The sequence below is a fragment of the Equus quagga genome, chromosome 4 (genome assembly GCF_021613505.1).
Source record: "Equus quagga isolate Etosha38 chromosome 4, UCLA_HA_Equagga_1.0, whole genome shotgun sequence".
NCBI lineage: Eukaryota > Metazoa > Chordata > Mammalia > Perissodactyla > Equidae > Equus > Equus quagga.
In genome coordinates, this window is record NC_060270.1 from 32,686,263 (window position 1) to 32,789,622 (window position 103,360).

General features: G+C 38.7%; 1 protein-coding gene across 6 annotated transcripts; it reads right to left on the reverse strand.

Moving 5' to 3' along the window:
* Nucleotides 1–354: 354 nt before the first annotated feature.
* Nucleotides 355–94,236, reverse strand: TP63 (tumor protein p63). 6 transcript variants are annotated; one of them, XM_046658613.1, is made up of 13 exons: nt 94,064–94,236; nt 75,285–75,539; nt 29,075–29,261; nt 26,745–26,860; nt 25,645–25,754; nt 24,850–24,974; nt 22,574–22,656; nt 20,122–20,258; nt 9,797–9,817; nt 8,558–8,715; nt 6,166–6,310; nt 4,752–4,845; nt 355–1,813 (listed from the first exon to the last, which is right to left on the reverse strand). In XM_046658613.1, the coding sequence occupies exons 1-13, from the start codon at nt 94,103–94,105 to the stop codon at nt 1,517–1,519; spliced, it is 1,770 nt and encodes a 589-aa protein (XP_046514569.1). In that variant the 5' UTR covers nt 94,106–94,236; the 3' UTR covers nt 355–1,516. The 6 variants fall into 6 exon arrangements, with proteins under 6 accessions (XP_046514569.1, XP_046514568.1, XP_046514572.1 ...); XM_046658612.1 differs by having other exon boundaries at nt 24,838–24,974; XM_046658616.1 differs by lacking the exon at nt 94,064–94,236 and adding an exon at nt 93,616–93,708 and having other exon boundaries at nt 24,838–24,974.
* Between the last annotated feature and the right edge of the window lie 9,124 nt (nt 94,237–103,360).

Sequence of the window (103,360 nt, forward strand, 5' to 3'; positions counted from 1 at the left end):
ACATTTCCCACATAATGTTATTCATGTTTCAAATGGTCTTCCAAAAATTTCAATTCATGGCTCACTGAGATCTTTTACTGCTCAGTGGAGACTCAATATTTCTGTAAGATTCCTGTTTTTCCTGAATATTCTTAATAGACATTACAATTTCACTGTAAGAACCAGATCAGGGGCCGGCTGGGTGGCGTAATGGTTAAATTCACGCACTCTGCTTCAGCAGCCCAGGGTTCACAGGTTTGGATCCTGGGTGCGGACTGACACACCGCTCATGAAGCCATATATGCTGTGGTGGTGTCCCATATACAAAGTAGAGGAGGATTGGCATGGATATTAGTTAAGGCACCATCTTCCTCAAGCAAAAAAAAGGAAGATTGCCAACAGATGTTAACCCAGGGCCAATATTCCTCTCAAAATAAAAAGAAAAAACTAGATTGATGGCATTCATCCCAAACAAATCAACCTTAATTCTAACGAGGATAGCAAATGTATAATTGAGTTAGTCAATCTAGTAGTGAAATTTAGTTTTAAGGCTTCTGTGATGGCAGCAAATGTTTTCCTAATAAGTACTAAGAGATAAGGCATCTAGTATAAGATCGAGGGAGTTGCTGCTATACCCAGATTCATGATACCAGGTGTTTTTGCACTGGTTGCCATGAATCTTTTAAGAATTTTAGCCATGGCCTGCATTCCTCATTCCCAACCAGAAGCAAAAGAGGATATTTCCTTTCTCTAGTGTGTGATAGTGTGAACATGAACTTTTTCTTGGAATTGGTCTAAATAACCCCAAAGTGAACCACCATCACTAGTAGGGATGTCAGTAAAATGAAATACACTAACATAGAGAATTGTGTACATATGCCTACAGTCTCACCCACATAATAAGCAATGGTAAATACAACTGGATCTACCCAAAGGTTTGATGTGGCATGTGGTTAGCATCAAAAGAACTGAAGGGACCTATACATCATTGTCACTTATATGTACCTTCAAGCTCTAGAAACTTATTACCATACGTGGTACTCCTTGAGAGAAGGGGTATAGATAAGCCATTCAAACAAGTAAATTAAAAAAATAAGTCGATAAGTGCAATTCAATTTCTTTTCCTTTAAATTACATTTTAAACAATACTCAATGCCCCCCACCCAAAAATATATACTGTGTATTTATATATTTATATATATAGTCTTAGACTATAAGGGTGAAAATGCTTTATAAAAGTCAATGAGAGCTCTCTGCAGCTTAAGGAGACACCCACTGCTTTTTTGCTCACTTCTACGTAGCCATGACAACTTCAGTCCTGCAAGCAATAGATTTGAAGGCTTAAAGCCAGAATCAGAATCAGACATCAGGTCGGACATTAGGTAAGAGGTAGCCTCTTACTTCTCCTTTCCTTAAGAAACAAGACTGAGAAGAGGAAGGAGAGGAGCAAGGGTTAATGCTCTGAAGGTCAAGCAACAATGCCTTGAAGGGGGGTGGGCAGGAGGGAAGAGGATGGGAAGAGCTCATGCAGTAGGGCTCACTCCCCTTCCTCTTTGATGCGCTGTTGCTTGTTGCGTCGAGCATCCATATCGAAGTTGAAATCATTCCACTCATCGCGGGGTGGGAAGGAGATGGTCTGGCGGAGGGTGAAGCGCACAGCATCAATAACACGCTCGCCCCGGGTCTCACTGGAGCCCACACTGACTGTGGAGGCACCGCTTGGGGTCCGCAGGAGGTGAGGAGGGGAGGAGAAGTCATGGAGCTGCCGGTGGTCCAGGATGCCCTTCCAGATGGCATGTCGGAATTGCTCAGGAATTTTTAGACTTGCCAAATCCTGTACAATAGGGAAGGGAGTCATGGAGAATTAGGACAAAGAGGCAAACTGACATTTAGTCCATATCATTTTGTCATTTCTCAGTGTTCTCATTTAATCGACCTGAATTTAATTCCTAATTTGGAAAATAAAATTAGCTCTCCAACAACCCTCGGCACTGTGTGTAACTAAGAACAAAGGTACAGCCTTGAGGTGCCGTCTCCGCTTGTGGATGACATTTCACCTATTCTCTACTGGTCTGAGTTTCTTCATTGGTAAAACAAGGATAGTAGTCAGATCAGAGGGCAAAATCCCAAAACAAAAACATAAGGTAAATGTACTCTGAATCTTAAATCTACTGGGCTCTAGTCACCAGAAGAAATGTAATAATGGAACGTCACCACTGCTTGAGTGAGGAGATAAGAAAAGATTACTAACAAGTACTGAACACTTTCCATGTGCCAGCTACTGAACTAATTATTTTATATTCATGATCTCCTTTAATGTGCAGATTAATAGTAGATATGATCACAGTCATTTTATAGATAGAAAAGCTGAAGGACAGAGAGGTTGACAAGTCTAAAGTTATACAACTAAGAGAATGACTTAGGGACTTAGCACAGCCACTGAGCCTAAAACTGGCCTAATGCCCCAAAGGTCTCTTGGCCTGTGGATAAATCAGGGTATCAAAATGCAGAGTGTGTGTCCATGTTCCATGGATGAGGGTAGAAGGCATTACAAATATGGTCGATCTTAACTCACTGTGGGGGCATCTCTTACATTTATCCGCGTTAGCCCTTCATTGGCTTGTTTAAGTGATGGCTCATGTTTTTATGGAGCAGCATGGCGGGCAGAGTCAGAAGATCTTGACAGAGAGTCTTATTCTGTCACTTACTGGCTCTAGACCTTCATCAAGTCAATTATTCTCTACTGGCCTCAGTTTCTTCATTGGTAAAATGGGATGCAATTCCTTTTTTGGGTCACCACATATTATAGACTCATATGCAAATGTGGATATGAAAGTATTTTGCAAATTATAAAGCACACTATATAAATCTTAACCATTTGTATTACTACTATGTTATGTTACTGTTAACTCATCCTTGCATCTTACAGGAGAAACTTATGAAAACTCCCCAATTTAACCACGTTCCTTTTCCAGGAAGGGATGCCAAATAACTCAGACTGGTGTTGAGAAACAAGCTGAAAAAGAGGTGTGTCTTTCCAGTAGTGAGCAGGAAGAAACTGAGGTGAGGATGCAGAAATTATGTAGCTTCCCAATATTTCCCAATTCAGAAATTTGTAGTATGGGTACTCCAATTTCCTATTCCAGCAGAAAGATACATCATAATCAAGGTAATCCACAAACAGATAAGTGAGCATAGCTCTTTATACTTCTGAAACTTTCAATAAACCCAAAACTGTTTATAAACTAGGCTCCACTAATCTGCATGACTGTGGACAGATTTTAACTGATGACTGACAGGTGGGAAAGCTGTGGCCCAGAGACTGGCACAAGACTCAGCCAACACCAGCAGAGATGAACTTGTGGAGAGTATCTGAAGATCCTAGTACCCAAGGGAGCATCCTGACACACTCTGCTGTGGGGACAAATGAACAAAAGGAAAATATAACTTCAAAAATACAGAGAAGGGACAAATTCCCTATTCCATCATGTAGGGCTCTCAAATACAGGGCCACTCTGTTCTCTTCAGGGGATGGACATCATTGTAAAGTTACCCGAAACCCATTAGAACTTACTCCTAAAGCTTTCTCTATAGTTTTCACTAAAAATTTATTCCATTAGGGAGCAGCAGCCATGGGTAATTTATGGGGTGGAGAGGGGTGGGCATAGGGGCAGCACAGCATATAGTTGTCACCACAGGGCTGGGGCATTCTCAGGCTGCAGGGGTATCTCTTGCATCGGTGCTCAAGGAAGGGGAAAAAAAGAGGTCCCAACTACAGAAGCAGCAGCAGAGGCACAGAGTATCTTCTTCCACCAGTCCAAGGGGCCCTCTAGAAGCTGGAAGAGAGGATAATAAACCCCAAAGAGAGCAGCATGAAGGTAGCCAAGAAGAAAATCAGATTGTCGTAAACCAGAACAATACGAGCTCCCATGTGAGCAGTGCAAGAAGTGGTGCAGGAAGCAAGAAAAAGTCCCCTCCCATCGAGCTTGATCCAAAAGACAAACCAAAGAATATCAAAGCCAGAAGGGAACAATTTTTAAACCCAATTTGATTAACTGAGACCCAGGAAGGCTAAGTGAAAACCCCAAGTTCTCTTTGCCACTAAAAAGCATGGTTGGAGCTTGAACCCATGACCACTGATCTCTCCCAAAGATCAGGAATGTGTGAGCCCTATTCTGATAGAATTGAAAATGGATGAATATATGGTTCGAATTGAGAGGAACAGCTTAATCCCCCTTAAGATCCATTCTTTGAGGAGATGCAGAAAAGGCCAATTAATGGGTTAAAGACTAGAAACTTACATCTCAGGGTCCTATTTCTGGTTCTGTCATCAATTCACCATGGCAAATGACTATATTGTCATCTCTCCATGTTTTTAAGTGAGAATAATATCACCTTCCTCCTGCTATCCTCTCTGGGGTCTTAGACTAAATAATGAGAATATCCTAAAAGTTCTCTGAATTCTTTAGAGATTATAAATTTCTTGAAGGTGGGAATTAGTTTCCTCTTTCCCATGCTGCATATAGTATGGATGCAAGAGACAATTTTTGACTGATCAGACAAGCTGGGGAAGATCGATGCTAGCTTCTCACATGTATAGGTTGAGGCCTGGGAATCTTTCTAATATGGTTGTGGGTTGCATCAACATTGAGGATTGGGGGTATGACAAAAACAATTTTTAAAACTAGGGGGGAGTGAGTTACAAGGAGGATGTTGCCAGAGGGAGAAAATGAAGAAATAAAAGTCAAGAGAAAAGTCTAACAGTTACTTACATCCATGGAGTAATGCTCAATCTGATAGATGGTGGTCAGCCCCTGGGTCGTGAAATAGTCCAGACATGATGAACAGCCCAACCTCGCTAAGAAGCTGCAGAGGGAAGAGGGAAGAGGAAAGAGGAAACAGAAAAAGAAAGTTCACCCCAACTGCATTGGCGAGATAAAGGGAAACCCAACATTTTGCCCTGGGATGCCCTACAGAACAGACTATGGGCAAATGAAATATACGTGGGCCTTGGATTTGAGTTTTGGAGATGATCAGTGACTTGAACGTTAGGTCTATAGAAATTAACATGAACTGGAAGGATTCCTGCAGAGCAGCTATTTCAAACGATGATCTGCGGGATTCTGGGGGTTCTGTATGAGTGCGTTAGGAGCCATTGCAGGGGGTGAAAGAAAGGAGTCCAGGGGTCAGGTTCCCAGCCCTCTTGCCTCCTGGCTCTTCACTTCAAAAGAGCATCTCTGCTTTAATTGTTTTGTTTTGGGGGTTTCTGAGAACGGTTCATGTAGCTAAGAAAAGATTATAGGCCACTATAGTATGAAGTCATTAATGCTTTTTGATTTATGTCCTCCTCAGAATACAGAACCTCTCTTCTTTGGTTTTGGTCTCAGACTAATGATGCCAACCACTGTCACAGAGCCAGATGCTGGGTAGGACAAGCCATGCAGGCTGCCATCTCTCTACTGCCACTACTAGTACTGCTGCATCAATCACAGGGAGATCAACGCACATTATTCCAACAGCCAAATGAAAGAACACTCTGCACATGAAGCAGGGCAGATGATGTGCACTAGGCATGAGATTTGGGCACCTACTCTTGCCTCTGTGAGAAACAGATCTTTCAGGCTTCATCTGTTTCTTTCTTCTGGCTATCTGAAATTCCTTCCTAGGGTGACCCATTGCCCATACGGCAAAGCACCAGAAGCCATCAGGTTCTTGAAAGTCTCTGTCATTTTTGCTAGCATTAAAACATTTTATGGACATCCAACTCCAAAATAATGATCCCACGGTGCCTGAGAGCTATGAGGCCTAGAGAGCAGGAAAGGGAGCAAGATAGCAAGTTTACTGCCCCTTGGGGAACCCCAGCCCTGAGCACCAATTTGAAGGCCACAACTGACTGTATAAAAACTGTGAGGAAGCAGGAGAGGAGTAAGTGAAGATGGGGGAAATAGGCATGAGAAATTATATGCCCATAAACTCACATTTTCACTTTTTCCCATGCTGACTATAGTGCTTTTACTTGATTAAACAATGCTGACCACTCCATTGATCAGAGATAATAGTGGCTGAACTTCAACCACAGAGTTGCTTTCTTTCTTTTCAACTGTGCTGTCAACTTTGACAGTGTCCACCCTCCACCACCCAGAAATGCTTAAGACAGGCCCCCAGGGGCACATGCTGTCGACTCACCTGACAAGGCTGCAATCTGTGGGGTACGGAGGTGGGGGGGTGCAGTGGGAGGTGGATGGCATGGAGAGTGGGGGAGGGAGGGCTTGGGTAGGGCTGAGTCCATTCATGTCTCCAGCCATTGGCATGTGGGTGCCCATCATAGGAACTGAACAGAAGCGGGAGGAACAGAGAGGGTTACTTCCATCATCACATACCAGCATCCCAAGGGTCCAGCTTGCCCAGTTTAATGTTACCAAGGGCATAATCTACCAGCTTTCCTTTTCAGTCTTATCTCTCACTACCCCCTTCAAGAACCCTACATCTCATCAAACAGAATAGTCACCAAACTCCAAACTAATTACAGACTTCTTGACCTCTGTACATTCTCTTAGGACAATCTCTTCGCACTCCTTTCTGTGCTTCTAATGCTCTGTCCAATTGCTCATTGCTCCTGATGTTAATATATTTCTCTTGGATTTGCCTTTATGGGTTGTATTTCTGTCTCTCTCACTAGACTAATCTCCACGAGCGTAGAGATAAGAAGCCGTACATGTCTAGATCCCCATAGACCCTAGCAGAGTGCCTGGCACAGAGCAGGTGCTCAGTAAACTTAGGTTAAGTGAACAAATGAATAAATCTGTGAATGAGAGAGTGACTTTTAGAGTATTTGTTTGGGAATAGGAGGATTTCTTGCAATATCTGTAGGGAACCATAAGCCTAATAAGGAAGAATGTAATTAAAGATTCCAGTTATTTCTTGTGATCCATTTCAGGATTGTATTTGGGAATACCACCAACACTGGTTTTTTACTAAACCATAAACTGTAAATATTTACTTTTGGAGAAGAAAAGCTTAATACCAACAAGATTTATGAAGTAAATTTTCCCTTCAGGTCAACTAAAGAGCAAAATAACATATCTACAAAAAGATGAATGTGATTTGCTTCTACTTTAGTGAGCAGTAGTGTGCCAAAGAGGAAACGCCTCTGCCACTAACTAGCCAGCTAAAGAGCACAGGCCGATGCTGTCTCGTTGGTTTCCCCACCGACTTTACTGATGACATCAAAGGATGATTGTAAAGTAAATAAGAAATACAAATAAGTAAATAATAGGAAAAAGTAGGCAAACTGTAAGATATGCAAATATGAAGGATCATCACCATTACCACTATTTTGTCATCCCAAGCAAAAAGCAGAGGACTCTACGATGCCACAAGAAAAAAAATAAAGTAAAAAATAAATGGATCCAATTCCTTTTGCTGTCTAAATAGCAGACCTGTCTGGGAGTCAGGTTTTGAGCTTTCTGACGCATTTATCACTCGTGAGAGAGCAGTCTGGCTCTGAAGTCTTTATTGCCACACCAGGCAGCCATACTACATAGGCCTCTATCTCATTAAAATAGGAACATGCGTCATCAGACCATAGACCATCAGCATCCTAGCCTCCCTTAACTTGTTTAAGAAAACCCAGTCTCTTCAGGGCAACACTGAAATGCTAGTTTAAAGGCTTGATCAAAATAATGAGGGATTTCAAAGGACAAGATTGAAGTACTGTTTTATGAGGGGGATTATAGGACCCACATGCAGTACTCAGTCTTCTGCATCCCTGAGGATATTATAGATCCTTCTACATTTTTACCATCTTTTCTTTCAAGTTTAGGTATCCACTTTGCTGGATTTAGGGCTACTGGACAAGATAATTATATTTACAGCAAAGCTACATACCAAACCATCATCCATTTGGAGGCCCAATGCTCACATTGTTCCTAAGTATATTTATTTGTACTTAGTTGCTATGAGAAATCTGTGTGTGAATCAGTAAAAGGGAAACTCCTTTCTCTATGTTGATTTTCTAATGACGGTGTATGAGATCGAGTAGATAGGTTAAGAAGGTCAAGACTGTAGGGACATAGAATCATAAAAGTTAAATGTTCAGAGTGATAATTTTGTGATCGGAAAACTGAGCATTAGAGCAGAGAGGTGACTGCCTATAGTTATATAGCTAATATTGCAATAGAGTCCAGATTGTAATCTATTTCTCTAGATTTTAAGTCCACCACACCATGCTACTTCCTACATGTTGGATACATTTCCTTTTGACTATCTCAAAGGATGTAGGAAGTGGGTCCCCATCCAGGTTGTCAGGAAGTGGACTGTTCTTTTCATCGAGATCCTTAGCCCTGCTAAAAGGAACAGCCTTCTCCATCTCTACCAATGTGTTTTGTAATGAACATACACCTCAAAAGCGAGAAAGAGTTCACTGTGAGAAACCCAAGCCACCTCAACTGTGTTCTGATCTATCCCACTGTTCCTCTCACTTAGCTTAAAAGCATCTTTTCCCCCATCCCAGAGCAGAGTCTTCCCCTACACTAGCCCTCTTGGTCCTTTAGATGTAGCTAAAGGGAGATGCTCTTACTGTTGGCTCCCATGCCATCAGGAATGGTGGTGGGAGTGAGGGCGTTGCGCTGCTGAGGGTTGATAAGCTGGCTCACGGAAGGCAGCTTGTTCATGCTGTTCATTTTGTTCAGAGGTGGGGAGCTGTTACCATATGAAGACTGAGACTGCATCGAGGTCCTAGGAACACAAACATGGGAATGATGGTGAGCATGGGACACTGAAGAGTGGGAACTGGTCATTTCCAACAGGTCTCAGATTAAAATATGGCCTTGAACTGCACACTTGCAAAAATATTCCTCCATGATCTGTGACAAGAAGCTATTTGTGTTTCCACTTGAGAACTTTTCCTGCCTAGGGAGGGATCACAAGGCTAATATCAAATCATATCTTTCCTGAATGTGTAGAGTACAAAGTTGAGTATCTTCCTAGAGCATCTCCTTTATGAGAGGGAAAGTAATTGCATCCTTTTTCCTCTGTTGTCTCTATCCTTTTCCCTTCTCTTGCCCTTCAACTCAAACAAGTTTGAAAATCAATGAGGGAAAATAACTGAGTGAAGACCTGAAGGCTTATGAAAGACATAGAGATGCCAAGCTCAAACTGCAGCTCGGGTATTTCATCTGTAGCTTCCTAGGCCATTTGGGATATGCAGAAAATAACTGTAAAGCCAATCAAACTGAGCATTTGGCAGCACACCCTGCTGTCATGCAGAGGCCCCAACATGGAAACACACTTTCTCAGCTTAAATGTTCATGGGCCATGAGAGAACTCATTGGAATGTCAACACCCTCTCTATGCAGGAGAACTCTGGAGCCCAAACAACTGTTCTGTTGTCTTTCCATAAGTCTCCTGGGAAAGAAAAAGAAACCAACAAATGTTTTCCATTCAGCATAACTTTAATTTGGAAATTTACTAGAATTGGTTTGTCATACTACGCATTATATTACATACAATATTTCCTACTTGACTACCGTTCCTGACGTTTTCTTTGAATATAGAACTAGTCATGTTTACTACACTCGGGGCAGGATACAGAGTTAGATAATCAAAGTTGCAGCCTTCCTCCAGCTATACTATAAGTCCCAGTGTAAGCCACTAAACATCCTGCCTTTGTTTTCTCACAACAAAACTATATAAACTACATACATATACACTTACTGCATGAATTAGATGTTAGAGGTAGGAAAAGTAATAAGAAATGGTCCCATCTTTGAGCAGCTCATAGAGTAGTGGATATACAGGGATAATAATTCCAACGTACCTTGTAGGGCTATGGTGGGAACTGAAAAAGATAAGATGAGGGAGAACTTTAGAGACTATTTGGTACTTACAGTGAGTAATTACTGTGACCATAGAACGAAGAATGAACTTTGAACATATTTCTAACCTATGGTGGGAAAAGCTCCCCTTTTACACTCCTCAAACAAAATGTATTATTTTGTTCCTGTTTGTCTCCTTCCTGCTACAGCCATATTTATATCAGAGGAGACAGAAAAAAAGTTTGTTTTATATATATATGTATATATAAAATACAAATTTTTAAGGCTGTATAAATGAACCCAGGTTCCAAACAAACTTGGTATGGTAATGTTTGAAAAAACGATAAAAAGTGACTTTAGCATTTGAGCGTTATAGTAGTACGCTTGGTCTTTGAAGCTGCCACTCTGCATTCTCCATAATCCCACAAAACAGAGAAGGCTCCATTTCATATCACTGAAGAGCCATAGCTAGAGGAATTCAAACAATATGCTGTGATACGTATTTGCATAAATGAGTATTGAGCAATTGTACATATTGTACAATAAATGAGTGATGTAAAATTATCAGTTCAGCTGCAATTTATAATCACTGCCTTTAAGGGAGGGGCCATTGATTTTTCTCTTTAGCCCTTCTCGAGAACTCACAATTATAGATGCATATTATATAAACAAGTGTTTATATAACAAACCCTCCAACTCTAAGATAATTCAGGTTACCAAGCTCTCCTTTATCCATTTTCTGAATGATTCTCACATCCCTGTGAAGGATGTTATGGTGTGGCAGGACAGGGATAGGCAGAAATCATTATGCCTATTATAGAGATGGGTAAATATAAGGCTCTAAGAAAAAATGTGCCCAAGTCACACATTGTTAAATGATGTGTCAAGAGGTCTCATGGCTCCTAGTCCAAGAGTTTTTTTTCTTTCATTCTCTGGTACCGTCCCAGAAATAAGATAGTCATGAGCAATAGGTTACAGAATCAAGAAATGGACGGAGTGGAAAAGAAATGTGGGAGAGTGAGATAGAGCAGGAAATAAGGGGTTCAGTAAAGGGAGCCCCTCCAGCCATCACCAAGCACTTCCAAATCTACTCCATCCCTGTGTAGAAACTTAGCATAAGAGTCAGCACATTTGGATGTGTTTAGGAACATCTATAAGTCCATATCAAAGTGTAAGAAAGCACAGGGCAAGGTAGCCAAGAGATGTTTTGCTAGGTGCTTCTTCTTCTAACTATCTTTGCCAACCCCAAAGTACCTAAGATGCCAGATCGTCCAGACTCCAGAGGCAGGTTGGTCCTCTGTAACCTAAAGAGACCTCTATCTATTTCTCCCATTCCCCTAAATCAATCAAAGGTACAGCAAGAGCTAATGGAAGCTTAAAACATTAATGTCCACCACTAGGAAAATAAAAATACATTTAAAAGCTTTGCACTTTCTCTAGACCCTCAGTTACAGCAAATGCCTTCTTCCAAATCGTGTTACAACGCGTTCCTCCCTTTGCCTTTGTGGTCTTTATTTTTGACCATTTTATAGGCCATTTATTATTTTTCAATATAAGTCAGCTTAACCATTTCTAGTTTTGAAGAGAAATCCTGGTGAAGTCAAGTCCCAGTACTTTAACAGCTTAGGCTTCTGTATACATTGCTACGAATAAAATTCACTATTTCAGAGCTATAAGTGATCTTTGGTCATCCAGGATTAGAAATCAATTTCCTGACTCCAAGTCTAGTGACTCTTCATGTGGTAAGAGAGTCAAAATTCTTGAGAAGACACAAATTCAAAGTCATCTCTCCCTTGCTAGGAATGCCTGGAATTCCACCACAGGATTCCCTCTTTGGTCGTAAATTTCCATTGTCAATTAAAAAGCAACACTCTTAAGTAGAATTTGAGATACCTCAGGGTAAATTTATTTCTCCAAACCATTTCTGAGGTGCAGAATCTGAGAGGGAAAAGGGAGACCGGGGGTAGAGCAAAAACTCCCTGGTATGAGGAAGGTCAAAAAAAGGGAAAACATGGAACATCAGAAAAGAAATTGTTCTTCCTCTCCATTTTGCCCGGTACTGCCCTGCCTGTAAGTTTTCTCTCCAGCTGGGCCATCCAGCTTCTAAAGACAGAGGGCAGCATGTATTCTCTAGCTAGATTAACCATAATTATAAAATACTGTCCATCAGTTCAAATATGTGCATTCAAATAAAAGTCGCCATAAACACATCAAAAACTTACATAAAAATAATGTTAAAGAAAAAAACTTCTGAAAGAAAAAGCAAATGTTTAAAAAAACTAAACATACTCATTAACCCTTCAAGGGGACTTGTGAATCAAAGTTATTATGTTAATTGAAAACACTGCAAATGTAACAAGATTATCTGATTTTGCTAATATACATTTATCTTAGACATAAAGACATTTTCCCTAAGTATTTTTTCTAAGCTGCTAAATTATTTTTATTTAGAGCAACTGTTTTTAAAGCTTTTAAAATTAATTACTCAAAGATCAGAACATACTGTAATTCTCTAAAAAAAGCATTGGACAATAGGTTCCGCTATAGATTTCTGGGTGAATATTTGCTAGTGTCTATGTCACAGAAGGCAAATTATTTCATAAATTTCAATTTATTTAAATTACTTTTAGTAAATTTGGCAAGTCCAGGTGTAAGTTGAGACTTGTTCAGAGGTGTGACGTTACAGCGCCCATCTCCTCACGATGAAACGAAACATTCCCAAAGCTAAAATATGTTTTCAAGTCAGTGTAGGCATTGTAATTTATTTTTAGCATTGATGACTTTGATACAGAGTATTTTAAATAAACACACCAAACACTAACAGAAGTGCAGACAGAACCAAATGATTGCTCTGTTTTTCTTATTCTCTACACGTACACACGATAGTTCAAACACTTAAATGAAAATATTCTAGTAGTTAAGGAATAAAAAAAAGCAAAAGAGACAGAAAAGAAAAACAGCAAGATAAACCAAGATGCAAAAGTTTATTGAAAATTAAAATCACACATCCGTAAAGCAACAGCCTCAATAACAAGAAATCATTGTTGTGGTGACACAGAATAAAGAGCTGGTGATCTGGTGTGGGGAGATAGAGGAAGGCAGGGATTTTTAAAGTCTTTATACTATTCTTTTAAAATATGTTTTTAAAACAGAAGGAAATAGATTCTCTAAATTCTTTGAGCCAAACAAGAAAGTCATCTACTCTATTTTTAATTTTTAGGTCAGGAGTGGTGATTTTAACACGTGTCTGCTTGGACAGCACTCAAAACCTAAATCTCCGGGGGGAAAGAGTTTGAGCAGTGTCTGCAATATGGCTAGTTTTATGCGGGGTTTGAGGGGTAGGAGCTCCAATCAAACAAATTAATCATCAATTTGGTGAGAGGACTTTGAACTCCATTTTGGGCTTTGAAGAATGATATATAACTGCCTGGAACAGTATCACTAGGGTGGTTTTACCCTCCCATCAAAATGACAAAATAGGTTTGCCCGCCTTGGCATCTAAACAACAGTTTTGGGGACAGGTCGGGTTTTCCACCAGCAAGGACGACTATCTTATCAGATGCTGACATACGGCGGCAGTGGTAGGATCTGATACAGCATTAATGAACTTTCTACCTACACAGGAGGGGAGGATACTAATAATGCAAGTTTTCAAAAAGAAGAAAAGAACATCCCCCACATTGGCTGTTTACAGTAATCATCACCTCTCTGCCCAGCAGTACACTTGACACCTTCGTTTGTTACTATTTGCAATATTCTTGCATGACCAGCATTAAAAGGGCCTGACTGAGTCCCTCAGTCACTTACAATTTACTTATGCACAGACAATAACAACTTTTTCTCCTTTTCTTAAAAAGACATCTTAAGTTTGAGACCTGCTCAATAGCTTCTTCATGAGTTTTCAGACACAACAGAAGGTAACAGAAAAGGGTTCCAAAAAACATCTTAATGCCCCTCTTCCCAGCCTGAGCCCCTCCCTCCCAAGAAACAACACAAAAGCTCACAAACACAGGGGTTCCTGACTGACCAACACTAGATCTAAGACACACAATCTGCAGAAAATGTCCTTTCTTGTAAAGTTTTGAGTCCCTTCAAAAGATTTTCTCACTAGTGGCTGTGTGCCTTTGAGCAGTTGGGTCTCTGAGCCAAACTGTCTTCAAGTCCTGCATACAAGGGCTGGATACACACACACACACACACACACACACAGGGAAACACAACAAATACACACGCTCAAAATACAGAGACAGGGCTCTATGGGTACACTGATCGGTTTGGGAGGTTGGAATGTCTAAAGAAGACGTCAGATTGTTTCGGAGTTTCTCTCCGGGGCTCCGCAAGTTCATTCCTGAAGCAGGCTGAAAGGAGACTGCAGAGGGGAACCAGAGAAAAGAAAAGATGAAGGCTTAGGACTTCATATATTCAAATCAATTGAATACAGAAACACATCCTCCTACCTTCATGATCATAGTATAGACAGAATGGCATGCCCTTAAGGCTATTTTTGCTCCTTCTTCTTTATCCTCCTTTAAAATTATTCAGAGGTGACTTCTCAAGCTTTTTAGGAAGAAGAAATGATATAAGGCGTGGTAGTCAACCAGAACTATCAGAATCACCTGTAGAACTTAAAAAAATGTATTTTCCCACTTAGTTTCTGAGACTAGGCTGGGGCCCAAGCATACATTTAAGAAGCTCCATGAGTGATTCAGTTAAGGACAAGTGAGACAAGGAAGGTCAAGGAACTCAGCACAGAGCTTGGCATATCGGACTCGATTCATTGAAAAAAGGAATGCAGAGACAAGAATTAACTTTAATATTTTGTAAATGTCATCCACCCAATTATGATACCTCATTACTGCTCCTGTCTCGCCTAACTATGAAGTATGAAGAAATATGGTCTTATCAGTCTGGGGGCTGTGTCATCATGCATTGTAAAGAACTATTAACGAGCATTTTGAATGTGCCCAGATGGAGATGGATAAATATCTTAATCCCTTCAGTCACAAATTTGCCTATAGATGCACATATCAAACTCATGAAAGCAACTTTTGCATAATTCAGAAATCAATTATGTTATAACGATGCCAAGAACAGATCAGTTTATTTTGCTAAAGGTTGTGCAACCCCACGAACTGTCTGGAAATTGTTTCCCAGATGGCTTTTGAATCACATTTGGTTACTCCTTGCAAAGAAACAAAGTCATTTTCAGTTGGTTAGTGCTGGGATTCAGTGAACCATCTCAGCAAGAATTGGTACCATCATAAAGAATATGCCAGAAATCAAATTAGTAGGGAAGCAATTTACTGCCAACTAAAGAAGTATAGCTTTGACTTCTTGTTTGGATGTTACATTTTAGGACGTCTCTCGGAGCAAGGACTGAATGAGACAACATGCAGAAGTCATGTTTTAGTTATGATATGAGCATATGGACCAAGGGAGTTCAAACTTTGAGACCTAGAACTGAGATCAGTTCTGCAATGAGGTGTGAGAACTTTGAAAAGTGATTTAATCTACCTTAGTTTAATGCATCTGAGTTTTTTCCTCATTACCAATTTGGAGCTAATAAATCTCTCCCCTGACAACCTCATAGCATAGCTGCAAAGTTCAAAAAGTATCACTGTGCAGACTGTAAAAGCTTGTGCAGTTCCATGACCTGTAAGCCTGAACCATGTGAATCTGCCAAAATTTACCTGTTTTTAATCTATGAAACTGGCCATTTCAAACAAATATTCTGGAAATGTGGACGATTTCTAAATCAAACTTAGAAACGTGGTTTATCACACCTTTCAGTGAGATAGAGGGAGATTTGTGTCCTTCGCGCTCTTCTACATTGAAAATCCTGAAAATATTGCTTGCTTCTCCCTTAGATACATAAATATGAGCAAAAGCTATCAATGTTCATGAAGAAAATCATAGACAAATGAGCTTAAGGAAATAAGACTTTACACTGAAACCACAAGGATAAATATCAACTGACAGATACAGAGTCAGGAAAGAGGGAATACATGCTTGCTTTACTCTTAGAATTTTTGTGATTAATGAAGCTGACCAGAACATTGCAAAGAGCTCTGTCTTCCAAATCTGAGTCTAGTCTTAGCTTTATTATGAACTGGCTATGAAATGACAGGTGTAGTTTATTAGGCCTCAGTTTTCCAATCATAGAATGAAGGGGTTAGAACTATGGTCCTGAGGATCCCGCTCTGCTCCAGTATCCTCTGACCTGTGTTACTAACAAGCCACAATCAACAAGTGATCATAAAGAAGAAGGAGACACTAAGGATGTCACATATTTGTATTAAAATTAAAATGAATTCATCCTGTAGAAACTCAAAAATAATTTTCCAGATGAAAGCAAGAATTAGGGTAGGTAAAATTTTAATAAAGTGATGTTGGTCTGAGGTCAGGATGGAAGCCAAGAAGGAGGATAAACTACAGAAAAAAGTGAAAAAGAAATAGCATTGGTCTACAGTATATAAGTCAAAAGATTGCTAAGTAGGTCTCAAGGGCTTCTTTAAAGCTGTCTTAAGAGTTAACATCTCTTGAAAATATGAAGGCGAGGAGTCTAGAGTTAAGAATGGGTCCAATTTATCTTCCTGCTAGATTCTGGCTTTATAAACATAACCCTCTATGTTTATACCAGTGTGAGCAAACCAACTAAAATCAAATTTCTTCATAAATGGTATAAAGCCTACTTATATCTATAACAATTTGATTCATAAAAACTCAGTGTAAAATTTACCCTTCATAAAGCCTATGATCATGAAGGTAATTGCGAAGGAATTTTTGAAAGAGGAAAACCATGCACAAAGGAAAAAGCAAGCAGAGAGAAAACACACAGCGGGAAACTAATAGAGTAAACTAAAAATATTGCATTGCCACCTTGTAGAAAGTGTATTCCCTTCCCACTTATTTTTCCTCTACTATAAAGAAAAGTACAAAATTGATTCCTTACCAGCATAAAATTGGTACTATGTTTTTGGAAAGGAAATCACAGGCTATTATAGGCATTTTCCAAGCTGATTTACTCTTTTCAAATGATTGCCAGGGAATTAGATTTCCATTTTTCTCTGTCTACTCATTCATGCTCTTTTTGGAGATTTACGTGAAAATAAAAGAGCTGAAAAATCTCAACTGAAGAATACAGCAACTGGAGAATTTACATATATCTATCATTGGAGACCCACGTATACATAATGTAACAAAGGCATAATTAGACCAAATGTCTATATTTGCAAAGATTTCCTTTTGCAGTCTGTTAGATTTCCATGCACAAGTTACCACAGCTGAAGTTAGCTCTTATCCACCGTGAGATAACAACTCAAACACATGCAGCGATGCTTTTAAACGGACACCACAGAGAACTAGGAAGCTACTAATTCTTCTCTATTTATCTACGGCCACACGTACAAAACAGTGAAAATAGATCTCTAAAACCTTTTGGGCTTTTTAATATAACACAATTTTCAGACACATTTTCTTCTTTGATGAAATAGATTGTTTTATGAAATACAAATTATAAATAAAATAATTTCCCTTGAGACAAATGCCAGCCAGGCAGACTGGATAAGTTCTAAGCACTGGAAAACTCATCATGTGGGAACAAAGGGCTGTGTATTTTCATGTACTCCAAGTAAACAAACACAAATAGTATACACCCCCAACAGACGGAGGTGGGTCCTCTTAGCATGTAAAGTTTCTAAAACTATGACACAAAACTATTCCCTTTATTGCATGATCTAGAGAAGCTGTTTAAAATTGTCCTATTAACTTAAATGATGCTGAGAATAAATTTCCAGAGCTTTCTTAAGATTCAAAAGGTGTTCTAGTTGGGAATTCACCATGAAATTGTAAACAATGGGAAGGCAGGAACCCCATCTTTCTCATCTCTATCCTTTACGTTTTCACATAGCAGATCAGTAAAAGTTTGCTACATGAATCAAGTCCAGTCTAAGCTGATGACGGGGTTGCATGATTAACCATATTTTGTGTCTGAATGGGCATGTCTAACTTTCTCAGACAAAAGAGATCTCTGTTCAAGGCTGTCATTTTGTTAGACACTGAAATGTCACCGTAAAAGATTTCCTGAAACCTTTTACTATCTTTCTACCTTAGAATATACATATTAGCTTCCAAATACTCCCATCAAAATATCTGAGCCTCAAGAAGCAACGAAGGAAGAGGCACTCATTTATCTAGAACAAGGATTGGCAAACTACAGTGAATGACCCAAATCTGGCCCAAAAGCTAAGAATGGTTTTCCATTTTTAAAAAGTGGGAAAAATTCAAAAGAGGAAGAATAGTTTAAGACAGGAAAATCAGATGAAATTTAAATTTCAGTGTCCATAAAATAAAGCTTTATTGTAACAGCCACTCTTATTTATTTACATATTGTCTGTGGTTGTTTCTGTGCTACAAAGGCAGAACTGAATTTCTGCAAGAGACCATATGGGCCAGAAGGCCTAAGATATTTACCATCGGTGCTTTATAGAAAAAAAAGTTGCCAATCCCTGTGCTAGATAGTCAGATATTCTAAACCACAACATTTAATAAATATCAATTTGATATGACATAACTTTTCTTGTTAACTGGAAAAAAGACAGGAAACTATCACAGAGCAACTAGTTCAGCATGAGTTACTGTATAATTCTTCTGAGGTCATTTTGGCTGAGCCAAACATTTCCAGAGTGAACTGAAGGCAACTTGAGAGTTTCTTAAATATCATGACATGCATATCTTGGGGAAGGCATATGTGCTCTGGGTCTGTAAATGATGTTACAGGTCTGTTTCTTTGATCCCTGTTGTATGATTTTATAAGAGCTAAATCAGCTTTGCATTTGAATATATTAACATAGTTCTATCTGTTATCTAAAAGATCTATAGGACTGGCAATGGGAATTTGTCTGCACCTTGAGTTCTAATTCTACTTTGGAATACTTGGTGTCCTCAAGGAACTTCCTGATTAAACTTTCCACTCAGCCTTACACATAAAACCTTATAATTACGATTTGCAAAATTTCATGCTAAAAGTATATGGTGAGATCTCTTTCAGGCAAAAAAGAGTCTTAAATGCTTAACTAGTCTAAAACCCTTTAAAAAGAGTCACTTCATTTCTATCCCTCTGCTGCCCACCCCACAGCCCGTAGCCCATAGGTACTCAAGGATGTTTCCTGACTATCAGAGATGCAGCCCCGCCTCCTCAACTGCATTCATGTTGATTAAAAAAAGAATAATGAGCCCTCTTATTACAATTTCCACAGCTCTCTCTCTATAGTAGCTAACAATATATCAGAAAAGAACCATTATTTATTGTTCATTCACATTTCTCTTGTAAAAGACAATCTTTGCCTTAGGCAAGATGGTTTTGGCTTCGTTTCTTTTTGCCTTAAGAGTAAAGTCAAATGTTTGAATTATTCAAATAGGCCAAAATATATACATTTTACATCTATCTACAGAGACTCTGGCAACGCTTCCAGTAGACACAATATCTTAATTAAGCTAACAAGAGATAAATCTTAACCACAGAAGGGTAAATATAAACAGAGATCTGATTCACCCACTTCCCTGCCTTTCACAAGAGCTATTCTGTTCTGGTTTGTCATAAAACAATTAACATCATCAAAGACCCAAGTGTCAAGGTAGAAACATATAAATAGGTTGTATGTATCTTCTAAAATGGTTGCAAAATCTGGCCCAATTTGTGTAAAAATGTACTGCATTTCTGGAAGACAACCCAGAGCAGAGATGCTAAAACATGGCAATATGATGCCACTTTGCCCTTCTGCATCCAGACATTTTCCCAGTAAGCACGCACTAGGTCTCAATCCTTCTTAGCACAGCACTCAAAGAAGTCACTTTATAGTAAAAGCTGCATGCTATCCCTAGTCTGTAACTGATTTCCCAAAAGATGACTGTATGTATCCCAGAAGATGTACAAGACAATTCATTGTGGTGAGGGAAGATTACACGTTTTCAAATATATACAATATTATTAGAATAGAGTGTGTACTCAATTTTCTATTATTGATAGATGTGTATGGATCAGGGGTATAAACGGCAGAGCTAACTGTTAGTGTGAGTCTCTTAATAATTTACCTGATACGGTTTGTATTCAATTTCAGAAGATAGGCAAAATTTCTTAAAGTGAAGGTGATAAGAAACATAGAAGTTTGCTGAAACTGAAAAAGGAGCCCCACACTAGCTCATCTGACCCTCTTACATTCTGCTGTCTCATAACCTCACCTTCTACATCACCCACCAATCACGCTATTGCTGATCCGAACAAATAGGCACTCTTGCGCCTCCTAAAATGACACATTGACACACTCACTGTTTCTGAAGTAAGTGCTGGTGCTGCTGCTGCTGCTGCTGCCTGTAGGTTTCAATCGTGTGCTGAGGAAGGTACTGCATGAGTTCCAGCGACTCTTTGATCTTCAACAGCATTTCATAAGTCTCACGGCCCCTCACCTGTGGAAGAGAGCAGAAGGAAAGAGAAGGAATAATGAAGAACTGCAGAGCTATCAGAAGTACAGTCAATCCTCACGTTTTGTGGATTCACTCATTTGTCTACTTGCTAATGTTTATTTGAAACCTGAAAATCAATACCCGCAGCACCTTGTGGTCATTCGCAGACATGTGCAGAGCGATGGAAAATTTGAGTCATCCATGCATGTTCCCAGCTGAGGTGGAATGAGATGTTCTGCCTTCTAGTTTCAGCTCTTATGTTACAAACAAGTCTCCTTTTAGTAGTCTATTTAGTGCCACATTTTTCACATTTTTGTGATATTTGCTTGATGAGTTGGCTGTGTAAAATGGCTCCCAAGTGTAGTGGGGAAGTGCTGTCTAGTGTTCCTAAGTGCAAGAAGACCACGATGTGTCTTATGGAGAAAATATGCATTCGATAAGCTTCACTCAGGCATGAGTTACAGTGTTAATGAATCAACAGTATATACTAAATAAGGTGTCTTTCAAGAGAAACACTCATAAACCAAGGTTTTGTATTGATCAATTGCTGAAACGCTGTAACCAAAAGCTCATAGGAACCGAATCCTGTATTTCCTCTAGGAGAAATGATTTCGTATTTGCTAGTACAGTGTTCACAATGGCGTGATAAAACATAGCTAGGGCAAATAACGAGCATTAACTCTAACTGTCTCTGGAAGGACAAAAGTTTTCAGCTGAGTAAAGTGTACTTCTCTCTTTAAGACACTCTCACACTAAAAAGTATGAGCAGGGCCAGGACTAGGGTGAGGCCAGTGGACACGCAGCGCGTTTGCAGGGCCCTGAGAGTGAGTGCCTATTGAAATTCTGCCCCCTGGACACACTTCACCTGCCTCACCCTTGTCCCTCCCTGAGTATGAGAGGCAGAGTTGGTCAGAATTCAGATATTGGAAGGATTTTCTCTACCTTTTGTTGGGTTAACTACTACTCATCCCAGATCTCAGATCACCTTCTCTGAGAATCCTGACCTCCCTCTTTCAGGCCGAGTTTTCCATCCTTCCTACATGCTCCCCCAGTCTCAGGCCCAGCTCTGCTGAAGCATTTATTTCATTACCTTGTAACCGTTTTCCTCCTCACTAGGAGGCAAGCTCTTTGAAGGTAAAAATTATATCACACTGATCTCTAAATGCTCAGGGTCTGGCATATTTGCCATTCAACAAATAACCAAATTTTGTTAAAATAAAAGAGTTTTTCTTTCTTCACACACTTCAGCTAAACTCCTTGGTCAACTCTTCACTAAAAAGACGTAAATGATTACAGGGTACCTGCTTCATTAGTACAAACTGAAATTTCATAAAAAAACAGCTTTTCAAGTGGTTCCTATCTCAGCAGCTGAAAACATTTTAGGTTTTTTGGAATATTTAGTATATCAGGAAAATGTTTAACTTAAAGTTCACTAGTCAGTTTCCATATGTAGCCTGGGAAAGAAGACACTGAGAATCTTAGTTCACTCACCGTCTGCTGGTTCTTACAGTAAGCAGCTTATTCCCCTGATGGACAATGCCCAAATAAGGGAGGGAAGCAAGTATGGCACACCCAAACCTGTTGAGGTGTTTCAGCTTCAATCGCAAGGTGGCAGCTCCCGGTCAAATCCCTTGGCCTTGCTTGTCTGTGCTGCATGTCAGTTTAGGTGGCATCAAGGGCCATCCTGATTACCAAAACTTTGCTGCCACTGTAGATGGCAAAGCCCTAAGGTAATAAGAATTCAACAAACTGCAATCCTAGTCTAAAAAAGGGCACCTTAGTGACCTTGAGACGATTACTCTTCCTTCTAGGAGTGAACATCGCTCTTACACAACAATTGGGCCGAGTCTTATGGCCATTCGCATATAATTGAGGATTCTGCCCTGCTGGGCTTTCTTTATAGCACTCCCTGAAAGAAATCACGGTTCATTCTCTATCATTGTTGTATGATCCACGTTGTGAACTCTTTCTGACAAAATTTTAGTGCTAAATTGCTATGGCCATGCTGTCGAGGATAAACTTCTTCTTGAACATGAAGGACAGATTCATTTTAAATATTTGACTAAGAAAAATTCTATTAGGAGGGTAGCTTTGACTGGGTGAGTAATAAGTTGAGGAGCACACACTACTAATATATTCCAAAACTGTGAAGGGAAGGGATAATTTCCTGATTTTGCAAACAATACATTCTGTCTTATCTCACTAGCCACCATCACCCCGATCTCATTGTCACAGACCATCAGAAGACGACCACAGAGTAAAAGCTCGCTCAGAGAAGGTGGAAATGCAGCAGTCCTGAAGGCCCAAGAGAGACTCACTGGTAAGTATAACAGTTCATCATCTGGAGATCTTCGTTTCTTGATGGACGTCATCTGGATGCCATGTGTGTTCTGACGAAAAGCTGGTGGAGGAAACATGCAAGTTTCATCCTGGGAACATTTCTGAGGCAATAATACATTTATTAAACAGACAATAGCACCAGCAAAACCCGTGAGATTAGTTTCCAGTTCTAATCATCCCTTTAATTGGTGATGATTGCTTTTACATTAAGCGTAAACCTAACAATAATAAGGTGGGGGGAAGGCGAGGCAGGACAAGTGAAAGGAAGAAATTCGAGATGGTGGGAAATGGCCTTTGGCCTAAGGAGTACTGCAGGAATCCCTAGGTCACACTGGCGTGTGTCTGTGAGCAGCTGTTAAGGAAAGGAAGATAAATTGGTCTGTGTTTTATTTTTCAGGTCATTTATCTTCCAAGGAGGTAAATGCACGTTGAAGAGGCTGTCTTGCCAATCCCTTCAGCCTTGTGCGTTCACCCCTCCCACGTTAGTACACACATCACACAACTTCTGACAAGCAGTTTCACTTTCCAGGACCTCAGTTTTCTCTTGGTAAATGAGTGAATTAAGCTCATAAATCCCTAAGATTTCCCAAATTAGAAACCACACCCAGGATCCAGGGTATAGAGATGATCCTTTTATCAAATTTCAGATGATCTGTTTTGGTTTTTTTTTTTTTTTTTTTTGCCAGTGGGGGGAAGATTAGCTCTGACCTAACATCCACTACCAATCCTCCTCTTTTTGCTGAGGAAGATTGGCCCTGAGCTAACATCTGTGTCCATCTTCCTCTACTTTATACGTGGGAGGCCTGCCACAGCATGGCTTGACAAGTGGTACGTAGGTCTGTGCCCGGGATCTGAACTGGTGAACCCCACGCTGCGGCAGCAGAGCATGGGAACTTAACCGCTACACCACTAGGCCAGGCCCAGATAATCTGTTCTTACTGAAAGTCATTCGTTTGTAGGTGACTGAGGTGCTCAGGGAAGAATATAGGAACTACGCTACCAGACAGACCCAAGACCAAAATTACAGTGGGGATCAAAGTTTTTACATGTATAGAATATAAATATATATATATATATATCTCATGTATATATATATATAAAAATAATATTTATACATGATTTCTTGAGGAATAATGAGAGAGAGTAAGAGACTAACAGACAAAGCAAATCATGCTAGACAAGAAGTTGATGGTGACTAGTTGTCATAGCATTCTGTTGTTCTGTAAAACACAATACAATTTCTCTTTCTTCTCGATACTAATCAGCAATAAGATTAAAACCTTATTTCATGAAATAAATCATAGTGTGGTGTACTTTAAAATACTTGTAGTGATATCAGGCTTATGCAAGGCACCTTCCAGAGTGAAATCTCACAAGTTAGAAGCACATGTGGATCAGTAGTTTTCAAACTTTGTTACCTGGAGGGCTAGGCCTCTGTGGGGGTATACCTCATGGGCAAGGTGTGGCTGTGAGCAGAGTGTGGAGCCCCAGACCACCCCCAAGTCCTGTGCCCTCCAACTAGAGCAGCTTTGCTTTCATCTATTTTGCATCGTGGGTTCCTTGAAATATTTTATTTTTGAAAAGAAGTTTGAAAACAAGTGACTAAATCCTTAGACTCACTACACATGAGGTCACTGATGTCCCAAGAGGGTCATATCTGTCACGTCCAGACTCAGTGAAACCCAGATCTCCATATTCCCCAGGCTATGCTTTGTGAAATGCATTCTTAAATCTCCCTGTTCCCACAGACTCATGAGGTAGGCAGCTGTTATTTTCAGCCCTCATGCTCAATAACAGAAAGATAAACTGATACCAATAGGCTGAGATATGGGCTCTCAAACTTTAGCTGGCCTTCGAGTCACCTGGAGGGCTTACAAATATCTATAGCTGGGCCTCAGACCCGGAGTTTCTGATTCAGCAAGCCTGAGAACTAAGAATTTGCATTTCTACCCAGTTTCCAGATGATGCTGATGCTCCGGGTCTGGGAGTCATATTTTGAGGATTGCTGGACTAAGAAATCCTCACAAAGACTACCCACTTTTGTAAAGCTGTAGTGCAACCCTGGAGTCCATTTCAGCACTTCCATCAATGTTATAGCTGTTCTCACCAGCTCTGAGGCCTCAATTTAGCCTTGCCCCTAAAGCCCTTAGGTCTTATTATGCAGCTTCTCAAATATCCCTCACAAGCCCCCGTATCTGGAGAAGACTCAACCCTACCCCATTTGGCCACTACAGCTACTTACGGCGCTTCGTACCATCGCCGTTCTTTGTGCTGTCCGACACTTGCTGCTTTCTGATACTGTCTTCATCAGCCTTCCTGTCTCTCCCTGGGCAAGCACAGATCCGGGCCTCAAAGCAGCGTCGGCCCAGGACTTGCCCACTAGGAATTAGAGAAGAGGGGAAGAAAGGGTTAAATTAAAAGAATTTTAAAACTTCCCTGGAGTGCTCCCATTTCCACTTCTGACACTGACCATCACCAGTGCACCACCACCAGCAGCTCAGTCATGGCTGCTTTGAGAACGGACCCAAAAGCATTTGGCAGAACACAAAAGTGCTTACATGCCACAAGCAATATTAGTAAATAACATTCCATTTGTTCCGCAAAGAACCTCGAAGCCATTAGCAGAACAGCTGTATTTAGCTACATATTTTGAAGGAAACTTGAGTTAAGCCAGTGGATGTCTCCGGATAAAATCCCCTTAGGCAGCCCAGACTTACTCAAAGAAACTGTTAAATGCCGTGGGGGCCACATGAAAACAAACACTGTCTAATCAGAAACTATTCCAGTCAAATGTCAAGAATTCAGGTATGAAGTGGCTTGCATGCCTTCTCAGTTTTTTTTTTTCCCCTCTGCCTTTATCCCCTCTGTTCCGTCTCCATTTTCTTAGATCTTTTATGTAAGCATTTGCAGCAAGGATTTAAAACACAAAGGACAAAATCAAGGGTGGCTCTTTGTTGTCCACGCGAAGTAAATGATAAAGCAGACTCAATTTCACTTTGCCTTCTGCCCAGGGTTTTTGCAGAGTGACAATTATGCCACTGCCACTTACTCTCGGGTTTCCAGAGTAACAATGATTAAAATTGGACGGCGGTTCATCCCTCCAACACAGCTGCTGTTACACATGAAATTGTACAAGACCGTCGTGAACTCAGTGCCCACCTGAACACAGAGGGAAAGAGAGCCTGTGTTAACAATGGTTTGAACTCATATTCTTCCTTCTTGATTCTTTCCACTATGTAAACAACTCCACTTCTGATGAAGCGAGCTCTAAAACTCATTATAGATTCCTCTTCGCCTTGCCTCTTGGGAAGCTTAAAGCTAATGTTTGCAACATTGGACACTATATTGGGTGAGACAGGCTTTAAAAAACAATGATCTTTGACCCTATTCATTTGCAAACTGATCTTTATCACCCAGTTCAAATAGCGTACCTCACATATATGAATATTATTGAAAAGGGAGAGCTGAAAAAATTACCAACTATAGCAACAAGGCTCCGGGGTATTTGCCCTATTTGGATGAAACAGTATAACCTAGTGTACACTTCCATAAATAACACTCTGCAGCTTAAAAGGTCCTCAGAATTAAATCATCTAATCCAAAGTGCTCACATATGGATGAGGAAACTGAAGCCCAGAGAGGGAGAGTCACAAGCTAAAGATCCACACAGCAAGGCAGCAAACTAAAAGACCCGGTCTCACTATTCCAGTGTTCTTTGCACTTCCCCATTCTAGTTTTCCAATCTGCCAGCTGTTCATTCAAACTTCAGCTAAGGGATAACGTCTTAGGGTCTCCCATCTGCAGGCTAGTTTAAGGATATTTGCATCCAGGATTGATGCACATCCACTATAATTGCCAATTAAATTCTCCGGATAAGATAATGTCATGTATTAACCCAACTGCAAGTTCAATTGCTATCTGCCTTTAAGACGGGAACATGAGCACAGAGCCATGTTAGCAAGTTAACGTAGTACAAATTCAGGAGTTTTGAAGGGGATAGAGAAGAGATCTGTGGAGAAGAGGGAGAGAAGAAATATAAAAAAGGTTACATATTTGATGACAAGGCCTATGACAGAAATACTTGCTTGAAACACCCTCTATCAGCGAAACTAATGCTCTCTGAAGTCTGCCCACTCCTTATCTTTTTACCTGTGGTGGCTCATAAGGTACCAGCACACTCTGTCTTCCTGTGATGGGGTCTTCTACGTACTGGGCGTGGCTGTTCCCTTCTACTCGAATCAAATGACTAGGAGGGGCAATCTGTCCTGCAGAACAGAGAAGGACAAAATAGTTAGTTCCTCACCCTCAAAATGAAACCGCATGGACAGAATAGTTCATGTAATAGAGGAAATATACATCCTTGAAAAAAGGAACAGATCCTGTTACTAGACATCTAATACATGAAGCTGCCAAAAGCTTTATAGCAACAGAAAGGACTGGAATGCACATCTATATGTAAGGAAATAGTCCTATGTTTCTGGTGCCTAAGGTTAATGACTCAAGCTTTCACAGAACTCTATGACTATGTCTCTGACCTGACACAGAGAGGGAATTTTGCCAGCATCCCTGGAAAATGGAAGGAAAAAAAGGAGAAAATTAATTTTAAAAAATCAGCTTGAGAGAAGATGCTGCCCAAAAATTGATCAGCAAAATACTTAATAAATGGGAACGGATGGCAAGGACATAACTTTCACTTTGCCTATTCTCTTCTCCATCATAAAGTTTCCATCTTTAGACTTTGCTTTGGTCCTGGAGATGAGAAACTTACTGGTTTGTTGTGCTAAAAATGCCCCAGATTGGAGGATAAGAAAGGGGACACAAATTTTAAAAAGAGCATAGGCAAAGTTTCACAAAATTGTGGTATTTGGCAGAGCTCCAAAAGAAAGAGGCTGCTCCGAGAATTGGAGCCATATTGGTGTTCTTAACTTTTGACAAGGTATTCTTATTCTACAAAAATTGGTATTTAATAAGAGTAAAAAGATAAGTGTATCAAGATGCTCTCTGAAGTATCATCTATTACGGCAAAAACTGAAAACAACTATTATGTCAAACAATGAGAAAACAATTTTAAAAAACAGTTATGTCATCTTGATGGAGCAAAGGCAATTATGGAAACCTATAATGAAGCCCAGCTATGAGGAATAATCTTTATGGCACATTGTTAAATGAAAAGCAAGATGCAAAGGAATGACTGAGGTCATGTGGACAAGGACTAGAAATTAGTGTGTGAAAAATAGTTGTGTTGGGCTGGCCCCGTGGCCCAGTGGTTAAGTTCGCACGCTCCGCTGCAGGCAGCCCAGTGTTTCGTTGGTTCGAATCCTGGGCGTGAACATGGCACTGCTCATCAAACCACGCTGAGGCAGCGTCCCACATGCCACAACTAGAAGGACCCACAACCAAGAATATACAACTATGTACCGGGGGGCTTTGGGGAGTAAAAGGAAAAAAATAAAATCTTAAAAAAACAAAAAAAAGAATTGATCAAACATTTAAAAAAAAATAGTTGTGTTAAGGTGGATTTTAACTTGATTTTCTCTTTTTAAATTTGTATCTGCTCTCTTTCTCCATTAATTTTTCTCTATCATCCATTATATTCTCTATATTCACACATTCTAGCTACGTACCCATATTTCTATTTTTTAATATATTTTCTATATAAAGGATCCTAACTCCCAACCTTCTGGTACCCTCATCACTCTTTGATGGATCCTTATGCATTCTCCTGTCCTTTCTTTCCACTTTTCTGTGTTCTTTACTTAGCCCCACTTCATAGAACTTAGAATATCAGATGTAAGGGAACCCTTGGAAATAGTGACCTCTTCTGTAAAGCTATTGTTGCATCTGAGGCTCAGAACATGGGACTTGACTTCTCCATGAATACAAAGCTTAAATGTGGCTCCAAGATACCTCTTCCCTGACTCCTAGTGCTTCACTTTCTGTCGCCCCTCCCCAGCTTATGTTCTAGATCTTCTATTTTCTCCTCTTGCTCATTATTTGTCTTCATTTCTTTTTCTTCTTTCCCACTTTCCTCTTCTATTTTCTTGTATTTCTAATGTTTCATGCTCCTTCCTCTTACTATTCCAGCTCTCAATTGGTCTAGCCTTGACAATCACTCTGGAAAAGGCACTCAAGCTAAAGGATTCCCTGGCCTGGGCTGAACAGACTGGATATCATGTTGCTCTCCTTACAACCTCTCATTAAAAAAAAAAAAAAAAATAGATAGGAGGCAGTAGAGAGCAGAGAGGCAAGTCCAGGTCATCTAGTAATTATCGATATTAAGTTAAACAGTTCAACCATTGTGAGAACTCTCAACTTATTTATCATTATTCTCAGACACTTTGTCAGCCAAAAAGACACACTGAGCTGCCATCAGATAGCAGAGGTTGGAAGCAGGTAGGTGGGCCCCAAACAAAAATCTCCACAAGATGTCTATTTTCAAGAAATTTAGTTGAACAGCCACAAATTCCTAATCTTCTTACCCTCGTTGAATTCACGGCTCAGCTCATGGTTGGGGCATCGTTTCACCACCTCAGTGACATGCTCGGCCTTCTTGTAGACAGGCATGGCACGGATGACAGCACCCTGAGGAGGTGGGGTCATCACCTTGATCTGGATGGGGCATGTCTTTGCAATTTGGCAGTACAATTTCTTCAGTTCAGTGGAATACTGCTTAGAGATGGGCCAATGGTGGAGGAAAGGAAAGAACCAAAAGGAGATATCGTTACATTCCAAATCAGAGCAAGGAAAATATGGTCACTTTTTACAGCCTATAAAGGCTGCATGTTTACCATTAGCTACAATATACACAACATCTAGCAATCTTATTGGAGTTATATTCATTAATCAAATCAACCATTTTTTCCTACTTTAAATAAAATTCTATGTCTACAAAAGGTTTCACATTTATCAAAGCACATTTATGCCATTATTTCCTGTTATCTTCTCGTTAGGACGAAAAACTGAGGCTCAGAGGAGTTTAAATGATTGATACCATGAGCAGCCTTATAGAGTACCAGAAAACTAAATGGAAAAAAAAAATATTCTCATGCACTGAATGATATTAAACAGATTGTAATTAATCGTGCCCTTAATAATACTCCAGAGCAGCTCATAGGAATTAGGGTTTATGGAAATTTTTTTGTAAGATGGAATATCTGGCAGAGAGTAGAGATTTTACTTGAGGTCAACCAACTAGAAAATTGCAAAGCAGAAGTTGCCGCAAACGACTGCACTTATCTTCTAATATCATAGCCTCGGAGAATGTGAGATCCGGACAGGGACATTTGGTCCTATTCTCTCATGAAATAAAGGACTGGCCTACTGTAACTCAGCAAATCATGGCAGCAAAAGGATCAAGATGTACGTCTTTTCACTCACAAGGGACCAAAACTCTTCCTCCCCATACGTGCTTCTGCAAGGAGAGGACGTTCAGCGGTTGGTTGGTTTGTTGTAGAATTGGCAAAATAAGGTGGAGAAAGCATGAGACCCAGAACAGAATAGAAGGGAAAAAAGGTCCTATTCTGTGCTGCTTCCCCTTCTTACCTCTGAACTAGTACAGAAAGTCTCCATTCTAATTTTTACACTATTTTAAATCGTATGCCCCCTGTTCTCTGGGTCAACGCCCCATCACTGCAATCCTACTCATTCTGATGCTGGAATGAAACCACCCAGGCACTGGAATTGCAGGCCAAGAGTAGGGCACCTAGTAACACTTACCCAAACAAAGGTAAACAGACACACACGGGTTGCAACGATAAACTGGCAGTATCATCGTTCCAGGGGAAGGACGCTGGGGGGCAGGAGCCAGAGTGGCAAAGGGTTTCATTATTGGTATGTTCCAACCCAACTCTGACTAAAAGCAAATATCCTACCAAAAGGCACATTGAAAAATAATTGCTTTAACTGTTCCTTTTGAAATATAATATTTATTTAGATAATCTTTCTTTTAATCCCAAGTATTTCAGTATATGAAATTTTCAGTTAAAAATTTCCCGGTACTAGCAGCGTATTGCATAATCAGTTCTCCATGCCCACAGGTCAAGGATTAGACACAGCAAAAGGGTTTTACACAGGTTGAAGAAATAAGAAGAATGCCAAAAATCAGCCACAAAAATAAAATTCTATTTGGGAAACACTGAAAGAAACATAGATGGATATTTTTGCTCTAATGTTTTTAACCAATGACTTTACAAACAAAGACATTGTCTTAGGATATGCTAAGAATTCACTTTTACTGAGAACTCCAAGAAAATAAGCAAATCCGTTGGTGTTTTAGTTAGGAGATGTACAATCTAACCATGAGTTTCATAAGATGCACCTTAGGAAAGATGATTGAAAAATAAGTCTGTCAGCAAACAGCTGAAGGCGAATAACAGCTAACACCTGAAGGCATCCATCCAAGTATGTAAAGATTGCATAAAAAGAAGGATAAGTGTTCAGAGTAGGAGAGTTCAGAGAAACATTCCAGTTCAATAATTGATATACTATAAATCAAACTTGACAGACTGAAATACAAAAGTACTAAGAATAAACTTAGCCATCATCAGGTGTTAATCCTCACTCAATCTCGGGGATGGGAGTGGGAGATCTAATTTCTGAGCCTAAATAATGATAAGTCATAATAGCTTCACCATCTTCTGAGTTGTGTTGTAAGAAATTTAATCCTCACACAACCCTATGAGGAAGATATTACAGCTATACAATCTCTTATCTGCAATCCCTGGGGCCAGAGGTTTCAGAATCCAGAATTGTTTGGATTTTAGAAAGGGAGTAAAGTTCATAGAGCATATATTATAAACACTCTAGTAGGATTTAGGGCAGCACCCCGTCATCAAACCTCAACATTTCTTCAGAAGTCATGAACAGTCACACCAACAGGGAAAAGACGATAAAGCCTCGAAGTTCACGCCAGGTTTCACCATCAAAAGAGTTTGCCGCCAACTTACAAAATTCAAACCAAACCAAACCAAACCATTTTTTCGTTTTCAGAGCTCCTTAAATTTCAGAATTGTAGGTAACAGATAATGGATCAGTATTATTATCCTCATTTTATAGATAAGAAAATTAAAGCATAGAGAGGACTTGCCTGAGGTCACAGAGAAGAGCTGGTTAGAAACCAGTATATGAGTCTGCCCTAGTTCTGTAACAACGGTCTCTCACCTCTCTATTCTCTTGCCTCAGGAGTGCAAATTTTTGTACTTTTACGTTGTTCTAATTCCCAACAACGTGACCAATTTCTGAATCGACTTAAAAGGTAGACAGTCTTCTGTAACATTGAAATGGAGATCAGAAGTGGTCCACTTAACATCAAAAATTCCTCTGTATTTATTTCTCAGTCTTACAATGTTTTGCTCATTTAATTACAGGGAGAAGCAGCAAGCGATACAACTGATAAAACCCTGCACCAGGAGGAAGCTGCCCTGGATGCTAGGACCAGTTGTCAGGACTTCCGGTACAGCTCTGCGGAATTCAAGAATAAGGTCCTGCTCTTTCTCGTTTGTATTCTGGCTCCATCTCTCTCTCATTCTCTCCCCCTACCTGCTAATCACACACACTTCCCACCCCATGTTCCACCCATGCAAACATCTTAATGCCTCAAGCACACCATACATTCATCACCCACAGTTCAGACATGCTATTTCCTGTCTGGAACACTCATGTTCTTCCTCTGTTCTCTACACTAGGCCAGAACAATGTAGATATCACCCCACAGCTAGAATGCCATCTAGTACTGTAGGCCATATTTTCCAATTTTAGTGATGAAGTTTCATATTGACTAAGTCTAAATATCTGGCCAGGGCCAAGACACATTCTGATTATTGCTTCTGATAAACTACCAAACCTGTGGTTCAGTAACTAGAGGGACTGAAATGGTCTGGTGCCATCCGTTCTTTACAAAGCCAAGCTTCTGCTACACTATTTGCTTCACTGTTTGCAAATCGGTCCTGTGATGACATTTAATATTTTTCTAGTACTACATTCCATCTCCCTGGCCTACGGTGTATTTATAATTCTTTGTAAAAAATACAAATATATTTATATTCATTTGATATTATTTCATACCCTTATTTGTTATTTATTTTTTGAAGTGTCTGTTCAAGTCTTTCATATTTAAAAAAAAAATTTAATTGGATTGCTTGTGTTCTTGAGTTGAAAGAATTCTTTAGATATTTTGGATATAAGTTCTTTATCACATATACTTTTTTTTAATATGTTTTTTCCCAGTCTGTAGCTTGCCTTTTATATTCCTTTTCCATGTTTTTTTTAATACAGTTAATTTTCAGGAGTTATCAATATTTTGCCTTTAAGGTTCATGCTTTTTGTATCCTAAGAAATCTTGGCCTATCCCAACGTTAGAAGGATTTTCAATGTTTTCTTGTAGAAGATTTATAGTCTTAGCTCTTCATTTAGTCCTGTGTCTGTTTTCAGTCAACTCTCCTCCTCATCTTCCTGTTCCTCCTCCTCTTCCTCTTCTTCTTCTTTTTAGCAAATATCCAGTTGTCCCAGGAATACTTGTTGAAAAGATTATCTTTTCCCCCTGTTGAATTGCTTTGGCATGTTTTCGGAAAATTGATTGACCATGTTTTCAAGTGTTTATCTGAACACTGTCCTCTTTTCTATTGATTTATACATGTCTATTCATACATCAGTATCACACTGTCTGGATTACTCTAACTTTATAGCAAGTCTTAAAATCAGGTAATCTTAGTCTTTTAATTTTGTTCTTTTTCAAAATTATTTTGGCTATTCTAGGTCCTGTGAATTTCCATATAAAATTTACAAGCAGTTTGTTGATTCCCACAAAAATGCCTGGTAGGATTTTGAATGAGATTGTGTCAAATACATAGGTCATCTTGGGGAGAATTGATATCTCAGCAATATCGTGTCTTCTAATCCATGAATATGGTATATATCACTATTTAATTAGGACATCTTTAATTTCTTTCAGGAATGTTTTATATTTTTCAGTGTGCAAATCTTGTACACATTTTGTTAGACTATTCCTTCAGTTATTTCATTTTTTTAATTGTTATGAATGGTACTTTTAAAATTTAAATTTCTAATTGTTTTTTACTAGTAAATAAAAACATAATTGATTTTTTATATTGACTATATATCAATGTGACCTTGCTAACCTTGTTAGTTCTAGTAGCTTTTTCTACATACCTTATGATTTCCTATGTAGATGATCATGTCAACCGTGAGTAAAGCCTGTTTTACTTCTTCCTGTCCAATATGCATGCATTTTAATTTTTATTCTTCCCTACCTGCAAGAATAGAACTATGGTTCAATTTGTTATTGTTTTTCTTTATTTTTAAAGTGGTATCTTAGATCATTGATTTCAGACTTTCATGTTTTTCTAATATAAGTATTTAATTCTATAAAGTTCCCTCTAAGAACTACTTTAGCTATATCTACAGAATTTTGATATATCTAATTCTTAAATATTGAGGAACATATGAAGCATTTCTTTGGGAGGTTCTGTTAGTCTTCATATCCAATATAATAAGGGACCACACTTACACTTTAGAGAAAAATAATTTTCTTTAGACTTCTGCTTGTTTCATGGATTCCGTTTCTAGTTCAAACTTATTTTTTCCTTTGCACATTTTCTTACCACTCTAAACTGATTTTTTCATTGCTGTTCCAAGATTATTTTTATCTCTAGCTAGGTTTTCCCTACTTACAGGTATCAATCAAGAACCTAATTAATTTTATAACTGAAAAGAGAATCTGCTATAGCTAAGAATTTCTTTGGTGATGCAAGTCCACCGCATTGAATTTCCAGCAGCTCTTTGGATGGATATCAAACATTTCAGACTCTTTGTCTGATGGTATAAACTCTCTCTCCCTATAGTGCTGTCACTATTAGAAGAAACTATAGAAGATTAAAGATCTATAAACCTCTTCCCAACTTCTCCCTTTCTATAAAGCGGTCTAGTTTTGCTTTTGGCTGTTTTTTGTTTTGTTTTGTTTTTTTGTAATTACAACAACATGCACACACAGAAACTCTGGAAAAAAGAAAATATATGACATAGTCTCCCTACCCAGAGACATATGCCGTTAACATTTTAGACTTTCTTCCACACATACAAACATAGATACACATACCTTTATACACACTGAAGGCATATTATAAAAAGTTTTGTATCTTTTTTTATTTAACTTTTCATAAGCATGGTCTAATTTAAAAACATAATTTTAAGTGGTTGCAATTATAATATTAAAAAGGGATAAACCATGATCTGTTTAAAGATGCCTTATATAGTTTATATAGTTCTTATATAGTATAAATTTTGCTCAGTTTAAAAATTTTACTCCGGTTTAAATTTACTCCAGTTTTAAAATATTTAAAAAACACTGCAGAGCTCATGTTATTACACAAATATTTAGTATCTAAATTAGCTTTAGCTGGATCCCTTGAAACTGGATAATTGAGTCAATGCATATTTTAGTGTTGCAACGAAGTCCAAGATCAACTTGAATTTTCTTCCTTTAAATTAAGTAACCAGCTTATTTCTCCGTAGATCTTTACAGGGTTTTGCTTCCTTCTTTATTTTGTTAAAAGAAAAAAAGTGAGAATGTTTCTAAATGTATTTTTTTCCCTTGAAATTACTTGGAAATTGGTAAGCTCTTTCAATTGACATGCTTGAACTCAACTCAATAGTTTTTTTTTTCTCTTTTAACTACGCTTTTGTTCCTTCTGCTCTTATTAATTTCCAGAAACACATAAGCTTACTTTGGCTTGCCATTCTCTATCCACCAAAGACACTAACTGTTAGCATCTTTTCCTTTAGTTTGCGTTCTGAAAAAGTTTCTCAAATTTGTTTTCCATATCATGTGTATGGTTTTCTAGAGTTAATTCTGTTCTATTCTCCTACAAACAGTAATTTTGATTCTTCTATTGCATTTCAAACATCCTTCCTTATCTCATCTGTTTCCGCTTTTATCTCATCCAGTTGTCTTTTCATCTCAGCCTGCTGCACTAGGTTTTTTATTTTCTTCTCCAACTTTATAAAGCTTGTATTTTATTGCTTTGTAGTAAAGCAATCTTCTAAACATTTCTTCCAGTTGCTAGGATGCTTTTGCTTTCTTTGATTCTTTAAGATGTTCCTTTATACTTAGTTGTGTGTGTGTGTGTGTGTGTGTGTGTGTGTGTGTGTTTTAATATATACCCCTATTTGCTCTTGTAGTTTTCCACAAATATAGCAGGATACAGTCAGAGCTAGTACATGCATCTTTCATGTCCCTTTGATATTTTTCAATTCCGTTTCATCAGCGTTTTAAGTAATAAAATTGCTACAGGAGTCTGTCAATAGCTTAAGTGTCCGATTTAGTTAGGCGTTTTTCTGGAATTCATAATATTTTAGTGGACAGTTAAGAGGGACTACATTTGAAGCTTCTAATCAGTTACCATTGTAAACCAGAAATGAGATTAATTTCTTTTCCCCATTTGCACATCATTCAGTAATTATCTGGTGTGAGGAGGATATTATTTTATCTAGGGTTATCAGGGAAAGATTCTTTGATAAGATAATATTTAAAGAAAGATCTAGAGGAAGCACTGGAGTGAGCCATGTATACACCTGGTGAAAAAATGTTCCAATTACCAGAGACGGCAACTGCTAAGGTCCTGGGATAAATCTATCTGTCATGGAGGTCAGTATCATTGGAGAGGAATGAGCAAAGGCCACGGTGGTAGGGAATAAGATCAGAAATCAGAGAAAATATGGGGCCTGGATCATGAAAGACTTTATAGTCCAGGGTAGGGACTTCAGCTTTCCTTGAAGTGAGATAGGAAGCTAATGGAGAGGTCTGAGAAGGTGACATGATCTGATTTGCTTTTTAATAAGATCTTTCTGTCTATTATGTAAAGAAGAGACTTTTTAGATCAAAGATGGAAGCAGCGAGACCAGTAAAGGGGCTACTATAAATAATCCAAGGTAAAAATGACAGTGGTTTGGACCAGCAGCGGAGGTGGTGGAAAACAGTGGTTTTCTGAATATATTTTAACCAGATTTGCTGATGGATTGGGTGGGGATAAGAGAGAAAGAGAAAAGTAAATGCATTCCATTAAAGTAGAGAAGAAAGATTTCATAGAGGTAGTAATATTTAAACTAGGCTCTAAATGACAAGTTATTCACCAACTAGAAGGTACACCCAGAATGGGAGAAAGAGAGAGCCAAGAGGCAGAGAGCAAGTTTTCTATAAAGAGAGACCATCATGAGTATAAACAATGAGAAGTTAACTACGGTTGAAATATGGATGGGCTGGGGGAAAGACGAGGAGCTGCATAGAAAGCGATGTAGCTAAGTTAGGAAGGCAGTTGCCAGATTTTGAGGAGCCTTGGATGTCACCCGAAATAGTTGGATTCTACCAGCAGGCAAAGAAGACTCACTGAGGATTGTAATGCAGGGGAAAGACCTAATCTGTTCTATATATTAAGTAAAACGAAGCTGTTAGGGGCAAGATAGGAGCAAAGTAGGAAGAAGAGACTCTCATCAGGAAGCATTCAGGCAAGAAATGAGGAGAGCCTAGACTAGGGCAGTGGAAATGAATGAAAAGGTGGAGAGATGGGAGAGATGTTTGGGACGCACTAAAATCCAGCCTTCTAGTTTTTATCATGAAAGATATGCGTAGAAGCACCAAAAAAAGACCAAGAAATGTTATTCACTAGAACAAAAGGTGCTTGCACAAATGATGCCAGTTATTTGCTTATCCTTTTTCTAAAATGAAAGAAGAATGAATGAGAGTTGGTTTAACACAGGGCTCCCAATATTCAGTAGCAAACTGAGACGTGGCTTCGTCAATGGACTCTTTGACAAATAGAGAAAAGAAAAGATAATTCGTTTTCATTCTGGGCAAAGAAATTAAAGTCGCATGAGGTAACACCAGAATTAATAGGCCAATTTTGTTGTGAAAGAGGAAAGGGCTTAGTTCTCAAAGCCAAGAGCATTGGAAAATGACTCTTATCCTACATGAACCTCGTCAGGAACGTTTACTGGACTAAGGGTCAAAACACAAGATTTAAAATCTGCCTCTTCTATTTATTTCCTGGGTCTTGATGCAATCACTTCACCTCTCACAAACATAAAATAGAAAAAAAACATAATATACAATATACATCTCTTAGAGTGGAGGAAAGAAGTCATGGATATGAGAAGCATTAGTTAACTGCAAAGACAAACATAAAAGCTATGTGTTATAATTATTACTAAAGCCTCATATTTCCAAGATCCTCCAGATAGTGTTTAATGCAGCTTAAATAATTTGGAGTGCATTGTGAAAACATTATTTCAACCTGGTCAGAAAGTGCTTGCTGCCAGATAATAAAAGTCTACTGAAGTTTGAATATTAACCATTTACAATGAATCACACAGCTCATATTTATCTGTTAGTAATCACTAAGTTCTAAACCATGTGAAGTTACTACATTCATTTGTTTAAAAAAGTAAATGAATTTGGTTTATCTGCTTCCATACATTTTTTAAATACACACACGCATACCCACAGCATATGCAATATAATTTTATGTGTCCTTAAAATTTACTTAAATTACACTGGTCCAAATTTAACCTTAATAATTTGCTATTTCCACTTTCCACATTTTCAAGATTTATCCACGGTCTCACATATAGACATATTTCAGTTGGAAGGAGAGAGGGGAATGAGATAGAATGGAGGGAGATCTTCTACTTACCCATAACATTTTATTTAAAGAAAAGATTTGAAGCAATATGGAAAAAAATTTTAACACTTTGGTAGATGCTCAGGTGTCTAAATTTACTTACTGTTTTTTGTATGCTTGAAATACTTCCTAATTAAAATTTTTAATTAATACTAGCGTGGGCAGCACCAACCTGTAAAATTGTGGCAGACTTATGATTTTAGAAGACAGAAATATAGAAATAAGATGTTAGAACCCAGACAGGACATTACAGCATCTTGTCCAAAACTTCCTCCCTGAATTTTCACATATAAAACTTAGGCTTAGAGAGGTGAAGTTGATTTATTAATTCAACAGATATTTATTGAGCACTTGCTTCATGCCAGGCTTTGTCCTGGGTTCCAAGAAACTTACAGTGTCCCTTATCCTAAGAGAATTGGTTTAAAGGAAGTACTAACATTAAATAAGTTTCTAAAATTGTGATACATATTTTGAAGAAAAAGCAGAGGAATATGGGGCAAAATGAAGGCTCTACTTAGTTTGGAGGGTCAGGAGAGCATCTCTGAAGAAATGATTTCTAAAGGTTCACAATCAAATCTAGGCAATGTGAGGGTGAACTTGGAGTTCCTTCCTTCTGGAAAGCTAATACTTTTACAACTACATCAGACTCCAATGACTAAGTTTCCATAGAAAACCAAACTGACATTTTAAACCAAGGGCTTGGTTCTGTGTTTCTGTTATTGAGTCACCTGTTTCAAGGCATTTTTAGCTTAAGATATGGCTGCTAAGCTTTTCTTAGAAAGTCAGATCAGGAAAAACTTAGAGATTATTTGGTTCAGCCACTTCACTTACAGAGGAGGAATTCGAGCCCCAGAGAGGAGACAAGACTTGCTCAAATACACTCAGCAACAAGGACCATCCTGACACACAGACCGATGTTCTTCCCATGGATCATGCAGTCTTAACACTCATAGAGTGGGGCCCAAGGGGAACTGGTGTATTTGGTCCCAGAGTGAATACACATAAACACACAATATGATTAGAAAAAAGAAGTATAAAGCTCAGAGGTCATCTAAAAAACATGATCATCAATTTCCTACAGAATTACAAGAATATTCTGTACTGCTTTTTGACTCCATATCATGTCCTGTTTAGTAAATAAGTTTGTCTAGGAATTGAGATGTTCTTCCCTAAATTGTAACTATATTCTCAGAATGGGATCCTGAACATAAGAATAACATGAAACGCTTTTAAGAACATGAAGTGGTTTTAAGAACCAATTTTATTCTATCAGGTCTGAGGTTTGATAAGTCAGCAGTGGATTGTACTACTCTTTTCACACGTTTAGGTAAGAAAGCAGATGAACACAAGGTTCTTTAAATTATGAAAATATTGACATGAATTAGAGAATGAAATCCTGTGTTAGAGGGAAAAAAAAGAAAACACGTGAAAGAATTTACTTTCAAAGATAGAAGTAATTGACCTCTCAAAAGAGGTCATGGCCTTCTGACACTCACTCACCAAGGAATTTCGGGCAACTCAGGTGATCTCTCTGAACTTTGAGCTAATCATCCATAGGGGAAAATGAGGAAGCTCTGTTAGATGATCTATAATGTTTCTTCTAGTTTAAATATTTTATGATCTAATGCAAATCTGTTAGAAAATCCAGTTACCAGGTGCACATTGGCAAGGTAACTCTTTAAAAAGAATATGGAAAACAAAGGGTTGATAATCTTTCTGATTTCTGATCACAAATATATAAAAAGAGTAGGAATCAAAGCATGTACTTATGTATATGTATGCATATTCAATAGTGTGTTTATGCTTAGGAAGTACTGGCCTATGAGCAAGAATAAAGAGCCAAATGTTTTGTTGGGCCTCAAGGAAATTTCCTCTTACAGTCTTAACATCCTCACGAGAAAAGTATTTGTACAGTGGCCTGGAAAGAGAACTAAACTCTTTCTTGCTATACGATATCCCTGACAAAATGGAAAAGTGAGCTTTGCCTAAGTTTTGTTTTGTTTTGGGATGGGGGGAAGTTTGGCATATTGAGGAGTGAGCAGCTCAAAGCCAAATATCATGTTCAAATAAAATAACTGCAGAGGACTTTGGAAAACAAGAGTAAATTCAGCTCCTTTACTAATAATATGTTGCAAAGAGAAGAGGGAAAAAAACATTCCAGTAAGTACGACCCCACCATCACCACCTGCCTCAGTAGACATACTATATTACACGTTCTTGGCTGCCAGACTGGTAATTCAGTATCACAATGCATAGAGATGCCAGCTAATATCAGCACACACCTGCATAATTTTTCAACAGCTCCCTTTCCTAAATGTGCAACGAAGTCCTTCCCTCCCTGCTCCATCAAAAAGAAAACAAAAAACAAAAAACTTTATTCTTTCAATCTTTCCCAGAAGAAATGCCATTCTGTATGCAAATCCCAAATCAAAAGGCTACCTTGACCCACAAATCTCCAAGAATATGAATGGGATAAACTTCCATGGAATAAATTAATCAATAATTATATAAACCACCTCCCTACTCAATCCATCGTCAAGGGAAGCAACCGTATAGGGTAGTGTCAGCGCCATCCTGATGTTACAATGTCAGCTTCCAGATAAATCCACATCTGGCATACTATCCTGCTAAAAGGAAATGTTTTAAATTTTTTCCTAATATAACACTATGTATTTTATGACCTATTGGCCATTAGCCCACCGTAGCATATAAACCCAGATGCAGCTGCGGCCCATTAACCCTTAGGGCAAATGACCTAGTCTGAGGATAACTGGGTCTTAAAAAGAAAGTAAAACATAAGCCAAAGCTTAAATACATCAACAACGTTTCTGGCCTTCTACATGAATTTGGGTCGATTAAAATAAAAGAAAAGAAAAATAATAAGATTTACAAATAATCTAAAAGACAACCACCATTCACTAATAGGAAGTGCTAGGTATAATTCTTTTTCTTTCCTTCTTCTTCTTCATTTTTTTTTTTTTTTGAGGAAGATTGGCCCTGAGCTAACATCTGTTGCCAATCTTCCTCTTTTTTTTTTTCTCTCCAAAGCCCCACAACATAGTTGTATATCCTAGCTGTAAGTCCTTCTATTTCTTCTATGTGGGACGCCACCGCAGCATGGCTTAATGAGCGGTGTGTAGGTCCACACCCAGGATCCAAGCCAGAGAACCCCAGGCTGGCGAAGTGGAGAGTGTAAACTTAACCACTAAGCCACCAGGCTGGCCTCTGAACTTCTAATTTACAGTTCTTATTTTCAGAGAGTTCAAAGAAAACAAGAGGTGAAAGGTGGAGTCTGTACTACCTCAAATAACCTAAAATATTTGATGAGAAAAAAATAAGGGCAAGCCCAAAAGCTGTCACAACTCCATTCATCCAAGTTTAGCAATCAAGTACAAAGCCTGTCTTCATTTAGACAGAGCTATCCTAAAACATTCAGTGACTTAATTTTTTTTTCTCGTCTAAACTGTATTCTTTGGAATTGCCAAATTAAAAAGACCCTTTTATAAGGGTAGGAGGGGAACAAAATCAATAATTGGGACTGGTAGGAAAGAAAACCAAACGGAACAGATTGGGTATTCAGAGAGGATAAAACAAATTTCTGGCAGCTGACTTGGTGGGGGAAAGATGAATAGGGAGGAGAAATGAGATAGTTGAAAATAAAAATATAAAGATCAGAATATAATCTTTGATCAAAAGGCTTTGAAAAATTAAGTATAAATATCCAATTCACTAAAATGCAAAAGGAGCCTTAGCTAGAAACAGCTAGACACAACCTCTGTATGGTCTGCTTGCAATATACTGAACAACCTTATCACATGCAATTATATGGACTAATTATGGACTATATTCCAGATTTGTCATCTACAAATAAACTCACTCAAGAAACATTATAAATTTCACATCTAGAAAGAGAGGTTTTTCTTTAAAATTTTTAATAAGAAGTGATCACTTCAAAGGTTTTAGGTAAATACATACAGTCTAAACAAACACGAGGTTAATGTTCTATGATGGCTATGATGGATGGTGTCCCAAAATACCAAAAACAAAAAGGGCGGGGGAGTGGGGTGGGTGTGAACGTGTGTATGTGGCTTGGGGGTAGGGTGGTGTGTTCTCTTGAAAAGTCAATTTTAAAAGGTTAGGCAGAAAACTAATACCACTCAAGAGCCATTTAATTATCCTTCCTGTGACCAGACCACAGTTTTATCACGCCATTTTTAAATGGCATGTGTATAATGTGGCAGTAAACATTGCCAAAGAGGGTTCTAGTCCTCCACCTGCCCCGCTCGCTGACTTCCCGCATCATCTTAGGCAAATCATTTCCCCTCGTGGGCTCCAACTTCTTCACTCACAACGAAAGCATTCCACTTAGGACTGTGTCTACTTCAAGGGAAAGGGGGGAATCTGCAAACTGAGCCTGCAAACAGGTCCCAGGACACCATATCCTAGTGGATCCATCATAATGATCAGGCAGGAAGAGATCCCAAAATTGGCCCCAGAGTCGTCTGGCAAGGTATTCACTTCTCCTCCCCGTCTCCCTTCCTGCCACAGTCGTCTAGCTGCCAGACATGTACGAATTGTGCTCTTGATAGTTTAAAAAAAAAAATCCTTCCTCCAAGCACTTTTCCTGATGGGCCCAGCCAAAGGGCCGCCTGTTGCCACCTGTCAGTTGTGGGGATTAATTACCTGAGCTGGGGCTGGGAGCGGCACATTCTTCCCGGGGCCGCGCCCACAGATGTTGACATCAAGCAGGTGGGCTGTCTGCTACCCGCTTACCGTGAAGACCAGCCGTGAGGGAGCCCACAGGGCCTGGCAGGTGGGGGGCGGAGGGGGGAGGGACACTTAGGCTGCTTCAGAAAGCAGCAAACCTCGGCAGGGAGGAATGTGCCCTGGGACCTCTCTGGGAGGCCACAAGCAGCTCTGTGGCCAGCCCTGGGCACTGGCCCGAGAGGCAGCTGCAGCCTCCCTGATGGAGGGCAACATGTTGGCACCAACCTGGGGAAGGGGAGGGGGTGGAGCCTGCCAGCCTGTTCCAGCTGCCTGAGGGGATGAATTTGGAAAGCCAGTTTAAAAAGATTTGACAGACGTGATTGGTAATTTTGCAACCTTATCTCCCCAGGAGGGTAAAATGACCTCTCTGTCTCCCGCCAGTGCCTCTCCTGACCCCCCACCCTGCCAACCCTGCCTGACCAGTAAGACCGTTCCCAGTTACCTTCACAAAGCAGTCACTGGAAGGCATTTGTTAGAGAGACTGGTATACAGCAGGTACTCAATAAATGTTAGCTTACCTTTAGGGTTTCCTGAAGTCACACCAGCAGGAGGAGACCCATGTAGTGAGATGACTCTCCTGTTTTACACATGTAGAAACGGGCTCAAACGTTGAAAGTGACATTCCAATAAATAGTAGAACTGAGACTGGAATTTCAGGGAACTTGTCTCCTTCCCAGCACTCATTAAACACCTGCCAACCACTCTCCCAACTACCTGGCGGGCGTGTACTCCATGTCCCTCAGTAAAGCAAACCGAGGCATTCCCCAGAAATACAGGAAGATACAATTATCTGTGGAATAAAAATTCTTCCAGCAGGAATCCTAGTGGGCAGAGAAGTCCTATTGCTCACCCCACTGGACATACCTACGTCATTTAACCCCCCAACTTATGAATGGACAGACGCAGAAGAGAGGTCACGCCAGAAGTCAGCAATAAGACAGAAGCAGAATCTGCGACTTCTAACTGTAAAACATTCCTATAGGTCTTCTCTCCAAGAAGGTGTCACCTGTGGGGGCAGGTTGGTGGGCACCTCAGAGTGCTTCCTAGGCTCACACACACACGCTAGACAGGAGACAATCTGTGCCAACCATCGGCTTTCCACCCAATGTAGCAGTAGCATGTCTGGCTGACCAGGCCACCTCTGGGGCACTGCTCTGGGTTTCAGCCATTATTTGCCCTTAAGGGAGAGAAAGTGTCTTTCTCCTCCCTTGGGGTGATTCATTGTTCCCAACAGCCTACAAAGCCCTGAGCTCCTACACCTGTCTTTTCTCTCCCCTTGGGGCCCAAACCTGATGCCCTCTATCTTTCCTTAGCCCCTACTTTGGCATCTCAAGAAGGCAGCCTTGGGTCATGAAGACAGTGGTCCTGCCCAGAGCTCAGGTCACTGCCCACCAGAAATGTATCCTATCCCCTGGTCCAGGACAGTGCCTCACACTGGGGCTCTCAAACTAGCAGGAGTCCCTCACTGGTGGCTGTCCTTCAGCCTCTGGATGCCAGAGTTGAAGGTTATGGTCTATACTTCCAGACACACTCTGGTGCTCTCTTCTAAAATGACTCATGGTGTACAGTTCCTAAACCAGTCATTCCTGCTGAAGCCTTCATCTTCCCCGTGAACAGAAACACGTTTAGAAACTATTCATTGCTCGACGCACTTAGAGCCTTATCCTTACATAACGGCCCAGGCACCCTTTGCAAGATAACGCCAAACCCACTCCTTCTCTTTCACTAGATTCATTGCTTGTTATGGAATTTCAGTTGTGAATTAACCCTAAAAGTGAACCCTCTATCCAATCATGTTAATTTGCTTAGGTCTGTGCGATATTCCTTACTGGAAGGCTAGGTGGGCCAGTCTTATGAGATGGGAGAGTATGTCTAGACAGTACAAAAGGTAATAGCATCTACTGATTCTATACATGACACCATCACTCACTCATCTGTGTAGTCCTTAACAGTTTATAGACCATTTTCATACATGCTATTTTTTTAATTCTCAGCTAACTCTATGAGGAAATCATCTTTATCTCATTTCATTAATGAAGAAGCAGAGACTCAAGTATAGGTAAGCTAGTTTGCTCACAAACAAAGGGTAGAAGATGAGGTGAAGTCTCTAATCTAGGTTTTAACTTCAAATCCAGGCACCTACTGTACATATATATACATCATATGGTACATTGTCTGGCGTCTCCCTGGGCATTTATGGAGTCTTTGCTGTGTGCCACGGTAGTACGTGCTAGGACAGGAAGGGGTGGGGACCAAGTCCCTACCCTCCAGAAACTCACCATTTTGGAAACACCAATATATATGAGTATTGCTGACGCACAACAGAATATAAAATTATGACACAAATATAATGAAACCTAAATACCAAAGTGCTTTCTGGCTTCGAAGTCCCAGAAGGTTTTTGAGGGGGCTTAAAAAATTTTTATCACCTCACAAGGATGTAGGCTTATAAACATTGCAACAAATACCCTCCAAACCCTTACTGTGTGTGCTTACCATCCCCCATTTCTCTCTCTCTCACACACACACACACACATATCAAGAGTTTAACAGCTTTTTTTTCTTTTGAGAAGAAAAGATAACGCAATTCATCCCTAAAAGAATTGTATAGCTTCCAATTTCAGGTTTCCATTAGTAGACTGAATTATGAATAGACATCTACAGTTTTGAGGATTACTGCATGAAAAAAAAAAATTTAGGATCTGCACCTCTCAATGAATGACAGTCACCATTCCTAATGTATGCTCAAATTTCCCGAATACTGGGGGCTGGGTGATACGGCTATAGGAAATAGGACTCATGTTTGATGTATATTAAAAAAGCAAGTGAATGCTTATTGAACATGAGTTAGTCTAGACACTTTGCTAAGTTCTTTATGACTTATATAATCCTCACAGTGACCCATAAGGTAGATACTATTACTCTCATTTGCCAGATAAGTGAACTGAGACTCAGAAAAGGTAAATAAGTTACCCAGTCTTTCGCAGCTACTAAGTGGTAGCGTCAGGTTCAACTCCAGGTCCCCCTGACAGCAGCGCCCTTGCTCCTAATCTGCAGGGTGACAGCTCAGGGTACTAGGGAAGAAATAGTCTGACCCACTGCCGACCTTGTGTGACCACAGCCAAGTGATGGTCTGCCCAAGCCTCAGGTTCTTCATCTCTGAGATAGAGACAATATCACCACCCATGAAAGCTCATTGTGAGAGTTAAATGGGGAGAAACCAGGCAATATTTAGAGTCCAGAGGTGGGTCCTGGGTAAATGCTTGATGGGCAGCAGCTCCCATCACTGTGTCACCATGTTTAGTCTCAGTAGTTATTTCCACTGTGCAGCTTTCTTGCTAGACCAGCAGCCAGGAAAATTATTTTAGTGACACAAAGTGTTTTCAAAACACACTTTTAAAGACTAGTCTTTGACTCAAGTCCTAGCTAATGAGTGGGAAGCTATGCTTCTGGGGTGAATCAAGAAACAAGAAAAGAAATTAGAGACAGAAAAAAATTGGATGCCAGTTTTACCATTATAACTGAAATCAATGTAACTGGATCAACTATTTCTGACGTTCCTAATAATGCATCACATTTTATTCTCATTTTTTCTGTGTGGGGGTAGCAGTACAGATTCCACTTTGTGCTTCTACCTGCAATATTTAAACTGTAATGCTACTGTTCTGTCCTTCTGGCAGGAACTAAGTCAGATTGGCAAAGAGGGTTAAATCTCTCCCCGAGAGGGTACCAACAATAATTGTTGAGAATCATTGTTACTCTGATATTTTATATCCTTCATTCCTTTCACCTCAGAAAAATGGATGCCCAGGTGTAAATATAATAGGATTTAAAAATGAGGGAATTGAGTAGCAAATGGTTCAAAACATAAACAGAGGCCATGCTTGATCTCCTTCGACTTACTGTATTTTTATTACACTCAAGATACCAGGTGCTTTTAAGTGTGCTATAATGAATTTATGCAAAGTCTAAGAGACTTAGGGTTCCTTCAACTACAGCTGTTCCTAAGTTTCCAAGTGAACAACAAGAAGAAGAATTTCTTTCAAGGCTACACCATCTTACGGGCAGATTACTGAGTTTCTTTATTCCACATAAGCACAGGAAGTCAACATGCTGAAATCCTGAGCTCCTAGCAGTATTGTTAAGATACTGCCAAAAAGGAAAGGTGTAACTTAATAAATTAGATCAGATTTGCTCCTTAATACCTTTAAGCTAAGTCTTAAACTTTTGCTCTCCTTCCCCTTTTTAAATAAATCCATAAGAACTAGGATAATTTTGAGATGTCTATTTCCATGGTTGATAATTAGGGACTGTGTGGACCACTAATATGTATGTGTCTGTGTTTGCTGGGGATGGGGGTAGGAGGTGGTGGGTGGAGAAAGATTTAAACAAACCCTTTCCTCTACTTGCAACACTTCTTAAAATCTTATAATAATGTTACTTCCTATTTCTTTACAGTTCATTTGTTTATGATGGAAACATGCTTCATCTTGCTAGCTTTTTAGCAGTCCTTATAAACTTAATATTCTAATTAGCCCCAACGGGGAAAAGAATGCAATGTAACTTAGTTATGTCGTGGAGTTACAGAGTATATCTATTAAAACGTTTTAGCAATAACAAGAAAAATCATAAAATAAAACTGTTAAGAGCAGCTCCCCTTGCTAACAAATTTGAAACATTACTAAGGAAAAGAGGAAGGAAACAGATGTGATCCTTACAAAGAAAAAAAAAAAGGAAGAAAGGAAGAGAGGGAGAAAGAAAAGAGCAAGGGAGGAGGATAAGAAGGCCCATGAGGCTGTGCAAGATAAGTGTGACAGCTCAAGTTGTATTTAAACTCACATGCAAACTTTGTATCACTTCACTAATGCTCAACTCAGTATGGGGAGAGGGATGAAAAAGTCACTTCTGCTTAAAGATTTGTTGTTTGAGCAGGAAATAGGATTGCCAGATAAAATCCAGCACACTCTGTTAAAATTTAATTTCAAAAACAATGAATCATCTTTAGCATAAGTATAGCCCAAATATTGCATGGGCTGTACTTATGCTAAATGTTTTGGTGTTGTTTATCTGAAATTCACATTTAACTGGATATCTTGGAGTTCTAAAAAATTTTTTTATTTTTGCTAAATCTGGCAGCCCTAACTGGGAAGGATATATAGAAATTTTCTTAAATTTTTGTAATTGAAATTTTCAAGTTTATTGAACCCCACATACCCATCACCTATCTTCAGCAGTTATTAACATTTTGTCAATCTTATTTCAGGATAAATGGGATTTTGATAGCAAGGAATGAAAGAAGAGAGAGGAGAATATTTTGGATAGAAAGAATAACAGATCAGGGATGCGGGTGGGAAAAAAAGCAAAAATCATCTGATGAGTGTGAAACATCACCCTTGGCTCTTCAGCAGAGCGTATATTTGGAATCACAGCATACTGTGAGGGACACAGTACTCACAGAGGCAGAAGGCTCGCTCCCCTACATACCAAATTGGCATGTAATCTCAAGCAAAGTTACATAACTCTCCATTTGAGAAGTGAGGGAAATACCTGCCAACTTGACAGGTTTGTTATAAGGATTAAATGTGATAATATATACATGTGTGTGTTTTGAAAAATATAAAGCATTTTACAAATAGAAAGGGATTATTGTTATTACTGGGAGATTGGGCCAAAAAGAAACACTTTGATCAGAGCATGACATGCTTGAGGTCACTGTGCAGTCACCAACAACAGGCCATCAATGATTCTTGATCTGAGATGTGTGTTAGAAAGATCCCTCTGCTTGACGCTGATGAGGAGGAGTTAGAGAAGCAGCGATGAAGACAATTGCACCAGCTGAACCGGAGGTCTGTGGGCTTGCAGTGGAATGGAGATAATGAGAATAGGAATAAGAGATATTGCCAAAACCGAATCAGGAAGATGCCATTAACTCTAATTTTCTGAGGGGAGAGAGATGAGAGATGGTAGCATAATTTGGCTAACTGATGTCATTATTTCTACATGTCACAGGGCAAAAACATATTGGTTTGTCCAATCCTAGAAGAGGGATACTTTCCAATTGCCTGCTAGTCCCAATGCTAGGAGGTATTTTCTAAACAATTCCATTTTCCCTACGAGAAATTGCCATTAATAAATGCTGATGATTCTTATAAACCTCCAACACTTTGAGCACATTCAGTTTCATACCATCTGCCAACTGAAATAAGAAAATCTACTCTTAAAAGAGAGATTCTTTAACATTCTAAATTGCACATGTACATTTGATTTATCTCTTTAGAAGAACCAAGTAGACAAATCTCTTCTTTTGAAACTGACATTTTCCTGAATGTGGACTGTGGATAGAACCAAAAGCGAAATCTCTTGAAAACAGCAAATACTTATGGAAATAAACCACTATCCATTCAACCAAAGGAATGTGCATTCTGAGCACTTGCTTCAGAGATAGACCTGCTGACAGTAACATCTGACTAGTAAGCCAAATCTTTCCTAACCCACTTCTGTGGAATATCTTATAACGGTTTGAACCCAGATTTGCTCTGGTTCCAGGCAAATAGCTACTAACAGAGCAGGGACTAAGCATGCAGTAAGAAGGCACTGCAATGCTTTCGTTATGCTCGTTATGTCTGAGATAGCAGGAGGCCGGTATACACACGCCATAGTCAATATTTCCACCCATTTTATCCTACTGGCTACCTGATTCAACTTCAATTAGGACTTAGACAAAAAAAAGAAAATGCCCAAGGTATTCCCAATCAGAGAAGGAAGGGGAGAGAGCTGGCAAAGATCTCTTGTTTTAAAGGCCTTCAGAACCTGTAATTCATCCTTCCTCCTTTTAGTCTGTTAGCATTGGGAGTTGAAGTTTTTCACCTTTGACTCCCATTGTATTCTTCCAGATTATACAAGTCACCTTGCATGTAGCTTAATAAACCATGTAGAATGTGAGAATATAAAGCTCTAACGGACTTAATTCTCAAACCTTATAACTCTACATGTGTGGATCCCAATCCAGGCACAACACTGGATGGACCCCATCAAGGTCACAGTGAATCATGGACATAGCAGATTAGAACTCAAGATTTCCCATCTCACAGGATTCCTTTCATGGGACCAGACCACCCATCTCTATCACAATCAAGATTAAAATATTTAGAAATATATGATCCAGTTCTCAAAAATGTGTATCCTGTCACCGTTTAGCCAAAAGAAAAAAAAGGAAAAGCAAATTTATGAAATCAACATCTAATTATTAAATTTGAACTAAATGTCAAAATGCACAATTGTTTTTTTCCCAAAAATGACCCATTCCAAGCAGAGATTTAGGTGCAGAGATTTAAAAATCATGTTCCCAATGAAAAAAAAGGTGTGCTTTCTCTGTTTGTTGCACCAGACTCTCTCATCAAACCAGTTGGATTAAGGTCTTGAACACCATCATAGAGGAAAGCAACCTACAAATTCGGAAACCCACAGCCCAAGTGCTAGGAAGACTCCGTTCTGTGGGAACAGCAGCAGTATAATCGGGGAGACAAATGCACAAAAAGTACACAGAATGAATAGACTTCTGTTGATTCTCAGTGGAAACCCCTAATGGAAAATTCCTGATTTCGAATTTATTAGGAGGAGGAGCCATCTCATAAATTTGAATGGCACAGAGCCCACTTTCCCCCACGACTAGCCAAGTGGGTAAGCATAAGAATTTATGTTTTCCAAGTAGAATTAATAAATTCCCCCCAAGTCTCTCCTTTCCAAAACGCAAAAAAAAAAGAATCTGTCAGACTATCAAAGCATTGTCAGTGCCAGTAAAACACATCATTAAGGTGAGTAATTTTCCTGTTTACTTCAAACACTTTTTTTCCCAAACTCAAACCTGGGCAGGTCTGATCAGGTAAGGCTTTGGAAGGAGTAAAAGCGTCCCCAATTTCTACATAAACGCTGCAGGCCATGGGGCAAAGGCAAGTCTCAACTGAGCACTCCACAGTAGTCAAGCTTCCCGGCGCCTCTGGTCTTGTCTCCCTCATACCTTACAAGTATCGTCATGTCTCCTAACCTTCAAAATCTGTTTTATCTGCAACACACATGCACACATGCGCACACGCACCCCACTTGTTTTCTTCCTTTTACCTGTAATTAATATAGATGCACATTCTGAACAAATCTTCTTCCTAACAATTCTTTCCGTCCTGTGCACCTTTTAAAATAGTTTCCACTCTGAATTCATCGATTCTTTATGTGAAGACAAATGGCAGTGTGCAAAAGAATCATCTTTGCTAATTATCAAAACTGCTCTACTTTTGAAATCCAGTAGAGCCAGGATCTGACTTTTCTTTTTAGGAAATAGCTACTACGGTCTTCATAAAGCAAATGTTTTCCAGATCTACTCTTTATGCAAACATATCTAAAATGGATTTTGTGTTTTCCCTCTTAAAAAGAAAGGAAATTAGAGAAAATTGCTAGCTTTGACATCAGATTAATCTGTCGGTGTGGTCTTTTTCTAAGGAGACAGGAAGCTGGAGTTAAGAGTTTAGTCCTAGATCCATTTTTGTCTTCGTGGACAGATCGGTAGATCTTGAGTTGACTTTCCAGGCTATAAAATAAAGCATCAAAAAAAAAGTCCCTAGATCACAGGGGTATTGTGAGTTCTACTGTTTGCAAAGCACTTTACATTCTTTGGGTGAGAGGTGTTGGGCTTGTTATTAAGACACTGCACTTACATAATCCTAACCATGCTCACAAATTAGGAAGGCAGTTTTCAAGCCAAAGGCACAATGTTTTTTTACACTAAAGATGAACTTATTTACATACTGGTCTGAAGTACTTATTTGCTCCTTTCATTTGCCCTGTTTTCTTCTTGATGCCATCCCATCATCACTACTGCTTCCCCCTACCATATTGACTTTGTTTTAGGTAGAAGACGGAAATGGAAAGGAAATTCAGTAATGATACAGGGCTTCAACTAAGTGGAAGCTCATATTATTTCCCCATCCCAGCTACGGAGAGGTGGCAGCTCAGTAAAGGAACCAGGAAAAGAGGGAAGGCCTTAGCAACTCTCATTCTATTTACTGTTTACAATAGGGAATAAGCGAAGATCAGCCCTCCTCTGTCCTCTTGCTCTCTTTATCTCATTAGAGGCACTTAAATTTAGGCAGGCAACAATGACAGCTATAAAACAGTAACTGACACAAAATAGTGAAAGTCCAAACATGAGTAGGAAGGGCCCTTCATTCAAGGGTCATTCATTCCTGAACTTGCAGCATAGCTCTGCTATATATTTGCTAGCTGATTTTAGGCCTAGAGAGGTCAGTAACTTTGCACCTGTAAAGTGTGAATATTAACCACCTGTCTTGCAGAATTGTTATATGCATCAGTCAACATAATTTGAAGAACCTTGTGGAGTTCTTGGCCTGATGTTTAATAATGGTAATTACCAACTTCATCTCCTTCATCTGAATTTTGGAGTTGGTCATCAGTTGCCGAATCCTGACACCATAATACTATACTCAGGAGAATAAGTATAATTGACTCTACTGTCAAAGGTAAAAATTAAGTCAAACACTAGATTTTCTTAGTAAATGAATGAAGGAGCAAACAGCTTTGCATTTTACCCTTCCTTATTAGGCCATTTCTGTAACTTCTGGTTTTAGCTGGTAAGCTCTCCAGCTCCAGCTATTATACCTGAGTTGTACCTGAGCTACAGGACCTGAGCGGTACACTCAGGAAAATTGGCCCTGAGGATCCTCTTTGGATCTTTGGTTCTAACAGCTTCCATCTGCCAGTCCCTGAGGTTGACTATAAGAAGAACAGTACAGCCCATCAGGGCCTATGCAGAGGAGTCAAAGCTAACTTTCATGTTTTCCATTAGCCAGTCATTTAATAAAACTCAACAAGAAGAAGAAATTTGAATGCTCATCTGAAGATTCATTTCCCCTTATGAGAGCATGGTAACATTCATGGCACACTAAGTTCCAGGACAAAAATTAAAATGCCAGCCCTATGTGCTGTAAATTAAAACCTACCACTTATCAGCCAAATGCCTGCTTGCTTAATTACAGTGCTCCTGTAACAGAGAAATAAGATTAGAAACGGGGAGGGGGCTCAAACAGCGCAGATCAGGAACAGACTCACACCGCTGCTGTAAAATGGGCACGTGATCAGAAAACAAGCATTCTCACTCCACCATCTAGGAGCCTGGAGACTCAGGCTCCTCACCCGAGCTGTGAGCTGCTGTGTCCTCATCCTCCACAGAAAGAGGAGGGTAACAGCATTGAACTTGGACTATTGTTACGAAGCTCAAACGATATCACAGAAATGAAAGTAATCTGTACATTATAAATGTACAAATAAAATGTATGAATAAAACCAGTACTTAAAAAATAATTTAAGAAATGCCTTCAACGGGAATTGTGGAACTTTCTGCCTACTTAAACTATCCTCTGCAATGGATTCATATTTCAGTCAATCCATTGGGTGGAAAATTAACAATAAAGATAACTAATCAATTCAAGTGGAAATATTTAATGGGTACAGAAAGAACTCAGGAACCAAAGAACTTTAAGCAGCAGCTTTAAATAACTATCTTCCACATCAAAATTACAAAGATTGTTGTTGTTACTGATAGGACAAGTCTCTTCTCACCTAACTAGACTCTGAACCCCCTATCAGTTTTCAGTTCAGAGGAAGTTGGCAGCACTGGTCCTGGAAAGCAAAACCACGCAGACAACAGAAAGACAGGCTGCTCCTCTGAGTTAGCACTTCTGGCCGTCTCATCCAGAAAAAGCTGGTTCAGGAACTTTGGGGTTTTTCCACTTCCCTAGTACTGTAGTGGGGCGATTTTACACAACATTTTCAAATCTTACCGAGTTCTGCATGATCGTTTTGTGTTTCCGTCGCTCCAAAACTTCTAAGCACCGTTCCTTCCACTTTTATACATTCATTCCTTTATTCCAGCAATATTTACTGAATGTCCATATACTCTCTTACTCCTTCAAAGCCCTAAGAAATTTATCTTTATTTTTTCTTGTGACACGTATTAATTTGTCTTTTATTATAATTATAGGTCTTCATTTGTCCTCCTTGCCAATAGACTATGAACTTCTAGATGGAGACTTTACCTCATCTATCTTTCACTTAAGTGGTAAGCATAATAAAACAAGAAAAACAAAATTGCATGCTATGTAAAGGGAAATGACACATTTAAAACAAGTAAAAGAAAAATATATTTGAGATTAATAAATAAATCACTAAAGTCTTTGATACAAATTCACTATTATAAAAAGGAAAGATGTTAATGATTTTCATCTCCTGTTACTAAACTGCAAGGTTTTTACTCCAATAAAATTAATGCTGATATCTAATTTCCAGATGGTTTCAGAATATTTTTTTTTTACTTTGATAAAATGAACTTTGTCCCTAACCCTTGCCACGAAAGTGAGAATTACAGTAAATCAAATGGAAAGATAGATGGGTTTTTGTTTTGTTTTGTTTTTCAAATCCATAAGTTATCAATCCTTTGTATCAGGAACTGTGATAGACTGTTAAAAGGGTAGCTTGTAACTACAATTTATAAAGGTCCAGCTTTTATTCACCACCCAGATTCTCTTTGTCAGATCTAAAATCTGAACGCCAGATATGCTGAACTGTCCTTGTGTAAACAATAGTTTAAAACTCTCTCACCAAAGCCTTTTCTCCCATCTTACTCTAATCCTAGTAAATGGCCACTTGCCGTTCTTTCCAGAGTCCAAGAAAATGAAGGTTGACAGTGTAGCTAATATTTAATCAGTATTAACAACTCCCAAATTGCATAAAGAGAGATTATTGTATATCAGATGAGACGTCCCTCTGAAATGAATACAAATTTACCCCAGAAAAATAGTTTATCTTGGTTGAAAAATGTTCCGGTTCCATTTTGATTTGCTAATTAAAGGATTAAAAGGGCAAATATTTGAAGAAAACTGTCAGAACAGGATAGAAATCATTGACACTGAATTTAGTTAGAAGTGAAATGAACTAATTTTCAAAGTAGTTGTCCTAAACACCATCTAGGTGTAACTTGAGAATAATACATGCACTCTTCTCTAGTTCTGCCATTCCCTCCCTCAATATCTAGCTTTCAGAATAAATGCTTAAAGCTCTTAATCATATTATATTTAGTATCAATTAGAGCAATCTCTGTAGGATGCTTCTCAGAAACAGCATGTTCCAGGTACTAAAGCAGGAAGAAACATTTAATTGACTTCCTGATTCCTCTTTTCATGTAAGTCTCTAGCAAGTGTTTACAACGTCTTCTCTCTTGGTCCAGGTTCCTATAGCAAGATTTAGAAATACAGTATCTGTCAAGAATTTTAAAACCTTTCTCGGGTACCAGTAAAAATAAAAGTAGTTCATTAACGATAAACATCCTTTGTCATAAACTCGTCTCTAACATTCACCACAAAGGAAGGAAAAGATTCTACAATTCAGTTCATTGAACATTCATTGAGGACCAACCATGGGTCAAAGCACAAATACAGTTTTCTGGTTACTGATTTTTTAAAACAGCATTGTCATTTTTTTTTAATAGCATGCTTTTTTTTCTCATTATGCCCCAAATAAAAGATGCTTCCATTTTCTTTAAGCTACTGTAAGATATATTAATTTTATCTAGTAAAAGGCCAAGCATATTCATTCTTATATTTAGGATAAGAAACAGGAAGAAGGCATAAAGATTTAGTCTGATACATTTCTTTCATAGGTAAGAAAACTGAAAGCCAAAGCAGCAGAATGGCCTGGCCAAACCCATCAAGTCAGTCACTGCTGCTCCTGCCACAGCTCTTCCTTCTTCAGTCAATCAAACTTCCTCCCAGATATTTCCAGTCCAAGACAGAGCCAGAGAGAACAGAAAGTGTCCCTTTATCAGGCCAACTACAGACATGTGGGTCCTTTCATACACAAAGCAGCAGGATAAAGAGCCAAGATTAATCCTAAGAGAAGAGAACAAGGCATAGCATCGAAAGCTCCCCAAACACTTGAGGAACATATCATTTGCCTTGCTTGTTACTGCAGTGCTGATAAGATGTGGCTCTAAAACAATTGTGTAGGAAATGATACAATGTGAGGACTCAAAACAACCCCAATTATGGCAAGTGGGTTTCTAGATGCTGTAAATCCACTTTCAACCCCACACTCACTTCCATTTCCCTTGCCCTTATCTGTTATCTGAGTTATTTCAACAGCCTCCCAATCAGCCTCCCTGCCTTTAGTCTTCCCACCTCTGTACTGCTGCCAGTTATCTTCCTCCGGTAGAAAATGATGTCATCCCCCCTACTCAGCGCCCTTTCATATCTCCTCAATGCCTGCAGGTTTACAGCCAAACTCCTTAGCATGATTCAGAGCCCTTCCCAATCTGGCTCTGTGGATTTCTCTCCAGCTTCCTTTCCTGCTCCTTTCCCATTCCTCCAAACATTGCGTGGTCCAGGGATACCAGACTGTTTCCTACTCCTGGACTTACACAACATGCTTATGTCTCCATGCCTTCACTCACACGGAATGCCCTTTCTCTTTTTACCCATTTCAAGACCCTGCTCATCTTTAGAGAGCCAACTTTAAATGTCAAGTCTTTGGTGAAGCTAGGTAAATCAGTCTGTTTTCTGTGTTACGTCATACTTTGTTCAGACAAGGAATATTATTTGACAAATATTTGTTGAGACTCCTTATATGTGGCAGCACTAAGATACAGAGATGAAAAGACAAAGCTACTGCCTCTGAGTTCACAGGGCCATGGTAAGACAGGCATGTTGTACACTGTGATTCTGAATATATGTACAAAGTGTAATAAGCATAAGAGAAGGAACTCTGAAAAAGGATGTGTGTGTGTGGTGTGCTGGGAGGAATGACAGGGGAGGATTTCATCTACAGTTAAGGCTTCCAGGGAGTTTCAAAGGATGAGTAGGAGTCTGCCTGGCAGACAAGGAGGGCAGTGGGTAGAGGGACATTCCAGACAGATTATAGCACCTGTCACACTGAATTACAGCTAGGTTTATCAGTTCGCCCTGATAGATTGTGAGCTCTTTGAAGAAGGGCTAACTTACCTCTTAATATGAGTACCCTACAGTGTCTAGCTCTAATAAGAACCAGCATGATTTATCAAGGGCCCTGCTCAGTGGCAGGCACTGGCCTATGGGCTTCACACACTGCACTTTTGACAAGCTGCAAGGAAGATTATTTACACCTGAGAGAGGAGGAAACTGAGTCTCAGAGGGGTCTGGTCTCTTGCTTAGTCACCCCAACTAGTAAACTGTGGAGGTATATCTGTTTTCCTTCCAAGTGCACCTTCTGTTGCTCAAGAAATGCACTTTGAAACTAAAGGTGCAATTGAGTGAATTGTAACAACCAGGACCTAATGATATGTCAACTGAGCTTCACAGAGGCACCTGGGGACTTGTGTGCACATGCACGTGATACAAAGCATAGAAAGCACCAGTCAGGGAAATCCTATGACAGCCATAATAGGCATATACTTGGTCATCCCAGTTTGGGTGCGTAGTAATTGTGAAGCCTCTGAGAAAATCAAGTTTAAAATATCTCAAGAAAAAACTTTTAACACTGGCTTTGTCACATAATTACTCAGCTCCCCATATAGCTGGTATTTCTTAAAATTACTGATAAAGAATCCTCTTTTACTTTTTATTGGGGCATTTCACTCAGATCCTTACTTCTGTACAGTTTCTCCATACTGTATTTTACTAATATTTCTCTCAAGTAAAAACTGTATGTGTCTTGAAATGCCAAAAAAGTTAAAAAGAGAAAAATGAAAAATATGCAGTCTCACTTCCTAGAGAGACCAGTTGTTAACATTTTGGTGTCCATAAAGTCTTTTTTTTTTTTTTTTTTTGGTAAGGAAGATTGGCCCTGAGCTAACATCTGTGCCAATCTTCCTCTATTTTGTATGTGGGACGCCACCACAGCATAGTTTGATGAGCAGTGTGTAAGGTCCATGCCCAGGATACAAACCCACGAACCCTGGGCCACCAAAGTGGAGTGCATGAACTTAACCACTACACCATCGGACCGGCCCCCATAAAATCATTTTTAGGGGTTGGCCCCATGACCGAGTGTTTAAGTTCACGCACTCTGCTTTGGCAGCCCAGGGTTTCACAGGTTCGGATCCTGGGCACAGACATGGGATGGCTCATCAGGCCATGCTGAGGCGGCATCCCACATAGCATAACCAGAGGCACTCACAACTAGAATATACAACTACATACTGGGGGCTTTGGGGAGAAGAAGAAGAAAAGAAAAACAAAAAGAAGATGGGCCACAGATGTTAGCTCAGGTGCCAATCTTTAAAAAAAAAAAAAAGAAAAAAATCATTTTTAAAGTACGTATGAATAAAAGAGAAATTAAGTCTGTGGATGTGAACTAATGTCTTTTCCAAGAAACTGATCAAATATAACCAACCCCAATTCATTTAAGTGACAAAATACTTCCAAATTTTCCAAAATAGAGGGCAACGAGTGTCCTTGCTGCACACAATACTTACAGATGCCTCAGAAGGTATAACAAGATTTGGTTTTATGGGCAAGAAAACATTCATTACACTAATTTCCATTTTTGAACCCCAAAAGATTCATTTTACTAAAACAAACCCCCAAACTTTAAGTTTTGGAAGTTTCCTTACTATTTTTCTTCCTATTCTGTATCCTATTCTTGCTTTCTTTGCCTTTTTCACCATGTAGCTCATGTCCTTGAGAGAAGAGAAATGGAAGGAGGAGGAAGAAGTGGAGGGGAAAATAGGAGGGGCTGTGGGATTAGTGGGGCTCAACAGCCTTTCTTGTGAACTTTGAATGTTTGCTATCAATCACAGCACAGACCCCCAACCACCTTCCCAAAAGACATATCAAGAAGTAGTTCACTGCCATAAAACGTTGCTACTTTTTAAAGCACGTAGATTTAAGAAGGTACAAAACTAATGTCTATTAAAGAAAACAAAGCAGGTGGGTTTCTCTCTCTCTCCCCAACAGGTTATTTCCTACTCTGTACATATATGATAAAGACAAACTGCAGAGAGGGGTGGAGGCAATTAAAAGTCCTGCTGTTTAATTGATATTGATAGTATTTCAGCCTACTTCCCCTCACTGACTTCTGTCCCCTCTTCCTTTATTTTCTTTTTGATCAAGTTTTGAGTTATACCTTCAAGTATTTGGGAGCAAATATCCAAGTAATCGCTTGTTATTCTTTGCACACAATCTCTAACATGAACATTATGAAATTTGGAAAGTATAAATTCTTTTGCCTATTGCTGGATTAATAGGTAGATTCATGAACTATTCCTGATATTCCTAATGTTTTTATATCCGCTTCACACTGACAAGCATTTCTATACCACTTGGCTCAATACTGGCACTGCCACACGCTGTGAGGGTATATATTTTAACACCCAGGCTATTAATACATATACTTGTTATACGAAGAAGTAACATTTTAAAGGCAATCCTCTAAAACTTTATAAATCTTTTTAAAATTAGACGTGTTTGAACAGGCACTAAAACACAAACAAGTCTTGGCCCTATCTCATGCAGAATGGGTTGGTTACAGATGTTCTACAAGCTACATCTTGCCTATTACGAGAACATTCATCTCCCAAACACATCATTTCACCTACTTTGCCTGAAGGAAAACAAAACACACACACAAATCACAGGGTTTTAAAAATATTATTATTAACTCTTAAAGAAACTCATATGCATTCTACAGCCTTACAGAGGAGAAGAAACAAACACCTGATTTCCAAAATGCCACTGTCTGATGGTTGCTCTGTTTGCTTTCCCTCTGCACCAGCTAATGACGATAGGGGAGTCTAACCTGCGTTTTCATTTTCCTTACCTACACCACTGCTGCCTGGGCCAGCACTGACTCATAAAGCTGGAGACGTTAGCTCATGGCAATGATTCAGTCGTGAGAATTCTGACGAAGGCCTCTCCCCTCCCCGTGCTTCAAGGGGAAATCAGTCCCTGGAAGGTATGGCTTATGACCTAGGCACAGAGGTCAATGTGTCTGTGGTCAAGTACTGTGAAAAAAGGGCAAAGTTGTGTGTGTGAAAGCAATCACCCTACGGAGAAAATAACTGTCTCCACACGGAAACATCTGCAATACACCCCACTTAGAAGGGCCTTACGAAAAGGTCCTTATCTCCCACACCCAGCCATTTCAATCAGCCCAGAAGAGTGTGAAGTCCATTCTACAGACAGCTTGGATATCTCCTCAGGGAGAGGGGAAAGGCAGAAGGGTCAAGGTCTGGGAGCTAGTAGGCTTTGTGCTGTTATTACCAGGGGTGAGAGAGAACATGGTAGGATGTTTTGAAATAGGCTGGATAAGAATCATCTTATTCTACCAGTACCTTCAGCTTGGACCCCAGGTGGACGGATGCAATCGTTAATTTTGCAAGACAGGGAGCTCCCAGGCTTACCGGCTGCCTCTATTGAAAGGCAGCAGTAGCAGTTTGTATGAGGAGAGACTTCCGAGTTTACAAACCATCTTCACCTCATTATCTCACTGGATCCTCACAAGGGTAGGATCATTATCCTGGTTTTAAATATGAGAAAACTGAGGCACCAGGAAAGTTAAGCAATTTGCAAAGGTCCTAGCTAGAAAATGGCCGCCAACCCTTAATTAACAGATCACCCCTAGTGAGACAGTCAATCATTTCAGCTCCTTCCCTAGCTCTCCATTCCTGTTCCCTACCTTCCTACACAGCCCCTGGAAGCAGTGACTTCAACAAATGACTCTTGTCCTCTCTCATTTCTGTCCTTCCCATATTGAGTGCACCGTATCACTGAAGAGTGTTCAGCCCCACCATCTTGTGTCTGCACTACGGTGGCATTTTCCAAACTCCTTCCTTTACTCTAATCCCCCCAAATCAACATCCAGACACTACTAGATTAATTGGCTTTATATACAGCTCTGAGCATGATAATTGCTGCGCTCAAAAAGTATTCAGTGTCAGCACACTGCCCATGGGATCTAGTCCAAATGCCTTAACTTACTTAGGCTGGCCATATTCTACGTTTTGAGCTTTACCTTCTGTAGTTTCCTATACATGACCATAGCTTCAGGCAGAATAGTAGAGAGGCTGTCTGGAATTGCACAGCAGCCTCACCTCTGTGTTTTTATTTCAGCTGCTCCCACTGCCTGTCTGGAAAGCCTACTCTCTTCCTCACTTAACCAACCACCTGGTAGAGAGTAGGTCAACTGCTGTCTTCCTCTTTCTTTCCAGCTACAAAAGATTTCTCTTCTGGATGCATAAAATTTTAATTCAAAGGGAGCTTCAGAGGCCACTCGACTAATCTAAAGTTTGAGTCAAGTCTCCCCTCTATTTTCACACTCTCCATTGGCTGCGAGCTCACTACCACTGGAGGCAGTGCATTCCATCCTAGAGAACCCTGACCATTGTTCACTTTGAGCTGCAATCTGCCGTCCCCTGACTTTCTCTCTTTTGGGGTAATTGCACCCTCTGGGGCCATCCAAACAAATCTAGAATGTGGCCAGTTTCAAGAAAGCTGGCAATAAAGAGTGAGCTCTGCACAATAAAGAGCGAGCTCTGCACAACTGATTAACAGTATCCCCATTTCACAGCACTGCTTTTAGTTCTTTGGAGTTGAGGCTGTACAAATCAAACCCCAGTGCTCTCTTTCAGAGCACATTAGTTTATCTTAAAATTGTGCTTCTTAAACAATTATTTAAGGTAATTGTACATCAGAAATAGAAGTGGCAGCGTGCCTGGTGTAACTCAAAGCCACAAGATAAATATTACTTACCTTCCTGGAACATCAATTTTAAAGACTTTTTTTAAAATAAGGGGAATAAATATTTATACTTAATATATATTTATATTAAAATGTAAAATTGAAATAAGTTTTCCAGAAAAATAAACAGAAATGACATGTTTTCTATGAAACCCTCTGGATTATACTAAGGTAGATATCCATTTTCCTCTGCTCCTAATTGGGGTAAAAGTTTTAAGGTATTATTCTAATATACCACCTCCACTACATAGTGGAAGGCTAGCCACCAGAAGCTAGAGTTAGTCCCTAGAGAGGATTCCTGAAGAATCTGTGAGTAGGGCAAGCTTAGTCTAAATTCTAATCCTAAATTTATGATCTGGACTAATAAAAAATCATCATTTACCAGGCACCTTACCTTCATTATATCTAATCCTACCAATAGCATTGCTACCTAGACGTGTTATTCCCACTTTAAGGATGAAGAAGCTGCCCTAGAGACAGTCTCTTGCCCAGGGCCACATAGATAGAGAGCGGTGGAATTCAACCCCAGGTCTATCTGAGCACGAAGCCTGAATTCTTTCCACTCACCACCCTGCCTCCTTAGGCACTTTTATTTGTCCTTTAGTCAAAGAGCCATAGTCCCTGCTTTCAGGAAGAAGCAAGGATGTGCTGAGCAGCTAAGCACTAAGATAGGTCACAATACTTGTAACCTTCAGTCTTGCAAGATAACTAAAAAAGAGCCACTGTAAGTATCTCCCATAATTTACAGGATTATATGCTTTATATCATGTCTCATGGTAATTTAGAAGTGGAAAGAACACTTTCATTTTAAGTCAGGAATTTATGGGGAAAAAATCATTCCCCATTCTGCTTAAATGTTTCAAAATATAAATTATTTGTTTCTGAAGGCTAAACTTCCATGTCCGACAAATTAAGAAAGCAGTAAATGAGGAGCTAATTGATGCCCCACAACCATACGCATGCCCAAGTAACAACTTCAAAACAATTTCAAGCCATTTACAAAAGAAAAATCTGTTAGCTTGAGCATGCGTATAAGCAAGGCTTAGAAGGACATAAGCTCTCTCACTGTTCATATAACAGTGTGGGCGGTACCCCGACAAAATCTAGCCATTCCAATTCCTCCTCTTCTAATTTACTTTGTCTTGAAGTCCTTTCCATGTGCTGGGAATGGTGACCGTCTATTGAAGATCAGTGACAAAAGATATCCAAGAAGCTCTGGTCATTTCTTTCTATATGTGGATACTCACTAGGACCCTCACAGGCACAGTATGAATGTCAAATTAAATCTAAGCTCTGTGAAGTTAGGCGATGTTCCGAGCTACTGGGAAAGCAAGCTTAGATTCAAAAGTAACTATAATAAAAGAATACTTCTAACAGGTAGAAAGAACATATAAAATAAGAAACACTTCTACATGAAAATACTACTTCAATTACATTATGGCACTAAGAGATAAACCCCACACCCCCCAAAATAACACCATCACTGCTCCACATGGAAAAAGGGCCTTAAAATTTATTACTTATCTTTTTTTCACTAACAGACAGACAGGCAGATAATTACGGAGACCTTCTTTCCTGGAAATTTCAAAGCATTTTAGGAAAGTGCATAGAATTATATATTTACCAGATTTATTGACTAAGACCACTTAGTATTGGGTACATTTTGAGGAAAATGCACAGTTCTCAAAAAGGAACAAGGCTTGCTAGGTACAAAAAGTAAGATGTCCCCTCTCCTCTCCTGCCCTGAAACAGCTTAATCAGCTCTCCTAAGAAGATAACTGAAGAAAATAAGAGGTATGTTCTCCTACTTTGAAGCAAAAACATCCAGTAGACTGTAGAATGCAGTAATCAAGGAAGTGAAGATTTTAGATTGAATTTGAACATTCCGTTTGAACTGGTCCGGCTCTTTTCCTCAAATTAGAAGCCCATATCATGAAAACAAACTGCCAGAGCCACAAAAGTGTCTTAGAAAAACATCCAACTAACAAATTTAAAGTGTGCACATCAGACTTTATAGAACGATCCGCTCACTCTTTTCTCAAAAACCTTTTCACTTCCCCCTCCTATTCTTCCTTCCGATTCTCCTCTCCCTATCCTCGCTCCTAATCCTAAATTTAAAATGGTAATTACACTGGGGTAAGTGTTGAGAGGAGATTCTATAAAAACTTAATAGAAAGAGTGTTTCCAGCACAATTTTTATACCTTTTAACACCTCTGTCTACAATGCTCGAGCAAAGAAAAGTATTATAACTGAAAACCACGGAGTTCCAGGCAAGAAATCAATTTTGAAATATGAATACATTGTAGAAGCTTATTCAAATAGCTATATATTTAATTGCTTCCTGAATAGGAAAGTAGATTGGAAGGAGCCTATATTTCCTTCTGGTTCTGATGCTGAGTGAAACGTCTTCTTTTCTTTAGACCTCAAGTTCCCCATCACCTGCCATTTTAGCTTTTACACCAAAAAAGTGCACAGATGATTTACTGTTTGATAAATTTTATGATGACTCTCAGACATAAAATATAAATATCTACAAAATATGCCTGTTACATCTATATATAAAAGTGTAAGCTGTAATCTTGAGGGTAGATAAATATAATATATACTCCATTACCAGTGAACATTATGAAAGAACAACAAAAGGCTACAGAATGTGTTATCCATGGTAACTCTTAGAGGTTGTTGACTTTTTTTAAAAGACTGATTAGTTATTTGCCGAGTGTCTTCCTAAAATCTAAAGGAACAAAGTTAGACGAAAGAATTTTAAAAGAGTTCTGCATTTATTTATACTTGTATAACGTCAACACTTTCTAGGCAGAAAAAAGCAAAGGAGAAAAAGGTCACTTATATGGGTTAGCTCAAAAAGAAATCATTAATTATTAGTTCAAGAAGAAATTATTAATTATCACAACAGGATACATTTTCTATGCAGCCTTTCTAACTGTGGAAATATAGAAAAAGTTATTCCAAATTTCTATTATGAAAATACTTTCAATCTTACCTGTTGGTCAATCTCCTTTATCTAATTATCAACTAAACATCATTTCCCAAAGGCCTTACTCACTAAATCCATGGTTTTGTACAGAAAGGTTTGGAAGAACGAGTGTAGGTGACAAACTCGAATAGACAGTATTTAAAGGCAAGCACCAAACCCTGGGTCTAATATACAATTTGTGCCCTCAAAGACCTCTGCTAGCAGTCACCAAGGGAAAGGAACAGCGCTCTCTCCATTAGCCCTTCCAGCCTCTCCCAGACTTTCTTATAACCAGCTGCCTTTGGGGACGTTTTATCCTCTCAGGACCACTCTGCTTTGAAAAGTGAGAAGGCAGTCAGGAATAGTAAACACAAAAACTCTATCTTCAAATTCAATAAGATACAATATTTCTCTTTTTTTCTTACAAGCAAAATCCCAAATAATATCTTTAAAAATTAATTCAAGTTCTTAAAATAAAGAATGGTCTACACCACAGAATTTTTTAAAAAAATATTTCTTAGCAAAAGAAATACATTTGTAAGTGCCCATTCTAATTTCCCCAGAGAAATTTTGAAAAACAAAAGCTTCTCAAGTTATTACACATCAAATGCACCAAAATTCTGAGATGTCAAAATGTTAGTTAAAATATTTACTATATAGGGGCTTGTCCGTGGCTGAGTGGTTAAAGTTCCACACCCTCTGCTTCTGCGGCCCAGGTTTGCTGGTGCAGATCCCATGTGTGAACCTGCTCCGCTCATCAGCCATGCTATGGAGGCATCCCCCATATAAGGCAAAAGGGAATTGGCATGGATGTTAGCTAGGGCTAATCTTTCTCAAGTAAAAAAAGAGGGAGGAAGATTGGCAATGGAAGTTAGCTCAGGGCAAATCTTCCTCACCAAAAAAAAAAAAACCAGTTTATTATAAAAGCATATCACTTTCAGATAAGTCAAGCTTATAAAAATAACAACATTTATGCTATAAGCAAACTTAATACACATATGTCAAGGCATACAAGATATTTAAGTAAATTTTATAGGGCTATGAGAATCCCTTTGCTATTTTAAATGATTACAGTGCCTTACAGTAGTCAGAACTTTGCTTTTATGACATACAGTTAATCATATCTATGACTTACTTGATGTCAATTCCTTAGTCAGAAATGTAAACCATAATTATAACGTTGTTCTTATGGGAAAATGAGATTTGTTTTTCCAAGAATACAAAGTAGTCAAAAAAAAAAGTAGAGGCAATTTATATTGTTTAACATCAGGGCTCTATATTCACAAACATGGAAACCTCAAGTTAACACAGAGTAGAAGGAAAAAGTAAGTAAAGGGGGAGAGAGGAGAAAGGAATCTCTCTCTAACCCAAATTATAATTATTGTAAATTAATTCCTTTTTTACTGAACTAGAGTAACATAAGTGTATTTAAATAAATATGAGTATTTATCTTCCTATTTTTAAGAACAAGGTAAATTTTCTTTTTAATGAGCCAGTAAAAGTGGTTACAATTTAAAACTTTACTGGTTCTGCTGAAATGTTACCAATAAAACACCAAAACTCTAAGAAAAAAGTAAGTGATTAACCGTTACAGGGTCCAATTCAACATGTTTCAAGAAGAAATTATTTTGCATTAGAAAAAAATATATGTATACGTATACATATATTTTCCTCCCATATTTATTTCTAGGGACTTATATATATATATATAGTTTCATTTCATGTCTACTTATAAATGGAAAATTGAATTGTAAACATGAGGATATGGTGTAGTATTCTTGCAGATGAATCTAAAAACGAAAATCCAGGATAAGATAATGACATGTTTTTAGAGCTTCATCTCTCAGACTCCCAAAGTACTTCATAAACTTTAATTAGGCCTCATGGCAATCCTGCCAAGTAAATACCATAATGCCCATTTAACAGATGGGCCAAGACAGAGCAACTTGCCCCAGATCACACAGCTTGTTAGTACCCCAAAGTTGTCCTTCTGAGTTCTGTGTGCTACTTAATGAACTGCACTCTTCACGAGCTTGTCAGATGACTTCTCAAATTCAAGTGAGGATCCTTAAGTAATTATTATTCTTCCTATTTAATACAACTTGGAAACCACTCAAAGAAAAAGTCTTTTGAAATGATGTCCTCATCTTATTCATTATATTTTCCACAAGATTTAATGCAAATGATACTGGTTAAACAGCATAAGAAGTAAAACAAAAATAAAAACTAAAGGAGTAACCCATGAAGAAATACTCATTTGATGACCTGGAAAATTCAGAGGTAGCCCTGCGTAAATCAATTAGAAACGCCATTCCAATTCTTCAGACTTTTCTAATACAATAACAAGACGGCACATTATACTCTTGTTTGTCTATTCACTAAGAAATCACAAGTCTTCATTATCAGATCCAAGCTAAAATGAGAAGGCTTATCCTACTTGTGAAGTGAGAATCCCTCCCTAATTTTACCTCGCTATAAATTAGATCTAGGGTCTCCGGCTACTATCAATTTTCTTTTAAATTTCAGCTGAGAGAAGCCTGATGATAGGGTCATCATCATTATCAAAAACCATGGGAGAGACAGCTGCTAAGATCATTACCTTTAGGCCTCTGTGTGCCTAATTACAGGACCCCCTGTTCTAAAAGCATCCCATGTCTATAAAACATCCGCAGGGCTTCAAAGAGTCTAAGATTTTCCTTCCTATTCTACCGTAAGCTCTTTCACAATCACAAAGAATTGGAAGTTTTTGGGCAGAAAGCTGTGTTATCGCAAGTCCCCTTCTGGGCACAGTGATCTGAGTAGACCTACTAATTGCTGTTGATATAAAACCATGAGGATTTATTTTATATGCAATTGCTTTTACTCATGACATGACAGCTGATTGCTAACTACCTTTCATGAGAAAAATCCATCTTCCCCTCTCCACCAGAGGAAGTGGGAACTATTGGAAGACTTGGTCACACTATGCAAATGGCTAATACTGGGGGATGCAAACAGGCGAAGGTGAAAGCTCATAAATGGGAACGCACCAAGTGCAACAATCCCACAGTAAATGGCCCGCATCATTCAGGGCTGATTTTAAGGGATCTCTGGTGAGCTTAATAATATACTGTATTTTTCTTGAGTCATTAAAAAATTCTTAGGACATTATTCTCTGTTTATACCTCAATTTTCAGATGATTTTTGTTCCAGCACTGTCTCTATGTGCCAATTAAAAATAAGCCATCGGTTAGGGAGCTGAGAATACTGATTTGAAGCTCTTTAAATCTCACTGCCCTTTTCTGATTACAGCTTTGGCCAATTTTAGAGTTAATTTACAGAGTCCCATAAATTCTCTAACAATAAAAACAAAACAAACACATAAGATTCTTTCTTTACGCAAAGGATCCAACACTGCATACCATTATATTTTTTTATAAAACAAAGTCTTATAGGCATGTAAGGGTAGGAAGGTCATTTATTGAAGAAAACAAATTGAGAAAAATCTACTTTGACAATATGTTGCTTAATTTAGTGTAGGGAGGGATTAATCTATACGACTTTTCAAGAGGATTGAGAATTATTATTTCTGAATGGAATATATTTACTACTAACCTATCCCTGAGATGCTTGCTCTAGTTTCCAGTTATTTTATTAAAATTTTAAGTAGTCATCCCTTGTCACTGTTAAATATATTGCAAGGACGACATTCAGTCTGCCTATTGTTTTGCTTGATCTTTAGTGTTTTACATCTTTTTTTTGGAATTATCACTATCATTTGAAGATCTAGAAATATTACATGCAAATCCAGGTTTCTAGCTGCTCTTTAAAAATTAATCTTTTAATGCCAGGCATGACAACAAGCTGGGGTTGCAAAGCAGATACTCCCATAGACGGGGTATGTAAGCTCATCTCACCACCATCTCTGTTCTCACCATTTGACTCATTTATGCCACCTCCCTGGCCTTACTGAGACTTAGGTTTGCCACCTCCATGGTAGCCCATTACTAATCAAAGTGATTTATTAACCAAGAGGGTCTGATGATCTGATTCTGTTTTTGATGGCAATTTCCATGGTGATTGATTTATATCATGATCCTCCCCATATTAATCTACTATTTAAGGAAAGCAAATCTATAGTGAAAAAACAAGATACTGAGTGGCTGGTCATACCTACAAAGTGAAACTGACCACTAGCAATGATAACCTAAGTGCAGAAGGAGAAGAAGGAGGAAGAAGAGGAGGGAGGGAGGGAAGCAAAAGCTGGCAGAAAACGAGATGGAGCAGGAGAAAGAATTGGGGGGAAGGGATTTGCTGGGTTTTTTTGTAGTAGAAAAGGAAAGGCAAGCTTCGTTTAAATTTGCTATTTATTTTCAATCAGTGGTCAGTCTCGTAATATTAGATGCAATAATAAATCATAATACAAAATTTTTTCCTTTAAATTTTGAAAGCACTGTAGAGTGCTTTAAATAAATCACTCAGAAGTGTGTAGGAGGGCCATAAACATTAGATTAGGTAAAAAGGGTTTATCTCAAAAAGGTTAACCTAGAGTCAAACTAAACAAATTAGGGCAAACATTCTGACTGAGTTATTCTGCTCTGGACTGGGGACTACACCTCTGCAGCATGTCTTCCAAGGAAAATTCACTGTTAAATTCCAAACCGAGAGTTAAGCAAGTAACATGAATATCACCAAGAATTTCCAAGTCCTTTATTTAGGACATTCTTCCTCAATACTCTGTAAACTAAGAAAGAACTTGGATAACAGGCGAGTATGTTCAATGTTATTATTTTCTCTATCATGAGAGAGATGCAAAAAGACACTCCTATATGTATCTGGGGAGATGACAGAACAGCTTTGGCAAGAAGTGAAAATAAGCTTGCTATGATTAATAAATGTATCAGTACCAGAAGCCAAGTATACTGACTTCTCTCCTGTCCCTCAGAAATCTAACAGCCACTCAATTGTAAGAGGAGCACAAACCCCAGTTAAGGCTCAATTTTGAGGAGAGAAGTGTTTCTTTTGTGAAAGGAAGCAGATAAATCACATTCACCATGGCAAAGTTTGTCTGTACATCATGTCCTTTGATGGGCTATTCTTAAGAGTCCCAAGATTCCAGAAGGCCACGCAATGGGCTGGCTTGCATTAGATTTCTGCAGAGCTGGCAGCCTTATTCTGGAAGTCTTACATTACAGGTAACCTGATGACAGAGAGGGTGGGACACAGGCACGCATCTCGGCTAGCCTGTGGAGCCAAGGGGAGCGAGCTTGAAGACCGATATGCTGGGATCAATGAAACTCTCCCGGGAACTGGCTGTTCCCCTTTCAAATGCCACCTCCCTAATCTCTCCACTTGCTCAAGTCAGATTCTTCAAAGCTCTGAACACAACATGAGGCTGGCATGATTAAGAAAGGCAAAAGAAGAATGCTCTCTATAAACCATGGGTGGAGGCAAATGGCATCAAATTCACGGACAGTTAACAAACATCATAATTGAAGGATACTGCTTGGAAGAACTATAATTCTTTCCTTTAACCATGAGGAGAAAAACAAATCTTCTAAGTATTTACTAATGGCCTACTGTATTTTGGGCACTAGGTCAGGATGCCTGCTTTATAAGACCTTGAAGACTATGAGGGGAGAAAGTCACAATAGCAAAAAGTGATTGTATGTCCAAAGGCCAGGGTCATTATCTCAGACTGAGCATAATAGAAAAACACTAGCTTGAGTATTTTCACAGTATTTGCACACAGATAATACAGCATGTCATGGGTTGTGAAAAACAGCTCTGAAACTGACAGAGGTGTGTGAGGCCGATAATCAAGGCAGACTTACCTCATTCACAAAGAGGCCTGGTCACTAGAGTCCAGCAAAAGAAAACACTCTGCCCCAGAAGTGGTGTCCTTACCACTCCTCTCCATTCTCAAGTAGCTGCCACAGAAAGTTTATCTTTTCCACACTTGCGGCTCCAAAAGCAATCTAGACCAGTTCATACGATTCCTTTTAATGGCCAGAAAGTATTTTGTTACATGGATACGCCACAATTTATTGAACCAGTTCCCCACTGGGGAGTGTGTAGGTTGCCTCCAGTACTTTGCCACCGCAAATTAATATGCTGACTCTTCAATAAGTGAGGTCCACTATTACCCTTTATTTAACATGGGGAATAAAACAAAGGTATTCTCATAAATGAAATGGCAGATTAAAAATGGGAAAGAAATGCTAGAAGTCAACAGGTCCTTAAATGTGGAAAGGCTTCTTCCTTTTGCTGGCAAGGAGAGCCTGCATCTGCTTGGACAGGCTTCGCAAAACAGCACGGCCAGCTGCAGAAGTCTGCTTATGGGAAAGCCTGTTATCATCCTATGTCATCTATTCATATATTTGGATAATGGATAGTATCAGTCACTTGGGGCTAGAGTATGCATGTTAATAGTCCAAAAGCACTAAGAAAGAAAAAAGTATAAGAAATTTGGCTTTGTATTCTCTCAAATTATTACTTACTGTACAACTGAACCTTCATCAAAACTATAATAAACTCATGAAACAAAGAGATTCATATTCAGACTCAGTAAATACTCATGTGCCTATTCTGGGCACACTTACACATGTCACGTAATCTTCATGAAAGGAAGGTATTAACACCTCCATTTGTAGGTGAGGAAAGTGAGGTTTAGAGAGATTGAATCCTTGGGGTAGGTCCCATATGATGCTAGTAAATTTCAGGGTTGAAATCTGCACCTCAATTTCTTGCCATTTCCAAATGACCGTTCTGTCAACTGTCCTATGGCTGATGATTCCTAGCTTTGACACTAGACCAGCACTCCATTATATTAAATAGTAGGCTCTATAACTAGAGGCACTTACATTGTAGAAATAAGAAGAAAGTCTAAAACTAAATACTAAATTCAGTGTTGATTCGGGGGGAGGGGTGCATGTAAAAGAGAGAATGTGGAAAAATGTTATCATACTTCACTTTATTTCATTGGAAGAAGTTTAACATAAATGTCATATGGAACTGCAACCACAATCACATCCACTATTTAAAACATAGAGAAAGCAAAGAAAATATGCATAGACGCTTTAAATATATTAATTATATTTTGGCAGTAATTCTGAGTAAAAGCAGAAATTAAGAGAGAAAACAACACGAAAGGATGACAAGTGATAAAATGGTACTAAAAAGATTTTTATTAAAGAATTCCCAGAAGAGTATGCAGTAAGTGTGGCCTCGCTCTAATGACAGATGCTTCTGCTGCTTTCAGTTTGTGGGCAGTTTTAAAATATAGCATTTGATTTTGAAAAATTGCTTTAAAATGCACAGATGCCTGGGAAATAGGTGTTGGTATAACATGGCATTAAAAATGTCCTCCATCAGCTGAGCGTCAGTTCATACTTCACAGGGCCTGCGTGCTCCTGTCCCTCCCACCTTCTATCAGTCAAGGGGAAAGACAGTCTAGACAGGACAGAAGAGAGATCTGAACTGGGAGTGAGGTGGGCCTTTCCCTCCTTGGTTGGGTATTAGCCACGTAATCTTTACTTCTTGAAGTTTCCTCATTTATAAGACTGAGGATAACAGCCTTGCTTAAGAAGCTTGAGTAAGATAAACACATGTATGAGAGAACACTTTTAAAAATGTGAGGTCTACATATAAATGTGAGGATATATGATTTGCCTCAAAGAAGTAGATGCTGCTATTTACAAGACACTGGTGTCCAAGGCTATGAACTTACATCTTTTAGGTGATCTCAGCAGCTATTCAGATAAGGGTTCAAGTGGCCTAGATTTAGAAGAAATGCAACCGGGCCTAAATCAAACCTGACTGTGAACATGAAAGAACTTAATAAAAATAGAAACACATGATACACTACAAGGAAAGAATGGACATCTAATTCAATCAATCACCTTATCCTGTAAAATCTACAAGGTAGATTGTAGACAACTGAGTAGAAACTCAAGAAAGACAGAACAGCTTAACCAAGGTCACTCATTAATGGCAGGAAAAATACCTGATTAGAACCTAAGTCCCCCTAAAAACTTTCCAGGCTGATTATTAACACTACCTCACCTAAGAAAAGAGAATAGATTTCACCATACTCATCCTTATCCTCATCAGAGGCACAGACTGAACTCTAGAAAGATGAAGTGACTTAGCTAAGGTCACAAAGATGATCAAGATGAGAACCTAGGTTTTCTGGCTCCCAGCCAATGCTCCATCCCATGACCACAGTCCTACCCCTTTTTTCAGGGTACGGGTACTGATATCACTGTTGCCACAAAAAACTGTACCAGTGGATTCCACAAAATATATATTTGTTTCTTTTTAACTCACCATTTAGGTAGAGATCTCTAGCCTTTTTTTTTTTTGAGACAATTTACTTCTCTGATCAAAGATGATTGAGGATTGTGCTAAATCTGAAAAAAGTCTTAGGATTTCTGATGAGGAGTTGGTGAGGAAGGGAGGAGGGAAGAAGATTTGATGTTGTGCTTGCATCAGGCTCCATTCTCATGGTTCTTAAACCATTTTAGAAGGGAAGTGATTAATCATTCAGTGACTGCAACATGCCTGTTATCCCTTCAGAGGTGCTCACTCTTAATATAGTGAAGCTCTGTCTATGTCAAACATGAAACTGTTAGCCTCAAAGATCAGTGGTGGTAAACATCCAACTGGTGGCCCCTATTCTAAAACACATCAGCGCTGCATTCATAAAATGGTTCTTCTAGTGGGTTCTTCAGTAAAATATTACCTACGTCAATCAACCAATATTTATTTAAGGCCTATTGACTCTAAGTTTACTCACCTGTAGTGTCCATCTCCAGGATTATTAATATAAAAAGACTAAAAATTATGACAAATGATAAAAACACACATGGAGGAGAGATCAGATTTAAGCTAATCTTGTACTTTATGGATGAAATATGAGCCATGACAGACCGCTTCTCAGATCGTGAAAGAAAAGCATTACAATAAATTTTTAGATAATTTTGGGACATCCCGATGTGAAACGGTGGAAAAAGAAAGAAAGGACACAATCTAGTGAGGGAATGGAGAATCAGAAACAGGTCCAGCAACACAAAAGCCTCTGTGACTGTAGGATGTCACCTGACTTCCACGTTCTTCAGATTTTCTCATTAGTGAAACGGGAGTTATAAAACTTGTACCTAGTTCACAAAGACGTAGGGTCAAAATGAGGGAACACACATGCAACGATGTTGGAATGTAGTGTTACGAATACAGAGTATGTTATAAATTCTGTACAACTGGATTAAAGCCTTTGGGAACTAGATGCTATAACATAAAAGAAGAAATGCTTTCCAAAAACATCTATTTGCCAAAGAGAGGAAAAAACTGTTAAAACAATTCTAAAGCTACTTCTCAGCAAGATGGTGATATTTGGAAGCGTTTCTATAATCCATGCAAACATGAAATTGTTTGTCAAACACGCACGCCACTTTGGTCTTGGGCATTCTTTGATCAGCTAGTTAAAACCAGTCTTGTAGGTATCCTCCCTTCTATTTGCACTTTATTCATGTTATAATACATTACACAATAAACTTTGAAATAGAATAAACATTCTTGTACCTTTTTCAATTTTTGAAAATATTTCCATGTTTTCTTATAAAAGTTACAGGAAGGTGTTCCCCCCCCACCCCCAACATTTTAAATCAGAACTCTTTGGCCTAATTCAGGGCTCTGATGTATAGTTGTAGAGACTTCTTTTTGGGAAAGGTGTTTCTACAAATAATAAATATATATGTACCAATAAATTATGACTCATGTTATAGAACCTATGTGTATAAACAAATTTAGCACTTCCTTAATAAATGCAATTTTAATTTCTTATTACCCTGTGTTTGTGATTTTATTCCTTTCTTTTTTCCTGATGAGGAAGATTGTCACTGAACAAACATCTGTGCCAATCTTCCTCTGTCTTATGTAGGACCCCACACAGCGCAGCCTGACAAGCCGCTCTAGGCCCGAATGGGGGATCCGAACCTGCAAACTCTGGGCTGCAGAAGCAGAGTGCGCACCACGCACCACTAGGTCGGCCCCTATTCGTTTTTTTAATCACATCTTAATGTGACATTTCTTCAAAATAATGAGACTGGGAACTATCTTACATTCTTGGGACTGCAAACGTTTATATCCTATGAGTAGGGTACTTCTTGTTGGCATAAGGCTTTACAGTTTCAAAAAAGGACCACACAAAGGACTTTCAAACAGCATGAAGCAGGCAAGAACACATCAGCTCAAATTGCTAGGAGCCAGCCAGAACATGGGCCTTTGGTTCCCAGATCAGGACTTTTCCTACTAAATGACACTTTTTCTCTCTCTGATCTACTGTTACATATCAAAAAAAAATGTCCTTATAGGACCAGGGAGAAACTTTCCAACATTAAATAGGGATCTCTAAATTTTAAGGGGGAGAAATCCCCCCGAGGGGTGGTGAAGATGACCTTTGAACTTAGGGGTCAAGTTTAATGGCATATAGGCACCCAGCGCTCTTACCGTCCAGGTAGCCGACTTGGCGGTGCTGGACTGCTGGAAGGACACATCGAAGCTGTGCGGGCCTGGGTAGTCGGTGTTGGAAGGGATGGCAGGCGACGGCGAGAGGGCGTCGAAAGTGGAGCTGGGCTGCGCATAGGGCGAGGGTGCCGTGACACTGTTCTGCGCGTGGTCTGTGTTGTAGGGGCTGGTGGACGAGGAGCCGTTCTGAATCTGCTGGTCCATGCTGTTCAGGAGCCCCAGGTTCGTGTACTGTGGCTGCAAGACACCCAGAAACCCTGATGTTAGCCATTTAAACTACGGATCATTACTCCAAACAAAGGCATCATTTGGTACATGCCTTCTACAGTGTTCGACCTCAGGTCTGTAACACTTCACATTCAAGGTGAAATGAGCAATTTGTGATACACTGTTAAAAACACCAAGAGAAGTCTGAACACTATGTGTGTTGTGTAATGACCTGCACAGATCACACAGCTCTTATGTGCAGCCTTTAAGATTGTGGTCTCTTCAAGAGTATTTGAAAGTAGAATATGTGCTTATTCACAACCTTGGGCAAAAAGTGCCCAGTGCTCAGGAGCTGTTTAGGAATTCTTTAAAACAAATTAATACCACCCGCTGTTTCTCAGTTTTCTTCTTCTTCTGGCATAGTATTCAGAATGAGGAAGAGCAGTAGAGGGGATTTAAGCATCAAATTGTTGTATATGGGGCAAAATCAGATGACATCCTTTTAGTGTTACAATTCTCAATTCTGCCTCAGGGTATCAAGAGTTCCCCTAAATGACTGTTTCCATACAGACTGGAGGGGCATGGGTAGCAACATTAGGGAAAGCCAACTATATATTATAAAGGGTAACATGCTAGTGTATCATCCAAACACTGTCTAATTTTTTATGTTTTTTTCATTTCTTTATAGCAGTTTATTCTTTTCTAGAGTAGGACATAAGAGAAAAATCAACTAGTTATGATTAAAATTCTATATTTGATATAATTCAGAAGTACATTAGCTCACAGAGCTCCTCTATGCGAATGAGCCCCAGCAGAGTAGGTAAGCAAGATGCTCATGGAAAGAATGAATTAATTTCTTTTTTGTCATTGTAAAACACAGATATACACATATTACATTTTACTTTTTTTTTTTCTGCTTTTTCTCCCCAAATTCCCCCAGTACATAGTTGTATATTTTAGTTGCGGGTCCTTCTAGTTGTGGCATGAGATTTCTTATTTAATCTGCAAAACAACTTGACTGTATTACCATCAGAGAGAGGAAGTGATTTGCTTAAGCATTGGCTAATGAGCAAAGAGTGGGGATTTTGAAACCAAATCTTCTGATTCCAAGTCCAGGGCTCTGCCCACGCCATCACAACTGTCAGCCTGAGCAGATAATTTAAGTCATTCCTAAACCTGAGTCCAATTGGACACATTTCCCAAAGGGGCAACCAGCCTACAGTACAGGTTTCCCCTTGTGAAACCTTCTGACACATGGAAATCTCACTGTTTCTTCAAGTGAGCAAAGGGAAAACAAATCAAAAGCGAGAAGAGAGGCAGTCCTGTTGGTACCTATTTTATAAAGGAAATGAGGAGTCTGGCTCGTCAATGGAAATAGAACTCTGAGTCCCAGTCCAAGCAAAACCACGGAGGAAAATTCACCAAGACATAGGCGCTTGATAAAAATTTTAATTAAACTCTGGAAATAAAATTATTTTACTAAACTTTAATTATTTCACACGGGGAGGAGAAACGGACTCTGCCATTCCATTCAGTCCTGAGAGCATCTGTCTAAATGTTAATGGTCGCATGCCCATTCCATTACATTTATACATTCGCATTCCACTGCCGAATGCCACGTCCCCATTTGCTCTTCAAATAGCTATTAATCTCTTTACACTTATCCCCATGCTGACAAGGGCAGCTGTTCGTCTCGCCTCCTCTCCCCTCTGACTTCTACAGCTCCTATTCCTCTCCTATGCTCCATCTTCAGCTTCCCCTCTTGACAGGTGCCAAGAAACTGCAGGTGAGACAACCAGGGGAGAAAAAAAATAAAACCCAAGGCCCCTACAAATGCGTCCACACCCCTGGCTGAATTAAAGCTTTTAGGTATCCAAGCCTGCGGCAACAGCCCAAGAAGGGGATTGAAAAGATATTGTTTGTGTTCAAGTTAAGGGTCAGTATACAAAGCACTCCGGAACGTCCTGGAGAAATCAGATAATGCTCCCAGAGGCACGTGCTTCCCTGCAGCAGCACAATTAGGGAGGCAGCCGGCCCTGACAAAAAGGACAAAGAAACTCGTGAGCACTTTCTCACAGGCAGTAAAATGCCTGCTGGGCCACCCTTTTCCTCCTCCTTCTAGCTACACAGAATGGAACTTCAGCTAATTGTGGGCTTGGATGAGAACAAAGAAACATGGTCCTTTGAAATTTTTTTTTTCAATACAGGTAAAGAGAAAAGTTTTGGGACCCAGCTTTAAAAGCCAGTGAGCAAACACTGAACGCTTCTTGAAGGACTTCAGAGAAATGGAAACTCCATTTACCTCCAAGGCACAAAGGAGACCCGGGAAGAGCAGTAAGACTGAACATATTTAGGTGGCACCAAAGAAGCAAAAACTATATTCCAAAAGTCTTTAATAGCACTGTGGGTGCTGACAGGTATACTTTTAAATGCCATAATTTACAATCCATATAGTTCCAGGTAAAATACTTTACTTAACAACAACAGGATTTGTTTCCAAGGCTAATTCCTCAATTTATGTAACATAAAGCTAGATTTCTCAGGTTTAGGCAAAGAGCTGCTTACTATCCAAGATAAAAATGGGAAGACACATTTCAGTTTAAACTTTTCCGCAATTTTAAAGCAACATAAGCCAAGTAGTATAATCATTTGTCTTAAAAAAAAAAAAAGCATACAACCAATGCTAATAACTGAATCAATTCACCTAAAATAAACACAAACAAAAACAAATCCACCAAAGTAAGAATTACTATGACTGGAAATCTACTTGGGTACTTTTCATATCTTCATTTAAAATGAATGTCATAAACCTGCCATAGGAAACAGTACTTTAGAAGTTAATTTTAAAAACATTTAGTTAACAACCACAAAAAGGCTCTTATTTGCTTATTTCTTTGATTTGAAGAAAAAGGGGACATGCTCACACAGTACGATTGGAAACCGAGGGCAGACCAACATAGCCAAGAAGAACAAGTGATACATAGACAGGACCAGCAAAATAATTTGCACAGCCCATTGCAAAATGAAAACACAGGCCCTCTTGTTTATAAATTATTAAAAGTTTCAAAATGGTAACAGCAGAGCATTAAACCAAGCATGGGGCCCTTTGTGACTGCAGACTTCGCATGCCTAAGAAGCTAGCTCTGTATCAGCTTAATGTGAATAATATTTATCCCTTATTCTCCACCAAAGTGAAGCTTGTGGGGTGAAGGGAGCAACACCTATGCTCGTTCTTAACTGTCAGTAATTCCATAAACACAGAGAGGAGAAACTTACATTATGCTGGAATGCTAACATAACTCCTGTTTCCAATGACAAGTGAAAGAGCCTCAGAACTTAGAACGTGACACTTTCATAGCAGTCACAAAAACTGCCCTCGGAAGAACTCTGTGGAGTCCCATATGTCCCATGTGTTTCTTATGTAACAAAAATTATTAGAATATTTGCAATGAAATAGGAAGTAGGTTGTCCCTTTCTAACCACAAGGTGTCTTGATCTCTGAATAACCTTAACGTACCCATAGGCACTCAGTGAATGAACAAATGAAAAAGGTTCTATATCTACCCTATCATGTCTGAAAGAGGAGATGGTCTTCTTCCCACAAAATATAAAAGGCAAAAATGCACACAATTTGTCTGATATCTACTGTAAGCTTGATAAAGTAAAACAATTGATTTCCTCTGAATTAAAACAGATGCTTCATTTCCCATAAAATAACTTTGAAATAGGAAACTCACTGCCTGGATCCTAGAAAATTACCAACATCTTTAGCTGGAATATATTCAGGTTCATCACAGACTAGCCGATCTGATGACAGAAAGGATGAAACACACCTTGGTCCCAGAGACTTAACACACTGTATGTTAACTCTGTAATCACAGAACACCCTGGGGGTCTTCTGAAACATGGAGCTGGCATAATAAGTGTAGGGATACCCAGGGGCTAAGTCTCAAACTGCTTGCTTTACCATCAGGAAAGAACAAGTATAAGTACCATTCCCAAACACAGAAAGAGTGTTTTCTTGGCGTTTGTTTCTCTTCTCCTGTAAGTCCTTCTGCATTCTCGCAGCCATCTACAGACTCTGATTTATTTCTTCACCAAACTTCAGTTTGGAGGCTTAGAATTAAAATATCAATATAGAAGATTTGGTTTTTCCTGACTGGTCACTGCTTTAAAAGTGTCCTATAAATGCAATCCCTTTAGTTTCATTTTATTTTTCTTTCCTGGATTACATCATTTGATGGTCTTAAATTCTGAATATATTATGAGCCTGAATTATCTTATCAGCTCAGAAATAATGTATCTATATATATCGCTGTAAACAAAACTCAATATTGAATACCTGGGTTTACAGTTATTTAAAGTTGACAGTGCAATTAATTTCCTGCAGAAGAATTTAATATCAGAAAGGGATTTCAATCAAGTCATTTGACCAATACAACGGAAACAGGGACTTAGATATAATTTGTGTTTCTGAATAGCTCGCTCTTTCCATTTATCTGTATAAAAGAAACTTTATAAGTTCTCTTTCCCAGATATTACTATCTGTAATAGCTAATTTATGGCTACACGGCAACAACAGTCAACAATATATGGCAAACGATTAATGAAAAATGGGAATGAGAGCCAAATCAGGGACAAGAGAGGTTACTGTTGGGATATATAATCATAATTTATTTATCTCAATTCAAATGTTCCCTTGTTACAGAAAACAATAACTTGCCCAAATTTCATTTGGAAGAAATTATATTTATTACCCTTGACTGCCTGTTAGGTGAGGCTAGGGAATTGAACATTCTTCAGCACTCCTACATTCCTGAAGGGATGCTAGTAATGCAAAGGAACTCCGAACTTAGACTTGATGCTATGGGGTCTGGTGAACACTGCCACTAATGTGCTGTATACCCCTGGGCAAGGTTCTTGACAACCTGCACCTTAGTTTTCTACAAGGAGGTTGATTCTGATGATCAAACATAAAGGAAGCACGCATTCTAACATTCTGATAGATATGACCGTCCTCAACCACAAAGCTATTGAAAATGCCACGAGATCACTTTCACAAAATGAGATAACTGTATTTCCTTGATATGGATTTACCAGGCCAAACCCAGAAATCTAAAATGTGTCAGGCAGCATATATAGTTTCCCCAGCTGATATAACCTTTCACCTTGGGCGTCACGGAGGAGCTTTTGTGAACATTCTAAAGCCCCTCCTGGGAAAAGAAAACAGTTTTCTTTGCAACCCTGGCCGTACAAAGCATTCATTCGATTATGCTCCAGCAGACAGTACTACATTTTCATTCCCAAATATCATCAGGATAGTGGCTTTTCAACAAGCACTGCCTTAGGGAGAAATACTTGTCATTTTTTCAGTCTCCTACCACCTGCCTCACCTCAAAGAATGATGGTTTGTTTTATGCTAGAATTAAGCACAATTGACTTAAAGTGCTCCATGCGAGGTCAAGAAGCAATCTGAATCATAACGTCAGTTTACAGCACTATCTTTCCCCCTTAAGAATTTATTTAGTATCACATTTTTCTCAAAACCAGATTCTGTTAGGTATAAAATATTTCACCTCTTTTATCTTTCAAATGTTCTTAAAAAGTGAATGTTTGGAGGTAAAATATACTCATATCTTATAATGAACAAAATGTAAGAATATAGCACTTAAGCGCACACGAACCTAGAAAGATAGTAGCAGAGTTTACTAGAACTTTTGTTTTTTTTTTTGAGGAAGATTAGCCCTGAGCTAACTACTGCCAATCCTCCTCTTTTTGCGGAGGAATACTGGCCCTGAGCTAACATCTGTGCCCACCTTCCTCTACTTTATATGTGGGATGCCCACCACAGCATGGCTTGCCAAGCGGTACCATGTCTGCACCCGGGATCCGAACCAGCGAACCCCAGGCCGCCAAAGCAGAATGTGTGCACTTAACCGCTGCACCACTGGGCCAGCCCCACTAGAACGTTTTTATGTTCTCACACAAAGTGTCAAGATTCCTTTAGGACCAAGATTCCATAACATAGGGGAGAGCTCCCTAAAAGCCTTAAGCTATACAGACAATGGTAGGTGAGACGAATAGAGTTGCCTGATCAGATAGACAACAATGTCAACAAATATTAGACACAGCATTTGAAAAGCCACTAAGTGTGAATAGACTGAAGTTAAAATTCAATCCAAATAAAGCTAAATTACACTGCATAGAGCTCAACTAAGGAAAAACAAACTTTAAATTCTATGATTTCTGTATGTACCCCCTTCTAGTAATAATGACAAATGAACCAAATTATAATCATGAGCACCTCAATTCTGAAAGAAACTGACATCACCATTATATACCAAAAAGCATTAGGCTTAGCAGAAAGCAGAAAGGTATAATTTTAACACTCAATAATTCTTGATCCAAATATTAGGGAAAAATACACACAGTTTCAGTTTCTTCAAAGTGAATCAAGAGATATTTATTAACTTTGGAACAAAAATATGTTTGCAGATATTTTCAATCTATAGTAATCGCTGTTTTAATAGCTTTATTTAGCAGACACAGTAATGTGAAGGGAAGAAAGAAGAGAGTAATAAAAATCTGTCTACATAGCAGATCATCTATAGAAAAACATACTATGGTGACTTTAGAAGCTCATCAGTAGTGCTTTGGTGGTTTTTAAAGTGAGCTTAAAATATTTTAAAATAATTTTGATAATGCATCTGTCTAGACCGTATCAGAAATTACGATATAATACAATGGGGTGATTAAATGCTATTAACATTTTATCACAAGAAATAGCTTTGCTCACCATAACATGAAACTGACGACGTATCAATTTCAATAAAATAATAGTGATCACCAAGATTAAAAAAAATGTCTGAGGGGGCCAGCCAGTGGCGCAGTGGTTAAGTGCACATATTCTGCTTTGGGGGCCCGGGGTTCACAGGTTCAGATCCCGAGTGTGGACACGGCACCACTCGTCAAGCCATGCTCTAATAGGCGTCCCACATATAAAGTAGAGGAAGATGGGCACAGATGTTAGCTCAGGACCAGTCTTCCTCAGCAAAAAGAGGAGGATTGGCAGCAGTTAGCTCAGGGCTAATCTTCCTCAAAAAAATATGTCTGAAACGGCCAGCCCAGTGATGTAGTGGTTAAGTTCTCACGCTCCACTTCAGCTGCCCAGGGTTCACAGGTTCAGGTCCCGGGTGTGGACCTAGCACAGTTCACCAAGCCACACTGTGGCAGCATCCCACATGAAATGGAAGAAGATCGGCACAGATGTTAGCTCAGGGCCAATCTTCCTCACACACACACACACACACACACAAATATGAAATATATTCAGCATCCATATTCAATCCTCTCTATAAAAAGAAAATTAACCAGTACTGCTACTGCCACTGTGAAAGCTCTAAAGCCTTACTCTGATCCTTAGAGAGTTCAAGTGCTTTGCATGAACTCATTTAATCCTCATGAGCTAGGTGGCATTATTATCCCATGTTTTATACATATTTTATAGATGAGGAAACTGAAGCTCTTGCAAGATTAGGTAACTTGCTTACGGTAGTAAGTGACACAGCCCGAATGTGAAACCAGTAAATCTGGCTTGCAAACCCGCTCTCTTAATTATCCTTCATTCTGATTGCATGTAAATTGGAGTCACTCAAACTTCTGCCTGGGATTTTTATCTAAAACTTACAATCAATGAAAACATGCCTCTTCTATAACTAAAGAAAAAAAATGTTTTCCACTCCTTAAAGATAGGATATAATACTAACCATTCTGAGAATATGCGTAATTGCAGCAAGTCAGACTCAGCTCTTGGAGTTAAGGGGTGGTAGCTCACTGCAAATCTGACCATGCCACTCTCAGGCTTGAATACCTTGAGCAGCTTCCCACTCTCTTAAAATAAAGGCCCCAAGTCTTTAAAATGGCCGATGTGCACTATTTGAAACTCTCCCCTTTGCTCACTAAAAGGCAACCAAATAGGCATTACTTTGGTTTTTCAAAAGCAAACTCCCTCAGGCCTCAAGCCTTTTGCCCTTGCAGACTGTTTCCTGACTCATCTTGCAGCTTTTAGCTTCAGTGTCACCTCCCAGGAAACCCCTTCTTGAACTGCCCAGATCTTGTTCTCCTTTGTTCCACATTGTCATAGCACTCTAACTTTTTCTTTGCATTACATAATTATAATGGAAATTAATTATCTGTATACATATTTTTTAATGTTGGTCTTCTCTGTTAGACCATAAATTTATGACAGATTATATCTGGCTTGCTGAGTGCTGAGTCTCATCTCCGGAACAGTGTCTGAGACATAGTAGAGGCTCAGGAAATATTTATTCAAAGAACCAATGCAAAGCATTTCAAAATAAAGATCACTTTCAGAAAGCATCTCTTTTATGCTAACACAATGAAGTATAGATTTTTCTGCTAAAGGCTGTCTCCATATTGGGTTTACCTGTTTACATACTCCTGCCAGGTGAATGTTATAGTGCATCTCCAGATAATCTCTATGACCTTTACTTTGTGTTTTGCTTTGTTTTGGTAGGTGGGAATTGGGCTTTTAGCTTCAGCTTTTATGGGAACTAGTAGCAGAATAGCCAGTCCTGTCACTCACAAGGCAATGAGTAATACTTGGTAACTCACACCTAGCTGGGAAGTTTTTTAATGAGCTTCTACTTCCTTAAAACAAACACATACATGTTTTTGTGCCAAGGCAGTGTATTTTACCTGATGGTCTAGTTTGTTTCTAATGCATTTGGTGAGCAATAAGAATCCAAACCTTTGCAGTCGTATAATTATTCACTTCCTACGGACGGTACTTGTGGCCAAGTGCATGTTGCTTAGGAAAGAAACCACTCAGAAACAAGCTTGGAGAAGACTTTCGTTTCTGGTAGATAGGCCACAAGATTGGTCCCTCCCTCTCTAATTTCCATGATTTTCTGCCCAGTTAGCCAGAATTCAGTTTAGAATAATGCCATAATTAAAGGCTTACAAATGTATGTTTTGAGGAACTGAGATTGTAGTTTATCAGACTTACAATTCATTTCTTGCAAATGGTCTAAATTCATGACTTCATTTTCCAGACTTTATAACCCACACTCAGAGGGTGAAACACTAGCCTTTATTTGCAAATGCAAAACCAAAGCATGAAACAAGGAGCATACTATTCAGCTTTACTATTCTATACATATTCAAAGGAGGAACACTGTTTCATGAGCACTGATTTGCTTTGGCTTGTCAAAGTTCTTTGCTGACTGCTGAATATTTCATTATGTTTGACACAAAGATTTTAGTAATTTACTATACTTTGTAATTAGACATGGTGACTTACATAACACTGGAGTATTCCTTTAAGCTGTCACTTTTAACTGCAAAATAAAACTGAAGTTTCCAGCTATGCAGAAGACTTGCCTTCTTTGAAAATACAGTTGTCTACTCATTTCATTCTATTTACCCCATTACGAAAGTAACAATCAATCAATCAGTGTAATAATTACAACAGCTCATTAGTGTCACTTGAACAGGAAAAAAAAAGCTGGGACACCAGGTTTAAGAACAAAATGACTTAAAGACTTCTCAGACATCCTTTAGTAATAACACTGTAGAAAATAAAGTGAAAAAGTGTTTGCAAATCGTCAAGCTTATTCACCCAGGGCAAACCACCCACCTCTTGGGTGACAATCTAGAGACAAGCAGGGGACAAAATGAATCAAGGGAACAGTGTGGAAGCAAGTAAACACTTTAAAAAAGTGACTGCAAAGCAAGATAAAAATCTAATCTGTTCAGTTTTTTAAAAAAAAATCAAACACATTCTCTGTCCTCATGGGTAATCAATTAAGTGAAAGCAGCACACACTTAACACTATTTACCTCTGTTAGAGTACAAGTCTTTCCTCACTCAGGAAACTACCCTGCCTTTTCAAAACTTTCTTGCCACTTGAAGTATAATAGAAATAAATACTCTAGCTCATTAAAAAAAAAAAAAAGACTTGCAAGATGTCAAGGAAAACCATATAATTCAGGACATATAGGTGGAGATAAGGCTTGTACAATGTGTGCAATTTCTTTGCTTTTTTTGCACATCAGGGACAAAGATCTATTTCTGTTAAGTATATACAATACGCCATATTTTTATCTGAAGATAACCCTTCAAGCAACAGCAACAGACACATGCCTCCATCACATTCAGGGACATTGTTTAGTGGCCCTGGAGATGATACAGAAATAAATATCACACATCCTCTACTCTTCAAGAGTCTTCCTTCAGTCTAGAGAGAAGAGAAGGCATCTGGTCACACAGAGCAATAAGAGAGGAACAGAGAAGTACAAAAGAGTTCAGAGGAAGGAGGAGTTATTCTGAATGGGGAGATCTGGGACTTTTGGAAGGGTGAAGCAGCCCCCTAGCAGGGCCTTAAAAACTGGAAAAGGATTTGACCTGTAGATAAATATCTGAGAAGTGGTGTTGGAGTGTAGAAAGAAGACAGGGAAAGTACCTTCTCTGAAATGTCACTATTCTTATTTTCAGCCTTTCAAGCTCTTCGGGATTGTCTATTGAAATAATTTCCCAGGCCTAAGGCTTATCAAGGGCTTTCTACTTCACCCAGTGTTATTACCGCTTCTGTGTATTTCTTGTGGAGTCTATAACCTTAGTCTGGTGACAGTCTCCCCATGGTCTATTTAAACGTAATCAACCCACTCCCAAAACATCTGATGTTGCCCTTTGAGAGGGTAATGGTTTTCCTTTTAATTCTGATTCCATCAATAGAGTGACACTAATCCAGACTGATTTGAGTAAACAGGGCATATTCCCCATTGTCTCTGTGATCTGAGAAAGAATAAACTTGAGAAAGATCACTGCCTGGATTGGAAATGGCCCCTTTGGGTGTTTTGCGCAAGCTTAAAAGGAAAAAGAAAATGCCTGTGCAGAGTTCTTTCCAAAGCAAGCTCACTTTGGGGGTGGTAATTCTCATAGGGGTATTATACTAAACTGCACCTATTAGTGGCTTTAGCACCAATAAGAAAGTAGAACTATTTCTTTTGTAGTGTTTCCAGAAGAGCTGATGAGAGTGTTTCATAAATTTCCGCCTCTGGCAACACACCACAGCTTGACTCAAAATTCCCTCTTTCAGCTTTTATAAGGAAATCTTTTTTTTTTTTTGCCATTTAAGAAACACAGACAAGATGCAATTCAGATTACAAGTTTTGCATGAGATATCAACTTACACTCTATACACATCCACTAACATTCCAAAAATGTTTTATTCTTGCCAGTTATCCCCTCGCCTAGAACCAACATGTGCTTTATCTTACCACCAGTTACTGAACATTAAATTGACAGGTGAATATCGTCCGATGAAGCCATCTTGGCTAGAATCTACAAGACAGTCCAATTTTACTTCGTCTTTGGAAAAGAAACAAACAGAATATATGTTAGTCATTATCAAACATGAAATTAATTTAGAAATAAGAACTTTCCAAGAAACTTTTCTTTTGCAGAAGATGGAAAGGAATGCTTTTTGAATAGTATAGGGGTGCTTTATTATCAGGTCAAATAAGAATACCAAATGTGGGGAGGTAAAAAACTACTGTTTCTGAAAAGACTTTACAGACACTTCATTTAACTACTTATTTCTGCAAAGGAGGTTGTATAGGAACGAGGTAGTTGATGGATTTCACTGCTTCCTGTAAGGTCTGCATAGATTTAAAAGGAGGACAATCACATGCTAATGCTGGATATTTTCAAAATCCACTTTATGCAAGTGGAGGATTAGGTCGGTGAGGAAGAGAAAGGAATGAGATACAAGCTTGGACATCCCCCCATCTATGAGAGTCCAGTTCTCTCTCCTACTTTGTCTCTTTGCCCTTAAATCAAGTCACTGAACCTCCCCTTGCCTACCCTACTATTACCTCTGAAATTGCCTACATTTTCTTCCTGGGTAAGGCGGAAGTGATGAAGGAGGTTGAGGAGGGAGAAGATATATATATGGGTGGAGACATGTCTTCCCTTCAATATTTCTCTTAAAATCTTAAGTGCAAATGTGTACCCTTGTCCAAAATGAAAGTTGAAAAATTTTTAATTTTTTAAAAAAATGAGATAAGATCTTGATTTTCTTTGATGTTTTTTGTTTAATTTGGGGATTGTTTGTTTCTTAAATGGATATTTGTATTGGCTTCTGCTCTATCATTGCCAAATTGCAATTCTTATCTTGGACAAATGTCATACTTGGTATATTCTCTCACATTTAGCTCCAGGATTATTATTTGCGTTTAGAGCAGTGACCAGAGAAAAGGGTTTTCCTCTCCTGATTCTAAGATGACTATTTAATAAATAAAGTTAATCCTAATTAACATAGAGAATCAATCTGGATTTTGTTGCTAGCCTTGATTAATTTGAAAATGTAATTACTGAGTTCCTAGAAGCGTAAAGCACCTTATCTGGCTCTGTAGAGGTGTAAAGAATGGGACCAGGAAACCTTCAACTGCATACAGCCCAAGCAACCGCCTAGGCTAATTCTTCTCCCTCCCTGCAGGATGCCACCTATCACTCCTCCAGCACGTAGACAAAGTTTTGAATGCCAAATTCTGAACACTGCCTATGCTTTCAAAATATGCATTAGTTCTAGCTCTTAGGGAGATAAAAGTTCCTGTAAGCTTTTCTCACTGTTTCTACAAAAGCTTTCCATTTTGACATGCATATTAAATTGGATTATATATTAAATACAAATCAGTGTTGAAATCAACACATTCTCTCCTCAAGTCAATATATCACACTCTCTCATCTGGTCCTTTGCAGTTCTTCTTTGTATTTGTATTAATTTTCTACCCTCTACCCAGAATGACCTTCCTCCCTTCCTTCCTTGGCTAAGTTCTCATCTTTGAACTATGTGAAATATTACCTTCTTCATGAACAGTTTGAACCCATTTCTCTGCCTTTGAGAGCCTTTGATGTCTCTTACCACATTCTGTTTTATACTGGAGTCATTTATTAACACCTTCTATACTTCCCAGGGTTGTGAATTCTCAGAGGCCAGTGGCTGCAACTTACTCATTTCTGCTTTCCTTACAGTGTCTAGCATGGTGACGATATTTAATTAGCTCTCAGTAAGTGTTGGGTTGCAAGGAAATGCTTCTTTTTGTAGGGGAAATAATCTAAATGGTTTGTGGCTGGGATATCAAAATCACTGTATCTGGTTTAGACCCAAATTTATACTACTTTTTCTCATTTTGGAGTGGAGGGTTGGGAAAAAGAATGAAATAATAAATGAGGTCTGTGTTTACCATATACTTTGTCTCCTAAATGGAATAGTTTCGAAAGTGAAAGGGGAGCTATTAATAAATTACATTTAAATAGCAAGCATAAATAAAGATAAACCAAGACCAATGGTTCCCAACTTACCTACAGCAGGGACCACAGCTATTAAAGAGAGCCATGGGCAAAGAATACACGAGTCATATGAGACTTTAGAAACAATCCATTTCTCCCCTTCCAAAGGTCCCAGAGAAGTGACAGATATTCTTGCAAAACAGGCAGCCAATGTGCAATGCAAAGAAATGCATTTTTATACTTCTAGGCTATCTTGAGCAAAGTCACTTATCCTTCCCAGTGTACCCTCATAGGGCTCCAATAACGCCACTCCTCTGTTCAAAATCCTGGCATGGGTGATCATGGCCACTATATTAAACGTGTTATGGCCCTCCATGAACCACTCTATCATACATTTCCAACTCTGTTTCCTAATTCTTTCATACTTTCAATTCCATCTGAACTATTTGACATTTCTGAGTACCACAGCATTTACCCCACCTCTGCGTCTCTGCTGCTGTTTGTTTCTTCACCTGAAATCCTCCTTCCCTCTTAGGTTTCTAGGACTTAGAAGGTTCCTTCTGTCCTTCCAAGTGCAGCTGCATCCTACATGTACGGATTGACTTTCTCGATTCTCCTGCTGCAAGCTGCTTTCTTTCTCTTTGATTCTTTTGATTATCTTGCTCACACTTCTCATACGACACTGAAGATCTGTCCTGTATTATAACTGTATGTATTTATTCTCCTTATGAACTGTAAATTTCTTGTATAAGAACTGTTTGTTACTCATTTTCATGTCCCAGGTACCATCTTATATGTAACTGATGCTCAGTAAACATTTATTCAAGAGGAGTGTAGGTCCTTCTTCTAACCTCACTCTCTCCTCCTCAATACTACTATTCATGAATATTATAAAGCACAACTTAACTAAAAGGTATAAGTGAACATTATAAAATGTTTAGAGAAGTAGCACATTACTAAGCCACATTTCATTATTTTCTTGTGCCTCCAAATTGTGTTCTTAAGAGAAGATTAGGAATAAGATTTATAGCTTAACTTTTGGATCAACTGTTTTACCTTGACACTCCAATCCAGTCTCTTCTAGAACAAAATCCACTACCCTCCTCGGTACCCTTCATAGGCAACTGAGTCTACTAAGTCGGCACTGGACACTAACGCTACATCAGTCATCTGACTTTTTCTCAATATACATTCGAAAGAAAATTCTGAGTCCAGTGGGCTTGGAAAATTTTTTAATTTTCATAATAGTTAACACCTTGTGGAAATAACTAAGTTGTTTTTCACTGAGGTATGTTTTTGGTATCGGTGTTCACTCTTTCTTATTTATTGACATAAAGCAATTAAAAGTTAAAAATGTATTCAACCGGGGAAAACTGTATTTCATAATAGTACTATGGAGGCAGGATTTTTACCTGTCCCCTTCTATCCCACTAGCTCAGGTCCCATCCAAAGCAATCACATGCACCTTAAAGCAAGGTTGGGTACATTTGTGGTAAGATATTTCTCAACCTCTTGACCCATATTATTCCTCGGTAAACATAAAATCTCATGACCTCAGATATATATATATCTGCTCCCTTAATAAGAAGAATATAGAATCTTAAGTTCTGTGTATGCTCCTTGTCTCAGAAAATTTTAGCAACTTTGCATTCAGGTAAAGTGTGTGGTATGATGCAACAGCAACCAATATTTTTTTGGTTGCTATAGCTAACCCAGACATTCATTCATGCTTCCTACCCCCTTTGAGGATCACTGCTCTTCTAAAAAACAAAACAAACCAAACATGCTTTTTCCTTATCTAGGTAAAGGATAAGTGATTTATAGTTCTCACCACTCGTTTTTCCAATCATCGTGAAGGAAGTTATGATCTATGATCTGCGATCTCAGATATCTTTCTCCCAGTGCCCTCTGGGCTTGAGGGCAACCAATTGTAAAACAAGCAGTGCAATCTACGACCACAACTTGGAGTGGAACACAGCCTGGCTGACACCCGAATTAAACCTGCAGCTTCTGCTTCCTACCTCTGCTGCTCTTACCTATGGTGCTAAACATCTCAGAAGCACAACACGGGGAAGCTTATGATAATATATTAATTATTAAGAGAAAAATTACTCCCATGGGAAAAATTTAATTCAGCCATTGGAAACAGTATTGGGATAGGAAAGATTACTGTATTTCCCTTGACCATGCAGGCCCAGGGGTCAATTGAACGGCAATGACCTGGACTCTGAGAGCATATACCGCTGTCTCAGGACTTTTCTTCTTGCTCTCAACTAGATTTGGACATCAGTTCTTCACGGAAACTTTTTTGGAGCATCTACTATGAATCACAATAACCCTTTTTAGAGTGTTTCCAGCTCTCCTTGGTATTAAAGAGAAAAACGTTAAGTAAACGGGACTCATTTATACACTTATAGCTCTCTCAACAACAGAGAGAAAAATCATTCGCCTCAATTTGTAAAATGAGGTGTTTCAGTATATGAGCCTTGAAGTCTCGTTTAGTTCTAGAATACTGTAACCCATTCACCAAAGTACTTTTACTTCTTCCCAAACCCCAAATGAGGATTTTTAATAAAAATGTCCTTCTAAGGATGAGTTTGGGAGGCTCAATCTCTCTCCCTCTCTCTCTCTCTTTCTCTCTCTCTCTCATACACACACACGCACACACACAGCCCAGAATTTCTGGCAAGAAAGTTGACCTAAAACCTAATCTGTGAAGAATTTCCTTTCTTTTGAGCCTCTTTCTCCAAGCCTGAGACCTATCCCAGAGGCTGTGTCATTCCATGCCAGGCACCTCGGAGGTGTGCTTGCTTGAGGCCTCTCCATTGTAACCCAAGGGTGGAACCTTAACCTTAAGCTGTGCCTGTTACATCCTGCCCGTGTTCTCCTCCCTTCCGGACCCTTTCCTGTTCATTAACAGCTTCCCCAAATCCAGCTCTGCTTGGGGGGAAAGAATTGCAAAGTTGTGAAAAAGGAAGTAGAGAAAGAATAATGTTTTTATATTGTTTTTGAGTTATCAACCCAAAGAAGTTGCCAGCAAATTAAATTTAAAAAATATTTGAAGTCAGAGAATGGCTTATGGTTTTAAAATAATTTTCACTCTCACAGGGAGTTACATAGCGTTTTTATTCTTAATCTGTCCAATTTTTAACAATTCATGTGTGATAATAGTAAATTGCTGTTTCTGTATTGACAGTTACTAATAAATGTTATCTTGAGGCGAATCCCAAAACATTTTAACCTTTGTATTAAATTTCAGGAGTCTCCGGGCCATGTGGTCCCAGGCATTGCATATACTCAGACATAGAACTGCATTTTCACAGAGCTAGATATTAAAACATAAACCTATGTGGAAAAGAAAGCAGTTCTTAAGCAATAGAATGGAAATCAAGCCATGAAGATCACACTTAATAGACACACTAATGGAAGGATTCAAAGTGCATGACGAAAATATATGAAAAGACGCAGGAAGGTAGAGGAATTCAGCCATATTTTTTCATAGATATCTCGTATGTACATTAGCAGCATTCCAATAGAAAACAGACAACTGCTGGCTTTTAAGCACTTGACCACATATTTACCTAAAGTTTGGAAAAATTCAAACTCATGTAAAGGTATTTTCTTTCATTGTAAGGATGCCATACTCTCACAAACGACATGACTCTTTTGCCTCCATAAAAGGCAATAATTCCTAAAGATATCCTTGAATCATAGCATTTATGCAGTGTTTTTCCTTTCATGAGAACTAGTTATTTCTTTCCACTTTACAACAACTTCATATTTTTTAAATAGATCTCACTAAATCAACTTTGCTTCTAACCCTTTATACTTAGACACACATAAATCTCAGCTGGCTTATAAATACTGTGTGTGAACTAGCTCCCGGACAAACACAAAGTCAGCTATGATATGACCGACAGATCATTTTTTAGTGATTAAAACGGAACCACGTTGGATCCAACAGAAACAAGATAATCTTAAAAGTGACCTCCATTCTTCAAAAATTGGTAACATTTTAAGCTAACTTTCAATATTAAAGCAAAACAAGAAACTCAAGTTTCTCCACTGAGGACAAGCAAGGCTGCTTGAATGTTTTAAAGGAAAATAGGCACTTCCTTTTCCTTCTTTAGATAACTCGATATTTCCCCTGCTATATTTACACAGTTCAGGTGTCTAGACAATAGCATGGTCAATATGATAGCCAGGCCCTGCTCGGTGTCCTTCTTGGGACTCTTCCTTTTGCACCAGAGTGCTGTGCATTTTGTTTTGAATTTTAAGGAGCTCAATTTGAGTTCTCCAGTCTACTTCTCCAAGCATTCGCCTGCAAGCATTTTCATCAGAAACACTGAACGCGCTCTCCCCACCCTGCACCCCCCAATCTGATTAGTGTCAACACAGCTGCCCTATTCTGAGGAATGTAAACTAATATTGTTGTTACACCTCCTTCAACCTTAGGAAACTTCCTCAAAGCCTTACAATCTCTTCAGGAGTTTTTTTTCTTATCCCTTTGCCCGGGGATTTAAATGCCTGCGACACACTTGTTGAGGAGAGATCAGAGAGGCAAATCATCAATTCCTTAATAAAATCCTCCATGCTATAATACACAGTGACATGTATGCATGGATAAATATTTAATAATGCATCACTGCAAAATAACTTTATTTGTCATTACACAGTGAAAGGCTAAGTCAATCACCAGACAATAGGGACATTGCTGAAGTCCCCTCAGGATTTAGATACGTCTCCAGATTGATAGAATTCAAAACAAAGATGGTTTAAAAAAAAATCTCACCTGATTATTTTGAAAAAAGCTTCATTTGCTTTTAGGATGAAGTCTGGAGATAGAACTAAGAACTTAACTGAGTTAAGACACAGTCAACTAATTTGCCTCACTGGGACATGAACACCCAACAGAGGAGTCATTTCAATGTATCTGGCAGAATGTGATCTGCTCTCTCAGTCTGTTCTTTTATAAACTCCTGAATATTGGGTTTCTTCAAATACATAACATCACCCAGAAATTTTTCTTCTCCCTTCTCTCCTATTTTATCTCCTACTTAAAGAAAAAAAAAAAACTTACAGTCACCACAGAAAACATTTACCAAGATAAGGAGATTCCTACATACAATTTGCAAAAACATTACGTTGGGTGACGGAGAACCACAATACGTAAGCTTTTATTTAAAAAATAAAAATGAAAAAGCATCTCTAAATGGAGTGCTAAAATCTAAAATCCTTACCTCACTAAATTGAGTCTGGGCATTGTTTTCCAGGTACAACATGTTAGCTGTAAGATTGATCAATGCCGCTGTCCTCTCTTCTGGCTCCAGGATTTTGCCAACCCCCCCACCCCCTCTGAGACCCTTACAACAGGAATCTACTAAGAAGATAACAGAACTCAAGTCCCTTCTCTCTTTCTCTCTCTGTACATAATTTTAGGTTCCCTAATATATACCCAACTATAGGCATGAGGGGGCGGGACTCTTCTCTTTACCTGTCCAATCCATCAACTTCCACCTGGACTCCTCCACTCCAATGGAGTGAGGCCTCTCCCATCTCATTAAGTAGTTAGAATTCCTTATCACCAATCTTTAAAAGAAAAAGAAAGAAAGAAAGCTAAAAAAAAAAAGAAACAGGAGAGAGACAGACAGGTAAAACTTTCCCTTGTCTCTTTCATAAGAAAGTATGCTCTCTCCAGAAACAAACCAAAATCTCCCCAAACAAACCACAAACCCGTACCACCACCAGGAAGAACAGAAGGCATTTCTGAAAGTTATTTTACACTTTGCAACTGAAAAGTCAAACTTCATGGAGAGCTTTTGGAAGGGTTGTTTTCGTTTAAACCTACATGGGGGGGGGGTTTCAAGAATGATTATACAAAGTTAGAAATTGAGGGAAAATACTCAAATCCAGTTATATTTCCTCAATGTAACAATTAAAATTCACTGCCTGATTGCTGAAAAGTTTTCAACTTATTCCTCCCAGAGAAATGCCAGTGGTTTCACTAAAACTATGCCAACATAAGCCACTTGATTTTTTAGCGCATGCTTCAATAACAATTTAAACCATTGGTCCCCTTAACTTGTAAAAACAAACAAACATCCATACTATGTACAGGAAATAGAAATCCTGGGAAATGTGCCCGTTTTTTTTTAATGGCCTTTAAAAAAAACTGCTTCTTTCTATCATTATTTCTCGAGACATAGAATCAATGCAATAGCTTATCTATTTGAATATTTATTGTATTTAGTTTTTATCAATGTTCAAAGAATATCTTTTTCTATAAACAGCTAATAAATTACAAATAGGAAGAATAAATCTACAAGTGTGAGAGACCAATTAGCTTTTGCTTTAAAAATATATTTATATAAATACATCACAACATTCACGTAGAATCTGGCCTTGTGGGATATCTACCATGATTTAGAAGATGAAGTGCACCGTAATGGTTATTGTGTGATTCACTAAGATACTCTCATTTCTGCTGAGTATTCCACATAACCCAGTTAGATTTATATCTAAACATCCCCACCCATACTCAGGAAGTCAATTCCCTCAGTCCTGCCTGAAAGTTACAACTGGCCAAGATATCTATAAGTGAATATTTAGATTTCCTCTAAAATTTAGAAGAAGATTAGAAGAAAATTGGGAGCCAGAATAGATTCGTATATAAACTAGAATTAAAGCTTGCAAATATAGTCATGACCTTGAATTTGCCTCCTCTTTATGTCTACTGTCACATCCATAAAATGTGTGCACATAAAGGATGAAGTGATCATTGGGGTGGTACTTATTTTAAAGCCTCTAAGTTATTGATAAGAATGTTTCTCTTTTTGCAAAAAATTTTCAGTAACATCATTTGATTTCAAGTGTCTAAGAATATGACAACACTCTAACGCTACAAATTTATAACTGACATAATGTTCATTTCTTCACTGAAATATTGGGAAGATGACCTCTTACTACCTGTAATTAACCAAATGAGCACTGACTACAAGCCAAACAAAAAGAAATTACTTACAAAATGCAGCGTAGTTATTTGCACCATGTATTTAAATTCTACACCCACCGACAGCTTCAGGGTCAATGGTGGAAAGCAGATGGTTGCTTCCTTAGAGCTGTGTTCTATTCCAGTGGTTCAAAAACTTGGGTGACCCTGGAAATCATCCAGGGTGCTTTTTAAAAACAGATTTCTGGACCTGGCCCCAGATCTACTGAATCAGACTCTTCAGGGATGCTGCCCCTACATCTGTACTGTATATAGTCCACTAGGCAGCTCTGCACGAGTCAGGCTCGAGAATCAATGCTCTAGAGTAAACGCCATTAGCACAACTGCCCAGAAAGTTATTACTGGATTCTTTTTTACATTAATGGGGTAGTTTAACCATTTGAACTCCTAAATTTAGGGCTTGAGTGTTGACGATATTCTATCCAAATGCAAACAAATGTCATCTTTCATGAAGTCAAAAGATTCCCAACAGGATTTGATGGACTGAAAAATCAAATTTCCGGGCTGGCCTGGTTGCGCAGCAGTGAAGTTCCCACATTCTGCTTCGACGGCCCGGGGTTTGACAGTTCAGATCCCGGGCGCAGACCAACGCACTGCTTGTTAGGCCATGCTGTGGTAGGCGTCCCACATATGAAGTAGAGGAAGATGGGCACGGATATTAGCTCAGGACTAATCTTCCTCAAAAATAAATAAATAAATAAAGTAAAAAAATCAAATTCCTTCTACGTACCACCTCAGGCTTCAGCAGAATCAAGTCTGACCGTGCTCTCTATCGAACATATCTACCAAGATTGTGGACAAAAACTAAGACATATATATCTTACATGTAAGATAGGCTGTATCTGCCATGGCTACTCGGCACTTTGGGTAGTTGAGGGGAAAGAGCACTGGACTGAAGGTTGCAACAGGAGTAAGTAGGAGAATACAGGCTCTGTTCCAGCTCTGCCTTTAGCTAGCTCTGCCCTTGGGGCAGGTTACTTAACCACTCTGGATTCAGGTTCCTCATTTGTGAAATGAGGGGCAAAACTAAATAATTTCTAAAGACTATTACAAAGATACGAATCTCTGTCCAAAATTCATGGAAGTGATTTAAAGGATTATTTGCATTTCTCTTATTTTATTTGGATATCTGTACCTCAATTTGCTCATCTGTGAATGGTGCAATTGAAGCAATCAAATTGTACAGATACTAAGATGCTTAAATGACATAAAGAAAAAGGTACAAAATATTGGGGGGAAAAAACCTGTGTGTTTTGCTTTAAGGCATCCTCATAATAAAATACTAGCTAATAATCCATTTAAATTTGAACTTACCATAAACATTTTCATAAAAGAGCTAATTAAAGTACATCTGATAATGTTTGATTTTAGAATTAGTGTGAATACATAATGTAACTATCGTGCACTTATTTAAGCAAGAGATTAGAGAAAAGCAACCATTCTCTGCACTCGCCACACAACAATGCTTATCCTGGGATCTCAAAGGTTTAGTAACATGCATTAATTTTCCTAACAACCTAGTGATGTAGGTAAGTATTATTATCCCCATTTTGCAGATAAACTCAGAGATCTTAAGTGGGTTCCCCAAGTCCTCAGGAGTCAGAACAACTCTGTTTATAGCTCATAACTCTCCATTCTCAGTCATTTCCCACAGATTTCTCAAAGTTTCACGGCCCCAGAATTAGGGGTCAAGCACCGCCCTCTGGATGAAAACGCCACTGCTGTAAATGCAGTGTGTTGCAAGCAGAAGTCATCCAAGACATGATCAACGTGCATGCTTTCCTGAAATAATACTGTTAACATTTTGTTGAATATACTTCTTAACTGTTATTCTTGTAAGAGCTCTTTGTCTATTAAAGCTATTAACCCCTTATCATAAGTGCTGCAAATGTTGTTCTTCTGCGTGTGTGTGTGTGTGTACATGTGTATGTCTGCGCGCACGTCTAGTCTCTCAAGCTTGCATATGGTTTTGTGGTTTGCTTTTTGGTGTAGAAGAATTCTAATTTTTCAATAGTTAAATTTATCACTTTTCCCTATGACTTACTATTTTTTGAACATAGTTTGAAAGGCCTTCTCTAGCTCAGCATTCTAAAATTCTTCAACTATGTTATCATCTGATATTATTATGGTTTTTTGAATGTTTTCATATGCAAATATTTTAACTCTCTGGAATCTCTATTAGTATGAGAACCAAATGAAGATCTACCCTCCCCCCAAATAGAGAACTTATCTTCATCATTTTATTGAATATTTTTTCTCTCAGCTTTGACGTGCCATCTTTATGACATACCAAATGTCAACAGTTCCATTTTGTATCTCTATGTGAGAAAGTCAAGCAGGTATATAAATCCTTGGCACACTGAAAACATTTATTTGAAGTTCTTAATCCACTCTGTGTAAGGTTGGATAGGGAACAACACGGAACCCATAAAATTCTAGAAAGTGAAAAATGGAAGCAAGTTTGTGCTCCTGGATCTAGGTCTGCACTGAGAGGCTGGAGGTAGGTAGAGGGTAGGCAAATGCCTAGGTTTCAGGAATACATGGAATGGAGGTGAGTGTTTTAGTGAGTTCCTTCATGAAGACCTTAGTTCTACTGAATTGAGAGAAAAGAGAAGTTAGAAGAGGTTTGGGTACATTTGGCCAGGATTAGGTAGTCATTTATTGAAGTAAACAAACATTGGTGACTTGTTTTTGTAGCAGCAGTTGAGATTCCAAGAAAAAATAGGTACCTGGTTCTAAACATATCAATCCTTCTATGCTTTAACCAAAAACCTACCTGAGTGAGGTAGAAAAATGAATACCCAGCAATGTCTCCACTTTCTGCCCCCCCAGAGACCCCTCACCATCACTTTGTGACCATATGTTTCCAGAGTGATGGTGTCCTTCCCAGCCCTACCAAGCAAGCTCGGTGCATTTTGGGTTCACCTTCTATTTGCCCTTCCTTCCCTCAGTGTCAGTTTCACTTCCTCTTGGTTTTTATCAAATTTGTCATGACATTTCATCTGAGAGGTCTGAATATGAAAGTTCTTCATCCTGGGGGAAAAAAAAAATCTTTATCTTTCCTGAAGAACAACTCTGATCATGTCACTCCTCAGGATGCCTCAATGGCAATGGGACAAGTCCAACTATTTCCACAGGTGTTCAAGACCCTTCACAATCTGGCCTCAAGCTATCCTCTCAGCCTCACCTTCCCTTCCCAGTATTCCACTCTGCTTGCTACATGGCCCCAGCTGACCATTTCTGCCCCTCTGCTCAATCTGGTCCCTCAGTTTGGAATGCCTTCATCCTCTTTACCTAATAAATTAAAACATTTTCAGATTTTTTTAAATGCCACCTTCATGAGGAGTTCTTGAATTCCCTAGTTGAAGTTCAATCTTCCCTTATTTTATATGAATGTTTTATATAAAAATATTAATAAAGTACTACCTTACAATGCAAAAAGTTGTATACTTGTCTGTCTTCCCGACTCCCCCGTTGATCTATTAATGTCCTTTGCCTTCCCACCCAATCCCTACGCTACTGCAGTTGCAATGTTTTCCTTATTAATAAATATAAGCTATACATTTTTGAAGTTGGAGTACATTTCTGTTCATCATATCACATTTAGTGTCTAAAAGCTTGATAAATATAAGTTCAATTGAACAGTTTAATTCTTTAAGAAAGAACTAGAAAGTTGAACAGTAGACTCTTTACCCAACATATTTATTTGGACACAGATGCCTTTCCTCCAGGAAATAATGCACAGTATCTAATTAAAATAGAAGAGAGAAAAAAATGATGCTTTCAATCTAAGCACAGTACCTCAAACCCTCAATAATTACTTGTCAAAAGGGAAAACTGTCAGCATGATAAACCTGCAATAGCCAAAAAAGATAGGACTTTTACAGAGCATGTGTGAGAGCTGAGGAATGCTGGGACTTTCCTAGCTGCTGAACAAAACCAATTAGATCATTTTAATGCCAGCTACCATAAAGTTAAAGGATGACCAGCAGAACACACTGAGTAACTTTCAAAGCTCTCATCTTTCCCAAGTTAAGTGATTTCCTTCCTCTGTTCTCCAGATAGGTGAGAAGAATTAACATTTGTAGAAGCTATTGAAGGCCACTCAATTCACTAAACTGATTTTCTCTTTAGTCTAAGGCTAAATTCCAAAGCAAGATAGAAGATCTTATCCATTTTAGGGTCACTAGCCAGGCTCTGAAAAATGAATATGCCTTATAGGCATAGAAGGGGAGATTAATTTTGTCCTAAATCTTACAGTTGTACTTAAGCTGTAATTTTTTATTTTTTGTAAGCCTTCAAGTAGAAAGTAAAATGGTGAGCAGGGTTTAGATTCTCTCTGTGTGTTTTCCATGGGTCAGATACTCTTCAAAGCACTTTCTATACATCAAAGTCATTGAAGTCATAAAAATTTATGATTTAGGTACCGTTATTTTCCCTATTTTATAGTGGAAGATGAAGACATTGAGATGCAGACATTCTAAATGCTGAAATTGAAATTAGAACCTGGATATTTAGGTCCCCAAATCCATGCAAACACCATACTGCACAGTTAGCTTGTGTCTTCATATCTCCTCCTCTCGTATTTATCCCTCCTTCAATGTCATGGCCACAGCAGTCCTATACCTCATTTACCAGATACTCCACTCTATGAGTATAATAACAATATTTTTAACCACTTCCCCAGATTTAGATAGCACCTTACTTTTGAAAGACTCCAAAACACTGCAAGTAAATAGGTATACAAATAAGATCCTCTCTCCCCACATTATCTTTCATTTTGAATTAAAACACTTTTAGATTACAAAATAATGTCAGATTTATAGGCAAAAAAAGGAAACAGAAAAATTTTTAAAATGTCATCAATAAACACAACACTCACAGAGAATTATCATTAAAATTTCCATGGTCTTCCTCCTGTGTTTATGTATGTATTCTGTAAGCAAAATCAGGATCATACTCAGCACAATTTTTTTTAGTTATCATAGTATTATGAGCATTTTCCCATGTTAAGTATTCCTATGACTAAAAGTACTGGGTCAGAGGTTATGGATTGAAGTCACCTATTAGGTATAGAATCAAATTATTTTCCAAAAGAACTGCATGAAATTACGTTTGTATGAGGAGAAGGACCACGGTATTGAAGATTATCTTTTCCAACTTTACAAATGAGAAAAATATTTTCTCGTTTTAATACGAATCCTCTTGATTGCCAGTGAGATGAAATGTATTTCAATTTGTTTGTTATCCCTCTGCATTTCTTCTTTAAATGATCTATCAACGTTGATCTATTAAGGTCCTTTGTCGTCCCCCCCAATTCCCTACCCCATTGCAGTAGTAATGTTTTCCTTATTAATAAAGATTTTAACTCTTTGACATATTTGTCATACATTTTCAAAGTTTATTTGCTTTTTAGTATTATACATATTGAAATAAGAACTCTGACTACTTTACTACACAAAAATTACTTCTTCAGTCATTTATCCCAGAACCTAGAGGTAATTACTGTTAAAATTTTGGTATATTCTCTGCCAGGGATACAAATTCCACACAACTCTGTGTTTTATAAACTATACATGTAATAGTAAATATTAAAGATATATTTTATTAAATATATATATATGTGTCTGTATAAATATATACATATGCCTATTTTAAAAATTAACCTGTTAAAAGGAATGCATACTCAGGTCATTACACGTACTTTTTTAAATACCATATTTTTAAAACACTGCACAGTCTTACTGAAAAAATTTAGCCATTTTCCATTAATTTGGTATTCAATTTGCTCTTATTTTTCTTTAACATTATAACCTTAAAGAAAAAAGTACTATACTACCAATTTAAAAAGATTATTGGAAACTGAATTAATCAGTTAAAAGGTAAAAATATTACCGAGGCTGGCCTGGTGGTGTAGTGGTTAAGTTCGTGCACTCTACTTCGGTGGCCCAGAGTTTGCAGGTTGGGATCCCGGCATGGACCTACACACCGCTCATCAAGCCATGCTGTGGTGGTGTCCCACATACAAAATACAGGAAGGTTGGCACAGATGTTAGCTCACCAACAATCTTCCTCAAGCAACAAAGATTGGCAACAGACGTTAACTCGGGGCCAATCTTCCTCACCAAAAAGGAAAAAAAAAGTATTTTAAAGGCCAAAAGATGCTACTACATTGATTTCCACATATTATATCAGTTTATGTTTAGACCAACAGTATAAAGCAGAGCACACTCTACCACAACATCATTAGTAGCAACTATTATTTAAAATATTTTCAATATTTTAGAGTAAAAACTCACAAACAAAATTGACTTCCCCCTGTTGCCATTAAACATTATTCATTAAAGTGAACACACTCAGCTCATCACCATTGATTGGTTACTTTGGAAAGGGCAGGTCTTTAAATTAAACCAACTTGTGTTTGAAAACTGGTGCGTTTACTTAGCTTTTTTGAATCTTCATCTGTAAAATCAACACATTATAACCCATATTATAACATTTAACATTTAGCTCACATTATAACTTTTAACTTCCTAACCAATTCTCTAGCAGTAATTAGTGTATGATAGGTTTTAAATAGATTTCAGGATCCCATTATCTTTTTGTTTATTCATATCTGTAGTTTTGGACTTAGCTACTAAATACCTTTTATAAATTCTTATTTTTGTAAACACTATGTTTTCTGTGGTTTCAATAGATAGTTTGATTAACACTATATTCAATTCCTTTCCTTTCTACTAACTGTCATATCTTGCAATGGCTGCTGCCACAGTAAGTGGTCATAGACAATGTATGTGGTCAAATGCCAGCTTGGGAGAGCGGAAAGAGTACTGGAATCAACAGCAGAAACTAGGGGCCAGTCCTCCTCTCTGTGATTTTGAGTTAGCACCTTTTTTGAATGGATAGATAGTGAACAAATATTCACTCAAGCTAATCACATAACACATATCTTTCCTTCTGAAATATATTCTTATAAGATACCAGCTTTTAAGTAATTTACTCTACCTAACACCAGAAGAAAGGCAACCTATCTTGCCTTTAAGGATCATGCATGAAAGGGTATTGTCCCAGGAGTCATGGACTTGAAGCTCTGGCTCGGCCATACATTGATGACCTGAAGCAGGACATTTCCCCATCCATCTCTCAGTTTTCCGATCTGTTCACTGGACTTAGTTTTGTGACATATTTGGCATCCTATACTACTGTGATTCTAATCTCCTTTGGAGTCCCTGTTTGTCTATTGACACATGATCTGAATTTTACTGTTGATGAAGACAGACAACTTCTCTATGAACTTTATATCTTACATCTTTCCCTGGTGGGAATTACTTCCTAAAGGGCCTGGGAGACAGCTGACTTCATAGACCAGTTGATTTCTATCAAGCTTTCAGCCCTGGAGAATTTAGCCTTCACTTTTAGTTCCTTAACTTTTCTTTTCTCAGCATGAATAATAGGTTGGGCAGGGGATGCCTCATTCTTCCTGGCGGCTGTATTTTGAGGCAACTCAGCTTTCTTTCCTAGGTAAACC

Excerpts from the sequence above, each read along its gene's own strand:
- TP63 (XM_046658612.1), bottom strand. The coding sequence starts at position 94,105 with ATGTTGTACCTGGAAAACAATGCCCAGACTCAATTTAGTGAG. Across the intron at positions 29,262-75,284 it reads CCAAGTCGGCTACCTGGACG|TATTCCACTGAACTGAAGAA; the intron begins GTAAGAGCGCTG and ends ATCTCTAAGCAG. Across the intron at positions 8,716-9,796 it reads TCCCACCATAGCCCTACAAG|GACCTCGATGCAGTCTCAGT; the intron begins GTACGTTGGAAT and ends TTGTGTTCCTAG.